Raw genomic sequence first — 144,179 nt, 5'->3', positions numbered from 1 at the left:
ACCTCATTGCGCCTCTTTTTTTCTTTGCGTCATGTGCTGTTTGGGGAGGGTTTTTTGGAAGGGACATCCTGCGTGACACTGCAGTGCCACTCCTAGATGGGCCCGGTGTTTGTGTCGGCCACTAGGGTCGCTTATCTTACTCACACAGCTACCTCATGCGCCTCTTTTTTTCTTTGCGTCATGTGCTGTTTGGGGAGGGTTTTTTGGAAGGGCCATCCTGCGTGCCACTGCAGTGCCACTCCTAGATGGGCCCGGTGTTTGTGTCGGCCACTAGGGTCGCTTATCTTACTCACACAGCTACCTCATTGCGCCTCTTTTTTTCTTTGCATCATGTGCTGTTTGGGGAGGGTTTTTTGGAAGGGACATCCTGCGTGACACTGCAGTGCCACTCCTAGATGGGCCAGGTGTTTGTGTCGGCCACTAGGGTCGCTTAGCTTAGTCATCCAGCGACCTCGGTGCAAATTTTAGGACTAAAAATAATATTGTGAGGTGTGAGGTATTCAGAATAGACTGAAAATGAGTGTAAATTATGGTTTTTGAGGTTAATAATACTTTGGGATCAAAATGACCCCCAAATTCTATGATTTAAGCTGTTTTTTAGTGTTTTTTGAAAAAAACACCCGAATCCAAAACACACCCGAATCCGACAAAAAAAAATCGGTGAGGTTTTGCCAAAACTCGGTCGAACCCAAAACACGGCCGCGGAACCGAACCCAAAACCAAAACACAAAACCCGAAAAATTTCAAGTGCACATCTCTAGTTAATAGCAGTAATACTCTTATCGTACTTCAGTAACTGCCTGGCATCTGATATGGTTGAAAGCAGTTAGCAAGAAAAATGTTAGTTATCAGCTCTCTGAGTACAGTATACTCATATTTATTCAGTTTCCACTAAAACACAATGTTACTCACTGCCCTTGGTCTGTCATTTGACCTGGTTTCATGGGACCACTCTTTCACTGGCAGAGCTACAGTATGCTCTGTGGCCTGTCATTAAGAAGGACCCTACTCTCCAAGTAGATAATTAAAAGTCTCTTCTATCTCTCTCACCACTAAAGGGGTCTATTTACTAAGCCTTGGATGGAGATAAAGTAGCTGGAGATAAAGTACCAGCCAATCGGCTCCTAACTGTCATTTTTCCAACACAGCCTGTGGCATGACAGTTAGGAGCCGATTGGCTGGTACTTTATCTCCGTCAGATTTATATCCATCCAAGGCTTAGTAAATAGACCCCTATGACAGGCGCTGTGGTTTTGCTACTCCTCTCATTGCGCCTGCTCTATATTTTTACTTCTGCTGCATTCTCTTACCGCACCTAACGCCTTTTTCTGCATCTCCTACCTGACACCCAGGGGTCAGAAGGGTGACACAAGGAAGACACAAGGGTGGGAAATGAGCCCCCCAACCCCACCCCTTGCTGTAATACTTCTCTCTTGCCCACTAATACTTGCCACTTATATAGGCATCAGGCAGAGAGAGAACAGAGACTGTTGCTGCTCAGAGAAGCTGGGGAGGGTGCTGGGAGAGTGCTGACCCTACTCTCTACCTGCCTGATGTGCCACTGTGCTGCTATAGTGCTGGCAGCAGTAGTGGGCAGGAGAGAAGTGTTACGGGGGCTGACTCCACAGCTTACCGCTTCACCTCCTCCTTCTCACTTCTCATCCTCCTCCTACTTCCATCTGTCACTTGCCGTATCACATGTCACTGCTCATGTGACATCCTCCTGACCTATTTAGCAGCTGCAGAGGCTGCTGGGAATTATATTCCAGTGTAATGGCATGCACAAACGCTGTAGAACAAAGCTCAGTGTCAGATCTAACCATTGGTATGGCTTTTAGGCAGCATTACTCTGTTGCTCAGATGTAGGCACTTCATAGGGCATAGTTACAGTAATCCTAGCAACCACAGCAAGTTAGAGGCATTTACTGGTAAGTCACAGGAATAGTTGCCACCTTTCTTAAAATAACTTGTCTCAATATTCTGAGATAGTGACTAACACAACTTTGAGATATGCAGGGACATAACTAGGATGGTGCGATGTACCACCACACAGAGCACCACAAGGCAGGGGGCACTGTTCTGAAGCACCTGTCAATTTTTATGTACTCAGTCTAACTTGCAACTTCATCCTGTTTAATACTCTGTATCACCTGGCCGTCCCCATCTCCCCCTCACATCCTGAAGCACCTTTGCGCACACACTCCTTTATTTAAGGCACACATTTCAAAATACTCTCATGCTTTCCATAGAGGAGCAAATAGTGAGGTGTCTGACAGCAATATGGAAGGTCATGGGTTAAAATACTGGGTATTAATGTGTCCTTTAAATAAAGGAGGATGTGACTGAAGGTCCTAGGTATTACTGCTAAGAAATGTGTGATTTAAATAAAGGATAATAAACTAAATATAATTAAAAGACAATTCTCAAATTAATTGCATAATTGATGGTATAAGAGTATTGGTGACCAAATCCATTTTCTTGGGAGAGTTCTGTAAATATACTGTAGGTGTTACATAAATGTGTGTGTCTATAGATATAGTGCAAGTTTTGTAGAAAAAATAGGTTTAGGGGCTCCCAGGGGTGGGCAGTGGTGGGCAGATATGTGGGTAATGTGGAAGGTGCTACAGTTGGGGAAGCACCTTTGCGAGTGCCTCAGGCGTGAGTCCCAAATAAGGGGTTGTGGTCTCACTGTAAGAGGCGTTGTGTTGTTGCAAGGGGGTATGGCCTTGCAGGAAAACAATACCTTATACCCCAGTTTTGCAATATGCACTCTCAGACATTGCCTGCCACATGAAAAAAAACTCCTGATTCATGCCCCTTACCTTATTTGTCATTTTTCCTCCTTACAGTAATGTCCATTACACAATATGACACACATCATAATGCCCATTACACATTATGCCACCCACCGTAATGCTTATTACATATTATGCCACATACCGTATGCCCATTACACATTATGCCACACACCGTAAGCCCATTACACAATATGTCACACACCGTAATGCCCATTACACATTATGCCACACACTGTAATGCCTATTACACAAAATGCCACACCGTAATGCCCATTACACAATATGTCACACATCCTAATGCCTATTACACAATATGCCACACACCACAATGCACATTACACATTATGCCACATACCGCAATGCACATTACACATTATGCCACACACCGTAATGCCCATTACACATTATGCCACACACCATAATGCCCATTACACAATGACACACACAGTTATGGCCCCACACACAATAATGCCCCTTATAAATAATACCACACAGTAAGGCGTCTAATTACTTTTAAATTACATGTGTGTTGTCAGGGGTTTCATGCTCATTGCCAAAGGTTTCATGCTCTGAGTTCCATGCTCTTTGTCAAGGGTTTCATGCTTGTGACAGGGGTTTCCTGCTCATTGCCAGGGGTCTCATGCACATTGCCTAGGGTCTCATGCTCATCGCCAGGGGTTTCATACTCTGGGTTCCATGCTCATTGCCAGGGGTTTACTGCTCATTGCCAGGGGTCTAATACTCATTATCTTTATCAGGGGTCTCCTGCTCATTGCCAGGGGTCTAATGCTCATTATCTTTATCAGGGGTCTCATGCTCATTGCCAGGGTAATCATGCGCATCGTCAGTGGTGAGGACGGGTGCAGGCATGACTATATATATCAGGGGTTTCATGCTCACATTTATATATAAAATGTGGGAAGGGGCATCATAGCAAGTGCTTTCACTGAGCACCAGGACTTGCCTTATTTCATGAAAAATATGTGTATGTGTAGGGGCACCAATGCTTTTTCTGGCCAGGGCACCAAGATGTCTACTTACGGCTCTGGAGATGTGACTCGCTGACATACCACCACAAGCCAACGGTTGGATAGAGTATACACCCCTCCACCTCTGCTACTCCCCTTCCTTCCTTCATCATGCAAGCAAGCTTTTAGTCACCAATTTGGAGCTTACAATAACCTGTAGTTTGACCTGTTATTTACCTAATATCATTTTTTTAAGCTTTAAAGTGTGTCATTGTGTTTCACTTACATGCCATACCCTCCAACACGTCTGTGCCAAAAATCGGTACAAATTAGAGAAGGCATGGCCACTGGCAAAGGGGGCTTGTCTTTGCAGCACTCCCATAGGAATCAATGGTATTGGAAGATGCCAAAACCTGGTACATGTCACGCCGCCGCCCCGCCCGCCATACTTACCTCTCCGGGCGCGCTGGTCCTCTCTGCGGCCATCCTCGCTGGCGGCTCCCGGCTCCCGGCACTTTGTCCGGCGTCTGGGCAGGTGATGTCATCAGGCACTTCCCACCAACCAGACGGTGGTGGGAAGTATAAATTCAGGCGCCAGGCCCTGCATCAGTGCCTGAGTATCATCAGTTCCCCAGAGTGGTGATCATCAGACCTCCGTGCCTCCAGCACCTCCGTGCCTCCAAGCACCTCCGTGCCTCAAGCACCTCCGTGCCTCCAGCACCTCAAGCACCTCCGTGCCCCCAGCACCTCCGTGCCTCCAGCACCTCCGTGCCTCCAAGCACCTCCGTGCCTCCAGCACCTCTGTGCCTCCAAGCACCTCCGTGCCTCCAGCACCTCCGTGCCTCCAGCACCTCCGTGCCTCCAAACACCTCCGTGCCTCAAGCACCTCCGAGCCTCCAGCACCTCCGTGCCTCCGAGCACCTCCGTGCCTCCAGCACCTCAGTGCCGCCAAGCACTTCTGTATCTCCTAGCACAGCCAGTGCCTTCCGCGTCCTGTACCTCTAATTTACCGTGCGTCCAGCAAACACAGGCTTCCGCACCGTGCATTCCAGCCACGGTTACTACTCTCAATCTTCCTGTTCTCCAGCCACGTTCATTATCGTCTGTCTGCAGAGGATTCATCAGCCCTTTCAAGGTCTTGTTTTTCAGGAGATCTTCAATATCCAACACGTGCCTCCTGCCTGCTGTCCGAATCCTGTATGAGGAAAACCTACATTCGGCCATCTCTGTTGCGGCCCAGTTGCGGTTCCTCTTCCCGATCTTCGGAAGATACCCCGAGTCCACAACAATCCCAAACCAGGTCAATGATAGTATACTCAGGCCACATGGACCCGGGGGATCGGAACACGGAATCAAGTGCTATCCAGAATCTGGCTTCCCGAGTACAAAGTCAGGAAGTGGCACAAGGTCAGGTGATGCAGTACCTCCAGGAGTTGTCCGGGCGTCTGGATCAGATTCAAGCATCCCTAGCCTCGGTAATTCCAGCACCAGTTCCCGTAGCTGCACCAGTTGCCGCTTCCAGCAATGTTCAGCCATCGGCCGGTGCCACTCCGCGCCTTCAACTGCCTACTCCGTCCCGTTATAATGGGAATCCTAAAAATCGTCGTGGTTTTTTAAACCAATGCGAGGTTCATTTCGAGCTACTTGCACATAACTTTCATACAGACCGGTCCAAGGTGGAATATATTATTTCTCTGCTGGAAGGATCTGCCTTGGATTGGGTGTCTCCATTATGGTAACGATCTGATTCACTGGTTTCCAATTACCCCGAATTCATCACGTCTTTTCGAAGAATTTTTGACGAGCCCGGCAGGATGACCTCGGCCTCTTCTGACTTGCTCCGCATCCGTCAAGGCTCCCGATCCGTTGGTCAGTATGTGGTTCATTTTCAAACCATTGCCTCTGAACTTCGCTGGAATAATGAGGCCCTGAGAGCTGCTTTCTGGAACGGTCTCTCTGATCGCCTGAAGGATGAGTTGGTCACTCGGGAGCTTCCGGATTCTTTAGAGGAATTGATCTCACTCTGCGTCAAGGTAGATCTCCGGATGCAGAAACGTGGAGGTGAACGTAGTCGATCGGATCGTTCTAGGTTCCGTCTCCCCCCTGCAAGGCAAGCGGTGGTCCCAAGTCCGGACGAACCCATGCAGATTAACCGATCCCAATTGTCTCCGGAAGAGCGACAGCGTCGTCATGAGGGTAAACTCTGTCTGTACTGCGGAGCTGCAGGTCACTTCTTCAAGTCCTGCAAATCCCGTCCGGGAAACGGGCAGGCCTAGCTTGTTCCGGAGGAGTCAAGTTGGGGGTTACGACCAAATCTTCTCCGACTTTGGACTGTTTGCTCCCTGTATCTTTAACCACCAAGTCTACTTCCAAGTCTTTTGAGGCCCTGTTGGACATCCGGGGCTGCGGGGAATTTCGTTTCTTCTCTCTGTGTCCAAAGCCTGAATTTGAAAGTACGGCTCATCGAGCGGCCTATTTCTTTGACAGCTATCAATGGTACTAGGATATCCAAGGGTATCATAACAGGGTGCACGGTCCCAGTTAAACTACAGGTCGGGGTTCTACATCAAGAATATTTGGAGTTCCTGGTGATTACGGAAATGCATCACGATCTGGTTCTCGGAATGCCTTGGCTCAAAATTCACAATCCCCATATCGATTGGAAGACCTCACAGATTCTGTCTTGGAGTTCTTTTTGTCACGCTAACTGTCTCATCCCTGTCTGTCCGCTTCGTGTCTCTACTAAGGCGGAGGAAGAACTTATCCCAGAGGCGTATCAAGAGTTCAAGGATGTGTTCTCGGAACAGGCGGCTGACCAGTTCCCACCCCATAGGCCTTGCGACTGCCCCATTGACCTCATCCCAGGGAAAATGCCGCCCCGGGGTCGCATTTATCCTCTGTCCCTTCCAGAGACACAAGCTATGTCAGACTATATCAAGTCCAATCTTCACAAGGGATTCATTCGCCCCTCTATCTCCCCGGCTGGAGCGGGCTTCTTCTTCGTGAAAAAGAAGGACGGGGGGTTAAAACCATGTATCGACTACCGCGGCCTAAACGATATTACCATCAAAAATAAATACCCCTTGCCCCTAATCACAGAGCTATTTGATAGAGTTCGTGTGTGCCCACGTTTTTTCCAAGCTCGATTTGAGGGGGGCCTATAACCTTATACGCATCAGAGAGGGAGATGAATGGAAGACCGCCTTCAATACCCAGGATGGGCATTATGAGTATCTGGTGATGCCGTTCGGTCTTAGCAATGCTCCTGCTGGCTTCCAGGGATTCGTCAACGAAATGTTCCGAGACATGTTATACCGAAGTGTTGTGGTATATTTGGATGACATACTGATTTTTTCCAAAGATCTTGCTGAACACAGGACACAGGTCAAAGAGGTACTCCGCCGTTTACGTGAGAATCATCTCTATGCCAAGATCTCCAAGTGTACCTTCGAAGTAACATCAATACCGTTCCTCGGTTATATCATCTCGGGACGGAGCTTCGCATGGACCCGGAGAAACTTTCCGCCATTCGGGACTGGGCACAGCCACTCTCCTTGAAAGCAATACAAAGATTCCTGGGTTTTGCGAACTATTACAGAAAATTCATTAGGAGTTTCTCCACCATTGTTGCGCCCATTACCGCCTTGACGAGAAAGGGCTCCAACCCGGGTTTGTGGCCTCCCGAAGCCATAGAGGCTTTTTCCCACTTGAAATCAGCTTTTATGTCCGCTCCAGTACTCCAACAACCAAATTTCGAGGAACCTTTCTTCCTAGAAGTTGACGCATCCTCGGTCGGAGTTGGGGCCGTTCTCTCTCAGTACTCCTCAGATAAGAGATTACATCCGTGTGGCTTCCACTCTCGTAAATTCTCTCCGGCCGAACAAAATTACACTATTGGAGACCAGGAACTCTTGGCAATTAAATCTGCCTTGGAAGAGTGGAGATATCTCTTAGAAGGGGCCAAACATGTGATTACCATTTACACTGATCACAAAAATTTGTTGTATATCAAAACCGCACAGTGCTTGAATCCTCGCCAAGCTAGATGGGCACTCTTCTTCACTCGATTTTCTTTTGTTATCAAGTACCGGGCCGGGACTTTCAATACTAAAGCGGATGCGCTGTCCCGTTCACAAACTCCCACAGATGAAGAGGATTCTTTTGAGCGGAGTTTAATTCTGAATCCAATTTCTGTCTCCGCTGCCTCAACTACTCCAGGTCCTCCCCCTGGAAGAATGTCCGTACCAGCTAAATTCCGGCCGAGAATACTACAGTGGGCCCATATCTCCAAGTTTTCCGGTCATCCCAGCGCCCAGAAGATGTACAAGTTTCTGCAAAGATCTTACTGGTGGGACACCATGAGGAAGGATGTACAGGATTACGTTAATTCTTGTCCACAGTGTACACAGCATAAATCTCCTCGCCTGCCTCCTGCTGGGTTGCTTCGTCCTCTGTACATTCCTATGAAACCCTGGACTCACATTTCCATGGACTTCATCACCGACTTGTCCTGTTCCAAAGGTTACAACACTGTCTGGGTGATCGTCGACCGTTTTTCGAAGATGGCGCACTTCGTTCCATTAACTGGTCTGCCGACAGCTCCTAAATTAGCTCTATTATTCGTCCGAGAACATTTTCGGTTGCATGGGTTGCCTCAAGAAATAGTCTCTGATCGAGGGGTACAGTTCACTGCAAGGTTTTGGAAAGCTCTCTGCTCGGCCTTACAAATTAAACTTAAGTTTTCATCCACTTATCACCCCCAAACTAATGGGCAAGCGGAACGAGTCAATCAAGATTTGGAGACTTTCCTCCGCCTGTATCTCTCCCCTTCACAGGACAACTGGGTAGAGTTATTGCCTTGGGCAGAGTTTGCACATAACCATTCATTTCATTCCTCCACTGGCGAATCTCCGTTCTTCATCAACTATGGTTTCCACCCACGAGTTCCGGAATTACCAATTCTTCCAACAGGAGAGGTTCCAGCTGTGACTTCCACTCTACTACACTTCAGACAAATTTGGAGTAAGGTTCATCCTAGTCTTAAAAAGGTTTCTGTCCGATACAAGTTCTTCGTGGACAAGAAACGGCGAGCCGCTCCTCAATACAAGGTTAGTGACAGGGTATGGCTCTCCACACGTAACCTCCGGCTAAAGGTACCCACCATGAAGTTCACCCCAAGATTCATCGGTCCATACCCTGTGCTACAAATCCTGAATCCTGTGGTCTGCAAATTGGGATTACCTTCTCATCTACGCATACCGAATGCCTTTCATGTTTCTCTCCTTCGTCCTCTCATCCTTAATCGTTTTCATTCTAAGCCCTCAAGCCCCACTTCGGTAGAAACTGAAACTGGGACAGACTTCGAGATCAAAACTATTCTGGACTCTCGTTATCATCATAAGAACCTGCAATATCTGGTAGAATGGAAAGGTTATGGTCCTGAGGAGAGAAGTTGGATAGGAGCTTCTGAGGTCTCAGCTCCTCGACTAATCCGGATTTTCCATGCCAAGCACCCTACGAAACCTGGGAAGTGTCCAGGGGCCACCCCTAGAGGAGGGGGTACTGTCACGCCGCCGCCCCGCCCGCCATACTTACCTCTCCGGGCGCGCTGGTCCTCTCTGCAGCCGTCCTCGCTGGCGGCTCCCGGTGCTCTGTCCGGCGTCTGGGCGGGTGACGTCATCAGGCACTTCCCACCAACCAGACGGTGGTGGTAAGTATAAATTCAGGCGCCAGGCCCTGCATCAGTGCCTGAGTATCATCAGTTCCCCAGAGTGGTGATCATCAGACCTCCGTGCCTCCAGCACCTCCGTGCCTCCAAGCACCTCCGTGCCTCAAGCACCTCCGTGCCTCCAAGCACCTCCGTGCCTCAAGCAACTCCGTGCCTCCAAGCACCTCCGTGCCTCCTAGCACCTCCGTGCCTCCAGCACCTCCGTGCCTCCAAGCACCTCCGTGCCTCCAGCATCTCCGTGCCTCCAAGCACCTCCGTGCCTCCAAGCACCTCCGTGCCTCCAGCACCTCCGTGCCTCCAAGCACCTCCGTGCCTCAAGCACCTCCGAGCCTCCAGCACCTCCGAGCACCTCAGTGCCTCAAGCACCTCTGTGCCTCCAGCACCTCAGTGCCGCCAAGCACTTCTGTATCTCCTAGCACAGCCAGTGCCTTCCGCGTCCTGTACCTCTAATTTACCGTGCGTCCAGCAAACACAGGCTTCCGCACCGTGCATTCCAGCCACGGTTACTACTCTCAATCTTCCTGTTCTCCAGCCACGTTCATTATCGTCTGTCTGCAGAGGATTCATCAGCCCTTTCAAGGTCTTGTTTTTCAGGAGATCTTCAATATCCAACACGTGCCTCCTGCCTGCTGTCCGAATCCTGTATGAGGAAAACCTACATTCGGCCATCTCTGTTGCGGCCCAGTTGCGGTTCCTCTTTCCGATCTTCGGAAGATACCCCAAGTCCACAACAATCCCAAACCAGGTCAGTGATAGTACAAAGCCCTTCTTTGCCGGTACAGACCATAAAAAATGGTACTGTACCGGCCAAAAAGGTACAATTGGAGGGTATGACATGCCTTTAGCTGACTTCTCACACATTAGAAACATAAGTGATTTACTGTAACACCATGGGCACATCTAGCGAGGAAGAGGACCGTGGTCCCCTCCTCTCTAACCGACAGAGTTGTAGACCCTGCGCACTAGGGTCACTAGGGGAGCTTAGGACTGTCCCAGAGACTAGTGCATATGTGCAGGTCTCTGGTAAAATGGCATTCCTAACTGCACATGCGCGAAAAACCGGGAAAATGGCCAGCATGCCATTTTCTTGATGATTTCTCAATCACTGCTGCTCCCTACGCAGGACTCCAAATGGTACGTATTGAAACAATGAGTGCAGGGTGTGCGGTGTGTGCCCCCCTGAAACCCAGGGGCCCATGTGAACTGCACCCATTATAAATACGCCATTGCCACTGACACATAGACAAGGTGTAGTGCTGTAGCCAACTCTTATATGCACATATTTCAGCATAATCTAGAAAGATGTTGACAGATAACCTTAATTAAGGAAAAGTGCCAAACATTTGTAAAAAAAAATATCAAATATAATATTTTTTCGTGATTCTTCTCAAAATCTATTTTGAACTACCCCCATTACCATATTGTATAATATGAGTACTTTGCAGGACAGACACAGTTGCTAAGAACTATGGGTATATTTTGTGTATACTTTGTCATTTTAAGGCTGCTGTTTTGCCTAGAATGTATACTGTGCTTGGTTGTTGTGAGGCTGATAGTGAATCTGACCTGAGTATCTGCAGTCATTTATCTGTCCAGCAGCAGCAGCCTGCTTACTACCTTATGCTCTCCATCTTCATGTGGAAGGATAACCCATCCACTGTTTTTGCAGTCTGAAATAGGGGTCCCATCTGAAAACGGTCAGTTGACACCCAGAAACACCCACTTCCTGTCAATCACTCTGCGGCCAGCAGTGCGACTGAAAAGCTTCGGTAGACCTTGTGTGAAACTACATCGTTCGTTGTAATAGTACGACACGTGTGCGCATTGCGCCACATACACATGCGCAGAAGTGCCGTTTTTTTGCCTGATCACTGCGCTGCGACCGAAATCTGCTAGCGAACAACTCTGAATGACCCCCTAAATGAGGATACGATTACAGGGTGGGTGGACACAATTGAGTTATTGTTATACAACAATATATTAGTGTTATGTGTAATGCATGACAACATTAATGTTGTGCTGTGAAAGGAACAAGGTGGGAGGAGAGGGAATACTTTTTAATTCTGTTTTTTATTGCTTTATTTATATAGTTTTTTTGAAAGAATTACCGTTATATCTTGCACAGATTTGTACAGATCTGAAGGAATGCCATGTACTGAGCGAATGGGTGTGATATAGTTCCTGGAGACAAGTCCCCCCAACTGGAACCAGAGGTGGCCACTGACCGCCTGGTTCCATTGATAATAGTGTCCCCAAAGCCATGCCCTCATATTTAGTTAAAATTGCTGATAAATGTGGTAATATGAAGAATATCTACCGCCATTTAAAGGGCAATTTACTTTCACTTTCTCTGTCCTCCTCTTTTCGGGATGACCCTCTTTGTTGTAAACAACTGAAACATAAATTGAATAATTGACAGAAAAGTGACAAAACAAAAGCTCCCTCCCCCGGTGGGCTCAGCTTGGTGTCATTAGGTGGAACATGGAGTCAAAGTGTAATAAAAGGTAAACACATTAAAATAAAAAAGGACCACTGCCTGAGAATGTAATTTCCCACACACCATTGTATTCTATAGGCTATAGTGAAGGGGTTAATTACACCCCCAGTTAATTGTGGACTCCTGGTTTATTGCATTCTTAAGTACTCTTCTCTAGCTAGAGCATAAAGAGAAATTCCCAAGGAGACATAATAGCCTCAAATTTACAGTACTTAAAGGCTGAATGGAACAGCAGGGAGCTGAGGCATCCTCAATGTTGATAAGAAGTAATCTACAAGATCTTTAAAAAAAAATCATTTTTTAAATAGGGTCAGACCTCCTGCTGTCTTTACAGCCTTATCTCCAACTATTCAAATGCTAAAACAAGGATGATGGAGGATTGATGAGAGCAAGGCCTGAGGGCAAACGTGGGTCATCTGACAAACTGCTCCTGGGGATATATTGCTATACCTTAACCAGAGGGTGGAAGCAAATCACCAGAGAAAGAATCGCTCATTCATTATGAGTGGAGATGGCACTTTTCTTAAAATGATTACTTATAGGCAATTCTTGTCACATTGTGCCTGATTCAGAGTTGTACACAATGCTGAAATTAATTGTATTAAGCGATTATCGGCCAACTGGGCATGCGTCACAGACGCTCTGCGCATATGCAGTGATTCACTAGCGATGAGAGTGAATAGAGAGGATTTATTTGCAAAGTGATTGACAAGAGAGGAGGGGGCCAAACCCGCCAAATGTACCTTTTTGACTGGTACAGTAATGTTTTTTTTATGGTCTGTACTGGCCATAAGGGGCTTTCCACCATGTTTTGGTGTCTCCCAATCTTATTGATTGCTATGGGAGTGCCGTGGGGCCACGCCCCATTTGCCTGTGACAACGCCTCCTTCCCTAATTTGTACCGATCATCGTCGCAGCCGTGTTGGAGGGTATGCAGTCTCAGTCCAGGCCACCTCCTCTCTAGCAGGCAGTGGCAGCAGTGTGTAAGCCTCCTGGAAAATTGGCGTGGTGGCCATTTTCCCTGTGATTTTCTCTACCGTGCATGCAGAAAACACCGGGAAATGACCTAAGCGCCATTTTCCCTGAGACCTGCGCACCACCTACTGCTCAGAGTCACTGTCACTGCCGCAGGACTCCGGAGATTTAAATATTGAAAAAATGGGTGCAGTGTGTACAGTGTAGGCCGGGGGCCCCTCTGCAAATCACACACTGCACCCATTATAGATACGCAAGTATCTATAATACTTAAGTATCTATACCTGCAACTGTGATCTCATACGGAGAAAATGCGGGCCAGCATCCTACGGCCATTCTGCATGACTATAGAGTTATACAGGACTGGGACACTCTAATGATCTGCGATGGATGCAGCATTTTGCTATGCAGTTGCCTGGTTCGGTGAAGCTGCCTGTGGACATCCCAATAGAAATCCGTACGTAATCGCAGCTGTCAATGCATTAGCTTACAGCTCTGAATCAGGCCCGTAGTCCCCATCCAACGTCTTTTTGTAATACAGTGCAGGACATTATTTATTTAAACTGGATTTTTCTAAATTCTACTAAGTGATGCTTTATTCCTGATAACTCTATAGCTTTAAAAAAACAAACAAATATCAGCTAATGATAAGCCCTGTACACACCGGGAGATTTCTCCCAGAGATGTGTGCTGAGTGATCTAGCGCGAACGCTCAGCACACATCTCTCCCCCTGCTCAGCACAGCGTAATGTGTGCTGAGCAAGGATGGGGGGAGCCAATCTGGTACCGGCGATAGCGATGTGCGGGACCGCGCATCGCTAAGTCTGTGGGGCATACACACGGAGAGATCTGTGCTTAATTTCTAAACAATCTAGTCAGATTGCTTAGAAATGACGCACGGATCTCTCCGTGTGTACCCCCCTATAGAGGATTTTATATCTATCATTAGACCATCCTGTGACAAGCATCCTCTCAGAATTAGCTCATGCCACGTTCCACACGGAAAGCAACCTGAGCAAACTATTCTGAAAATGGTACATTTCTACTTTGGGCGGAGTTAAAGCACTAGCCAATCAGCTCCTAACTGTCAAGTTACAGGTGGGTTTGAAATATTACAGTTATCACCTTCCACTTCATCACTTCTCCGGGCTTAATAGGCCCCATAGGGCCTAATTCAGGTTTGTTAGCAAACCAAAAAAGGCACTGGGCAAAACCATGAGTCACTGCAGGTAGGGCAGATGTAACATGTGCAGAGAGATTTAGGTTTGGGTGGGGGACGGGGGATGTAAAAATAAAGCAGTCAGTATTTACCATGCACAGAAACAATATAACCCACCCAAATCTAAATCTCTCTGCACATGTTACAGCTGCCCCATCTGCAGTGCGACATGGATTTGCCCAGTTGCTTGCTTTTTTGGTTTGCTAACAAACATGAATAACCCCCATGGTATAGTATAGTACATAACACATTGAGGTCCAACAACATGAGGCAAGCAATGGCAAAATGCAGGACAGTCAGATAAATGCAATATTACCATGAAACTAAGCATAATAGGTATCCGGATCATACGTTGACGGTGAAAAGGCTGACAAGCAATAGGTCAACACCAAATGTTCAACATGTGTATGGTCGACATGGTCAAAAGGTCGACAGATTCAAATGGTCGACACATGAAAAGGCTGACATGAGGGTTTTGTTGTTGTTTTTTCGTACTTTTTCATACTTTACCATCCAGGTGGACTACGATTGGGAATAGTAACATGTACCAAGTGAAGCGGAGCAAGGCATTTTGGCTGGAGTTTGGCAAGCTAAGAAGCACACTAATTGGGGGCTCACGTACTGAGAAGGACATTTTGACACCAAAATTATCAGAAACTTGCATCAATCTTTTCATGTGTCAACCATTTCCATGTTGACCCTGTTGACCCCATGTAGACCTTCTGACTGTCGATTCATTGATCCATAACCAGCATAATAGCCAAGGTACAGAACAAGAATAAAGCATAGTACAGAGCAGAGGTAGGCCCCATGCGGTACTCCAGCAGATATGGAACAACACATGCCAGCATGCCTTGCCACAGAATTGATGCTAGGTTATGCTAAAACTGTGGCAAGGCATGCTGGAATGTGTAGTTCCATAGTAGCTGGAGTGTCTTACATTGCCTATTACTGGTACATCACATGCAAGAGACATAAAAAGGAAGCACAGGAGGAAGAGGTGGGAGCAGACATAAAGACAGGAGAGAATGCTGCTCCCATTGCGAGTAGGTGACACTGACAGGTACTCCTTAATGGACCTGTAGCATACTTCAAAATGTATTAATTATTGTGAAATAATAATGGTTTATTTACACACAACAACTACAATGTAATCTACAGTATAATGGGGGTAATTCTCAGTTGATAGCAGCAGGAACTTTGTTAGCAGTTGGGCAAAACCATGTGCACTGCAGGGGGGGGGCAGATATACAGTAACATGTGCAGAGAGAGTTAGATTTGGGTGTGGTGTGTTTAATCTGCAATCTAAATTGCAGTGTAAAAATAAAGCAGCCGGTATTTACCCTGCACAGAAACAAAATAACCCACCCAAATCTTACTCTCTCTGGGGGTAATTCCAAGATGATCGCAGCAGGAAATTTTTTAGCAGTTGGACAAAACCATGTGCACTGCAGGGGAGGCAGATATAACATGTGCAGAAAGAGTTAGATTTGGGTGGGTTATTTTATTTCTGTGCAGGGTAAATACTGGCTGCTTTATTTTTACACTGCAAATTAGATTGCAGATTGAAACACACCACACCCAAATCTAACTCTCTCTGCACATGTTAAATCTGCCTCCCCTGCAGTGCACATGGTTTTGCCCAATTGCTAACAAAAGTCCTGCTGCGATCAACTTGGAATTACCCCCCTGTACGTTATATCTGCCACACCTGCAGTGCACATGGGCCCTCATTCCGAGTTGTTCGCTCGCAAGCTGCTTTTAGCAGCATTGCACACGCTAAGCCGCCGCCTACTGGGAGTGAATCTTAGCTTAGCAAAATTGCGAACGAAAGATTCTCTAAATTGCGAATAGAAATTTATTTGCAGTTTCTGAGTAGCTCGATACTTACTCTGCCACTGCGATCAGTTCAGTCAGTTTCGTTCCTGGTTTGACGTCACAAACACACCCAGCGTTCGCCCAGACACTCCCCCGTTTCTCCAGCCACTCCCGCGTTTTTCCCAGAAACGGCAGCGTTTTTTCACACACGCCCATAAAACGGCCAGTTTCCGCCCAGAAACACCCACTTCCTGTCAATCACACTACGATCACCAGAACGAAGAAAAAACCTTGTAATGCCGTGAGTAAAATACCAAACTTCTTAGCAAATTTACTTGGCGCAGTCGCAGTGCGAACATTGCGCATGCGCAATTAGCGGAAAATCGCTGTGATGTGAAGAAAATTACCGAGCGAACAACTCGGAATGAGGGCCATGGTTTTGCCCAACTGCTAACAAAGTTCCTGCTGCAATCAACTCAGAATTACCCCCATAATTCATCCCATGCAGGCTATGATTGTTCCTCTACAGCAGTGTTTCCCAACCACGGTCCTCAAGGCACACTAACAGTCCTGGTTTTAGTGATATCCATGCTTGAACACAGGTGACTTAATTAGTACCTCAGTTATTTTTATTTAACCATCTGTGCTGAAGCCTGGATATCACTAAAACCTGTACTGTTGGTGTGCCTTGAGGACCGCGGTTGGGAATGCCTGCTCTACAGGAAAATGGACTGGCCTAGCATGGCTTACTCTGTCTAGTTCATACTTGCCTACCTGACCCTCTCCATGAGGGAGAAAATGCTCTGTTCCTGGACTTTCCTGGTAATGTATGATTGCCATCACCTGTGGTGAGCTAGTTAATTGATAAAAAAGGTTTTTCACCACAGGTGATGGCAATCATACATTACCAGGAAAGTCTAGGAACAGAGCATTTTCTCCCTCATGGAGAGGGTCAGGTAGGCAAGTATGAGTCCAGTTGTATAGTTAGGTTTTATATTTCCAGTCAGGAGTGTGTCAATGTACACTGTCAGTGTCTACACTACGGTTAGTTCTGTGGGTTGGTAGATGCTCCGGGTAAAGCACAGTGAAAATAGAGCTAATAGCTACACACCTTCAAACAAGCACATAAGACTGCAGCATGGCTGTCGTTAACGAGGACCTTCCTCATCTGTACATGTTCAGATAAGGGGGGGGGGGGCGTTAACGATGCACGGAAGTGTGCATCATTAATGATATTAAGTTTACACACTGGACGAGATTGCGAAAGATCTCTCTCAGATCGGCCATTCTGAGCGTGATCTTTCAAAATCTCGTCTAGTGTGTATGGGGCTTAAATGTCATTTTTCAAACTTAGGGAGGCATTTACTAAGCAGTGATAAGAGCTGATAATGTCGATATTATCTTAAACCATAAAGCTATACCTTATAACACACTTTTACCATGGAGCCGCTACGGACGCTAAACTTAATATTCACTCTATATACCTTTTACGCTGTTTGCGTTATGAGTCCTGTACCACGTACGGACTCTGCGTACAAACGCCGTGCTGAGGGTACAAAGTACACGCAGCGCGTACACACTCAATTGATACACCTTAAACCTTCGTAGTAATGCAATGCAATGATATTATACTTTACACCTTATGCAGCGCTGACAGTACAAAGTACCCGCAGTGCGTACACACCTTATTAATACACTTTTGAACCTTATGCAGTTAGTTAATGTAATACACTTTAAACCCTAGCAGGGAAAAGAGGACACAACATCGATTTGTAGTTAAACTCTGGGTTCCGACACCACAGAGTAATATATCTGAAAGGGGGTTAACAATACAATTCATACACTACAATACAACAGAGTAAATGGCTACAGTCAATGTACATACGTGAGAATATTCGCTTGCGCTTCCTGGTCCAGTCCTCCGTTAATCAAATAGATAACATTTGTGAGTCTTTTTGTGTCCAAGCCTGCTGCAGGCTCTCTTTATTCACTTCATCCAAAACATAACACAATGGATACTGTAATCCCTTTGTCCATTGGACACAGGGATGGTCATTTACAGTACAGGAGAGGTCATAGGTCTGTTTGAATAGGTCTGCGATGTCTTTCTTAACTGCTCTTGTGGGTGGTCTCCTCTGGATTCCCCCCGCATACATAATATACAGTAAATACAGTTTATATCTATATTCTATTTCTGCACATAACTATCAGCAGGAACATGCGATCTTCCGCAGACCAACACTGGAATGTTTCCCTTAAAATACCCTACAGCTGGATACCAAACATCACCTTATAACCTTAGTCTGTCCCCTCTTATCCTGCAAAGGTGAATCCCTTTGTTCTGCAACCATTAAAACAGCTATAACTTTCTGATGTGGTGTAAGGAGACCATGTGTACATTGGGGGTAATTCCAAGTTGATCGCAGCAGGATTTTTTATAGCAACTGGGCAAAACCATGTGCACTGCAGGGGAGGCAAATATAACATGTGCAGAAAGAGTTAGATTTGGGTGGGTTATATTGTTTCTGTGCAGGGTAAATATTTTTACACTGCAAATTAGATTGCAGATTGAACACACCACACCCAAATCTAACTCTCTCTGCACATGTTATATCTGCCTCCCCTGCAGTGCACATGGTTTTGCCCAGTTGCTATCAAAAATCCTGCTGAGATCAACTCAGAATTACCCCCATTGTGCACTATTTGGATTAAATATGTAATGTTTTGATAGCCCTCCATTCGTTCACAAATTCCGCCGTAAATACCCACACCACGCGCAGGACCGCGGGAGCGACCATATGCAAATTGCGGATATGTGTACGCACGGCGGAACAAGTGCACGCGCAGCGGGCATGTGTGTGTTGTTAGTACGTAATGTGTGTACTGGAATATTTTTCGACTTTGACAGAGCGGAGAAGTGAGCAGTTGCCTATGGCAACCAATCAGCACTGAAGTAACATCTATAATTTGCATACTATAAAATGATACAGAGCTGCTGATTGGTTGATGGGGCAAATTCTCCATTGGCTCACTTCACCGCTCTTATCACTGCTTAGTAAATGTCCCCCATAGCCTGTAAAATGACAGACCTGATTGGTTGGTGCTTTATCTCTCTCCAAGCTTTGATATATTTTCCCGACTGTGTGAGTGGGGGAGGGGTGGTTTTTAGTCACACACATGGGTAAAGGTTTTTAAAAGACAATGGAAACATTGGTGATGCTTCAAATGGGCTAATTGTCTGTTGGTAACAGTCATGCCACTAAATGTACATATCCCTTTCCTGTAATGTTTACCAGCTGATGTGCCCGGTTTCAACCAGTCAAAGGTTTGCTGGATGGAACATTTACTCCTTTATGCCCCCTTAGGAGCCAAAAAATTCCTGCTTAGTGGGTGGCTGCAAATAACTGTCACAGTTTACCAGGGCCGTAACTACGTGTGTGCCAGGTGTGCCTGGCACACAGCGCAGTTGCCCTGAGGGCGCAACGGCCAGCGGCATGTAATGAGTCAAATTGACTCATTACATGCCGCCTCTGCTGTGTGCCATGCGCCGTGCTGGAGAGGAGAGAGCAGCAGCCACGCCGGGCAATGGAGAAGGAGGAGGAGGGAGGGGGACTGGAGCCGCAGCAGCGCTATGTCATTGGTAGTAAGCGCCGCTGCAGCTGTCCCCTCTCCTTCCGTATAGGCTGCCCGGCGCTGCTGTGAATGCTGGGATGCGGATCCTCCATCCCAGCAATCACAGCGGCGCCGGGCAGCCTATATGGAAGGAGAGGGGGCTGCTGCAGCGACGCTTACAACCAATGACATAGCGCTGCTGCGGCTCCAGTCCCCCTCCCTCCTCCTCCTTGTCCGATGCCTGCACCGAGGGAGCTGCCAGCACGAGAAGCCTGACTGTCAGCGGGGAGATGGTAAGTCTATCTCTCTCTCTCTCAGGGGGACACCGTCTGCCGTAATGTGTAAAAAGGGGGACTGGCTGCCGCAATGTGTATAAAGGGGGACACCGTCTGCCGTAATGTGTAAAAAGGGGGACTGGCTGCCGCAATGTGTAAAAAGGGGGACGCTGGCTGCTGCAATGTGTATAAAGGGGGACACCGTCTGCCGTAATGTGTAAAAAGGGGGACTGGCTGCCGCAATGTGTAAAAAGGGGGACGCTGGCTGCTGCAATGTGTATAAAGGGGGACATCATCTGCCGTAATGTGTAAAAACGGGGACGCTGTCTGCCGTAATGTGTAAAAAGGGGGACGCTGTCTGCCGTACTGTGTAAAAATGGGGACGCTGTCTGCCGTAATGTGTAAAAAGGGGCGCTGTCTGCTGTAATTTGTAAAAAAGGGGGATGCTATCTGCCGTAATGTGTAAAAAAGGGGACGCTATCTGCCGTAATGTGTAAAAAAAGGGGGTGCTGTCTGCCGTAATGTGTAAAAAAGGGGACGCTGTCTGCCGTAATGTGTAAAAAGGGGACGCTGTCTGCTGTAATGTGTAAAAAAGGGGATGCTGTCTGCCGTAATGTGTAAAAAAGGGGACGCTGTCTGCCGTAATGTGTAAAAAGGGGATGCTGTCTGCTGTAATGTGTAAAAAAGGGGGACGCTGTCTGCCGTAATGTGTAAAAAAGGGGACGCTGTCTGCCGTAATGTGTAAAAAAAAAGGGGACGCTGTCTGCCGTAATGTGTAAAAAGGGGACGCTGTCTGACGTAATGTGTAAAAAGGGGGACTGTCTGCTGTAATGTGTAAAAAGGGGGACGGTCTGCTGTAATTTATAAAAGGGGCTATACCTGGTGCAGTGGCGCTACTGTGCAGCGTAATTTGAATAATGGAGACTACTGTGCACCATAGTATGAATTGCTATTATTTTATGGCCACGCCCCTTCCCCGTGAAGCCACGCCCCTATATATTTTTGCGCGCCTACGTCGCGCACTGCCCCTATTTTGCATGGGGGGCGCCAATGCCGTTTCTTGCACACAGCGCTAAAATGCCTAGTTACGCCACTGCAGTTTACAGACCACCCAGCAGGTCACAAGTTCTAGGTCACCCAGCAGGTGCACAGGGATGATGTGCCCTGCTCAGACAACAGCATCATATAAATATGCCACTCTAAAAAGTCATCCATATGCTATTAATATATAGATATTACTGTAATTTATTGAGTCCATTAGATAAAAGATACGGAAATGTTGTAAAAATGGGGATATTGTGACTAATTTAGCCACTGCATCAAATCTAGCCTATAGCTCACTATAACCTCATTATAGCTCACTATAACCTGAGAAAAATGAAATAGCTTAGGTCATTATTAAAATTTAAAACAACAGCAATAATTAACCAAATTATTCTGAAAATGTATGGAATCCATAGAATTCCAAGATGTCCGCATCAGTCACAAAACACAAGCATAGAATCCTGAGAAAGGACGCTCTGATTGCACATACTGCAGATATTTTTGTTGTTGTCTTGAAGGTGAAAAATGCAAACACGTTGCGGCGTAAAACCCTAATGAGATTGTGATGTGAGGAGGAGAATGTGTAGGAAGTAATAGATAGATGGCAATTTGATAAACTGTAAATCATGAATGAGACAATTACCTCTATGATGCAGTCTATTTCCAACTTTATTGCTGTTATAAAGAAAGGAGAATGGTATGTGAAAACAATAAAGAAAAATGCCTGCATACTGGATTACACAATGAAGAAAATAGACGGGGGAAATACAAAAGAGCATGGCTGACAGTGGTCATTATATTCTAGCATATTTATGAGGTAGGTTTTATTTTTCCCTTTTTTTTAAATGTAAACAATCTTCACAAAATGCACGCTGCACCATGATTTCTTTTCAATTATCGCTTTGCTTTTTGGTTATACAGTATGTATTAGCTTGCAGGGAATCTGAAATTACATTTTGTAAATATACTAACATGTAGGGCAAATACAGGCCCTCATTCCGAGTTGTTCGCTCGTTATTTTTCCTTGCATCGGTGCGATTAGTCGCAAACTGCGCATGCGCAACGTTCGCAGTGCGCCTGCGCCAAGTAAATTTGCTAAAAAGTTTGGTATTTTACTCACGGCTTAACAGAGAAATTTCTTCGTTCTGGTGATCGGAGTGTGATTGACAGGAAGTGGGTGTTTCTGGGCCGAAACTGGACGATTTATGGGTGTGTGCGAAAAAACGCAGCCGTTTCTGGGGAAAACGCGGGAGTGTCTGAAGAAACGGGGGAGAAACGGGGGAGTGTCTGGGTGAACGCTGGGTGTGTTTGTGATGTCAAACCAGGAACGAAACTGACTGAACTGATCGCAGTGGCAGAGTAAGTGTGGAGCTACTCAGAAACTGCAAAGAAATTTCTATTCGCAATTCTGCTAATCTTTCGTTCGCAATTCTGTTATGCTAAGATTCACTCCCAGTAGGCGGCCGCTTAGCGCGTGCAATGCTGCTAAAAGCAGCTAGCGAGCGAACAACTCGGAATGAGGGCCACAGCTTCTGCCCTTTGGGGGTCATTCCGAGTTGTTCGCTCGCAAGCGGATTTTAGCAGATTTGCTCATGCTAAGCCGCCGCCTACTGGGAGTGAATCTTAGCATTTTAAAATTGCGAACGAAGTATTCGCAATATTGCGATTACACACCTCGTAGCAGTTTCTGAGTAGCTCCAGACTTACTCGGCATCTGCGATCAGTTCAGTGCTTGTCGTTCCTGGTTTGACGTCACAAACACACCCAGCGTTCGCCCAGACACTCCCCCATTTCTCCGGCCACTCCTGCGTTTTTTCCGGAAACGGTAGCGTTTATTCCCACACGCCCATAAAACGGCCTGTTTCCGTCCAGTAACACCCATTTCCTGTCAATCACATTACGATCGCCAGAACGATGAAAAAGCCGTGAGTAAAATTCCTAAGTGCATAGCAAATTTACTTGGCGCAGTCGCAGTGCGGACATTGCGCTTGCGCATTAAGCGGAAAATCGCTGCGATGCGAAGATTTTTACCGAGCGAACAACTCGGAATGACCCCCTTTGTGTGATATTAAGCACTTTGTTTGTGGGTTTGTCTTGTAATGACTAGCGCCTTAAGATGGCAGTCACTGCAAGGGTACAACATTTTGACATTCTAATAGGAAGATATGGGTTGTTCAGTTTCTGAAATTTGACTTTGGGCCTTATTCAAACAGGCTTTCAAGACACACTTCTTCACCAAACCCAACCGTCTCTCATCCTAAACCCTCTGTGGCCCACGCTCACTTTCTACCCTATCTGTGTCACCCCTGTCTGTGTTCCCCTCCCCTTTAGAATGTAAGCTTTCAGGAGCAGTGTCGTCTTCCCTTATGTGCTTTTACGTCTCTTAAGGGGGGTACTCATGGAGTGATCGCTGCTTAAAATCTAAGCAATCTGACTAGATTGCTTAGATTTTAAGCAGTGATCTCTCCGTGTGTACCCCTCACAGCGATAGCGATGCGCAGCCCCGCGCATCACTATTGCTGGTGCTAGATTGGCCAATCTAGCAGGTCGCTCACTTCACCCGCTGGGTGAAATGAGCACCCCCCCCCCCCCGCTCCCCCCGCACGCTCAGCACACATCGCGCTGTACTGAGCGGGGGGAGAGATGTGTGCTGAGCGGTTCACTCAGCACACATCTCTCCCCACATCTGCCAGTGAGTACTGGCCTTTACTGTACTTAACCTATCTTCTTTTCAATACTCCCTTTGATTTCAACAAATCCCTCGGCTTTCTGTCACCCTGATGCTTATTTCAGTGCTGTTTACTGATGCAGCTATGTTTACATACCCTGAACTTGTCCTATATTGTATTGAACTATAAGTCACTGTCTTCATATTTTGCTTATTTGTTTACTCTGTAATTGTGTAATTGGGCGCTGGGGATCCCATGTGGAGCCATATAATAATAATAATAATAATTCAGGTTTGTTAGCAAACCAAAAAATAAGCTATTGGCAGAGGTGTAACTAGGCGCCATGGTGCCCGGAGCAAGGGTATGTTTTGGCAAAAAAACCTCCACCCATACTGAATTCGGGGCCTAGCCAATTCTAAAAATCCTAAATTGGTGACAGGCCTGTTCTAGACCTTGTTGAGCTCAGGGGGAAAGTTTCCTTTCGGTGCCCCCCATGTTTAAAATAGTGATGTGCACCGGACATTTTTCGGGTTTTGTGTCTTGGTTTTGGATTCGGTTCCGCGGCCGTGTTTTGGATTCGGACGCGTTTTGGCAAAACCTCCCTGAAATTTTTTTGTCGGATTCGGGTGTGTTTTGGATTCGGGTGTTTTTTTAAAAAAAACACTCAAAAACAGCTTAAATCATAGAATTTGGGGGTAATTTTGATCCCATAGTATTATTAACCTCAATAACCATAATTTACACTCATTTTCAGTCTATTCTGAACACCTCACACCTCACAATATTATTTTTAGTCCTAAAATTTGCACCGAGGTCGCTGGATGGCTAAGCTAAGCGACACAAGTGGCCGACACAAACACCTGGCCCATCTAGGAGTGGCACTGCAGTGTCAGGCAGGATGGCACTTCAAAAAAATTGTCCCCAAACAGCACATGATGCAAAGAAAAATTAAAGAAAAAAGAGGTGCCAGATGGAATTGTCCTTGGGCCCTCCCACCCACCCTTATCATTTCAGCGACAGGGTCTGCCACACGACTGTGACTGAAATGACTGGTTGGTTTGGGCCCCCACCAAAAAAAGAAGCAATCAACCTCTCCTTGCACAAACTGGCTCTACAGAGGCAAGATGTCCACCTCATCATCATCCTCCGATTCCTCACCCCTTTCACTGTGTACATCCCCCTCTTCACAGATTATTAATTCGTCCCCACTGGAATCCACCATCTCAGGTCCCTGTGTACTTTCTGGAGGCAATTGCTGCTGGTGAATGTCTCCATGGAGGGATTGATTATAATTCATTTTGATGAACATCATCTTCTCCACATTTTCTGGAAGTAACCTCGTACGCCGATTGCTGACAAGGTGAGCGGCTGCACTAAACACTCTTTCGGAGTACACACTGGAGGGAGGGCAACTTAGGTAGAATAAAGCCAGTTTGTGCAAGGGCCTCCAAATTGCCTATTTTTCCTGCCAGTATACGTACGGGCTGTCTGACGTGCCTACTTGGATGCAGTCACTCATATAATCCTCCACCATTCTTTCAATGGTGAGAGAATCATATGCAGTGACAGTAGACGACATGTCAGTAATCATTGGCAGGTCCTTCAGTCCGGACCAGATGTCAGCACTCGCTCCAGACTGCCCTGCATCACCGCCAGCGGGTGGGCTCGGAATTCTTAGCCTTTTCCTCGCACCCCCAGTTGCGGGAGAATGTGAAGGAGGAGATGTTGACGGGTCACGTTCCGCTTGACTTGAAGATTTTCTCACCAGCAGGTCTTTGAACCTCTGCAGACTTGTGTCTGCCGGAAAGAGAGATACAACGTAGGTTTTAAATCTAGGATCGAGCACGGTGGCCAAAATGTAGTGCTCTGATTTCAACAGATTGACCACCCGTGAATCCTGGTTAAGCGAATTAAGGGCTCCATCCACAAGTCCCACATGCCTAGCGGAATCGCTCTGTTTTAGCTCCTCCTTCAATGTCTCCAGCTTCTTCTGCAAAAGCCTGATGAGGGGAATGACCTGACTCAGGCTGGCAGTGTCTGAACTGACTTCACGTGTGGCAAGTTCAAAGGGTTGCAGAACCTTGCACAACGTTGAAATCATTCTCCACTGCGCTTGAGTCAGGTGCATTCCCCATCCTTTGCCTATATCGTGGGCAGATGTATAGGCTTGAATGGCCTTTTGCTGCTCCTCCATCCTCTGAAGCATATAGAGGGTTGAATTCCACCTCGTTACCACCTCTTGCTTCAGATGATGGCAGGGCAGGTTCAGGAATGTTTGGTGGTGCTCCAGTCTTCGGCACGCGGTGGCTGAATGCCGAAAGTGGCCCGCAATTCTTCGGGCCACCGACAGCATCTCTTGCATGCCCCTGTCGTTTTTTAAATAATTCTGCACCACCAAATTCAATGTATGTGCAAAACATGGGACGTGCTGGAATTTGCCCAGATGTAATGCACGCACAATATTGGTGGCGTTGTCCGATGTCACAAATCCCCAGGAGAGTCCAATTGGGGTAAGCCATTCTGCGATGATGTTCCTCAGTTTCCGTAAGAGGTTGTCAGCTGTGTGCCTCTTCTGGAAAGCGGTGATACAAAGCGTAGCCTGCCTAGAAACGAGTTGAAGTTTGCGAGATGCTGCTACTGGTGCCGCTGCTGCTGTTCTTGCTGCGGGAGGCAATACATCTACCCAGTGGGCTGTCACAGTCATATAGTCCTGAGTCTGCCCTGCTCCACTTGTCCACATGTCCGTGGTTAAGTGGACATTGGGTACAACTGCATTTTTTAGGACACTGGTGACTCTTTTTCTGACGTCTGTGTACATTTTCGGTATCGCCTGCCTAGAGAAATGGAACCTAGATGGTATTTGGTACCGGGGACACAGTACCTCAATCAAGTCTCTAGTTGCCTCTGAATTAACAGTGGATACCGGAACCACGTTTCTCACTGCCCAGGCTGCCAAGGCCTGAGTTATCCGCTTTGCAGCAGGATGACTGCTGTGATATTTCATCTTCCTCGCAAAGGACTGTTGGACAGTCAATTGCTTACTGGAAGTAGTACAAGTGGTCTTCCGACTTCCCCTCTGGGATGATGATCGACTCCCAGCAGCAACAACAGCAGTGCCAGCAGCAGTAGGCGTTACACTCAAGGATGCATCTGAGGAATCCCAGGCAGGAGAGGACTCGTCAGACTTGCCAGTGACATGACCTGCAGGACTATTGGCTTTCCTGTGTAAGGTAGAAATTGACACTGAGGGAGTTGGTGGTGTGGTTTGCAGGAGCTTGGTTACAAGAGGAAGGGATTTAGTGGTCAGTGGACTGCTTCCGCTGTCATCCAAAGTTTTTGAACTTGTCACTGACTTATGATGAATGCGCTGCAGGTGACGTATAAGGGAGGATGTTCCGAGGTGGTTAACATCCTTACCCCTACTTATTACAGCTTGACAAAGGCAACACACGGCTTGACACCTGTTGTCCGCATTTGTGCTAAAATAATTCCACACCGAAGAGGTGATTTTTTTTGTATTTTGACCAGGCATGTCAATGGCCATATTCGTCCCACGGACAACAGGTGTCTCCCAGGGTGCCTGACTTAAACAAACCACCTCACCATCAGAATCCTCCTTGTCAATTTCCTCCCCAGCGCCAGCAACACCCATATCCTCATCCTGGTGTACTTCAACAGTGACATCTTCAATGTGACTATCAGGAACTGGACTGCGGGTGCTCCTTCCAGCACTTGCAGGGGGCGTGCAAATGGTGGAAGGCGCCACCTCTTCCCGTCCAGTGTTGGGAAGGTCAGGCATCGCAACCGACACAATTGGACTCTCCTTGGGGATTTGTGATTTAGAAGAACGCACAGTTCTTTGCTGTGCTTTTGCCAGCTTAAGTCTTTTCATTTTTCTAGCGAGAGGATGAGTGCTTCCATCCTCATGTGAAGCTGAACCACTAGCCATGAACATAGGCCAGGGCCTCAGCCGCTCCTTGCCACTCCGTGTCGTAAATGGCAAATTGGCAAGTTTACGCTTCTCATCAGACGCTTTCAATTTTGATTTTTGGGTCATTTTACTGAACTTTTGTTTTTTGGATTTTACATGCTCTCTACTATGACATTGGGCATCGGCCTTGGCAGACGACGTTGATGGCATTTCATCGTCTCGGCCATGACTAGTGGCAGCAGCTTCAGCACGAGGTGGAAGTGGATCTTGAGCTTTCCCTATTTTAACCTCCACATTTTTGTTCTCCATTTTTAAATGTGTGGAATTATATGCCAGTATCAATAGCAATGGCCTACTACTATATATACTGCGCACAACTGAAATGCACCACGGGTATGGATGGATAGTATACTTGACGACACAGAGGTAGGTACAGCAGTGGCCTACTGTACCGTACTGCTATATATTATATACTGGTGGTCAGCAAACTGTGCAAAACTGAAATGCACCACAGGTATGGATGGATAGTATACTTGACGACACAGAGGTAGGTACAGCAGTGGCCTACTGTACCGTAATGCTATATATTATAAACTGGTGGTCAGCAAACTGTGCAAAAATGAAATGCACCACAGGTATGTATGGATAGTATACTTGACGTCACAGAGGTAGGTACAGCAGTGGCCTACTGTACCATAATGCTATATATTATATACTGGTGGTCAGCAAACTGTGCAAAACTGAAATGCACCACAGGTATGGATGGATGGTATACTTGACGACACAGAGGTAGGTACAGCAGTGGCCTTCTGTACCGTACTCCTATATATTATATACTGGTGGTCAGCAAAATGATGCACTGTACTCCTACTATATACTGTCTACAATGCAGCACAGATATGGAGTGTTTTTCAGGCAGACAACGTATACTGGTGGTCACTGGTCAGCAAAACTCTGCACTGTACTCCTCCTATACCTGTATAATATTATACTGGTGATCCCCAGTCCCCACAATAAAGCAGCACACTGAGCACAGATATGGAGTGTTTTTCAGGCAGACAACGTATACTGGTGGTCACTGTCAGCAAAACTCTGCACTGTACTCCTGCTATATAATACAGCTGCTCCCCAGTCCCCACAATTAAGCAGTGTGAGCACAGATATATTATGCAGCACACTGAGCACAGATATGGAGCGTTTTTTTCAGGCAGAGAATGGATAAAACTGGTGGTCACTGATCAGCAAAACTCTGCACTGTACTCCTCCTATATACAGCTGCTCCCCAGTCCTCCCCACAATTAAGCAATAAAGCACAATCAAGTTCAACAATAAACGGAGAGGATGCCAGCCACGTCCTCTCCCTAACATTTCCAATGCACGAGTGAAAATGGCGGCGACGCGCGGCTGCTTATATAGAATCCGAATCTCGCGAGAATCCAACAGCGGGATGATGACGTTCGGGCGCGCTCGGGCTAACCGAGCCATACGGGAGAATCCGAGTATGCCTCGGACCCGTGTAAAATCGGTGAAGTTCGGGGGGGTTCGGTTTCCGAGGAACCGAACCCGCTCATCACTAATTTAAAATAGGGTCAATGCGTGCCGATGGCTTGCAACAATAATATAGGGGCATGGCAGTATGTATGGTGTAATGGTTAGCATTACTGCATCCCAGCCCTGAGTTTGTGGGTTTGATTCCCACCATGGCACTAACTGTGTGGAGTTTGTGTATTCTCCCTGTGCTTGTGTGGGTTTCCTCCGGGTACTCCGGTTTCCTACAAAAATACACTGGTAGGTTAATTGGCTCCCAAAACAAATTAAGCTCCCATGGGGCAGGGACTGATGTAGATATTCTCTATAAAGCGCTGTGGAAGTAACTGTATTTAACTATTTAATTCAATTAATGAAAAACACTATATATGCCCCAAGTGACCAGACCTCACAACCCCCCAAATCCTCAATGAAACTATAGCCCCAAATCCGAACCCCACAGCCCTGCAACCCCCCCCAAGCTCTCAATGAAAATAATGCACCAACATCCTCCCCCCTGATTTGATAATCCCCCAATGCCTCAATGAAAATAATACCCTATAACTGCCATCCCAGACCTGATAATCCCACTATGCTTCAATGAAAATAATGTCCCGGAATTTCCTGAGGTCAGAGAGAGCTGTGCCGCAGCAGCCTGAGGGGCAGAAAGAGGTCCTGCACTGCAGCAGCTGGAGGGGCAGAGAGAGGTGCTGCAGTAGCAGCTGGGCAGAGAGAGGTGCTCCAGCATCAATGTAGAGAGAAGTGCTACAGCAGACGGGGCAGAGAGAGGTGTTGCAGCAGCCAGTGGCGGATCCAGGGGGGGCACTCGGGCCCGTGCCCCCCTGTCATTTGTGGCCTCCGTCCCCCGTCCCCTCCCGGCGCTGCACAGGGAGATGACGGGCGCCCGCTGAGATTGTGTTACCAGCGGGCGCCCGTCTCCCTGCACAGCGGCAGCCGGAGGCAGGAGCTCAGTACTGAGCTCCGGCCTCCGGCTCTGTCACTGTGCGGCATGCGCTATGGGAGAGACGTCAGTCATGACGTCTCTCTCATAGTGCTGACTGAGGAGCGGACGCCAAGAGGAGGACTGCAGCGGTCTGGAAGCGGGAACGGGGCTCGGTAAGTATGATGGTTTTTTTCTTCATTAGTGCAGCGGGGGCATCTACTGGGGGCAAACTACGGGGGGGGACATTACTACTGGGGGCATCAACAAGGGGCATTACTACTGGAGGAAACTACTGGGGCATTATTACTGGGGGGCATCTACTGGGGGCATTACTACTGGGGGGTCATCTATTGGGGGCAAACTCCTAGGGGGCATTACTACTGGGGGCAAACTACTGGAGGACATTATTACTGGGGGGCATTTACTGGGGGCAAACTACTGGGGGACATTTTTACTGGGGGGCATCTACTGGGGGCATACTACAGGAGAGCATTACTACTGGCGGCGTAACTACAGGGGCATTACTACTGGCGACTTAACTACAGGGGCATTACTACTTGGGGGCTAAACTACAGGGGGGCCAAACTACTGGGGGCATAACTACTGGGGGATAACTACAGGGGCCAAACTACTGGGGGCATTACTACTGGGGGCTAAACTACAAGGGGGGCATAACTACAGGGGCCAAACTACTGGGGGCATTACTACTGGGGGCTAAACTACAAGGGGGCATAACTACAGGGGCTAAGCTACAATGGGTCAAACTACAGGGGGGCATTACTACTGGTGGCTAAACTACAAGCAGGCAAACTACTGGGGGCATTACCACTGGGAGGCTAAACTAAAGGGGGCGGGGGTAAACTACTGGGGTCATAACTGCAGGGGCATTACCACTGGGGGCATAACTACTAGGGCGCTAAATGACTGGGGGCATTACTATTGGGGGCAATACGGGCATTGCATAAGGGGCACCACTACTATGGGGTCTATATAAGGGGCACTACCAGTACAGTGGAAATTGCATAATAAGCGCTACAACTGTGGGCATTGTATAAGAAGCGCCACCTCACATGCACCGAAGCCGCACGCAAATGTACTTGCCCCTTCCATGGTGCCCCCCCTATCATTTTCTTCTGGATCCGCCCCTGGCAGCAGCAATGTAGAGAGAGGTGCTACAGCAGCCGGGGCAGAGAGAGGTTCTGCAGAAGATGAGGGAGAAAGAGGTGCTGCAGCAGCTAGGGCAGAGAGAGATGCTGCAGCATCTGAAGTAGAGACATGTGCCGCAGCTTCAAGGAAAGAGAGAGGTGCTGCAGCAGTGGGGGCAAAGAGGTGCTGCAGGACAGACGTAACCCTGCTGCACAGCTACAAGTAGATAGTGAGGAATACTGTATACAGATAGCGAACAGGGGTCCAGCATGTGCCGACTGTCAGTGTCTCCTGCTGTCACCTCTGGCCTGCCCTGTTCCATACCTAGTCTCCAAGTCCAAGTCAGTGTGCACCCCCTCTGCTTCTCCTCCTCCTGCTCTGTGGCTGCCAGTACAGTGGCATGATGGAAGGGTGGGTGGAGGGCAGCAGCACGCCCGTTAACTTTTGTGGCGCCCGGAGCTCACGCTCCACTGGATCCACCCTCGCTATACCCCTGGCTATTGGGCAAAACCATGTTGCACTGCAGGTGAGGCAAATTTAACATTTGCAGAGTAATTTAGATGTTGGTGAAATCTATATTTCAGTGTAGAATTTAAGCAGCCAGTATTTACCCTGCACAGAAACAATATAACATAACTGAAATCTAAATCTCTCTGTACATGTTACATCTGCCCCACCTGAAGTGCAACATGGTTTTGCCTAATTGCTTACTTTTTTGGTTTGCTAACAAACCTGAATAACCCAGTAAATGCAAACATTTGCTTTGTACTGAGACCAAGAGCACCAAGCACCATTGATGTGAGAGGTGCACATTGGCTACAAAGGTGCGTGAGGACTGACTGACATGCTACAGTGGAGAAGCTCACTGTCAAAATCTACCTGTGCCAACCTACCAGCACCTTATTGAGTCATTCCCAGCCCATCTAGCTGCTGTCTGTGCTGCACACGGCGGTTACTCTGGCTATTAGCTGGTGGTCGTAATAATGTGACTCAACCGTGTATAATGGTCATTGTATAAAAAATATATAATACTTTAATAATAAAATCTTATAAAAAAAACCAATGAACTAAAAATATCAAAATATAGGGCATAACTGAGATGGACCAACAGGGGAGTTGTAAAGAACCTGGCATAATGAGCACAGGCCAAATTTCTAATAAAATGCCAGAATGTTCCTCTGTAGATGAAGGGTCCTAATTGGCTATTGTCCATATAATGAGTCTGCTCAGTAAGTCTCTCCACTTAGCTGACGCGTTTCAAGATGTTTGCTCTTCCTCAAAGCAATATGGAGTGATGCTAGAGTGTTCTGCTTTTAAGACATGGCGGTTAACTTAACTGTTGCCATGTCGAGCCTGAGTGTTCACTTCCTGCTATGTGCAGCGCAGCTCTGCTGAGAGGAAGGTGGTGAGTAGGGTATGCCTAACCCCTAAACCTTGTGCATATAAAGATACCATTATGTGCATGTAGCCACCTTATCTTTTGTGAGTCTGGGTACATTCTGTCTAATCTCAAGTCCTAAGACAAGTCACTTTGGGTGACATAAAAAGATACCTTTTCATACCCTCCAACTGTAACTTTTTGGCAGGTAGAGTTCTTTTTTATGGACAGTACCTGCCAAAAAGGGCTTTGTACCGATTTTTGACCCTCCAAATTTCCATTGAAAGTATAGGAAAGTGGGCGTGACCATGCCCCCTTTCCTAATTTGTAATGGTTTTTATGTGTAACATTTTGGAGAGTATTGGGGACATATACTAAGCAGTGATAAAAGTGGAGAAGTGAGCCAGTGGAGAAGTTGCTCATGGAAACCAATGAGCATTGATGTAACATTTATAATTTACATAATATAAAAATATACAGAGCAGCTGATTGGTTGCCATGGGCAACTTCTCCACTGGCTCGCTTCTCCACTTTTATCACTGCTTAGTACATGTCCCTATATGCTTTTAAAGACTGTTCCTGCTATATATATTTATTTGTGAGTAAGCATCATTTTTAAAGGTGTAAAAGAACCTGTATGTAAATATGACTTTAACCATTCGGGCACATTTAAGGTGCATACTACATCTCTTCATCCCTAAGCTCTACACATTAATGGATATTTTTCATTTCATAGTACCATCTGTGTGAGACGAAGAGGGAGGTGAGTGACCCATATCTTTCATGTTATTATCAACTTGAAGAGGGTGATGTTCATCAGACGACAACAAATCATCAGCAGATTGATCCCCCCATCGAACATGAGTATATATATATATGTTATTTTACTACATTGATTTTTACCCCCCTCTAGCTCTGCCCTGTTGCTGCCCCCTTACTTACTTTGTTCCTGGCGGCTGGTCCTTCTCTTCTAGGTCTGCCCTAGCAACTATTGGGAACACGTTCTCAGGTTTTCACTGTGAACGCATTAAGGGGTAAATCCCCGTACACACGGGGAGATGTGTGCTGAACGATCTAGCACAGATCGCTCAGCACACATCTCTCCCCCGCTCAGCATAGCGCGATGTGTGCTGAGCAAGGAAGGGGGGGACGTGGGACGGGGCGCTCACTTCACACAGCGGTGAAGTGGGTGATGTACTAGATTGTGCCTGTATGCAGGCCAATCAAGTGCCGGCGGTAGCGACGCGTGGGGCCGCGCATTGCTATCGCTATGGGGCATACACACACAGAGATCCGTGTTTAATTTCTAAGCAATCTAGTCAGATTGCTTAGAAATTAAGCACGGATCTCTCCGTGTGTACCTCCCTTTAGGATAGATATTCTGCAATTATTATATAGATTTAATAACAGTTACTTATAAAGCACCTTACAGAGAATATGTAGCCATTCACACCATTTTCACTTGTATTTCACTTCTAAAGCAAAACAGATATAATATATATATTGTACACGCTGCAATTGGTCAAAATGAATGCAGCATGTTTGTGGCTTTCACCATATAGGTTTACAGCATCCATGTTAACTGATTACAGTGTTACTGTGCAAAATTTATATTTTATAATACACAACATGCATCGTTGTACTGGACCAGGGTCGGACTGGCCCACAGGGGTACAAGGGAAACCACCGGTAGGCCCCACTGCCTGAGGGCCCACTCCTTCCTCTAGGGACCAGGTGCCAGACTGTGCACTTGTATTATACATGGTAGATATGTTGCATTACACTGCACTAAACTATTGTGTATTTCAAGCCTCTGTGGAGGCTGGCCATACCCCCTTTGTAGGCTGGCCACACCCCTAAGTATGGGCCCCTATAACTGCATTCCCCCGGTGGGCCCTTCATGTCCCAGTCCGACACTGTACTGGACTGAAGACACGTGCTCATCATGAATCACACCGGTAAGACGGTGATAAGCCCCTAAACCAGAACCAATAATTTCACCAATAACATCCGTCTTTCCATTTATGCCAGATACTGTATGCTCATTGCTTACTGGTATTCAGATGCTGCCAGGACTTCTGCGTGTCTAGTAATGGCTTATCAAGGGTTAATGTGATTTGATTACCACAGGATATACAGGACACGCAGAAAGAAATACATAAAACTAATTGTAAAGTTTAATAACTATAGAGAATGACAGAAAAGAAAAAAACTACTGACAAGAGATTCTATAGCAGTATCACACACAGAATAAATATCACAGTATGGGCGGGATTCAATTCTTTTCACCCCTTTCCACGCCCATTCTGTTTCTGCCCTCAGGGACGTTGTATCATTATTTCAACTCGCTACCCCCAGAGTAGCGAGGCACCCAACCCTTTACACAGCTACACCTGATTACTATGGGTGCAATATGCGCGATAACGGAGATCATTTTAGAAAGGAAATTGGGCGTGATATATCATTTGAATCTCACCCTATTATGGTAAGGAAACCCAACAGCCACCAAGTAGTGACAACCACTTAAACAGCCAGATAAATAAGATACAAATAGAAAAGACAAAGTAAGAGAAATATATCTACATTAAAGGGCTGAGACAGAAGAATTGTTTATGGCCAGGGCAAGCAGCACAGGATTTGAGTCAAGGAAGTAGCCAAAGTTAAGGAGTCTATTTACTAAGCCTTGGATTGAGATAAAATGTATAAAGTACCGGCCAATCAGCTCCTATCTGTAATTTTTTAAACCCAGCCAGTGACATGGCAGTTAGGAGCTGATTGGTTGGTACTTTATCTACTATCACTTTATCTCCATCCAAGGCTTAGTAAAAGACCCCTTAGCCGTGGATGAAGATAAAATGAACAAAGAAAAAGTACCAGCCAATCAGCTCCTAACTGCCATGTCACTGGCTGGGTTTGCATGCTACATTTTTACAGAGACAAACTACAGGCCTGTATCAGCCTGGAGAGGCCTCACCATCCTGTGAGTAGTAATGAGTAGTATGTATGGCTGCAGTGTCGGACTCGGGCATGAAGGGCCCACCGGGGGACTGCAGTAACAGAGGTCCATACTTAGGGGTGTGGCCAGCCTACAAAGGGGGTGTGGCCAGCCTACACAGAGGCTTGAAATACACAATAGTTTAGTGAAGTGTAATGCAACATATCTACCATGTATAATACAAGTGCACAGTCTGGAACCTGATCCTTAGAGGAAGTAGTGGGCCCTCAGGCAGTGGGGCCTATCGGTGGTTTCCCTGGTTCCCCTGTGGGCCAGTCCAATCCTGTATGGCTGTATGCCTGCATAGTAACAGTTAAAGTTATGCCACTAGTATATTGCATGTTTTTCTGAAAAATAAATCTGCCCTGGCAATCCCAATGCATAAGCAATGCAACATGGAGTTGTGGGATTAATTATGTAATTTCCCCGAGACTAGTAGAGTTGTGTAGTGGCAAATTGCTAGGAGACAGGGTCCAATAGAAACTATTGTAAGAATACCCAAACTTTACTCTTTCTAAATGGAAATCAGTGTAACTTTAGTTGGCTTCTTGCTATATCCTTTACAAAAACTTTTTTTTATTGGCAAGCCAAAACAATTATGTACAATGAATGATACACAGACACATTACAGGTTGAGTATCCCATATCCAAATATTCCGAAATACGGAATATTCCGAAATACGGAATTTTTTGAGTGAGAGTGAGATAGTGAAACCTTTGTTTTCTGATGGCTCAGTGTACACAAACTTTGTTTAATACACAAAGTTATTAAAAATATTGTATTAAATGACCTTCAGGCTGTGTTGTATAAGGTGTATATGAAACATAAATGAATTGTGTGAATGTACACACACTTTGTTTAATGCACAAAGTCATTAAAAATATTTGCTAAAATTACCTTCAGGCTGTGTGTATAAGGTGTATATAACACATAAATGCATTCTGTGCTTAGACTTAGGTTCCATCGCCATGATATCTCATTATGGTATGCAATTATTCCAAAATACGGAAAAATCCAATATCCAAAATTCTTCTGGTCCCAAGCATTTTGGATAAGGTATACTTAACCTGTATAACACAAAACAAGAACTTTTGCTTAGTTCCTTCTGCACCTGAAAAAGAAAGGGAAAAAGTAAAAGAAAGTAGCATATAAGAACGGTTTCCACTATCCGAAATTAAATGAAGCCGCGTTATCAAGAGATGTATAATAGTGAGATTAGCAATGGTAAAGGCAAGTATCACTTCCATACTGCTTATCTGAGGGCTTCTATTTGTCTTTTGCTTAAAATAATTTGAGGCATAATCATTTTTGTTTTTCATTATAAGGAATCTCTTCATAGAGAGGTTTAAGGAGTCTACGCTGTTAGCACATGGTTTATCAGAGATATCTCTTTGGTTAGGTAAACACAATGAAGACCACAGTATCTATCATTTTCAATTGAGCTGCGGTCATGGGCCAATGTTTTAAGCTCTGACAAGCTAATTTTGTCAGTTCTAAGCCCTTAATGCCATCTGAAAATACTGATAGCAATTGTGATCCCTCCCTGTAAGGCTTTATTATCATTATTACCAGTTATACTCTTCCATTTATTGCTAATTTTGAGAATGCCAAGTCAGAACCTGAAAGTAAAGTGATAGCATACGCTGTCTATATTCCATACACTCTACAATGGGTCAGGCTCTTTTTAGAGCCAATGTCTACAAAATTGTTTCTTACCACTGCAATAGGCGCTATTATAAAATTATAGATTTTAGGAACTAAGGACCTGACTCATGTTTGTACGCAATTTCCAATGTTCATGCAATGGAGCGATTATCAGCCGATTGCGCCTGTGTTGCACCAATCTGCCGCTGCGCTCTCGCTTACAATGATTATTTCCTGGAGAAGTGATTGACAGGAAGTGACCGTTTGGAGATGTTAATAGAGAATGGTAGGAAAAACGTAGGCGTGTCATGGCCGTTTTCAGGGCATGTATCTGCCACCAGCTGCAAGCTTGTACGTGCAAAGACATGGCACCTGCTTTGCTTCTGCCGTCCCTTAACCTCGATGTTCCTAATTTTGCGCACGGGCTGCAATTGTGTATACAATTGTGAATGAGTTTGCAATGGCTCCGGTGAGTGTCTCTTTTCATTTCTGGGAGGCAGCTTCATTTGCTAACATTAGATACTTCGTAACCTACAAAATCGCAAATGTATTATTTCCAATTTTAGTATATGTGCTGCCGAAGCGGGCACAGATCGCAATTGTAATTGCATCTGCGTACAAACACGAATTAGGCCCAATAGGTGTAGGAATGCTGCTATTCAACCATCAGTTGCACTTATGGTAACCCCTAAATTCCATCTTTTAATACACCTACCTAGGGGGCTGCAAACTAATGTGCACAATCCAGGGTCAAAATTGTGCCTATTTTATAGTGCCGATTTAGGGTGCCGATTCTGGATTTTTTTTAACACTGTCACGGTGGCACATTGCGGGCATCGACGCTCATTGAATTGAGATTGTACACTGCAGACCTTCACAGCTTCTACCTGGGAAGCAGCTTGAACTTTGGACAGTAACTATGTACAATACATGATCCTTACTCAACAGAGAAAACACACAGCTGACTAGGCCAAGCGGTAACCAAGCTACGCAGTAGCTCCTGTTTGGACCAAGGCCTGTGACAATGATCACACAACTATATTACACCAGTTTTATTATCTCCAGGGTTACCAAATCATTGCTATCAGTGGAGAGGTAATTTATCTTATCTGCACAAGAAACCTATACAGCACTCCCATATACTGTATAACCCCCAAAAACAGGTAATACACAAGCTTTAGGAAATAAAACAGGACTCTGAGATGAAGTAAATTAGGATTTCTATTTCATAGCCACACCTGAACATGAAAAGGCCTTGTGTCAGGACTAAACTCTCATTTTCTTATTACCTTTTAAATCTTCATAAAGATAAAGCTTACTTGGACAGACAAGCAAATTTGATCTTAAAGTGTTACCCTGTGTCATTCACAAGGTATTTCAGGTGCTGTCTCCTTGCTCAGCCGACCATACAATTTAATTTTTGTGCCGAGAACATGGAAAGACAAATGATTTAGCCAAGGTCAGACACAGCTGACACTGGGATTTAAACAAGGGTCTACCTCAAGTCTCCCGGTGTCATTATTTATAGTACTGTAAACCAAAGAGTCAACTCTGCCCATGCTATAACATCATACATGATTCAGATAATCACAGATAATTTTTGCCTTTACTGGAGAAAGCCATTAGAGTACAGACCCACCGGTCCCTTGTTACTAGTGACATCACTCAGGTATGTTTTGAAGGGAGATATTTAACATGACTTGCCCTTCACCCTTTCCTCTGTGAAAACAATATAGAAGCGTTCCTATTATCATTAATATTTTTTTTTTAGTGCCAGCTTATTTCTCAGCACATTACCGAATGTTTAGTCGATCAGTCCCAGCCTGAGTGCACTTTACAATCTAAGGGGTAGATGTATCAAACATCTAAAGTAGAGAGAGACACCAACAAATCAGCTTCTAACTGCCATGATACAGGCTGTGTGTGAAAATGACAGGAGCTGATTGGTTGGTACTATATCTCCCACCTTTTATACATCTCCCCAGTAATTCCCTACCACACGGCTATCAATGTCTTGGTGACCTTATATTCTTGTCCTATTTAAACTGCCTCCATGTATAGCAAATTTAACAATCATTTATATCTTAGTTATTAGCAAATTTGCTTCAATCTGCTATGTGGATCCCAAATTCACAGTAATGCCAATAAGCATAGTAGCTGATGCAGGGCTGCATGCAGGGCAATTTGGCTCCCAGTGCGAGATTTAAAAATGTGCCCCCCCACCCCATAGATAAAAAGCCCAAAAATTTCCATGCTCCTTCTACGCGTGCGCTCCCGGAAAGGGGCGTGACCTCACTAAAATGGGCGTGGTTTTACTAAAATAGGCTTGTCCTCTCAGGAAAAGACTACCTTACAGCCCAGTTTTTGACCCTGCACCAACAGACCTCGGCCACCACAGGGAAAAAAACTAATTCCACCATATCAGGCTCCAAAGTAATGCCCCCTGCACCATATTATGCCACACACTGCAATGCCCGTGATGCATTATGCCCTACAGTAAAGCGTCTAATTACTTTTAAAAAACCTGCTGGTTGCCAAGGGTTTCACTCGTTGGTTGTCAAGCTCATTGGCAGGGGTTTCATGGGCTGGGTGTCTTGCTCGTTGCCAGGGGTAATGCCTGCCTAGTCCCGCCAGTTTCATTTTCCACTCCACCAGCTCCTGCCCGCCAGCATCCATCTCCCCCTGTCCCCCTCTTCCTGACATACTTTGCCCCGGGCCAGAGTTTCACGGAATGATGCGTTTGCGTCATGACTTCACAACGCAATGCGTCATTTCTCAAAACTCTGCCCCTGAGTGTAGTATGTCAGGAAGGAGGGGGAGCAGATTGCAGGTCAGGAAAAGTGCCCCGTGCAGCGCGTCCGCCTCTAGAAACGGCACTGGCTGCATGTAAAATGAGAGTAAAGCTGGGTACACAATGGAACGACTTTACTGATGATTTCCCTTGAGCCTAGAACAAGTAAGATTTAGCGTACACACACTGAACGATATTGCACATCGCTTGGTCGCATGCAATTTATCGTTGCTCCTGTACACACTAGAACAACCTTCATGCCACTCTGTTCTAAGGAGTGGCATAAAGGTGACGTGAAATCGGTCAACATGTTGTTTGTCATCTGGTTTGCTATAAACACTGCACGATAGGCACCAAATCGCTAGTGATATCACTAGGTTTTATGTGCAACACATCAAACCTGACAACAACGCATGCACCTGTGATGTAAGCGATTTGACGTTACAAAATGGCACATCGACCCGACAATGCTCCAGTGTGTACCTGGCTTAAATTGCTCAAAAGAGACCTTAAGTTATATGCCAAAATTATAGCCAATAGGATACATTCCTTGTTTCCGCAATTGATCCACAATGATCAAGTAGGCTTCATTCGAGGCTGGTAAGCTCATGATAATACGACAAACATTCTCAATTTGATACATTACGCATTCCAGATGAATTTATCCTCTATTCTTATATCGACACTGAAAAAGTGTCTGACAGAGTAAGTTGGATGTTTATTCTGTCTGTGCTTGTGCTTATAGGACGGAATTATTGTACTCTGTATAGAAGACTTAGTGAGATCCATAAGATCCAGTCCTCATATCGCTGGTATACAAGTTGGAGGTGTAGACCATTAACTTACCCTATTTGTCAATGATTTACTAGCTACCATCTCTCAACCAGTGACATCTCTTCCGCATCTAATGTTAGAATTTGGAAAGTTTGCAAAACTTTTGTGGTAAAAATTGTGGTAAAAATGAACACACTCCCCTAATTACTTTATCTCCTTCAGGCTCTACCGATACTAGTACCACTTTTGGTCTCTCAATTTATTGATTTAACAGTTTATTCGGTCCTGAAAAAGGCCTAGAATTAGAAGTGACCTACTATCCCGCTCAAGGCAGATGGGTGGTCTTTAACTTTTGGATGTCAAATCTTATTATCATGCAATAAACCTAAATAGATTCTTTGAATGACCCAGAGACACTAAAAGACGGGTTGCCCTTGAAGGTTTCTTCATGAAACTGACCCCCAAAATAATGCCCTGGCTACCTTTTCTTCCTGAATTATCTCCAATTCACCCAACAATTTCTCCCACGTTATAAATTTGGAAGTCTCTCCGATGCCTCTCAAGTGTATCTTTGAGCTTTGACACTCTCACCTCTTTTCTAGCCAATACAGATTTTCCACCAGGCATCAATCTCTCCCACTTCCCAAATTGAGTTGCTGAGGGTCTTTTCTGAATCGACCATGTGGTGACTACTTCGGGCATTAAACAATTTTCGGAGATCTGAGATAAATGAGCTATCCCTCAATCGGACTTCTGGAAATTCCTCCAATGTTTTCCATTTTTGAACCTCAAAAGACAGAATGGTTTTACCCAAAGGAGATCTTACTTTATTTGAGAAGTTGTGTGTCTCTCACCTTTCCCCTTCCCACATGGTATCTGCCTCATATCAATTACTACTAACAAACCAAGACTTCCATATTCCACCATGGGTTAAAACTTGGGAACAAAACTCAGGCCTCTCCCTCTCTGACCAAGAAAGGCAAACTATCTTTCTTACGGCCCACTCGACTTCTATTTGTGTTTCTGTGAAAGAAACACAATATAAGATTTTATTGAGATGGTACAGACATCATTCTTTGCTCCATGCTATGTACCCATCAGCATCCAATGCATGCTGGAGATGTCTTTCTGCCATGGGTTCTCTGCGACATATATCGTGGGATTGTCACCGATCATCCACATTCTGATCTGAGATTATTTCCATTTTCTAGCAAATCTTAGGCACCATTGTCCCTACAAGTCCTGCATTTTGGCTTCTCTCTCATATCCCAGTCACTGAATATAAAAAATGTCTTCCTCGTCATCTTAGTAATGCAGCACGTTCCGTTATTCCATTATTTTGGAATTCTAATAAATCTCCTACCCGCAAAAGATGGTTTCGGAAGATAGACTATTTTATGTTAATGGAAGACATTCTAGGATCCTCAGTAGACAAAACTCTTGATTTTACCTATATCCGGTTCTCATGGCTGAAATAAAAGTCCTCCAATGATTTCAAAAGCTACATGTCTTCATCTTCTCCAACCGTGTATTTAGTAATCCCTAGATGGTAGTTATTATGTTTCCCTTTTTCCGGATGACCCTCCCTTCCTCATCTTTCCTTCACCGACCCTCTTTCTTTCTCATCCTCTCCTATTCTTTTTTCTCTATATTTTCACTTTTATCTTACAGTTCGGTGTAAATGTGTTTATTTGAAATCTTAATAAAACAGAATATACAAAAAAAATGCTTTAAATAAAGTTTTCAGATAAAAACTGTAATTCTGCAATGCAATACATAGGCTTTGCATACACCTTTGGACAACCAGCATATGTCGTTATATTCTGACAAGTCATCAATATCAACATGTACAGTATTTGCCCCTCCCTATAGCAGGTGTAAAATATACACTACCTGCAAATGTATTTTCATATAATTGCCAGTCTTTATGGTCTGCATTTTCGCTAATGCATCCTCACTGAACTTTGCCTATGCGAGAGCACCGCTTCACAATCCCAGCTCTGCCTCGTTAAACTAAAGGCTCGACTTGTACACTCCATAGACACATTTGTGTACACTTGTTTCTAGATATGTGCACTTGAAATTTTTCGGGTTTTGTGTTTTGGTTTTGGGTTCGGTTCCGCGGCCGTGTTTTGGGTTCGACCGCGTTTTGGCAAAACCTCACCGAATTTTTTTTGTCGGATTCGGGTGTGTTTTGGATTCGGGTGTTTTTTTCAAAAAACACTAAAAAACAGCTTAAATCATAGCATTTGGGGGTCATTTTGATCCCAAAGAATTATTAACCTCAAAAACCATAATTTCCACTCATTTTCAGTCTATTCTGAATACCTCACACCTCACAATATTATTTTTAGTCCTAAAATTTGCACCGAGGTCGCTGGATGACTAAGCTAAGCGACCCTAGTGGCCGACACAAACACCTGGCCCATCTAGGAGTGGCACTGCAGTGTCACGCAGGATGGCCCTTCCAAAAAACACTCCCCAAACAGCACATGACGCAAAGAAAAAAAGAGGCGCAATGAGGTAGCTGTGTGAGTAAGATAAGCGACCCTAGTGGCCGACACAAACACCTGGCCCATCTAGGAGTGGCACTGCAGTGTCACGCAGGATGGCCCTTCCAAAAAACCCTCCCCAAACAGCACATGACGCAAAGAAAAAAAGAGGCGCAATATGGTAGCTGTGTGAGTAAGATAAGCGACCCTAGTGGCCGACACAAACACCGGGCCCATCTAGGAGTGGCACTGCAGTGTCACGCAGGATGTCCCTTCCAAAAAACCCTCCCCAAACAGCACATGACGCAAAGAAAAAAAGAGGCGCAATGAGGTAGCTGTGTGAGTAAGATAAGCGACCCTAGTGGCCGACACAAACACCGGGCCCATCTAGGAGTGGCACTGCAGTGTCACGCAGGATGTCCCTTCCAAAAAACCCTCCCCAAACAGCACATGACGCAAAGAAAAAAAGAGGCGCAATGAGGTAGCTGTGTGAGTAAGATAAGCGACCCTAGTGGCCGACACAAACACCTGGCCCATCTAGGAGTGGCACTGCAGTGTCACGCAGGATGGCCCTTCCAAAAAACCCTCCCCAAACAGCACATGACGCAAAGAAAAAAAGAGGCGCAATGAGGTAGCTGTGTGAGTAAGATAAGCGACCCTAGTGGCCGACACAAACACCTGGCCCATCTAGGAGTGGCACTGCAGTGTCACGCAGGATGGCCCTTCCAAAAAACCCTCCCCAAACAGCACATGACGCAAAGAAAAAAAGAGGCGCAATGAGGTAGCTGTGTAAGTAAGATAAGCGACCCTAGTGGCCGACACAAACACCGGGCCCATCTAGGAGTGGCACTGCAGTGTCACGCAGGATGTCCCTTCCAAAAAACCCTCCCCAAACAGCACATGACGCAAAGAAAAAAAGAGGCGCAATGAGGTAGCTGTGTGAGTAAGATAAGCGACCCTAGTGGCCGACACAAACACCGGGCCCATCTAGGAGTGGCACTGCAGTGTCACGCAGGATGTCCCTTCCAAAAAACCCTCCCCAAACAGCACATGACGCAAAGAAAAAAAGAGGCGCAATGAGGTAGCTGTGTGAGTAAGATAAGCGACCCTAGTGGCCGACACAAACACCTGGCCCATCTAGGAGTGGCACTGCAGTGTCACGCAGGATGGCCCTTCCAAAAAACCCTCCCCAAACAGCACATGACGCAAAGAAAAAAAGAGGCGCAATGAGGTAGCTGTGTGAGTAAGATAAGCGACCCTAGTGGCCGACACAAACACCGGGCCCATCTAGGAGTGGCACTGCAGTGTCACGCAGGATGGCCCTTCCAAAAAACCCTCCCCAAACAGCACATGACGCAAAGAAAAAAAGAGGCGCAATGAGGTAGCTGTGTGAGTAAGATAAGCGACCCTAGTGGCCGACACAAACACCTGGCCCATCTAGGAGTGGCACTGCAGTGTCACGCAGGATGGCCCTTCCAAAAAACACTCCCCAAACAGCACATGACGCAAAGAAAAATTAAAGAAAAAAGAGGTGCAAGATGGAATTGTCCTTGGGCCCTCCCACCCACCCTTATGTTGTATAAACAGGACATGCACACTTTAACCAACCCATCATTTCAGTGACAGGGTCTGCCACACGACTGTGACTGAAATGACGGGTTGGTTTGGACCCCCACCGAAAAAGAAGCAATTAATCTCTCCTTGCACAAACTGGCTCTACAGAGGCAAGATGTCCACCTCATCATCATCCTCCGATATATCACCGTGTACATCCCCCTCCTCACAGATTATCAATTCGTCCCCACTGGAATCCACCATCTCAGCTCCCTGTGTACTTTGTGGAGGCAATTGCTGCTGGTCAATGTCTCCACGGAGGAATTGATTATAATTCATTTTAATGAAAATCATCTTCTCCACATTTTCTGGAAGTAACCTCGTACGCCAATTGCTGACAAGGTGAGCAGCGGCACTAAACACTCTTTCGGAGTACACACTTGTGGGAGGGCAACTTAGGTAGAATAAAGCCAGTTTGTGCAAGGGCCTCCAAATTGCCTCTTTTTCCTGCCAGTATAAGTACGGACTGTGTGACGTGCCTACTTGGATGCGGTCACTCATATAATCCTCCACCATTCTTTCAATGGGGAGAGAATCATATGCAGTGACAGTAGACGACATGTCCGTAATCGTTGACAGGTCCTTCAGTCCGGACCAGATGTCAGCATCAGCAGTCGCTCCAGACTGCCCTGCATCACCGCCAGCGGGTGGGCTCGGAATTCTGAGCCTTTTCCTCGCACCCCCAGTTGCGGGAGAATGTGAAGGAGGAGATGTTGACAGGTCGCGTTCCGCTTGACTTGACAATTTTCTCACCAGCAGGTCTTTGAACCCCAGCAGACTTGTGTCTGCCGGAAAGAGAGATCCAAGGTAGGTTTTAAATCTAGGATCGAGCACGGTGGCCAAAATGTAGTGCTCTGATTTCAACAGATTGACCACCCGTGAATCCTTGTTAAGCGAATTAAGGGCTCCATCCACAAGTCCCACATGCCTAGCGGAATCGCTCCGTGTTAGCTCCTCCTTCAATGTCTCCAGCTTCTTCTGCAAAAGCCTGATGAGGGGAATGACCTGACTCAGGCTGGCAGTGTCTGAACTGACTTCACGTGTGGCAAGTTCAAAGGGCAGCAGAACCTTGCACAACGTTGAAATCATTCTCCACTGCGCTTGAGACAGGTGCATTCCACCTCCTATATCGTGCTGAATTGTATAGGCTTGAATGGCCTTTTGCTGCTCCTCCAACCTCTGAAGCATATATAGGGTTGAATTCCACCTCGTTACCACTTCTTGCTTCAGATGATGGCAGGGCAGGTTCAGGCGTTTTTGGTGTTGCTCCAGTCTTCTGTACGTGGTGCCTGTACGCCGAAAGTGTCCCGCAATTCTTCTGGCCACCGACAGCATCTCTTGCACGCCCCTGTCGTTTTTTTAAAAATTCTGCACCACCAAATTCAAGGTATGTGCAAAACATGGGACGTGCTGGAATTTGCCCAGATTTAATGCACACACAATATTGCTGGCGTTGTCCGATGCCACAAATCCACAGGAGAGTCCAATTGGGGTAAGCCATTCCGCGATGATCTTCCTCAGTTGCCGTAAGAGGTTTTCAGCTGTGTGCGTATTCTGGAAACCGGTGATACAAAGCGTAGCCTGCCTAGGAAAGAGTTGGCGTTTGCGAGATGCTGCTACTGGTGCCGCCGCTGCTGTTCTTGCGGCGGGAGTCCATACATCTACCCAGTGGGCTGTCACAGTCATATAGTCCTGACCCTGCCCTGCTCCACTTGTCCACATGTCCGTGGTTAAGTGGACATTGGGTACAGCTGCATTTTTTAGGACACTGGTGACTCTTTTTCTGAGGTCTGTGTACATTTTCGGTATCGCCTGCCTAGAGAAATGGAACCTAGATGGTATTTGGTAACGGGGACACAGTAACTCCAACAAGTCTCTAGTTGGCTCTGCAGTAATGATGGATACCGGAACCACGTTTCTCACCACCCAGGATGCCAAGGCCTCAGTTATCCGCTTTGCAGCAGGATGACTGCTGTGATATTTCATCTTCCTCGCAAAGGACTGTTGGACAGTCAATTGCTTGGTGGAAGTAGTAAAAGTGGTCTTCCGATTTCCCCTCTGGGATGACCATCGACTCCCAGCAGCAACAACAGCAGCGCCAGCAGCAGTAGGCGTTACACGCAAGGATGCATCGGAGGAATCCCAGGCAGGAGAGGAATCGTCAGAATTGCCAGTGACATGGCCTGCAGGACTATTGGCATTCCTGGGGAAGGAGGAAATTGACACTGAGGGAGTTGGTGGGGTGGTTTGCGTGAGCTTGGTTACAAGAGGAAGGGATTTACTGGTCAGTGGACTGCTTCCGCTGTCGCCCAAAGTTTTTGAACTTGTCACTGACTTATTATGAATGCGCTGCAGGTGACGTAAAAGGGAGGATGTTCCGAGGTGGTTAACGTCCTTACCCCTACTTATTACAGCTTGACAAAGGCAACACACGGCTTGACAAATGTTGTCCGCATTTCTGTTGAAATACTTCCACACCGAAGAGCTGATTTTTTTGGTATTTTCACCAGGCATGTCAACGGCCATATTCCTCCCACGGACAACAGGTGTCTCCCCGGGTGCCTGACTTAAACAAACCACCTCACCATCAGAATCCTCCTGATCAATTTCCTCCCCAGCGCCAGCAACACCCATATCCTCCTCATCCTGGTGTACTTCAACACTGACATCTTCAATCTGACTATCAGGAACTGGACTGCGGGTGCTCCTTCCAGCACTTGCAGGGTGCGTGCAAATGGTGGAAGGCGCATGCTCTTCACGTCCAGTGTTGGGAAGGTCAGGCATCGCAACCGACACAATTGGACTCTCCTTGTGGATTTGGGATTTCGAAGAACGCACAGTTCTTTGCGGTGCTTTTGCCAGCTTGAGTCTTTTCATTTTTCTAGCGAGAGGCTGAGTGCTTCCATCCTCATGTGAAGCTGAACCACTAGCCATGAACATAGGCCAGGGCCTCAGCCGTTCCTTGCCACTCCGTGTGGTAAATGGCATATTGGCAAGTTTACGCTTCTCCTCCGACAATTTTATTTTAGATTTTGGAGTCCTTTTTTTTACTGATATTTGGTGTTTTGGATTTTACATGCTCTGTACTATGACATTGGGCATCGGCCTTGGCAGACGACGTTGCTGGCATTTCATCGTCTCGGCCATGACTAGTGGCAGCAGCTTCAGCACGAGGTGGAAGTGGATCTTGATCTTTCCCTAATTTTGGAACATCAACATTTTTGTTCTCCATATTTTAATAGGCACAACTAAAAGGCACCTCAGGTAAACAATGGAGATGGATGGATACTAGTATACTTATGGATGGACGAGCGACTGCCGACACAGAGGTAGCTACAGCCGTGGACTACCGTACTGTGTCTGCTGCTAATATAGACTGGATGATAATGAGATGAAATCAATATATATATATATAATATCACTAGTACTGCAGCCGGACAGGTAGATATATTTATTATGTAATGACTGATGACGGACCTGCTGGACACTGTCAGCTCAGCAGCACCGCAGACTGCTACAGTAAGCTACTATAGTAGTATGTATAAAGAAGAAAGAAAAAGAAAAAAACCACGGGTAGGTGGTATACAATTATGGATGGACTGCCGAGTGCCGACACAGAGGTAGCTACAGCCGTGGACTACCGTACTGTGTCTGCTGCTAATATAGACTGGATGATAATGAGATGAAATCAATATATATTATATTACACTAGTACTGCAGCCGGACAGGTATATATTATATATTTATTATGTAATGACTGATGACGGACCTGCTGGACACTGTCAGCTCAGCAGCACCGCAGACTGCTACAGTAAGCTACTATAGTAGTATGTATAAAGAAGAAAGAAAAAAAAAACAACCACGGGTAGGTGGTATACAATTATGGATGGACTGCCGAGTGCCGACACAGAGGTAGCTACAGCCGTGGACTAACGTACTGTGTCTGCTGATAATATAGACTGGATGATAATGAGATGAAATCAATATATATGTATATATAATATCACTAGTACTGCAGCCGGACAGGTATATATTATATATTTATTATGTAATGACTGATGACGGACCTGCTGGACACTGTCAGCTCAGCAGCACCGCAGACTGCTACAGTAAGCTACTATATGTTATGCACACCAGTGCCTGCAGGAAAGTACTAGTGTCAGAACTGTTATGCACTCCAGTGTCTGCAGGAATGTACTGGTGTTTGAACTGTTATGCAAAACAAATGGACTCACAGACAAACTGGGGAATATGACATAACGTACACAGAAGGTGATAGGGTAACAAAATACACACACAGTGAACAGAGAAGCCCAGAGGCTAAGGAACTGGGTATCTCCCTTGTATTAGAACTGCTCAGATGTAAAAAGCAAGATGTTGTGTTTTAATACGTAGAGAACCCGAAATGCTGTTGCTAAGGGCAACAGCAAAACCCTAAAGGGTTACCAACGGGTGTGGCAGTAAACTCCTTGGTCAGAGATGGAATGATAGACACAAGGAGAGCCTCCACAATCCTGATTCTCACTTGCAGTGCACAGGTTTAAGCTTACTGCCACTAAACTGACCCCTGACACCTAGCACAGTGAGACAGGATTAGACAGGCAAGTGTTAGAATACAGCCGCAAACTTGCTAAGTTCACAGAGTAATAACAGAACCCCAGCAAGCTAAACGACTGACTCCAGTCTTACTGCTAGGTCTGGATTGGCAGAGTGTAATACCAAATCCCCAGGCCTATTTGCAGTAAGCAACAAACAAATACAAAGCTACACAGTACTGGCTAACTTTCATGAACTGACTAACCAACAGAGATTCAGCAGCATCTGCTTACCCTGAAAAGAGGCCTTATAAAGCAGGTGCTGTCCACGCCCCACTCAGACCTCACAGACTGTGAGCACAAAAACCAGCACCGGATCCCCTGCCGTGCACAGAGCCTATAACCACTGCACAGCAAAAGACCCGAACCGGAGTATCAGCTGCGCTCAGGTTACTCCACTAGCACTTGTCTCCCGGTTGCCATGACGACGTGGCAGCACAGGGCAGGAGACCCTAACACTATAGTAGTATGTATAAAGAAGAAAGAAAAAAAAAAAAACACGGGTAGGTGGTATACAATTATGGATGGACTGCCGAGTGCCGACACAGAGGTAGCTACAGCCGTGGACTAACGTACTGTGTCTGCTGATAATATAGACTGGATGATAATGAGATGAAATCAATATATATGTATATATAATATCAATAGTACTGCAGCCGGACAGGTATATATTATATATTTATTATGTAATGACTGATGACGGACCTGCTGGACACTGTCAGCTCAGCAGCACCGCAGACTGCTACAGTAAGCTACTATAGTAGTATGTATAAAGAAGAAAGAAAAAAAAAACAACCACGGGTAGGTGGTATACAATTATGGATGGACTGCCGAGTGCCGACACAGAGGTAGCTACAGCCGTGGACTAACGTACTTTGTCTGCTGATAATATAGACTGGATGATAATGAGATGAAATCAATATATATGTATATATAATATCACTAGTACTGCAGCCGGACAGGTATATATTATATATTTATTATGTAATGACTGATGACGGACCTGCTGGACACTGTCAGCTCAGCAGCACCGCAGACTGCTACAGTAAGCTACTATAGTAGTATGTATAAAGAAGAAAGAAAAAAAAAAACAACCACGGGTAGGTGGTATACAATTATGGATGGACTGCCGAGTGCCGACACAGAGGTAGCTACAGCCGTGGACTAACGTACTGTGTCTGCTGATAATATAGACTGGATGATAATGAGATGAAATCAATATATATGTATATATAATATCACTAGTACTGCAGCCGGACAGGTATATATTATATATTTATTATGTAATGACTGATGACGGACCTGCTGGACACTGTCAGCTCAGCAGCACCGCAGACTGCTACAGTAAGCTACTATATGTTATGCACACCAGTGCCTGCAGGAAAGTACTAGTGTCAGAACTGTTATGCACTCCAGTGTCTGCAGGAATGTACTGGTGTTTGAACTGTTATGCAAAACAAATGGACTCACAGACAAACTGGGGAATATGACATAACGTACACAGAAGGTGATAGGGTAACAAAATACACACACAGTGAACAGAGAAGCCCAGAGGCTAAGGAACTGGGTATCTCCCTTGTATTAGAACTGCTCAGATGTAAAAAGCAAGATGTTGTGTTTTAATACGTAGAGAACCCGAAATGCTGTTGCTAAGGGCAACAGCAAAACCCTAAAGGGTTACCAACGGGTGTGGCAGTAAACTCCTTGGTCAGAGATGGAATGATAGACACAAGGAGAGCCTCCACAATCCTGATTCTCACTTGCAGTGCACAGGTTTAAGCTTACTGCCACTAAACTGACCCCTGACACCTAGCACAGTGAGACAGGATTAGACAGGCAAGTGTTAGAATACAGCCGCAAACTTGCTAAGTTCACAGAGTAATAACAGAACCCCAGCAAGCTAAACGACTGACTCCAGTCTTACTGCTAGGTCTGGATTGGCAGAGTGTAATACCAAATCCCCAGGCCTATTTGCAGTAAGCAACAAACAAATACAAAGCTACACAGTACTGGCTAACTTTCATGAACTGACTAACCAACAGAGATTCAGCAGCATCTGCTTACCCTGAAAAGAGGCCTTATAAAGCAGGTGCAGTCCACGCCCCACTCAGACCTCACAGACTGTGAGCACAAAAACCAGCACCGGATCCCCTGCCGTGCACAGAGCCTATAACCACTGCACAGCAAAAGACCCGAACCGGAGTATCAGCTGCGCTCAGGTTACTCCACTAGCACTTGTCTCCCGGTTGCCATGACGACGTGGCAGCACAGGGCAGGAGACCCTAACAGTACCCCCCCTCTGACGAGGGGTCAAAGAACCCCTACCACCGGGTTTATCGGGGAACTGCGAGAAGAAAGAGCGTATCAGTCTGGGGGCATGAAGATCACAACTGCGCACCCACGACCGCTCCTCCGGGCCATACCCCTTCCAGTGCACCAAAAATGACAGCCGACCCCGAACCACCTTGGAGTCAAGAATCCTTTCAACAACAAACTCCCTCTGGCCACGTATCAGAAGAGGGGAAGGTCTTCCACTGGAAGAAGGATTACTAATCGCCCGTTTTAAAAGGGAACAATGAAATGTTTTATTGATACCCAAAGAACGGGGCAGATCTAACTAAAATGCCACCGGATTGATAACCCTGGTGATCTTATAAGGGCCGATGAACCGGGGCCCTAACTTATGAGATGGCTGTCTCAACTTCAAATTCTTGGTAGACAACCAGACGAAGTCTCCTAATTTGAAGCTGCAGGGTCTTTTCCGCTTATCAAAAACCCTTTTGGTCACTAATGACACAGACACAAGGGCTTTCTTCACTTTCCGCCAAATACCTCTAAGGACCGAAACCACAGAGGAACCACCAGGCGTGGAGTCCAGGGGGTCAAAAGAATTGGCCTTAGGATGATGCCCATACACACAAAGGAAGGGAGAGATCCCTGTAGCAGAGTGAGCCGCGTTGTTATAGGCAAACTCCGCCATGGACAAATGAGCAACCCAGTCAGTCTGACACTTGGAGACATAACACCTGAGGAACTGCTCCAAGGACTGGTTCACCCTTTCAGTCTGCCCATTAGACTGCGGATGGTAGCCTGACGACAAGCTGACAGAAATCTGGAGATCGGAACAAAATGCCCTCCAGAATTTGGCCACAAACTGGGATCCGCGGTCAGAGACCACATCAAGTAGCAACCCGTGGAGACGCACAACATGCAGCATAAATAATTCAGACAGGCGTCTGGCTGATGGCAGCCCAACCAGTGGAACGAAGTGCGCCATCTTCGAAAACCTGTCAACGACAACCCAGATGGCTGTCATCCCCGAGGATTTGGGCAAGTCCACCACAAAATCCATTGAAATGTGGGTCCATGGCTTAGATGGGATAGAGAGTGGATGTAATGGGCCAACAGGAACCCCTCTAGGAGTCTTATTTCGGGCACAGATGTCACATGCCCGAACCCACTGATCCACATCCTTAGCCACCGAGGGCCACCACACCGCCCTAGATAGCAACTCCCGAGTTCTGGCAATACCCGGGTGACCTGCCGACTTCTTGGCATGGAATTCCAGGAACACTCGCTGTCTTAACCTAGGAGGCACAAACAAAAGACCTACCGGAAGGTCTGGAGGAGCCTGCTCCTGTGCTCTAAGGACTAATGATAAGAGGTCCTGGGTAATGCCCACTTTAATACATGATGGGGAAACAATGGGCAACGGCTCCTCGGTGGTCTCCTGGATTGGAGCAAAACTCCGCGAGAGCGCATCAGCCTTGATGTTTTTTGACCCAGGGCGATATGTTATCAAAAAATTAAAGCGAGCAAAAAACAAAGCCCATCGTGCCTGCCTGGCATTGAGACGCTTCGCTGACTCTAAATATGCCAGATTCTTATGGTCAGTGAGAATTGAGACCACAAACTTAGCCCCCTCAAGCCAGTGTCTCCACTCCTCGAGTGCATCCTTAATAGCCAACAATTCCCGGTTACCCACGTCATAATTCATCTCGGCAGGCGAAAATTTACGGGAAAAGTAAGCACAGGGATGAAGGCGATTATCAGACACTCCCATCTGAGAAAGCACTGCCCCAATACCCATCTCAGAGGCATCCACCTCCACCACAAAAGGACGCTCTGGATCTGGGTGTCGCAGCACCTTGGCCGAAACAAATGCCCTTTTGAGACGGGCAAAAGCCGCTTTAGCCTCACAAGACCAGTGAGCAACATCCGCCCCTTTCTTAGTGAGTGCCACCAAGGGCGCCACTATAGACGAAAATCCAGCGATAAATCGTCTATAAAAATTCGCAAAGCCCAGGAAACGCTGAAGCGCCTTCAAACTAGTGGGCTGCACCCAATCCAGGACTGCCTGTACCTTGGAACCCTCCATTTGGAAACCTTCTGGGGAGATAATATATCCTAGAAATGCGATTTGCTGAACTTCAAATTCGCACTTCTCCAGCTTCGCCCCAAGCCGGTGGTCTCTGAGTTTCTGGAGGACTAAGCGTACATGCTTCCGATGTTCCTCCAGGGAATGGGAGAAGATTAGGATGTCATCTAAGTATACAACTAAGAATCTATCCAAATATTCCCTGAGCACATCATTCATGAAATCCTGGAAGACTGCCGGGGCATTACAGAGCCCAAAAGGCATCACCAAATATTCATAATGCCCTGAGTGGGTATTAAAGGCAGTCTTCCATTCATCCCCCTCTCTTATTCGGATTAGATTGTACGCACCGCGTAGGTCAATCTTAGAAAAAATGGTGGCAGTACGAAGCTGGTCAAACAAGACCGAAATGAGAGGCAGTGGGTATGAGTTTTTAATCGTGATACGGTTCAATTCCCTGAAGTCGATGCAGGGTCGCAACGAACCGTCCTTTTTACCCACGAAGAAGAACCCCGACCCAACTGGAGACTGTGAAGGTCTGATAAATCCCTTAGCCAAGTTCTCCTGAATGTACTCTGCCATAGCCTGAGTCTCAGGACGTGACAGGGAGTACAACCTGCTCTTGGGAAGCTTAGCATTTGGCAACAAATCAATGGCACAGTCATAGGGGCGATGGGGAGGTAGTACCTCTGCAACTTTTTTGGAGAACACGTCCGCAAAATCTGCATAACACCCTGGCAATCCTGGCAAACTTAGCTGCGAGAGCCTGACTGGAAGGCTCAAGCAACTCCTGAAACAATCAGTACCCCAACTAAGAATCTCCCCAGAGACCCAGTCAAATTGAGGATTGTGGGCCCTTAACCAGGGTAACCCCAACACCAATGGGGCAAAAGTACAGACAGTCACATAAAAGGACAATTTTTCAGAGTGTGTGGCTCCAATAAACAAAGAAATCTGGCTAGTGCAAGAGGTAATTTTACCTTGGGATAATGGTTCCCCGTTTAACCCACAAATCTCAATTTCCGATGCCAAGGGTACTAAGGGAACAGAGTGTTTTAGGGCGAATTGGCGGTCCATAAAAACCCCGTCGGCCCCACTGTCCACAAAGGCCTCAGTCTTGACAGTTTGACCGAGGATCTTCAAGGTCACCGGAATGATAAAAGTCTTCTTGGGAAATTCTGACTTCTGGCCTGACAGGATATTTCCCATCACCCTCAGGCCCTGAAGTTTTCCGGCTTTTCTGGGCATGATACTACCACATGAACTTTATTCCCACAGTACAAACACAACCCCTGCTGTCTCCTCCGCGTCTTCTCACGCGAGGAGAGGCGGGTAGCCCCAATCTGCATAGGCTCCTCAGAAAATTCCTCAGAGTCTGAGGTTCCCTTGGGAAGGAAGGAAATCTCAGTCTCCCTTTAAAGCCTACGCTCTCTCAGCCGTCTATCCACCCGGATGGATAACTGCATGAGCTGATCCAAGCTATCAGGCAAGGGATATTGTACCAGTTGGTCCTTTATCTGGTTAGAAAGACCTCTTCGGTACTGGTGCCTCAGGGCTGGGTCATTCCACTGGGTATCATGGGCCAACCTCCGAAACTCCGTACAGTAAACCTCAACTGGCCTTCGCCCTTGCTTAAGGATCGAAATCTGAGCCTCGGCTGAGGCCGTCTTGTCAGGGTCATCATACAACATGCCCAGTGCCGTAAAAAAAGCATCAACACTTTTAAGCGACGGACAGTCAGGCTGCAACCCATATGCCCAGACCTGTGGGTCTCCTTGTAGCAAGGAAATCACTATGCCCACCCGCTGAATCTCCGACCCAGAAGACTGAGGCCTAAGCCGGAAGTATAGCTTGCAGCTCTCCTTGAAACAAAAGAACTGCGAGCGATCTCCAGAAAAACGATCCGGGAGATTTACTTTCGGCTCCTTAACCCCTGCAGGTGCTGCTGCTGCGGGAGCTCCGCCAGCAGCCTGGGAGGTGTGCATTTTAATGGACAAATCATTAAATTGCCGAGTCAGGACCTGCACCTGATCGACCACCTGTTGCAACGTATTTTGAGGGGTATGCTCCATATTCCCACAAAATTTCAACAGGAGTATTTGGCTGCTGAATATGTTATGCACACCAGTGCCTGCAGGAAAGTACTAGTGTCAGAACTGTTATGCACTCCAGTGTCTGCAGGAATGTACTGGTGTTTGAACTGTTATGCAAAACAAATGGACTCACAGACAAACTGGGGAATATGACATAACGTACACAGAAGGTGATAGGGTAACAAAATACACACACAGTGAACAGAGAAGCCCAGAGGCTAAGGAACTGGGTATCTCCCTTGTATTAGAACTGCTCAGATGTAAAAAGCAAGATGTTGTGTTTTAATACGTAGAGAACCCGAAATGCTGTTGCTAAGGGCAACAGCAAAACCCTAAAGGGTTACCAACGGGTGTGGCAGTAAACTCCTTGGTCAGAGATGGAATGATAGACACAAGGAGAGCCTCCACAATCCTGATTCTCACTTGCAGTGCACAGGTTTAAGCTTACTGCCACTAAACTGACCCCTGACACCTAGCACAGTGAGACAGGATTAGACAGGCAAGTGTTAGAATACAGCCGCAAACTTGCTAAGTTCACAGAGTAATAACAGAACCCCAGCAAGCTAAACGACTGACTCCAGTCTTACTGCTAGGTCTGGATTGGCAGAGTGTAATACCAAATCCCCAGGCCTATTTGCAGTAAGCAACAAACAAATACAAAGCTACACAGTACTGGCTAACTTTCATGAACTGACTAACCAACAGAGATTCAGCAGCATCTGCTTACCCTGAAAAGAGGCCTTATAAAGCAGGTGCTGTCCACGCCCCACTCAGACCTCACAGACTGTGAGCACAAAAACCAGCACCGGATCCCCTGCCGTGCACAGAGCCTATAACCACTGCACAGCAAAAGACCCGAACCGGAGTATCAGCTGCGCTCAGGTTACTCCACTAGCACTTGTCTCCCGGTTGCCATGACGACGTGGCAGCACAGGGCAGGAGACCCTAACACTATAGTAGTATGTATAAAGAAGAAAGAAAAAAAAAAAAACACGGGTAGGTGGTATACAATTATGGATGGACTGCCGAGTGCCGACACAGAGGTAGCTACAGCCGTGGACTAACGTACTGTGTCTGCTGATAATATAGACTGGATGATAATGAGATGAAATCAATATATATGTATATATAATATCAATAGTACTGCAGCCGGACAGGTATATATTATATATTTATTATGTAATGACTGATGACGGACCTGCTGGACACTGTCAGCTCAGCAGCACCGCAGACTGCTACAGTAAGCTACTATAGTAGTATGTATAAAGAAGAAAGAAAAAAAAAACAACCACGGGTAGGTGGTATACAATTATGGATGGACTGCCGAGTGCCGACACAGAGGTAGCTACAGCCGTGGACTAACGTACTTTGTCTGCTGATAATATAGACTGGATGATAATGAGATGAAATCAATATATATGTATATATAATATCACTAGTACTGCAGCCGGACAGGTATATATTATATATTTATTATGTAATGACTGATGACGGACCTGCTGGACACTGTCAGCTCAGCAGCACCGCAGACTGCTACAGTAAGCTACTATAGTAGTATGTATAAAGAAGAAAGAAAAAAAAAACAACCACGGGTAGGTGGTATACAATTATGGATGGACTGCCGAGTGCCGACACAGAGGTAGCTACAGCCGTGGACTAACGTACTGTGTCTGCTGATAATATAGACTGGATGATAATGAGATGAAATCAATATATATGTATATATAATATCACTAGTACTGCAGCCAGACAGGTATATATTATATATTTATTATGTAATGACTGATGACAGACCTGCTGGACACTGTCAGCTCAGCAGCACCTCAGACTGCTACAGTAAGCTACTATAGTAGTATGTATAAAGAAGAATGAAAAAAAAAACAACCACGGGTAGGTGGTATACAATTATGGATGGACTGCCGAGTGCCGACACAGAGGTAGCTACAGCCGTGGACTAACGTACTGTGTCTGCTGATAATATAGACTGGATGATAATGAGATGAAATCAATATATATGTATATATAATATCACTAGTACTGCAGCCGGACAGGTATATATTATATATTTATTATGTAATGACTGATGACGGACCTGCTGGACACTGTCAGCTCAGCAGCACCGCAGACTGCTACAGTAAGCTACTATAGTAGTATGTATAAAGAAGAAAGAAAAAAGAAAAAAACACGGGTAGGTGGTATACAATTATGGATGGACTGCCGAGTGCCGACACAGAGGTAGCTACAGCCGTGGACTAACGTACTGTGTCTGCTGATAATATAGACTGGATGATAATGAGATGAAATCAATATATATGTATATATAATATCACTAGTACTGCAGCCGGACAGGTATATATTATATATTTATTATGTAATGACTGATGACGGACCTGCTGGACACTGTCAGCTCAGCAGCACCGCAGACTGCAACAGTAAGCTACTATAGTAGTATGTATAAAGAAGAAAAAAAAAAAAAAAAAAACACGGGTAGGTGGTATACAATTATGGATGGACTGCCGAGTGCCGACACAGAGGTAGCTACAGCCGTGGACTAACGTACTGTGTCTGCTGATAATATAGACTGGATGATAATGAGATGAAATCAATATATATGTATATATAATATCACTAGTACTGCAGCCGGACAGGTATATATTATATATTTATTATGTAATGACTGATGACGGACCTGCTGGACACTGTCAGCTCAGCAGCACCGCAGACTGCTACAGTAAGCTACTATAGTAGTATGTATAAAGAAGAAAGAAAAAAAAAACACGGGTAGATGCTAGGTGGTATACAATATTATATATAATAAGAATTTACTTACCGGTAATTCTCTTTCTCGTAGTCCGTAGTGGATGCTGGGAACTCCGTAAGGACCATGGGGGAATAGCGGGCTCCGAAGGAGGCTGGGCACTCTAGAAAGATCTTAGACTACCTGGTGTGCACTGGCTCCTCCCACTATGACCCTCCTCCAAGCCTCAGTTAGGTACTGTGCCCGGATGAGCGTACACAATAAGGAAGGATTTTGAATCCCGGGTAAGACTCATACCAGCCACACCAATCACACCGAACAACTCGTGATATGAAAACACAGTTAACAGCATGAAACGATAGAGCCTCTCAACAGATGGCTCAACAATAACCCGATTTAGTTAACAATAACTATGTACAAGTATTGCAGATAGACCGCACTTGGGATGGGCGCCCAGCATCCACTACGGACTACGAGAAAGAGAATTACCGGTAAGTAAATTCTTATTTTCTCTAACGTCCTAGTGGATGCTGGGAACTCCGTAAGGACCATGGGGATTATACCAAAGCTCCCAAACGGGCGGGAGAGTGCGGATGACTCTGCAGCACCGAATGAGAGAACTCCAGGTCCTCCTCAGCCAGGGTATCAAATTTATAGAATTTTGCAAACGTGTTTGCCCCTGACCAAGTAGCTGCTCGGCAAAGTTGTAAAGCCGAGACCCCTCGGGCAGCCGCCCAAGATGAGCCCACCTTCCTTGTGGAATAGGCATTGACAGATTTAGGCTGTGGCAGGCCTGCCACAGTATGTGCAAGCTGAATTGTACTACAAATCCAACGAGCAATAGTCTGCTTAGAAGCAGGAGCACCCAGCTTGTTGGGTGCATATAGGATAAACAGCGAGTCAGATTTTCTGACTCCAGCCGTCCTGGAAACATATATTTTCTAGAGATGAGCGCCTGAAATTTTTCGGGTTTTGTGTTTTGGTTTTGGGTTCGGTTCCGCGGCCGTGTTTTGGGTTCGAACGCGTTTTGGCAAAACCTCACCGAATTATTTTTGTCGGATTCGGGTGTGTTTTGGATTCGGGTGTTTTTTTCCAAAAACACTAAAAAACAGCTTAAATCATAGAACTTGGGGGTCATTTTGATCCCAAAGTATTATTAACCTCAAAAACCATAATTTACACTCATTTTCAGTCTATTCTGAATACCTCACACCTCACAATATTATTTTTAGTCCTAAAATTTGCACCGAGGTCGCTGTGTGAGTAAGATAAGCGACCCTAGTGGCCGACACAAACACCGGGCCCATCTAGGAGTGGCACTGCAGTGTCACGCAGGATGTCCCTTCCAAAAAACCCTCCCCAAACAGCACATGACGCAAAGAAAAAAAGAGGCGCAATGAGGTAGCTGTGTGAGTAAGATTAGCGACCCTAGTGGCCGACACAAACACCGGGCCCATCTAGGAGTGGCACTGCAGTGTCACGCAGGAAGGCCCTTCCAAAAAACCCTCCCCAAACAGCACATGACGCAAAGAAAAAAAGAGGCGCAATGAGGTAGCTGACTGTGTGAGTAAGATTAGCGACCCTAGTGGCCGACACAAACACCGGGCCCATCTAGGAGTGGCACTGCAGTGTCACGCAGGATGGCCCTTCCAAAAAACCCTCCCCAAACAGCACATGACGCAAAGAAAAAAAGAGGCGCAATGAGGTAGCTGACTGTGTGAGTAAGATTAGCGACCCTAGTGGCCGACACAAACACCGGGCCCATCTAGGAGTGGCACTGCAGTGTCACGCAGGATGTCCCTTCCAAAAAACCCTCCCCAAACAGCACATGACGCAAAGAAAAAAAGAGGCGCAATGAGGTAGCTGTGTGAGTAAGATTAGCGACCCTAGTGGCCGACACAAACACCGGGCCCATCTAGGAGTGGCACTGCAGTGTCACGCAGGATGTCCCTTCCAAAAAACCCTCCCCAAACAGCACATGACGCAAAGAAAAAAAGAGGCGCAATGAGGTAGCTGACTGTGTGAGTAAGATTAGCGACCCTAGTGGCCGACACAAACACCGGGCCCATTTAGGAGTGGCACTGCAGTGTCACGCAGGATGTCCCTTCCAAAAAACCCTCCCCAATCAGCACATGATGCAAAGAAAAAGAAAAGAAAAAAGAGGTGCAAGATGGAATTATCCTTGGGCCCTCCCACCCACCCTTATGTTGTATAAACAAAACAGGACATGCACACTTTAACCAACCCATCATTTCAGTGACAGGGTCTGCCACACGACTGTGACTGATATGACGGGTTGGTTTGGACCCCCCCCAAAAAAGAAGCAATTAATCTCTCCTTGCACAAACTGGCTCTACAGAGGCAAGATGTCCACCTCATCTTCACCCTCCGATATATCACCGTGTACATCCCCCTCCTCACAGATTATCAATTCGTCCCCACTGGAATCCACCATCTCAGCTCCCTGTGTACTTTGTGGAGGCAATTGCTGCTGGTCAATGTCTCCGCGGAGGAATTGATTATAATTCATTTTAATGAACATCATCTTCTCCACATTTTCTGGATGTAACCTCGTACGCCGATTGCTGACAAGGTGAGCGGCGGCACTAAACACTCTTTCGGAGTACACACTTGTGGGAGGGCAACTTAGGTAGAATAAAGCCAGTTTGTGCAAGGGCCTCCAAATTGCCTCTTTTTCCTGCCAGTATAAGTACGGACTGTGTGACGTGCCTACTTGGATGCGGTCACTCATATAATCCTCCACCATTCTATTAATGTTGAGAGAATCATATGCAGTGACAGTAGACGACATGTCCGTAATCGTTGTCAGGTCCTTCAGTCCGGACCAGATGTCAGCATCAGCAGTCGCTCCAGACTGCCCTGCATCACCGCCAGCGGGTGGGCTCGGAATTCTGAGCCTTTTCCTCGCACCCCCAGTTGCGGGAGAATGTGAAGGAGGAGATGTTGACAGGTCGCGTTCCGCTTGACTTGACAATTTTGTCACCAGCAGGTCTTTCAACCCCAGCAGACCTGTGTCTGCCGGAAAGAGAGATCCAAGGTAGGCTTTAAATCTAGGATCGAGCACGGTGGCCAAAATGTAGTGCTCTGATTTCAACAGATTGACCACCCGTGAATCCTTGTTAAGCGAATTAAGGGCTGCATCCACAAGTCCCACATGCCTAGCGGAATCGCTCCCTTTTAGCTCCTTCTTCAATGCCTCCAGCTTCTTCTGCAAAAGCCTGATGAGGGGAATGACCTGACTCAGGCTGGCAGTGTCTGAACTGACTTCACGTGTGGCAAGTTCAAAGGGCATCAGAACCTTGCACAACGTTGAAATCATTCTCCACTGCACTTGAGACAGGTGCATTCCATCTCCTATATCGTGCTCAATTGTATAGGCTTGAATGGCCTTTTGCTGCTCCTCCAACCTCTGAAGCATATAGAGGGTTGAATTCCACCTCGTTACCACTTCTTGCTTCAGATGATGGCAGGGCAGGTTCAGTAGTTTTTGGTGGTGCTCCAGTCTTCTGTACGTGGTGCCTGTACGCCGAAAGTGTCCCGCAATTTTTCTGGCCACCGACAGCATCTCTTGCACGCCCCTGTCGTTTTTAAAAAAATTCTGCACCACCAAATTCAAGGTATGTGCAAAACATGGGACGTGCTGGAATTTGCCCATATTTAATGCACACACAATATTGCTGGCGTTGTCCGATGCCACAAATCCACAGGAGAGTCCAATTGGGGTAAGCCATTCCGCGATGATCTTCCTCAGTTGCCGTAAGAGGTTTTCAGCTGTGTGCGTATTCTGGAAAGCGGTGATACAAAGCGTAGCCTGCCTAGGAAAGAGTTGGCGTTTGCGAGATGCTGCTACTGGTGCCGCCGCTGCTGTTCTTGCGGCGGGAGTCCATACATCTACCCAGTGGGCTGTCACAGTCATATAGTCCTGACCCTGCCCTGCTCCACTTGTCCACATGTCCGTGGTTAAGTGGACATTGGGTACAACTGCATTTTTTAGGAGACTGGTGAGTCTTTTTCTGACGTCCGTGTACATTCTCGGTATTGCCTGCCTAGAGAAGTGGAACCTAGATGGTATTTGGTAACGGGGGCACACTGCCTCAATAAATTGTCTAGTTCCCTGTGAACTAACGGCGGATACCGGACGCACGTCTAACACCAACATAGTTGTCAAGGACTCAGTTATCCGCTTTGCAGTAGGATGACTGCTGTGATATTTCATCTTCCTCGCAAAGGACTGTTGAACAGTCAATTGCTTACTGGAAGTAGTACAAGTGGGCTTACGACTTCCCCTCTGGGATGACCATCGACTCCCAGCGGCAACAACAGCAGCGCCAGCAGCAGTAGGCGTTACACGCAAGGATGCATCGGAGGAATCCCAGGCAGGAGAGGACTCGTCAGACTTGCCAGTGACATGGCCTGCAGGACTATTGGCATTCCTGGGGAAGGAGGAAATTGACACTGAGGGAGTTGGTGGGGTGGTTTGCGTGAGCTTGGTTACAAGAGGAAGGGATTTACTGGTCAGTGGACTGCTTCCGCTGTCACCCAAAGTTTTTGAACTTGTCACTGACTTATTATGAATGCGCTGCAGGTGACGTATAAGGGAGGATGTTCCGAGGTGGTTAACGTCCTTACCCCTACTTATTACAGCTTGACAAAGGGAACACACGGCTTGACACCTGTTGTCCGCATTTCTGGTGAAATACCTCCACACCGAAGAGCTGATTTTTTTGGTATTTTCACCTGGCATGTCAACGGCCATATTCCTCCCACGGACAACAGGTGTCTCCCCGGGTGCCTGACTTAAACAAACCACCTCACCATCAGAATCCTCCTGGTCAATTTCCTCCCCAGCGCCAGCAACACCCATATCCTCCTCATCCTGGTGTACTTCAACACTGACATCTTCAATCTGACTATCAGGAACTGGACTGCGGGTGCTCCTTCCAGCACTTGCAGGGGGCGTGCAAATGGTGGAAGGCGCATGCTCTTCACGTCCAGTGTTGGGAAGGTCAGGCATCGCAACCGACACAATTGGACTCTCCTTGTGGATTTGGGATTTCAAAGAACGCACAGTTCTTTGCGGTGCTTTTGCCAGCTTGAGTCTTTTCAGTTTTCTAGCGAGAGGCTGAGTGCTTCCATCCTCATGTGAAGCTGAACCACTAGCCATGAACATAGGCCAGGGCCTCAGCCGTTCCTTGCCACTCCGTGTGGTAAATGGCATATTGGCAAGTTTACGCTTCTCCTCCGACAATTTTATTTTAGGTTTTGGAGTCCTTTTTTTACTGATATTTGGTGTTTTGGTTTTGACATGCTCTGTACTATGCCATTGGGCATCGGCCTTGGCAGACGACGTTGCTGGCATTTCATCGTCTCGGCCATGACTAGTGGCAGCAGCTTCAGCACGAGGTGGAAGTGGATCTTGATCTTTCCCTAATTTTGGAACCTCAACATTTTTGTTCTCCATATTTTAATAGGCACAACTAAAAGGCACCTCAGGTAAACAATGCAGATGGATGGATTGGATACTAGTATACAATTATGGACGGGCTGCCGAGTGCCGACACAGAGGTAGCCACAGCCGTGAACTACCGCACTGTACTGTGTCTGCTGCTAATATATAGACTGGTTGATAAAGAGATAGTATACTCGTAACTAGTATGTATGTATAAAGAAAGAAAAAAAAACCACGGTTAGGTCACTGGTATATACAATTATGGACGGGCTGCCGAGTGCCGACACAGAGGTAGCCACAGCCGTGAACTACCGCACTGTACTGTGTCTGCTGCTAATATATAGACTGGTTGATAAAGAGATAGTATACTCGTAACTAGTATGTATGTATAAAGAAAGAAAAAAAAACCACGGTTAGGTCACTGGTATATACAATTATGGACGGGCTGCCGAGTGCCGACACAGAGGTAGCCACAGCCATGAACTACCGCACTGTACTGTGTCTGCTGCTAATATATAGACTGGTTGATAAAGAGATAGTATACTCGTAACTAGTATGTATGTATAAAGAAAGAAAAAAAAACCACGGTTAGGTCACTGGTATATACAATTATGGACGGGCTGCGGAGTGCCGACACAGAGGTAGCCACAGCCGTGAACTACCGCACTGTACTGTGTCTGCTGCTAATATATAGACTGGTTGATAAAGAGATAGTATACTCGTAACTAGTATGTATGTATAAAGAAAGAAAAAAAAACCACGGTTAGGTGGTATATACAATTATGGACGGGCTGCCGAGTGCCGACACAGAGGTAGCCACAGCCGTGAACTACCGCACTGTACTGTGTCTGCTGCTAATATATAGACTGGTTGATAAAGAGATAGTATACTCGTAACTAGTATGTATGTATAAAGAAAGAAAAAAAAACCACGGTTAGGTCACTGGTATATACAATTATGGACGGGCTGCCGAGTGCCGACACAGAGGTAGCCACAGCCGTGAACTACCGCACTGTACACTGGTTGATAAAGAGATAGTAGTATACTCGTAACAACTAGTATGACGACGGTATAAAGAATGAAAAAAAAACCACGGTTAGGTGGTATATAATACAATTATGGTTGGACGGACTGCCTGCCGAGTGCCGACACAGAGGTAGCCACAGCCGTGAACTACCGCACTGTACACTGGTTGATAAAGAGATAGTAGTATACTCGTAACAACTAGTATGACGACGGTATAAAGAATGAAAAAAAAACCACGGTTAGGTGGTATATAATACAATTATGGTTGGACGGACTGCCTGCCGAGTGCCGACACAGAGGTAGCCACAGCCGTGAACTACCGCACTGTACACTGGTTGATAAAGAGATAGTAGTATACTCGTAACAACTAGTATGACGACGGTATAAAGAACGAAAAAAAAACCACGGTTAGGTGGTATATATTATAATACAATTATGGATGGACGGACTGCCTGCCGAGTTCCGACACAGAGGTAGCCACAGCCGTGAACTACCGCACTGTACACTGGTTGATAAAGAGATAGTAGTATACTCGTAACAACTAGTATGACGACGGTATAAAGAACGAAAAAAAAACCACGGTTAGGTGGTATATATTATAATACAATTATGGATGGACGGACTGCCTGCCGAGTTCCGACACAGAGGTAGCCACAGCCGTGAACTACCGCACTGTACACTGGTTGATAAAGAGATAGTAGTATACTCGTAACAACTAGTATGACTATGACGACGGTATAAAGAAAGAAAAAAAAAACCACGGTTAGGTGGTATATAATACAATTATGGATGGACGGACTGCCTGCCGAGTGCCGACACAGAGGTAGCCACAGCCGTGAACTACCGCACTGTACTGTGTCTGCTGCTAATATAGACTGGTTGATAAAGAGATAGTATACAATACTACTAATATACTGGTGGTCAGGCACTGGTCACCACTAGTCACACTGGCAGTGGCACTCCTGCAGCAAAAGTGTGCACTGTTTAATTTTAATATAATATTATTTATCATGTACTCCTGGCTCCTGCTATAACAACCTGCAGTGCTCCCCAGTCTCCCCCACAATTATAAGCTTTATATACAATACATTGATGTGCAGCACACTGGGCTGAGCAGTGCACACAGACTGAGTCACTGTGTGACTGTGTATCGTTTTTTTCAGGCAGAGAACGGATATATTAAATAAAACAAACAACTGCACTGTCTCTGGTGGTCACTGGTCACTGTGGTCGTCAGTCACTAAACTCTGTCTGCACTCTGCACTCTCTTCTAATCTACAGTATCACAGCAATCTCTCTCTCTCTCTCTCTTCTAAATCTAATCTAAATGGAGAGGACGCCAGCCACGTCCTCTCCCTATCAATCTCAATGCACGTGTGAAAATGGCGGCGACGCGCGGCTCCTTATATAGAATCCGAGTCTCGCGAGAATCCGACAGCGTCATGATGACGTTCGGGCGCGCTCGGGTTAACCGAGCAAGGCGGGAAGATCCGTGTCGCTCGGACCCGTGAAAAAAAAAGTGAAGTTCGTGCGGGTTCGGATTCAAAGAAACCGAACCCGCTCATCTCTAATATTTTCAGGGCCCTGACAACGTCTAGCAACTTGGAGTCCTCCAAATCCTTAGTAGCCGCAGGCACCACAATAGGCTGGTTCAGGTGAAACGCTGACACCACCTTAGGGAGAAACTGGGGACGAGTCCTCAATTCTGCCCTATCCATATGAAAAACCAGATAAGGGCTTTTACATGATAAAGCCGCCAATTCTGACACTCGCCTGGCTGATGCCAGGGCCAATAACATGACCACTTTCCACGTGAGATATTTCAGATCCACGGTTTTTAGTGGCTCAAACCAATGTGATTTCAAGAAATTCAACATCACGTTGCGATCCCACGGTGCCACAGGAGGCACAAATGGGGGCTGAATATGCAGCACTCCTTTCACAAACGTCTGAACTTCAGGTACTGAAGCTAGTTCCATTTGAAAGAAAATCGACAGAGCCGAGATCTGTACTTTAATGGAGCCTAGTTTTAGGCCCATATTCACTCCTGCTTGCAGGAAATGCAGAAATCGACCTAGTTGAAATTCCTCTGTTGGGGCCTTTTTGGCCTCGCACCATGCAACATATTTCCGCCATATGCGGTGATAATGTTTTGCCGTAACATCTTTCCTGGCTTTAATAAGCGTAGGAATGACTTCCTCCGGAATGCCCTTTTCCTTCAGGATCCGGCGTTCAACCGCCATGCCGTCAAACGCAGCCGCGGTAAGTCTTGGAACAGACAGGGGCCCTGCTGTAGCAGGTCCTGTCTGAGCGGCAGGGACCAAGGGTCCTCTGAGATCATCTCTTGAAGTTCCGGGTACCACGCTCTTCTTGGCCAATCCGGAACCACGAGAATTGTGTTTACTCCTCGCTTTCTTATTATTCTCAGTACCTTTGGTATGAGAGGTAGAGGAGGGAACACATACACTGACCGGTACACCCACGGTGTCACTAGGGCGTCCACCGCTATCGCCTGAGGGTCTCTTGACCTGGCGCAATACTTCTCTAGTTTTTTGTTTATGCGGGACGCCATCATGTCCACCTGTGGACGACCCCATTGATTTACAATCATTTGGAAGACTTCTGGATTAAGTCCCCACTCTCCCGGGTGGAGGTCGTGCCTGCTGAGAAAGTCTGCTTCCCAGTTGTCCACTCCCGGGATGAACACTGCTGACAGTGCTAGTACATGATTCTCCGCCCATCGGAGAATTTTTGTGGCTTCTGCCATCGCCGTCCTGCTTCTTGTGCCGCCCTGTCGATTCACATGGGCGACTGCCGTGATGTTGTCTGACTGGATCAGCACCGGCTGGTGTAGGAGCAGGGATTTTGCTTGATTTAGGGCATTGTAAATGGCCCTTAGTTCCAGAATATTTATGTGAAGGGCAGTCTCCTGACTTGACCATAGTCCCTGGAAATTTCTTCCCTTTGTGACTGCCCCCCAGCCTCGTAGGCTGGCATCCGTGGTCACCAGGACCCAGTCCTGTATGCCGAATCTGCGGCCCTCCAGAAGATGCGCACTGTTCAGCCACCACAGAAGAGACACCCTGGTTCGTGGAGACAGGGTTATTAAACGATGCATCTGAAGATGCGATCCGGACCACTTGTCCAACAGGTTCCACTGAAAGATTCTGGCATGGAACCTGCCGAATGGAATTGCTTCGTAGGAAGCTACCATCTTTCCCAGGACTCGCGTGCAGTGATGCACCGATACCTGTTTTGGTTTAAGGAGGTCTCTGACTAGAGAAGACAACTCCCTGGCTTTCTCCTCCGGGAGAAACACTTTTTTCTGGGCCGTGTCCAGAATCATTCCCAGGAACATTAGACGTGTCGTGGGGACCAGCTGTGACTTTGGGATATTCAGAATCCAACCGTGCTGGCTCAGCACTTCCTGAGATAGTGCTACTCCCACTAACAACTGTTCCTTGGATCGTGCCTTTATTAGGAGATCGTCCAAGTATGGGATAATTAAAACTCCCTTTTTTCGAAGGAGTATCATCATTTCCGCCATAACCTTGGTAAATACCCTCGGTGCCGTGGAGAGTCCAAACGGCAGCGTCTGGAATTGGTAATGGCAATCCTGTACCACAAATCTGAGGTACTCCTGGTGAGAATTGTAAATGGGGACATGTAGGTAAGCATCCTTGATGTCCAGGGATACCATGTAATCCCCCTCGTCCAGGCTTGCAATAACCGCCCTGAGCGATTCCATCTTGAACTTGAATTTTTTTATGTATGTGTTCAAGGACTTCAAATTTAGAATGGGTCTCACCGAACCGTCCGGTTTCGGTACCACAAATAGTGTGGAATAGTAACCCCGGCCTTGTTGGAGTAGGGGTACCTTGATTATCACCTGCTGGGAATACAGCTTGTGAATTGCCGCTAGCACTGCCTCCCTGTCTGAGGGAGCAATCGGCAAGGCGGATTTTAGGAAACGGCGGGGTGGAATCGCCTCGAATTCCAGCCTGTATCCTTGAGATACTATTTGAAGGATCCAGGGATCCACCTGTGAGCGAACCCACTGATCGCTGAAATTCCTGAGGCGGGCCCCCACCGTACCCGGCTCCGCTTGTGAAGCCCCACCGTCATGCGGCGGACTTGGAAGAGGAAGCGGGGGAGGACTTTTGTTCCTGGGAACCTGCTGTTTGCTGCAGCCTTTTTCCCCTGCCTCTGCCTCTTGACAGAAAAGACCCTCCTTTTCCCCGCTTATTTTTCTGGGATCGAAAGGACTGAACCTGATAAAATGGCGCCTTCTTAGGCTGCGAGGGGACATGGGGTAAAAATGCTGACTTCCCAGACGTTGCTGTGGAAACTAGGTCGGAGAGACCATCCCCAAATAATTCCTCCCCTTTATAAGGCAAAACTTCCATGTGCCTTTTGGAATCTGCATCTCCAGTCCACTGGCGAGTCCATAAACATCTCCTTGCAGAGATAGATAGTGCACTTACTTTAGATGCCAGCCGGCAGATTTCCCTCTGTGCATCTCTCATGTATAAGACTGAGTCTTTTATATGGTCAATTGTTAACAGGATCGTGTCTCTGTCTAGTGTGTCAATATTTTCTGACAGGTTATCTGACCATGCAGCGGCAGCACTGCACATCCAAGCTGACGCAATTGCTGGTCTGAGAATAATGCCTGAGTGTGTATATACAGACTTCAGGATCGCCTCCTGCCTTCTATCAGCAGGTTCCTTAAGGGCGGCCGTATCCTGGGACGGTAGTGCCACCTTTTTTGACAAACGTGTGAGCGCTTTATCCACCCTCGGGGGTGTTTCCCAACGTAACCTATCCTCTGGCGGGAAAGGGAACGCCATTAGTAATTTCTTAGGAATCACCAATTTCTTATCAGGGGAAGCCCACGCTTCTTCACACACTTCATTTAATTCATCTGACGGGAGAAAAACTACAGGTAGGTTTTTCTCCCCAAACATAATACCCTTTTTTGTGGTACCTGGATGTAAATCAGAAATATTTAACACCTCTTTCATTGCCTCAATCATGCAGCGAATGGCCTTAACGGGCATTAAATTTGACTCATCATCGTCGACACTGGCGTCAGTATCCGTGTCGACATCTACTTGTGCCACCTGAGATAACGGGCGTTTTAGAGCCCCTGATGACTTCTGAGACCCTTGGACCGGCACGAGCTGAAGACTCGGCTGTCCCACAGTCGGCATGTCGTCAAATTTTTTATGTAAGGAGTCTATACGTGCACTCATTTCTTGCCATAATACCATCCACTCAGGTGTCTGCCCCGCAGGGGGTGACATCTCTGCTAAAGGCATCTGCTCTCCCTCCACATCATTATCCTCCTCAAACATGTCGACACAGCCGTACCGACACACTCCACACACACAGGGAATGCTCAAATAGAGGACAGGACCCACAAAAGCCCTTTGGGGGGACAGAGTAAGAGTATGCCAGCACACACCAGAGCGCTATATATATACAGGGACTAACTGAGTTATGTCCCTAATAGCTGCTTATACTGTATACAATGCCAATTTAGTGCCCCCCCTCTCTTTTTCCCTCTTACTGTATTGTAGAAATGCAGGGAAGAGCCAGGGAGCTTCCTTCCAGCCGAGCTGTGAGGGAAAAATGGTGCCAGTGTGCTGAGGAGATAGGCTCCGCCCCTTTTTCGCGGCCTATTCTCCCGCTTATTTTGGGATTCTGGCAGGGGTATTTACCTCATATATAGCCCCAGGGGCTATATATTGAGGTATTTTAGCCAGCCAAGGTGTTTTTATTGCTGCCTCAGAGCGCCCCCCCCCCCCCCAGCGCTCTGCACCCTCAGTGACCGGAGTGTGAAGTGTGTATGAGGAGCAATGGCGCACAGCTGCAGTGCTGTGCGCTACCTTGGTGAAGACAGGACGTCTTCATGCCGCCGATTTTCCGGACCATCTTCCTGCTTCTGGCTCTGTAAGGGGGACGGCGGCGCGGCTCCGGGACCGAACATCAAGGCTGGGCCTGCGGTCGATCCCTCTGGAGCTAATGGTGTCCAGTAGCCTAAGAAGCCCAATCCGGCTGCAAGCAGGCGAGTTCGCTTCTTCTCCCCTTAGTCCCTCGCTGCAGTGAGCCTGTTGCCAGCAGGTCTCACTGAAAAAAACAAATTCTAAGACTATAACTTTCTAAGAGCTCAGGAGAGCCCCTAGTGTGCATCCAACCTCGGCCGGGCACGAAATCTAACTGAGGCTTGGAGGAGGGTCATAGTGGGAGGAGCCAGTGCACACCAGGTAGTCTAAGATCTTTCTAGAGTGCCCAGCCTCCTTCGGAGCCCGCTATTCCCCCATGGTCCTTACGGAGTTCCCAGCATCCACTAGGACGTTAGAGAAATATTATATACAATTATATATATATATATAATATATATTAAACTCATAAACTGGTGGTGATTATTAAACTGGTGGTCAGGTCACTGGTCACACTATCAGCAACTTGCAAGTAGTACTCCTGAGTCCTAAGCAGACAATCACAATATATATTATACTGGTGGTCAGTGTGGTCACAAACAATGGCAGTGTGGCTGGCACTCTGGCAGCAAAAGTGTGCACTGTACGTTATATGTACTCCTGAGTCCTGAGTCCTGCTCTCAGACTCTACCTGCTCCCCACTGTCAGTGTCTCCCCCACAAGTCAGATAATACAGTCACACTATCTCTCTCTATCACTTCAGCAAGTACTAGTAGTAGTAGTACTCCTCCTAATGCTCCCCAAATTACTACTGTGTCTCTCTCTGTCTCACTCTCTTCTCTAATCTCTATAAACGGAGAGGACGCCAGCCACGTCCTCTCCCTATGAATCTCAATGCACGTGTGAAAAATGGCGGCGACGCGCGGCTCCTTATATAGAATCCGAGTCTCGCGATAGAATCCGAGCCTCGCGAGAATCCGACAGCGTGATGATGACGTTCGGGCGCGCTCGGGTTAACCGAGCAAGGCGGGAAGATCCGAGTCGCTCGGACCCGTGTAAAAAAAGCATCAGTCCCCAAATGACTTGTGGAAATGGAGGTGATTTTGGGCATGAGAGATGTACTTTAATCCGATGTTACTGTTCATCTCTGCTGTTTTAAGATCTACTCATGCACAGAAGCCGCACTGCGCATATACAGATCTGGGTCTGTGGTGGTGCTCGCAGTGCCCTGCAGCTGGTGGCGTCTGGGGGCGGCATTGAGCAGTATTGCAGAAAATCGAGATGTGTCTACCCCTTTTTCTGGGCGCGCCAAAACGAAGTGGCTGTATCCTCGGACGCAGCTTGACTGGCCCCAGAAGCGTGATTTCAAAGGACATCCTGTTTAACCTGAGGGTTACTCAGATATGCGATGTATGCGCAGGTGATCCGATGCTGTGACCCCGGACGCAGCAGCAGATCACAGAAGCCAGCAGTGGATGTCTTTTTACTTCTCCTGTGTTTTTTGCCTAATTTTACATGGCTGCAGCATACAAATACATAGCAGCTGTGTGATTAACTCTAAACCAGCCCCTACATTCACTAAAGTCTATGTTCTCAACAAGTATCATTTTTCATGTTACCTATACGAGGCAGTGAACTGTCATTCAGACATTTATGGTAGAAAAGTAACATTTATTTACTCTTACCAAACCACCAGAAAAAAAACTCAAAAGCAAATGAATCTGTTTACAGTAATATATATGACTTCAGTTTTCAAAAACTATAATAACTCAATTAAACATTCATCTCGGCCATGACCCAGAAAATATATTACCATTTTTAACTGGAGCAAAGCAAATCTAACACTCTCCATGGGAGACTCACAACTCCCTTTAGGAATGGTTAAAACATTCAATTAATCAAATGCAATAAAACTCTTTGTGGGAGTCAACATTATGTATATCAAATCCAACATATGATAAGCCAGCATGCAAGAATGAATGGGAGTTTGTGAATATTGGCCTATTTACTAAGCGGTTTTATATTATAAGCATTTCTTGGTTTTCAAAAACATCTGGGCTTTGTGCCCTTGATTAAAATTAATGGGCTAAAATTTCAGTGCTGGAAGATGTCCAGTGTCTGAAGACTGCTTGTATTTATGGCCCCACATGTCAGTATTCAGTGTGGATTATATAATGCCATCCTTGTTAAATCATTTAAATGGATGTATTGTTAACTTTATGTTAGCCAGTTTCAAAGCACAATAAACTGTGTAATATTATAGGGCTCACATTGTTTTCTTATTAATTTAAGAAAAATAATAAGAAAGAAATAGAACAATATAAATGGTGTACTAAATTCAAACTGATCAAAACAATACTATTATTAGTTTTTTATCTTTTAGAATGAACCTATTAACTAGCATCTATTCAGGGGTGTAGCGAGGGCACGCTGCCATCCGCCACCCCCCCTTCCAGCAGACCACTGTACTGGCAGCCGCAGAGCAGGAGGAGGAGAAGCAGAGGGGGCGCACACTCACTCAGAGACTAGGTAGGGAACAGGGCAGGCCAGAGGTGACAGCACTGACAGCAGGCACATGACGGAGCTCTGCCTGCCCTCTTTGTATGTCTTCAGATGCTGCAGCAGCTCTCTCTGCCCTAGTTTCTGCAGAACCATGTGGCGTAACGTGTTTATGGGATTCTACTGTGTGGTGTAATGTGAATAACGGACACTACTGTGTGGTGTAATGTGAATAACGGACACTACTGTGTGGTGTAATGTGAATAACGGACACTACTGTGTGGTGTAATGTGAATAACGGACACTACTGTGTGGTGTAATGTGAATAACGGACACTACTGTGTGGTGTAATGTTAATTGGTACTATTCTGTGGCCACGCACCTTCCCAATGAAGCCATTATATAGCGCACACATATTCCTCAGCATTTGACAGAGAATATTTCACCATTCACATCAGTCTCTGCTCTATGGGAGCTTACAATCTATATTACATCATATCAATCATATACACACACAACAGGGTTAATTTTTTGGGAGCCAATTAACCTACCAGTGTATTTTTGGATTGTGGGAGAAAACCAGAGTACCCAGAGGAAACCCACGCAAGCACTGGAAGAATATGCAAACTCCACACAGTTAGGGCCATGGTGGACATTGAACCCATGAACTCAGTGCTGTGAGGCAGTAATGCTTACCATTACACCGCCATACTGCCATGCCCCTATATTGTTGTTTCAAGCCTTCGACATGCACTCTCCCTATTTTAAACATGGGGGCACCCAAAGAAAACTTTCGCCCTGAGCTCAACAAAGTCTAGAACCGGCCTTGTGACCAAATTAGGATGTTTAAATAATGTTTATTTTCAAATGTAACATGCCACCACATGTTGGCTAGGCCCCCAATTCTGTACAGGGGAGGAGGGCACCAAAACATACCCTTGCTCCGGGCACCATGGCGCCTAGCTACACCTCTGCATCTATTCACGGGAGACAGAAAGTCTGGGGGCATGCCAGTAGCTCATAGAGCGCTAGCCATGCCCCCAAAGTGATGGAAAATGGGGATGTGGCTCGCGATTATGGCACTCCCATGAAGCCATGCCCCTTTGCCTGTAGGCCATTTTGTTGGAAGTCCCTTGTTACCTTTCCAGCGCTTGGAGATAGCATCATCTCCAAGTGCCGGTGATCTGGCTCTTTGTATGCTTTTAGCGTGACCCAGGTGACACCGTTCACACAGCAGGCTACCTGGGTCAGTGTCGGGTTCCACCCTGGTGGCTACCAGGGTCAGATTCCCAGATAACACGACCCGGGTCATTTTGATTTGACCCTTTCCCTCCAAACCTCGACCTGGGTTGCCCCGGCAATAACCAGGGTTATAAGTTTGGTGGAAAAGGGGTATAAGTGACAACTCCACCTTAATATATAGACACATCCTATCGGTAATATGGTGTTAGTTAATTTAAATGAAATAACTGCTGGATTGATGTATCAAGCAGTGAAAAGAGTGGAGAAATGGACCAGCGGAGAAGTTGCCCATTGCAAGCAATCAGCTAAATTCTATAAAATGATCCCCTTCACCACTCTTTTCACTGATTCATCAACCCCATGCGTTTCTAAACCAGTAGTAGGCTTGATATCACTGGCTGCACTGGCTTATATATACAGGCTTTGATTACCAAGGCTATAGACAAGCTAACTAGTGACAATACTAGGGGCTCATTTATTAACAAGTGATAAAACTCGTAGTGAATGATAAAACTTGTTCCATATGATAAATGGTGCTCCAGCCAATCAGCTCCAAACTGTAATTTTTCAAACACATGACAGTTAGGAGCTGATTGGCTGGGGCACCATTTATCATACGCAACAAGTTTTATCATTCACTACGTTTTATCACTTGTTGATAAATGAGCCCCTAAGTACCTAATGTTTGCAGCTTTTTTACAGCATGACTGACTATTGAGACTGAAAGAAATAAGCAACAACATCCATACCCCCATTTGCCAAACCATAACATAGATTTTCTAAGTCCGGGTACACAGGGACGTGCAGTCAGGGGAGGCAGGGGAGGCAGTGCCTCCCCTGCCATTAGTGATTCCATTAATGATTAAAATAATATAAAGAAGATAATTATGACACATTCGGTGTCATAAGTATCTGCTTCATAGTATTTAAAACAATTTGGCTTGTACATTGACTTTGGGAGGCACCGATAGTGGTGCCTCCAGCAGTCAATGGCACAGGGGACAAAGCGGGGGGCGGGGCCATGCTGCGGGCTGAAGAAGCTCGTATGAAATCAATGAAGAAGCGGCACCATTAGAAGTGCCGCTGTGACACAGGGGAGTGCTTTCACCAATGAAAGCACTCCCCTGTCAGTGAGGAGAGATGTGATTGGCAAGCGGCTCCGTCACTGGAGCCGCTGTCAATCATCACAGGGTGGATGAGGAGGCGGTGCGGGCATAGTGGCGGTCAGGCCGAACAGTGTCACCTCACCTCACTGTGTAATCAGTTAATGGAGTGCGCTGTGGCCAGCGGCAGCTGTTGGGAGGGACGCTCAGTACATCAGAGACCCCCGGCTGCGACCCCCCCCCCCCGTGCGGCCGCGACCACCCACACCACTGTGCGCTGGTCATGCCGCGCGACCACCCACACCACTGCGCTGGTCATGCCGGCTCAGTGGAAGGCTGTCTCACTAGCCTTGGCTTCCCTGCACCGCAAATATAGTGTGATGTCAGGACGTGTGACATCACTGGAGCGCCACCCCGGCACCCATGCGTCCCGAACTGAAGGAAGCCACACAGAACAGTGGCAGCAGCACCTGAGGTGAGGAGAGTCCTGCTGGCTGCTGATCCACTGCGATGATATGGTACTATGATTCACATGGCTCCTCACACATCGATATATATATATATATATATATATATATATATATATATATATATATATATATATATATATATATATATATATATATATACTAGCTCACAGCCACCCACCGATCACCACCTTCAGCCGCCCACCACCCGCTGCTCACCGCCGTCAACCACCCACCACTCACCGCCGCCCGCCGCTCACCGCCTCCAGCCACCCACCGCCATCTGCAACAAATGGCAGTCACCGTCAGCGGGACCTCACCGCCGCTGCCCATGGGTGCCTCCGGTGACCACAGTCAGGTAATGTTCCACTGCTGTCACCCTCTCTCCCTGTCGTTACTGTCTCTGTCCCTACTGTCACTCTCTCTCTCCCTGCTGTCACTCTCGTCACTCTGTCCCTGCTGTCACTCTTGTCACTCTGTCCCTGCTGTCACTTTCGTCACTCTCTCTCCCTGTCGTTACTCTCTCCCTGATGTCACTGTCGTCACTCTCCCTGTCATCACTCTCTCTCCCTGACGTTACTCTCTCTCTCTCTCCCTGTCGTCACTCTGGCTGTCCCTGCTGTCACAATTTCTGCTCATTAAGTGTGCTACAATGTGAATTTCGGCTCATTAAGTGTGCTAGAATGTGAATTTCGGCTCATTAAGTGTGCTAGAATGTGAATTTCGGCTCATTAAGTGTGCTAGAATGTGAATTTCGGCTCATTAAGTGTGCTAGAATGTGAATTTCGGCTCATTCATTGTGCTACAATGTGAATTTCGGCTCATTAAGTGTGCTACAATGTGAATTTCGGCTCATTAAGTGTGCTACAATGTGAATTTCGGCTCATTAAGTGTGCTAGAATGTGAATGTCGGCTCATTCACTGTGCTACAATGTGAATTTCGGCTCATTAAGTGTGCTACAATGTGAATTTCGGCTCATTAAGTGTGCTAGAATGTGATGTCGGCTCATTCAGTGTGCTAGAATGTGAATGTCGGCTCATTCAGTGTGCTAGAATGTGAATGTCGGCTCATTCAGTGTGCTAGAATGTGAATGTCGGCTCATTCAGTGTGCTACAATGTGTATTTCGGCTCATTCAGTGTGCTACAATGTGAATTTCGGCTCATTCAGTGTGCTACAATGTGAATTTCGGCTCATTCAGTGTGCTACAATGTGAATTTCGGCTCATTCAGTGTGCTAGAATGTGTATTTCGGCTCATTCAGTGTGCTACAATGTGAATTTCGGCTCATTCAGTGTGCTACAATGTGAATTTCGGCTCATTCAGTGTGCTACAATGTGAATTTCGGCTTAAGTGTGGTATAGTGTGAATGTCGGCTCACTCAGTGTGCTACAATGTGAATTTCGGCTCATTCAGTGTGCTACAATGTGAATTTCGGCTCATTCAGTGTGCTAGAATGTGTATTTCGGCTCATTCAGTGTGCTACAATGTGAATTTCGGCTCATTCAGTGTGCTACAATGTGAATTTCGGCTCATTCAGTGTGCTACAATGTGAATTTCGGCTTAAGTGTGGTATAGTGTGAATGCCGGCTCACTCAGTGTGCTACAATGTGAATTTCGGCTCATTCAGTGTGCTAGAATGTGTATTTCGGCTCATTCAGTGTGCTACAATGTGAATTTCGGCTCATTCAGTGTGCTACAATGTGAATTTCGGCTCATTCAGTGTGCTACAATGTGAATTTCGGCTTAAGTGTGGTATAGTGTGAATGCCGGCTCACTCAGTGTGCTACAATGTGAATTTCGGCTCATTCAGTGTGCTACAATGTGAATTTCGGCTTATTAAGTGTGGTATAGTGTGAATGCCGGCTCACTCAGTGTGCTACAATGTGAATTTCGGCTCATTCAGTGTGCTACAATGTGAATTTCGGCTCATTCAGTGTGCTACAATGTGAATTTCGGATCATTCAGTGTGCTTCAATGTGAATTTCGGCTCACTCTGTGTGCTATAATGTGTGTGTGTGTGTGTGTGTGTGTGTATACACACATATATATATATATATATATATATATATATATATATAAAATATGTGCCTCCCCAGCCAATGACCTCACCGCACGTCACTGGTACACACTATGGCACGATATTTCCAGTCAAAGCGGAACAACATATCGTGCATATCGGGTCGATTGCGTGCTCCCGTGGGTCGCATGTGATATCTTCTGGTTGGCCGAACAGCATGGCCAATCAGAAGATATTGTGTGCAATCCCATGCTGGTATGCACAGCACAATGCAGGGTCCTGTTGCACATCAGACCGGCCGAGAACACATCACTCTGATGTGTACCCAGCCTAACAGTGTACTGTATTTTGGTGGTCATTCCGAGTTGTTCGCTCGCTAGCTGCTTTTAGCAGCAGTGCAAACGCTAGGCCGCCGCCCTCTGGGAGTGTATCTTAGCTTAGCAAAATTGCTACTAAATATTTTCTTGCAGTTTCTGAGTAGCTCCAGACCTACTCCTAGACTGCGATCAGCTCGGTCCGTTTAGTTCCTGGTTTGACGTCACAAACACGCCCTGCTTTCGTTCAGCCACTCCCCCGTTTCTCCAGACACTCCCGCGTTTTTCCCTGACACGCCTGCGTTTTTTAGCACACTCCCGGAAAACGTTCAGTTACCACCCAGAAACGCCCCTTTCCTGTCAATTATTCACCGATCAGCAGTCCGACTGAAAAGCGTTGCACCAGCACCAGCAAATCTACTAAGTTTTGTGTTAAATAACTTGGCGCATGCGCTCTGCGTACCATGCGCATGCGCATTTAGCAACAAATCGCAGCATAGCGAAAATCGGCAATGAGCGAACAACTCGGAATGACCACCTTTGTTTTATGTGGTTCATCACTTGTTAATATTCTGTAACAATGCTATTTATCAATACTAGCATACTGAAAACAAATAAAATCATACTTAATAATAGCTTGAACTCAAATAATGTAATTGGCGGATCACATGAAAATAAGGTTTTTTTATATTGAAATCGTGTTTTGCATTTCATGCTGAAGACAACAAAGAGGAATTAAATCAGTTTCAGAAATGATCAAGGTACTTTCAACATTTTTCATCCCTATCCCAGTGTGTAACTAATTTACTAAACAGGATTAGTAATTTGTAATATGGTGTTTACTAAAGAGCAATTATATTAGTACTTTCTAACCATTCAAGCCACTCACACTGCTTCCTATTCAGGTTATATTAGGAATATGAGTGACATAAGATTTCTAAAGGCAAATGTGCTGCAGGCAAAGTGCCGTGTATTGTGTGTTGTACTAAATAAAGCTTTGCTTTTCAAAGGGAATCAGTCAGAGCTAAAGTGATTGTTTGAGTTACACACTAGAAACAGGGCCGTTTCTTGGGGCAGGCGAGCAGTGCAACCGCACTGGGCGCCCGCCGCGGCACTAACTGTGGCTCCCTGCTTTCCCCTCCTATTTCTCCCCGAGTAACCCGCTCGGGGGGCGGAGTTTCACGGAATGACGCGGTTGCGTCGTTACGTCACTACGCAACCCCGTCACTCCGCAAAACTCCCCCCCCCCGAGCGGAGTACAGAGGGGGATCCAAGTTAGGAATAGGGAAAGGCCGGCACGAGGAGCGACTGGTGAGGCGGGCCGAAGAGCGGTAATCGCCTCTGTAAGTATTCTCTCTCTCTCAATGTGTAAAATGGGGACACCTGCCGTAATGTGTGAAATGGGGACTCTTGCCTGCCGTAGTGTGGGGATTTAATGTATCAAGGGCATTGCGGTGTGTGGCATAATATGGTGCAGGGGGCATTACTGTGTCGAGCTTAATATGGCAGAATTTTTTTTTCCTGTGGTGGTCGTGATCTGTTGGAGCAGGGTCAAAAACTGGATTGTGAGGTAGTCTTTTCAGACGAGACCATGCCCATTTAAATGAGGCCACACCCATTTAGACAAGGCCACGCCCCCTCGGCAGGTGCACGCGCAAGTTTTTTTATTCTATCTAGGTGTGTGTGTGTGGGGGGGGGGACATTTTTTTATGTCATGGGGGGCGCATTTTTAAATCTCGCACTGGGAGCTAAATTGGCTAGAAACAGCCCTGACTAGAAACGCATGATGATTTTCCCCTCTATGGGGGTCATTCTGAGTTGTTCGCTCGTTAGTTTTTTTCACAACGGAGCGATTTGTCGCAAACTGCGCATGCGGAATGTTCGCAGTGCGCCTGCGCCAAGTAAATTAGCACAAAAGTTTGGTATTTTACTCACGGCCTAACGAAGATTTTTCATCGTTCTGGTGATCGGAGTGTGATTGACAGGAAGTGGGTGTTTCTGGGCGGAAACTGGCCGTTTTATGGGAGTGTGCGGAAAAACGCAGGCGTTTCAGGGAAAAATGTGGGAGTGGCTGGAGAAACGGGGGAGTGTCTGGCTGAACGCTGGGTGTGTTTGTGACGTCAAACCAGGAACGAAACTGACTGAACTGATCGCAGTGTAGGAGTAAGTCTCGAGCTACTCAGAAACTGCTAAGAAATTTCTATTCGCAATTCTGCTAATCTTTCGTTCGCAATTCTGCTAAGCTAAGATACACTCCCAGAGGGCGGCGGCTTAGCGTGTGCAATGCTGCTAAAAGCAGCTAGCGAGCGAACAACTAGGAATGAGGGCCTATATGTATCATATACTGTGTATGTATATACAAATTACACTTTTGAAGGCATTTATTATAGGTTTTTTTTTCTTTTTACATCCTGCCCATGTAGTAGGACCACTACATAACTACTCCAGGGCTCTCAAATGAATTAGATTATTGCTAAACCTATTGTCAGAACCTCTGGTATTCCACCAGCTTTTAATTGTAAAAAGCTCAGATTCTATTGTCACTGACAATTGTTAGTGTTGGTGGCTTTCCTCAGCTAATTCACTGAGCCTATGTGGGTAACCCCCCATTACTTTATTCACTTTAGTACTGAAAACAATATAGAGGATGATTTAAAAGTAACCTGTGTTCCATTCTTTCCTCCTACATTGCTAAGGCTCCCAGAACCCTCTCTGTCCTAATGTGTTTTTTTTTTATGTGATACAATGATCTTTCCTTCCTTCCTTCCTTCCTTCCTTCCTTCCTTCCTTCCTTCCTTCCTTCCTTCCTTCCTTCCTTCCTTCCTTCCTTCCTTCCTTCCTTCCTTCCTTCCTTCCTTCCTTCCTTCCTTCCTTCCTTCTCTCTCTCTCTCACATTCTCTCTTAACTAACTTTGACGATATTTTAATTTCTCTTATTTTATACAATCACTCCAGTGGTCAAGATCTGTGCCCAGCAAACCTTGGTCTATTCAATAGTTCTACTGGTTTAGTGAAGGAATTTAATGTGAACGCAAGATTCATTTTTGGGTAATTATTCCCCTTTAATTGTTAAAAGACATATTACTAGATCAGTTTTAATTACTACCTACCAGACAGTAGATAATTAATGATGTTATGTTATTGCTGTAGAGGTTTCACCTCGTGAGTTTTAGCAATGAATTATGGGATAATGTGGGCAAGCACAGTGTCAGTACTGTTGAATATTCAGACACACAGCAAATCACTGTTACATACTAGATTCCTAACAAGATAATTATACACGTACAATGCAGACCTGTCAAAGTGCCAATCTTATTGTGTTTGAGACTGGTATCTTGACTTGCCGTACACAAGTGTGACATGCATACTAGTTGAGTTAGGGGGAAGGGGTGGGAAATAAGTATACAATGGGGGCTGTGTACCAGTGAGAATGGTTATAGTATATGTAACTAATACACAAGGGTATATAGAAAGACAATTAACAAATCTGAAACTTTTATAAAATGTTTAATGGAAATATTTAAATATGCTATACGCACTAGTATAAACTATTACATTGAAAGGCCTATTTGTCATTCAATATTTGTGGGATATTCCCTGTAAACAGATGTTTTCAGGGGGCACCCATACATATTAAGTATCCGCCATATGTACTATGGAGAGATTGCTGCAGATATCTCATATCATATCTCCAATCTTATCTGCTAATATAGCCCCCATAGGTTTCTATTGGGGCGCAGTGCTGTCAGATGTACCAAGCTTGGCCCTGATAGGATAACGCCATATCCAGAACCCTCCCTGGCAATAGCTGCCGCATATGTGTGGTCAGTAGATTCCGCATGTGCAGAACAGCCCGATCCCCCGAAAGAGAGGGGAATGATAGCTTTTGCAATCATTTCACTTCTTTTCACATTGCATGGATGGGCTCTTTAGAGCCCCCCTCATTGCATGTGATTGTTAGTGCATTCCTGTGAATGTTAATTTCTTATTGCCGCAAATAGCAGTAATAAATTCTGATTATTGGTAGTGATGAGCGGGTTCGGTTCCTCGGAATCCGAACCCCCCCGAACTTCAGCCTTTTTATACGGGTCCGAGGCAGACTCGGATCTTCCCGCCTTGCTCGGTTAACCCGAGCGCGCCCGAAAGTCATCATACCGCTGTCGGATTCTCGCGAGGCTCGGATTCTATCGCGAGACTCGGATTCTATATAAGGAGCGGCGCGTCGCCGCCATTTTCACACGTGCATTGAGATTGATAGGGAGAGGACGTGGCTGGCGTCCTCTCCGTTTAGAATAGAAATAGATAGAGAGTGAGAGTGAGACACTTGATTTACTGGAGCTTAGGAGTACTCAGAGAGTGCAGAGTTTACTAGTGACTGACCAGTGACCACCAGTGCAGTTTTATTATTATTTAATATAATCCGTTCTCTGCCTGAAAAAAAACGATACACAGTGACACAGTATACCATATCTGTGCTCAGCCTCAGTGTGCTGCATCATCTATGTATATCTGACTGTGCTGAGTGCTCACTGCTCACACAGCTTAATTGTGGGGGAGACTGGGGAGCAGTTATAGCAGGAGTACATTAACAGTGCACACTTTTGCTGCCAGAGTGCCACTGCCAGTGTGACTGACCAGTGACCACTGACCACCAGTATATTGTGATTGTCTGCCTGAAAAAGTTAAACACTCGTCGTGTGGTGTTTTTATTCTATAAACGCATTCTGCTGACAATGTCCAGCAGGTCCGTCATTATATAATATATACCTGTCCTGCAGTAGTGATATATATATATTTTTTATATCATTATCATCCAGTCTATATTAGCAGCAGACGCAGTACGGTAGTCCACGGCTGTAGCTACCTCTGTGTCGGCAGTCGCTCGTCCATCCATAATTGTATACCACCTACCTGTGGTGTTTTTTTTTTCTATCTTCTTGATACTAGTAGCTTACTTTAGGAGTCTGCAGTGCTGACAGTGTCCAGCAGGTCCGTCATTATATAATATATACCTGTCCGGCTGCAGAAGTGATATATATATATTTTTTATATCATTATCATCCAGTCTATATTAGCAGCAGACGCAGTACGGTAGTCCACGGCTGTAGCTACCTCTGTGTCGGCAGTCGCTCGTCCATCCATAATTGTATACCACCTACCTGTGGTGTTTTGTTTTTTTCTATCTTCTTGATACTAGTAGCTTACTTTAGGAGTCTGCAGTGCTGACAGTGTCCAGCAGGTCCGTCATTATATAATATATACCTGTCCGGCTGCAGTAGTGATATATATATATATATATTTTTTATATCATTATCATCCAGTCTATATTAGCAGCAGACGCAGTACGGTAGTCCACGGCTGTAGCTACCTATGTGTCGGCAGTCGCTCGTCCATCCATAATTGTATACCACCTACCTGTGGTGTTTTTTTTTTTTTCTATCTTCTTGATACTAGTAGCTTACTTTAGGAGTCTGCAGTGCTGACAGTGTCCAGCAGGTCCGTCATTATATAATATATACCTGTCCGGCTGCAGTAGTGATATATATATATTTTTTATATCATTATCATCCAGTCTATATTAGCAGCAGACGCAGTACGGTAGTCCACGGCTGTAGCTACCTCTGTGTCGGCAGTCGCTCGTCTATCCATAATTGTATACCACCTACCTGTGGTGTTTTTTTTTTCTATCTTCTTGATACTAGTAGCTTACTTTAGGAGTCTGCAGTGCTGACAGTGTCCAGCAGGTCCGTCATTATATAATATATACCTGTCCGGCTGCAGTAGTGATATATATATATTTTTTATATCATTATCATCCAGTCTATATTAGCAGCAGACGCAGTACGGTAGTCCACGGCTGTAGCTACCTCTGTGTCGGCAGTCGCTCGTCCATCCATAAGTATACTAGTATCCATCCATCTCCATTGTTTACCTGAGGTGCCTTTTAGTTGTGCCTATTAAAATATGGAGAACAAAAATGTGGAGGTTCCAAAAATAGGGAAAGATCAAGATCGACTTCCACCTCGTGCTGAAGCTGCTGCCACTAGTCATGGCCGAGACGATGAAATGCCATCAACGTCGTCTGCCAAGGCCGATGCCCAATGTCATAGTACAGAGCATGTAAAATCCAAAACACCAAATATCAGTAAAAAAAGGACTCAAAAATCTAAAATAAAATTGTCGGAGGAGAAGCGTAAACTTGCCAATATGCCATTTACCACACGGAGTGGCAAGGAACGGCTGAGGCCCTGGCCTATGTTCATGGCTAGTGGTTCAGCTTCACATGAGGATGGAAGCACTCAGCCTCTCGCTAGAAAAATGAAAAGACTCAAGCTGGCAAAAGCACAGCAAAGAACTGTGCGTTCTTCGAAATCACAAATCCACAAGGAGAGTCCAATTGTGTCGTTTGCGATGCCTGACCTTCCCAACACTGGACGTGAAGAGCATGCGCCTTCCACCATTTGCACGCCCCCTGCAAGTGCTGGAAGGAGCACCCGCAGTCCAGTTCCTGATAGTCAGATTGAAGATGTCAGTGTTGAAGTACACCAGGATGAGGAGGATATGGGTGTTGCTGGCGCTGGGGAGGAAATTGACCAGGAGGATTCTGATGGTGAGGTGGTTTGTTTAAGTCAGGCACCCGGGAAGACACCTGTTGTCCGTGGGAGGAATAGGGCCATTGCCATGCCTGGTGAAAATACCAAAAAAATCAGCTCTTCGGTGTGGAAGTATTTCAACAGAAATGCGGACAACATTTGTCAAGCCATGTGTTGCCTTTGTCAAGCTGTAATAAGTAGGGGTAAGGACGTTAACCACCTCGGAACATCCTCCCTTATACGTCACCTGCAGCGCATTCATCATAAGTCAGTGACAAGTTCAAAAACTTTGGGCGACAGCGGAAGCAGTCCACTGACCAGTAAATCCCTTCCTCTTGTAACCAAGCTCACGCAAACCACCCCACCAACTCCCTCAGTGTCAATTTCCTCCTTCCCCAGGAATGCCAATAGTCCTGCAGGCCATGTCACTGGCAATTCTGACGAGTCCTCTCCTGCCTGGGATTCCTCCGATGCATCCTTGCGTGTAACGCCTACTGCTGCTGGCGCTGCTGTTGTTGCTGCTGGGAGTCGATGGTCATCCCAGAGGGGAAGTCGTAAGACCACTTTTACTACTTCCACCAAGCAATTGACTGTCCAACAGTCCTTTGCGAGGAAGATGAAATATCACAGCAGTCATCCTGCTGCAAAGCGGATATCTTAGGCCTTGGCATCCTGGGCGGTGAGAAACGTGGTTCCGGTATCCATCATTACTGCAGAGCCAACTAGAGACTTGTTGGAGGTACTGTGTCCCCGGTACCAAATACCATCTAGGTTCCATTTCTCTGGGCAGGCGATACCGAAAATGTACACAGACCTCAGAAAAAGACTCACCAGTGTCCTAAAAAATGCAGTTGTACCCAATGTCCCCTTAACCACGGACATGTGGACAAGTGGAGCAGGGCAGGCTCAGGACTATATGACTGTGACAGCCCACTGGGTAGATGTATGGACTCCCGCCGCAAGAACAGCAGCGGCGACACCAGTAGCAGCATCTCGCAAACGCCAACTCTTTCCTAGGCAGGCTACGCTTTGTATCACCGCTTTCCAGAATACGCACACAGCTGAAAACCTCTTACGGCAACTGAGGAAGATCATCGCGGAATGGCTTACCCCAATTGGACTCTCCTGTGGATTTGTGGCATCGGACAACGCCAGCAATATTGTGTGTGCATTAAATCTGGGCAAATTCCAGCACGTCCCATGTTTTGCACATACCTTGAATTTGGTGGTGCAGAATTATTTAAAAAACGAGAGGGGCGTGCAAGAGATGCTGTCGGTGGCCAGAAGAATTGCGGGACACTTTCGGCGTACAGGCACCACGTACAGAAGACTGGAGCACCACCAAAAACGCATGAACCTGCCCTGCCATCATCTGAAGCAAGAAGTGGTAACGAGGTGGAATTCAACCCTCTATATGCTTCAGAGGTTGGAGGAGCAGCAAAAGGCCATTCAAGCCTATACAACTGAGCACGATATAGGAGGTGGAATGCACCTGTCTCAAGCGCAGTGGAGAATGATTTCAACGTTGTGCAAGGTTCTGCAACCTTTTGAACTTGCCACACGTGAAGTCAGTTCAGACACTGCCAGCCTGAGTCAGGTAATTCCCCTCATCAGGCTTTTGCAGAAGAAGCTGGAGACATTGAAGGAGGAGCTAACACAGAACGATTCCGCTAGGCATGTGGGACTTGTGGATGGAGCCCTTAATTCGCTTAACAAGGATTCACGGGTGGTCAATCTGTTGAAATCAGAGCACTACATTTTGGCCACCGTGATCGATCCTAGATTTAAAACCTACCTTGGATCTCTCTTTCCGGCAGACACAAGTCTGCTGGGGTTCAAAGAACTGCTGGTGACAAAATTGTCAAGTCAAGCGGAACGCGACCTGTCAACATCTCCTCCTTCACATTCTCCCGCAACTGGGGGTGCGAGGAAAAGACTCAGAATTCCGACCCCACCCGCTGGCGGTGATGCAGGGTAGTCTGGAGCGACTGCTGATGCTGACATCTGGTCCGGACTGAAGGACCTGACAATGATTACGGACATGTCGTCTACTGTCACTGCATATGATTCTCTCCCCATTGAAAGAATGGTGGAGGATTATATGAGTAGGCACGTCAGACAGTCCGTACTTATACTGGCAGGAAAAAGAGGCAATTTGGAGGCCCTTGCACAAACTGGCTTTATTCTACCTAAGTTGCCCTCCCACAAGTGTGTACTCCGAAAGAGTGTTTAGTGCCGCCGCTCACCTTGTCAGCAATCGGCGTACGAGGTTACATCCAGAAAATGTGGAGAAGATGATGTTCATTAAAATGAATTATAATCAATTCCTCCGCGGAGACATTGACCAGCAGCAATTGCCTCCACAAAGTACACAGGGAGCTGAGATGGTGGATTCCAGTGGGGACGAATTGATAATCTGTGAGGAGGGGGATGTACACGGTGATATATCGGAGGATGATGATGAGGTGGACATCTTGCCTCTGTAGAGCCAGTTTGTGCAAGGAGAGATTAATTGCTTCTTTTTTGGTGGGGGTCCAAACCAACCCGTCATTTCAGTCACAGTCGTGTGGCAGACCCTGTCACTGAAATGATGGGTTGGTTAAAGTGTGCATGTCCTGTTTATACAACATAAGGGTGGGTGGGAGGGCCCAAGGACAATTCCATCTTGCACCTCTTTTTTCTTTCATTTTTCTTTGCGTCATGTGCTGTTTGGGGAGTAGTTTTTTGAAGGGCCATCCTGCGTGACACTGCAGTGCCACTCCTAGATGGGCCAGGTGTTTGTGTCGGCCACTAGGGTCGCTTAGCTTAGTCACACAGCTACCTCATTGCGCCTCTCTTTTTCTTTGCGTCATGTGCTGTTTGGGGGGTGTTTTTTGGAAGGGCCATCCTGCGTGACACTGCAGTGCCACTCCTAGATGGCCCAGGTGTTTGTGTCGGCCACTAGGGTCGCTTAGCTTACTCACACAGCTACCTCATTGCGCCTCTTTTTTTTCTTCTTTGCGTCATGTGCTGTTTGGGGAGTAGTTTTTTGAAGGGCCATCCTGCGTGACACTGCAGTGACACTCCTAGATGGGCCAGGTGTTTGTGTCGGCCACTTGGGTCGCTGAGCTTAGTCATCCAGCGACCTCGGTGCAAATTTTAGGACTAAAAATAATATTGTGAGGTGTGAGGTGTTCAGAATAGACTGAAAATGAGTGGAAATTATGGTTATTGAGGTTAATAATACTTTGGGATTAAAATGACCCCCAAATTCTATGATTTAAGCTGTTTTTTAGGGTTTTTTGAAAAAAACACCCGAATCCAAAACACACCCGAATCCGACAAAAAAAATTTGGTGAGGTTTTGCCAAAACGCGTTCGAACCCAAAACACGGCCGCGGAACCAAACACAAAACCAAAACACAAAACCCGAAAAATTTCCGGTGCTCATCACTAATTATTGGGTCGAAATCCCGATAATTAGTTCATCTGCAAAGCTTCCGTACTTTAATTACAGGAGACCTATGGAAGAGCACGCAGAAGCTGCCTGTTGTAATAAGCAGAAATAAAGGGAAACAATTGAATCTGCCTCATGAGTCAAAAATGTTATCTGTTTTTCTCCTTAAATATACAATAGAGGATGGATATGAATAGTGGCGGGTTTTACCTATGGGCTGCAGTACTGCAAACCCCCCCCCCCTTTCCCCGTAAAATCCGCCACCCAGCTCAGTGTCAGTGAAGCCAGATGCTCTCCGTGACTGCACGGGCTTCACGGCGACAGTGAATTCCTATTGGAAGTCCTACCTGCCAGTCACAGAGACACAAGGCTGTCCCATTGGGAGTCGTTTCCTCCCTTTGTGACTACCAGACTGGGCTGCAATTAGCAGAGAGCTGGCTTCCTGTAGGAAGCCACTCCCTGCCTCATCAGCCCTAACCGGCTTATATGGGCTGCAGTCAGTGCAGTCCATAGAAGCCAGAGGGTTGCTATACGCACTCAAGCCGACACTTGTGCAGCGTTGGACCCAGCGCCTGTCTGGTCCACTGCACAGGCGCCGGGACCCTGGACCCGGGTCATGCCTCTACCTAAAATAGGTTGGACCTGCTGCTGGTTATGAACAATACATTATTACTTAGTTGGCTGATTCATATACAGTACCAGTCATAAGTTTGGACACACCTTCTCATTCAATGGTTTTTATTTATTTTAATTATTTTCTACATTGTAGATTAATACTGAAGATATCAAAACAATGAAAGAACACATATGGAATTATGTTGTACACAAAAAAGTGTTAAACAAATCAAAATATGTTTTATATTTTAGATTCCTCAAAGTAGCCCCCCTTTGCTTTGATGACAGCTTTGCACACTCTTGGCATTCTGTCAATCAGCTTCATGATGTAGTCTCCTGGAATGGTTTTCCAACAGTCTTGAAGAAGTTCCCAGAGGTGCTGAGCACTTGTTGGCTGCTTTTTCTTCACTCTGCAGTCCAACTCATCCCAAACTATCACAATTGGGTTTAGGTCAGGGGATTGTGGAGGCCAGGTCATCTGACACAGTACTCCATCACTTTCCTTCTTGGTCAAGTAGCCCTTACATAGCCTGGAGGTGTGTTTGGGGTCACTGTCTTCTTGAAAAACAAATGATGGTTCCAGTAAGCGCATACCAGCTGGGATGGCATGGCGCTGCAGAATGCTGTGGTAGCCATGCTGGTTAAATGTGCCTTGAATTTTGAATAAATCACCAACAATGTCGCCAGCAAAGCACCCCCACACCATCACACCTCCTCCTCAATGCTTCACAGTGGGAACCACACATGCAGAAACCATCCGCTCACCTTCTCTGCGTCTCACAAAGACATGGCGGTTGGAACCAAAAATCTCAAATTTGGACTCATCAAACCAAAGTACAGATTTCCACTGGTCTAATGTCCATTCCTTGTGTTTCTTGGCCCAAACAATTCTCTTCTTGTTGTTGTTCATTCTCAGTAGTGGCTTCTTCGCAGCAATTTGACCATGAAGGCCTGATTCACACAGTCTCCTCTGAACAGTTGATGTTGAGGTTTGTCTGCTACCTGAACTCTGTGAAGAATTTATGTTGGCTCTAATCTGAGGTGCTGTTAAGTAGCGGTTTCTGAGGCTGGTAACTCTAATGAAGCAAAACAATATAATTAGGGTGTGTTCCAGAATAGGCGCTCAGCAGCTATGGTACAACAGACCTCATGAGATGTCACCACATCTCAGAAACAACAAATACTACCACAAAGTCAGACACCTGTATTTATACCCACAGCGCTATAACACAAGTTTATAAACAAGTAAAAAATCACCATAACATCCCTTATTAAAGGTTCCTGTGATGGTGTCCTCAAAGCGAATGTTCTGATGGAGTTTCTCCAGAATATAGCACCATGTAAGGAAATAAAAAATAAAGACCAATGCGTAGTAGCTGTCAGCTCCGAGAAAACACTGCTTCTTCACCGGAGACCCACTGTAGCCTAAACTAGACGCACGTCCAGGCTGAGTCTGCCAGTGTGCACACTTGGTCTCCACCTGAGGAGAGTGAGTTTCTTTGGGGAGCCAGCATCACTACTTCATGAACACAGTCGGGGGAACAGAACTGAAAGATACCTTTATGGGAGTACCATCATACCGAGCACTGTGAGCTGGGATACGAATGAGTGGACCCACATTTCACTCTCTCTTATACCAAAGATACCTTGATGTGTTTATCACCCACCTTGCGAGTGTGAGTTCTTGGGTATGCTTCATTCATATATATAATTCCATCATATTACGCCGGGTGCAGTTCAAGTGGGCGATGTCACGGCATTGGCAAAGAAACCTTGGTGGGCTTATAGCTTTTTGATCAAAGTGTGAGTGGGGTACGCTTCTAAGCCACCTCTAGATCCTTAAAAAAATACACTGAGAATTATGGATGTATAAAAGGAATTTACTACACATTGGTCTTTATTTTTTATTTCCTTACATGGTGCTATATTCTGGAGAAACTCCATCAGAACATTCGCTTTGAGGACTCCATCACAGGAACCTTTAATAAGGGATGTTATTGTGATTTTTTATTTGTTTATAATCTTGTGTTATAGCGCTGTGGGTATAAATACAGGTCTCTGACTTTGTGGTGGTAACTCTAATGAACTTATCCTTTGCAGCATAGGTTACTCTTGGTCTTCCTTTCCTGGGGCGGTCCTCATGAGAGCTAGTTTCATCATAGCGTTTGATGGTTTTTGCAACTGCACATTCAAAGTTCTTGAAATTTTCCATATAGACTGACCTTCATGTCTTAAAGTAATGATGGACTGTTGTTTCTTTTTGCTGAGTTGAGTGGTTTGTGCCATAATATGGATTACAACAGTAGTCAAATAGGGGTGTCCACTGTTTACTAACCCTATCTCTGCACAACACAACTGATGGTCTCAAACACATTAAAAAGGCACATAATTCCTAGAGATGAGCGCCTGAAATTTTTCGGGTTTTGTGTTTTGGTTTTGGGTTCGGTTCCGCGGCCGTGTTTTGGGTTCGAACGCGTTTTGGCAAAACCTCACCGAATTTTTTTTGTCGGATTCGGGTGTGTTTTGGATTCGGGTGTTTTTTTCAAAAAACACTAAAAAACAGCTTAAATCATAGAATTTGGGGGTCATTTTGATCCCAAAGTATTATTAACCTCAAAAACCATAATTTCCACTCATTTTCAGTCTATTCTGAATACCTCACACCTCACAATATTATTTTTAGTCCTAAAATTTGCACCGAGGTCGCTGTGTGAGTAAGATAAGCGACCCTAGTGGCCGACACAAACACCGGGCCCATCTAGGAGTGGCACTGCAGTGTCACGCAGGATGTCCCTTCCAAAAAACCCTCCCCAAACAGCACATGACGCAAAGAAAAAAAGAGGCGCAATGAGGTAGCTGACTGTGTGAGTAAGATTAGCGACCCTAGTGGCCGACACAAACACCGGGCCCATCTAGGAGTGGCACTGCAGTGTCACGCAGGATGTCCCTTCCAAAAAACCCTCCCCAAACAGCACATGACGCAAAGAAAAAAAGAGGCGCAATGAGGTAGCTGACTGTGTGAGTAAGATTAGCGACCCTAGTGGCCGACACAAACACCGGGCCCATCTAGGAGTGGCACTGCAGTGTCACGCAGGATGTCCCTTCCAAAAAACCCTCCCCAATCAGCACATGATGCAAAGAAAAAGAAAAGAAAAAAGAGGTGCAAGATGGAATTGTCCTTGGGCCCTCCCACCCACCCTTATGTTGTATAAACAAAACAGGACATGCACACTTTAACCAACCCATCATTTCAGTGACAGGGTCTGCCACACGACTGTGACTGATATGACGGGTTGGTTTGGACCCCCCCCCAAAAAAGAAGCAATTAATCTCTCCTTGCACAAACTGGCTCTACAGAGGCAAGATGTCCACCTCATCTTCACCCTCCGATATATCACCGTGTACATCCCCCTCCTCACAGATTATCAATTCGTCCCCACTGGAATCCACCATCTCAGCTCCCTGTGTACTTTGTGGAGGCAATTGCTGCTGGTCAATGTCTCCGCGGAGGAATTGATTATAATTCATTTTAATGAACATCATCTTCTCCACATTTTCTGGATGTAACCTCGTACGCCGATTGCTGACAAGGTGAGCGGCGGCACTAAACACTCTTTCGGAGTACACACTTGTGGGAGGGCAACTTAGGTAGAATAAAGCCAGTTTGTGCAAGGGCCTCCAAATTGCCTCTTTTTCCTGCCAGTATAAGTACGGACTGTGTGACGTGCCTACTTGGATGCGGTCACTCATATAATCCTCCACCATTCTATCAATGTTGAGAGAATCATATGCAGTGACAGTAGACGACATGTCCGTAATCGTTGTCAGGTCCTTCAGTCCGGACCAGATGTCAGCATCAGCAGTCGCTCCAGACTGCCCTGCATCACCGCCAGCGGGTGGGCTCGGAATTCTGAGCCTTTTCCTCGCACCCCCAGTTGCGGGAGAATGTGAAGGAGGAGATGTTGACAGGTCGCGTTCCGCTTGACTTGACAATTTTGTCACCAGCAGGTCTTTCAACCCCAGCAGACCTGTGTCTGCCGGAAAGAGAGATCCAAGGTAGGCTTTAAATCTAGGATCGAGCACGGTGGCCAAAATGTAGTGCTCTGATTTCAACAGATTGACCACCCGTGAATCCTTGTTAAGCGAATTAAGGGCTGCATCCACAAGTCCCACATGCCTAGCGGAATCGCTCCCTTTTAGCTCCTTCTTCAATGCCTCCAGCTTCTTCTGCAAAAGCCTGATGAGGGGAATGACCTGACTCAGGCTGGCAGTGTCTGAACTGACTTCACGTGTGGCAAGTTCAAAGGGCATCAGAACCTTGCACAACGTTGAAATCATTCTCCACTGCACTTGAGACAGGTGCATTCCACCTACTATATCGTGCTCAATTGTATAGGCTTGAATGGCCTTTTGCTGCTCCTCCAACCTCTGAAGCATATAGAGGGTTGAATTCCACCTCGTTACCACTTCTTGCTTCAGATGATGGCAGGGCAGGTTCAGTAGTTTTTGGTGGTGCTCCAGTCTTCTGTACGTGGTGCCTGTACGCCGAAAGTGTCCCGCAATTTTTCTGGCCACCGACAGCATCTCTTGCACGCCCCTGTCGTTTTTTAAAAAATTCTGCACCACCAAATTCAAGGTATGTGCAAAACATGGGACGTGCTGGAATTTGCCCATATTTAATGCACACACAATATTGCTGGCGTTGTCCGATGCCACAAATCCACAGGAGAGTCCAATTGGGGTAAGCCATTCCGCGATGATCTTCCTCAGTTGCCGTAAGAGGTTTTCAGCTGTGTGCGTATTCTGGAAAGCGGTGATACAAAGCGTAGCCTGCCTAGGAAAGAGTTGGCGTTTGCGAGATGCTGCTACTGGTGCCGCCGCTGCTGTTCTTGCGGCGGGAGTCCATACATCTACCCAGTGGGCTGTCACAGTCATATAGTCCTGACCCTGCCCTGCTCCACTTGTCCACATGTCCGTGGTTAAGTGGACATTGGGTACAACTGCATTTTTTAGGACACTGGTGAGTCTTTTTCTGACGTCCGTGTACATTCTCGGTATCGCCTGCCTAGAGAAGTGGAACCTAGATGGTATTTGGTAACGGGGGCACACTGCCTCAATAAATTGTCTAGTTCCCTGTGAACTAACGGCGGATACCGGACGCACGTCTAACACCAACATAGTTGTCAAGGACTCAGTTATCCGCTTTGCAGTAGGATGACTGCTGTGATATTTCATCTTCCTCGCAAAGGACTGTTGAACAGTCAATTGCTTACTGGAAGTAGTACAAGTGGGCTTACGACTTCCCCTCTGGGATGACCATCGACTCCCAGCGGCAACAACAGCAGCGCCAGCAGCAGTAGGCGTTACACGCAAGGATGCATCGGAGGAATCCCAGGCAGGAGAGGACTCGTCAGAATTGCCAGTGACATGGCCTGCAGGACTATTGGCATTCCTGGGGAAGGAGGAAATTGACACTGAGGGAGTTGGTGGGGTGGTTTGCGTGAGCTTGGTTACAAGAGGAAGGGATTTACTGGTCAGTGGACTGCTTCCGCTGTCACCCAAAGTTTTTGAACTTGTCACTGACTTATTATGAATGCGCTGCAGGTGACGTATAAGGGAGGATGTTCCGAGGTGGTTAACGTCCTTACCCCTACTTATTACAGCTTGACAAAGGGAACACACGGCTTGACACCTGTTGTCCGCATTTCTGGTGAAATACCTCCACACCGAAGAGCTGATTTTTTTGGTATTTTCACCTGGCATGTCAACGGCCATATTCCTCCCACGGACAACAGGTGTCTCCCCGGGTGCCTGACTTAAACAAACCACCTCACCATCAGAATCCTCCTGGTCAATTTCCTCCCCAGCGCCAGCAACACCCATATCCTCCTCATCCTGGTGTACTTCAACACTGACATCTTCAATCTGACTATCAGGAACTGGACTGCGGGTGCTCCTTCCAGCACTTGCAGGGGGCGTGCAAATGGTGGAAGGCGCATGCTCTTCACGTCCAGTGTTGGGAAGGTCAGGCATCGCAACCGACACAATTGGACTCTCCTTGTGGATTTGGGATTTCGAAGAATGCACAGTTCTTTGCTGTGCTGCTTTTGCCAGCTTGAGTCTTTTCATTTTTCTAGCGAGAGGCTGAGTGCTTCCATCCTCATGTGAAGCTGAACCACTAGCCATGAACATAGGCCAGGGCCTCAGCCGTTCCTTGCCACTCCGTGTGGTAAATGGCATATTGGCAAGTTTACGCTTCTCCTCCGACAATTTTATTTTAGGTTTTGGAGTCCTTTTTTTACTGATATTTGGTGTTTTGGATTTGACATGCTCTGTACTATGACATTGGGCATCGGCCTTGGCAGACGACGTTGCTGGCATTTCATCGTCTCGGCCATGACTAGTGGCAGCAGCTTCAGCACGAGGTGGAAGTGGATCTTGATCTTTCCCTAATTTTGGAACCTCCACATTTTTGTTCTCCATATTTTAATAGGCACAACTAAAAGGCACCTCAGGTAAACAATGGAGATGGATGGATTGGATACTAGTATACAATTATGGACGGGCTGCCGAGTGCCGACACAGAGGTAGCCACAGCCGTGAACTACCGCACTGTACTGTGTCTGCTGCTAATATATAGACTGGTTGATAAAGAGATAGTATACTCGTAACTAGTATGTATGTATAAAGAAAGAAAAAAAAACCACGGTTAGGTGGTATATACAATTATGGACGGGCTGCCGAGTGCCGACACAGAGGTAGCCACAGCCGTGAACTACCGCACTGTACTGTGTCTGCTGCTAATATATAGACTGGTTGATAAAGAGATAGTATACTCGTAACTAGTATGTATGTATAAAGAAAGAAAAAAAAACCACGGTTAGGTGGTATATACAATTATGGACGGGCTGCCGAGTGCCGACACAGAGGTAGCCACAGCCGTGAACTACCGCACTGTACTGTGTCTGCTGCTAATATAGACTGGTTGATAAAGAGATAGTATACTCGTAACTAGTATGTATGTATAAAGAAAGAAAAAAAAACCACGGTTAGGTGGTATATACAATTATGGACGGGCTGCCGAGTGCCGACACAGAGGTAGCCACAGCCGTGAACTACCGCACTGTACTGTGTCTGCTGCTAATATATAGACTGGTTGATAAAGAGATAGTATACTCGTAACTAGTATGTATGTATAAAGAAAGAAAAAAAAACCACGGTTAGGTGGTATATACAATTATGGACGGGCTGCCGAGTGCCGACACAGAGGTAGCCACAGCCGTGAACTACCGCACTGTACTGTGTCTGCTGCTAATATATAGACTGGTTGATAAAGAGATAGTATACTCGTAACTAGTATGTATGTATAAAGAAAGAAAAAAAAACCACGGTTAGGTGGTATATACAATTATGGACGGGCTGCCGAGTGCCGACACAGAGGTAGCCACAGCCGTGAACTACCGCACTGTACTGTGTCTGCTGCTAATATATAGACTGGTTGATAAAGAGATAGTATACTCGTAACTAGTATGTATGTATAAAGAAAGAAAAAAAAACCACGGTTAGGTGGTATATACAATTATGGACGGGCTGCCGAGTGCCGACACAGAGGTAGCCACAGCCGTGAACTACCGCACTGTACTGTGTCTGCTGCTAATATAGACTGGTTGATAAAGAGATAGTATACTACTAATATTATATATACTGGTGGTCAGGTCACTGGTCACTAGTCACACTGGCAGTGGCACTCCTGCAGCAAAAGTGTGCACTGTTTAATTTTAATATAATATTATGTACTCCTGGCTCCTGCTATAACCTATAACTGGCACTGCAGTAGTGCTCCCCAGTCTCCCCCACAATTATAAGCTGTGTGAGCTGAGCAGTCAGACAGATATATAATATATATAGATGATGCAGCACACTGGCCTGAGCCTGAGCAGTGCACACAGATATGGTATGTGACTGACTGAGTCACTGTGTGTATCGCTTTTTTCAGGCAGAGAACGGATATATTAAATAAACTGCACTGTGTGTCTGGTGGTCACTCACTATATAATATATTATGTACTCCTGGCTCCTGCTATAACCTATAACTGGCACTGCAATAGTGCTCCCCAGTCTCCCCCACAATTATAAGCTGTGTGAGCTGAGCAGTCAGACAGATATATATAATATTATATATAGATAATAGATGATGCAGCACACTGGCCTGAGCCTGAGCAGTGCACACAGATATGGTATGTGACTGAGTCACTGTGTGCTGTGTATCGCTTTTTTCAGGCAGAGAACGGATTATAAATAAAACTGGTGGTCACTATCAGCAAAACTCTGCACTGTACTGAGTACTCCTAATGCTCCCCAAAATTAGTAAATCAAGTGTCTCTCTAATCTATTCTAAACGGAGAGGACGCCAGCCACGTCCTCTCCCTATCAATCTCAATGCACGTGTGAAAATGGCGGCGACGCGCGGCTCCTTATATAGAATCCGAGTCTCGCGATAGAATCCGAGCCTCGCGAGAATCCGACAGCGTCATGATGACGTTCGGGCGCGCTCGGGTTAACCGAGCAAGGCGGGAAGATCCGAGTCGCTCGGACCCGTGAAAAAAAACATGAAGTTCTGGCGGGTTCGGATTCAGAGAAACCGAACCCGCTCATCTCTAATAATTCCACAGATTGACTCTTGACAAGGCACAACTGTTAATTCAAAACCATTCCAGGAGACTACTAGAGATGAGCGCCTGAAATTTTTCGGGTTTTGTGTTTTGGTTTTGTGTTCGGTTCCGCGGCCGTGTTTTGGGTTCGAACGCGTTTTGGCAAAACCTCACCGAATTTTTTTTGTCGGATTCGGGTGTGTTTTGGATTCGGGTGTTTTTTTCCAAAAACACTAAAAAACAGCTTAAATCATAGAATTTGGGGGTCATTTTGATCCCAAAGTATTATTAACCTCAAAAACCATAATTTACACTCATTTTCAGTCTATTCTGAATACCTCACACCTCACAATATTATTTTTAGTCCTAAAATTTGCACCGAGGTCGCTGTGTGAGTAAGATAAGCGACCCTAGTGGCCGACACAAACACCGGGCCCATCTAGGAGTGGCACTGCAGTGTCACGCAGGATGTCCCTTCCAAAAAACCCTCCCCAAACAGCACATGACGCAAAGAAAAAAAGAGGCGCAATGAGGTAGCTGTGTGAGTAAGATTAGCGACCCTAGTGGCCGACACAAACACCGGGCCCATCTAGGAGTGGCACTGCAGTGTCACGCAGGATGGCCCTTCCAAAAAACCCTCCCCAAACAGCACATGACGCAAAGAAAAAAAGAGGCGCAATGAGGTAGCTGTGTGAGTAAGATTAGCGACCCTAGTGGCCGACACAAACACCGGGCCCATCTAGGAGTGGCACTGCAGTGTCACGCAGGATGGCCCTTCCAAAAAACCCTCCCCAAACAGCACATGACGCAAAGAAAAAAAGAGGCGCAATGAGGTAGCTGACTGTGTGAGTAAGATTAGCGACCCTAGTGGCCGACACAAACACCGGGCCCATCTAGGAGTGGCACTGCAGTGTCACGCAGGATGTCCCTTCCAAAAAACCCTCCCCAAACAGCACATGACGCAAAGAAAAAAAGAGGCGCAATGAGGTAGCTGTGTGAGTAAGATTAGCGACCCTAGTGGCCGACACAAACACCGGGCCCATCTAGGAGTGGCACTGCAGTGTCACGCAGGATGTCCCTTCCAAAAAACCCTCCCCAAACAGCACATGACGCAAAGAAAAAAAGAGGCGCAATGAGGTAGCTGTGTGAGTAAGATTAGCGACCCTAGTGGCCGACACAAACACCGGGCCCATCTAGGAGTGGCACTGCAGTGTCACGCAGGATGTCCCTTCCAAAAAACCCTCCCCAAACAGCACATGACGCAAAGAAAAAAAGAGGCGCAATGAGGTAGCTGACTGTGTGAGTAAGATTAGCGACCCTAGTGGCCGACACAAACACCGGGCCCATCTAGGAGTGGCACTGCAGTGTCACGCAGGATGTCCCTTCCAAAAAACCCTCCCCAATCAGCACATGATGCAAAGAAAAAGAAAAGAAAAAAGAGGTGCAAGATGGAATTGTCCTTGGGCCCTCCCACCCACCCTTATGTTGTATAAACAAAACAGGACATGCACACTTTAACCAACCCATCATTTCAGTGACAGGGTCTGCCACACGACTGTGACTGATATGACGGGTTGGTTTGGACCCCCCCCAAAAAAGAAGCAATTAATCTCTCCTTGCACAAACTGGCTCTACAGAGGCAAGATGTCCACCTCATCTTCACCCTCCGATATATCACCGTGTACATCCCCCTCCTCACAGATTATCAATTCGTCCCCACTGGAATCCACCATCTCAGCTCCCTGTGTACTTTGTGGAGGCAATTGCTGCTGGTCAATGTCTCCGCGGAGGAATTGATTATAATTCATTTTAATGAACATCATCTTCTCCACATTTTCTGGATGTAACCTCGTACGCCGATTGCTGACAAGGTGAGCGGCGGCACTAAACACTCTTTCGGAGTACACACTTGTGGGAGGGCAACTTAGGTAGAATAAAGCCAGTTTGTGCAAGGGCCTCCAAATTGCCTCTTTTTCCTGCCAGTATAAGTACGGACTGTGTGACGTGCCTACTTGGATGCGGTCACTCATATAATCCTCCACCATTCTATCAATGTTGAGAGAATCATATGCAGTGACAGTAGACGACATGTCCGTAATCGTTGTCAGGTCCTTCAGTCCGGACCAGATGTCAGCATCAGCAGTCGCTCCAGACTGCCCTGCATCACCGCCAGCGGGTGGGCTCGGAATTCTGAGCCTTTTCCTCGCACCCCCAGTTGCGGGAGAATGTGAAGGAGGAGATGTTGACAGGTCGCGTTCCGCTTGACTTGACAATTTTGTCACCAGCAGGTCTTTCAACCCCAGCAGACCTGTGTCTGCCGGAAAGAGAGATCCAAGGTAGGCTTTAAATCTAGGATCGAGCACGGTGGCCAAAATGTAGTGCTCTGATTTCAACAGATTGACCACCCGTGAATCCTTGTTAAGCGAATTAAGGGCTGCATCCACAAGTCCCACATGCCTAGCGGAATCGCTCCGTGTTAGCTCCTCCTTCAATGCCTCCAGCTTCTTCTGCAAAAGCCTGATGAGGGGAATGACCTGACTCAGGCTGGCAGTGTCTGAACTGACTTCACGTGTGGCAAGTTCAAAGGGCATCAGAACCTTGCACAACGTTGAAATCATTCTCCACTGCACTTGAGACAGGTGCATTCCACCTACTATATCGTGCTCAATTGTATAGGCTTGAATGGCCTTTTGCTGCTCCTCCAACCTCTGAAGCATATAGAGGGTTGAATTCCACCTCGTTACCACTTCTTGCTTCAGATGATGGCAGGGCAGGTTCAGTAGTTTTTGGTGGTGCTCCAGTTTTCTGTACGTGGTGCCTGTACGCCGAAAGTGTCCCGCAATTCTTCTGGCCACCGACAGCATCTCTTGCACGCCCCTGTCGTTTTTTAAAAAATTCTGCACCACCAAATTCAAGGTATGTGCAAAACATGGGACGTGCTGGAATTGGCCCAGATTTAATGCACACACAATATTGCTGGCGTTGTCCGATGCCACAAATCCACAGGAGAGTCCAATTGGGGTAAGCCATTCCGCGATGATCTTCCTCAGTTGCCGTAAGAGGTTTTCAGCTGTGTGCGTATTCTGGAAAGCGGTGATACAAAGCGTAACCTGCCTAGGAAAGAGTTGGCGTTTGCGAGATGCTGCTACTGGTGCCGCCGCTGCTGTTCTTGCGGCGGGCGTCCATACATCTACCCAGTGGGCTGTCACAGTCATATAGTCCTGACCCTGCCCTGCTCCACTTGTCCACATGTCCGTGGTTAAGTGGACATTGGGTACAGCTGCATTTTTTAGGACACTGGTGACTCTTTTTCTGAGGTCTGTGTACATTTTCGGTATCGCCTGCCTAGAGAAATGGAACCTAGATGGTATTTGGTACCGGGGACACAGTACCTCCAACAAGTCTCTAGTTGGCTCTGCAGTAATGATGGATACCGGAACCACGTTTCTCACCACCCAGTATGCCAAGGCCTCAGTTATCCGCTTTGCAGTAGGATGACTGCTGTGATATTTCATCTTCCTCGCAAAGGACTGTTGGACAGTCAATTGCTTGGTGGAAGTAGTAAAAGTGGTCTTACGACTTCCCCTCTGGGATGACCATCGACTCCCAGCAGCAACAACAGCAGCGCCAGCAGCAGTAGGCGTTACACTCAAGGATGCATCGGAGGAATCCCAGGCAGGAGAGGACTCGTCAGAATTGCCAGTGACATGGCCTTCAGGACTATTGGCATTCCTGGGGAAGGAGGAAATTGACACCGAGGGAGTTGGTGGGGTGGTTTGCGTGAGCTTGGTTACAAGAGGAAGGGATTTACTGGTCAGTGGACTGCTTCCGCTGTCACCCAAAGTTTTTGAACTTGTCACTGACTTATTATGAATGCGCTGCAGGTGACGTATAAGGGAGGATGTTCCGAGGTGGTTAACGTCCTTACCCCTACTTATTACAGCTTGACAAAGGGAACACACGGCTTGACACCTGTTGTCCGCATTTCTGGTGAAATACCTCCACACCGAAGAGCTGATTTTTTTGGTATTTTCACCTGGCATGTCAACGGCCATATTCCTCCCACGGACAACAGGTGTCTCCCCGGGTGCCTGACTTAAACAAACCACCTCACCATCAGAATCCTCCTGGTCAATTTCCTCCCCAGCGCCAGCAACACCCATATCCTCCTCATCCTGGTGTACTTCAACACTGACATCTTCAATCTGACTATCAGGAACTGGACTGCGGGTGCTCCTTCCAGCACTTGCAGGGGGCGTGCAAATGGTGGAAGGCGCATGCTCTTCACGTCCAGTGTTGGGAAGGTCAGGCATCGCAACCGACACAATTGGACTCTCCTTGTGGATTTGGGATTTCGAAGAATGCACAGTTCTTTGCTGTGCTGCTTTTGCCAGCTTGAGTCTTTTCATTTTTCTAGCGAGAGGCTGAGTGCTTCCATCCTCATGTGAAGCTGAACCACTAGCCATGAACATAGGCCAGGGCCTCAGCCGTTCCTTGCCACTCCGTGTGGTAAATGGCATATTGGCAAGTTTACGCTTCTCCTCCGACAATTTTATTTTAGGTTTTGGAGTCCTTTTTTTACTGATATTTGGTGTTTTGGATTTGACATGCTCTGTACTATGACATTGGGCATCGGCCTTGGCAGACGACGTTGCTGGCATTTCATCGTCTCGGCCATGACTAGTGGCAGCAGCTTCAGCACGAGGTGGAAGTGGATCTTGATCTTTCCCTAATTTTGGAACCTCAACATTTTTGTTCTCCATATTTTAATAGGCACAACTAAAAGGCACCTCAGGTAAACAATGGAGATGGATGGATTGGATACTAGTATACAATTATGGACGGGCTGCCGAGTGCCGACACAGAGGTAGCCACAGCCGTGAACTACCGCACTGTACTGTGTCTGCTGCTAATATATAGACTGGTTGATAAAGAGATAGTATACTCGTAACTAGTATGTATGTATAAAGAAAGAAAAAAACCACGGTTAGGTGGTATATACAATTATGGACGGGCTGCCGAGTGCCGACACAGAGGTAGCCACAGCCGTGAACTACCGCACTGTACTGTGTCTGCTGCTAATATAGACTGGTTGATAAAGAGATAGTATACTCGTAACTAGTATGTATGTATAAAGAAAGAAAAAAAAACTACGGTTAGGTGGTATATACAATTATGGACGGGCTGCCGAGTGCCGACACAGAGGTAGCCACAGCCGTGAACTACCGCACTGTACTGTGTCTGCTGCTAATATATAGACTGGTTGATAAAGAGATAGTATACTCGTAACTAGTATGTATGTATAAAGAAAGAAAAAAAAACCACGGTTAGGTGGTATATACAATTATGGACGGGCTGCCGAGTGCCGACACAGAGGTAGCCACAGCCGTGAACTACCGCACTGTACTGTGTCTGCTGCTAATATATAGACTGGTTGATAAAGAGATAGTATACTCGTAACTAGTATGTATGTATAAAGAAAGAAAAAAAAACCACGGTTAGGTGGTATATACAATTATGGACGGGCTGCCGAGTGCCGACACAGAGGTAGCCACAGCCGTGAACTACCGCACTGTACTGTGTCTGCTGCTAATATATAGACTGGTTGATAAAGAGATAGTATACTCGTAACTAGTATGTATGTATAAAGAAAGAAAAAAAACACACGGTTAGGTGGTATATACAATTATGGACGGGCTGCCGAGTGCCGACACAGAGGTAGCCACAGCCGTGAACTACCGCACTGTACTGTGTCTGCTGCTAATATAGACTGGTTGATAAAGAGATAGTATACTCGTAACTAGTATGTATGTATAAAGAAAGAAAAAAAAACCACGGTTAGGTGGTATATACAATTATGGACGGGCTGCCGAGTGCCGACACAGAGGTAGCCACAGCCGTGAACTACCGCACTGTACTGTGTCTGCTGCTAATATATAGACTGGTTGATAAAGAGATAGTATACTCGTAACTAGTATGTATGTATAAAGAAAGAAAAAAAAACCACGGTTAGGTGGTATATACAATTATGGACGGGCTGCCGAGTGCCGACACAGAGGTAGCCACAGCCGTGAACTACCGCACTGTACTGTGTCTGCTGCTAATATATAGACTGGTTGATAAAGAGATAGTATACTCGTAACTAGTATGTATGTATAAAGAAAGAAAAAAAAACCACGGTTAGGTGGTATATACAATTATGGACGGGCTGCCGAGTGCCGACACAGAGGTAGCCACAGCCGTGAACTACCGCACTGTACTGTGTCTGCTGCTAATATAGACTGGTTGATAAAGAGATAGTATACTACTAATATTATATACTGGTGGTCAGGTCACTGGTCACTAGTCACACTGGCAGTGGCACTCCTGCAGCAAAAGTGTGCACTGTTTAATTTTAATATAATATTATGTACTCCTGGCTCCTGCTATAACCTATAACTGGCACTGCAGTAGTGCTCCCCAGTCTCCCCCACAATTATAAGCTGTGTGAGCTGAGCAGTCAGACAGATATATAATATATATAGATGATGCAGCACACTGGCCTGAGCCTGAGCAGTGCACACAGATATGGTATGTGACTGACTGAGTCACTGTGTGTATCGCTTTTTTCAGGCAGAGAACGGATATATTAAATAAACTGCACTGTGTGTCTGGTGGTCACTCACTATATAATATATTATGTACTCCTGGCTCCTGCTATAACCTATAACTGGCACTGCAGTAGTGCTCCCCAGTCTCCCCCACAATTATAAGCTGTGTGAGCTGAGCAGTCAGACAGATATATATAATATTATATATAGATAATAGATGATGCAGCACACTGGCCTGAGCCTGAGCAGTGCACACAGATATGGTATGTGACTGAGTCACTGTGTGCTGTGTATCGCTTTTTTCAGGCAGAGAACGGATTATATTATGTACTCCTGGCTCCTGCTATAACCTATAACTGGCACTGCAGTAGTGCTCCCCAGTCTCCCCCACAATTATAAGCTGTGTGAGCTGAGCAGTCAGACAGATATATATAATATTATATATAGATAATAGATGATGCAGCACACTGGCCTGAGCCTGAGCAGTGCACACAGATATGGTATGTGACTGAGTCACTGTGTGCTGTGTATCGCTTTTTTCAGGCAGAGAACGGATTATAAATAAAAGTGGTGGTCACTGGTCACTATCAGCAAAACTCTGCACTGTACACTACTGAGTACTCCTAATGCTCCCCAAAATTAGTAAATCAAGTGTCTCTCTAATCTATTCTAATTCTAAACGGAGAGGACGCCAGCCACGTCCTCTCCCTATCAATCTCAATGCACGTGTGAAAATGGCGGCGACGCGCGGCTCCTTATATAGAATCCGAGTCTCGCGATAGAATCCGAGCCTCGCGAGAATCCGACAGCGTCATGATGACGTTCGGGCGCGCTCGGGTTAACCGAGCAAGGCGGGAAGATCCGAGTCGCTCGGACCCGTGAAAAAAAACATGAAGTTCTGGCGGGTTCGGATTCAGAGAAACCGAACCCGCTCATCTCTAGAGACTACCTCATGAAGCTGATTGAAAGAATGCCAAGAGTGTGCAAAGCTGTCATCAAAGCAAAAGGGGGCTACTTTGAGGAATCTAAAATATAAAACATATTTTGATTTGTTTAACACTTTTTTTGTTTACAACATAATTCCATATGTGTTCTTTCATAGTTTTGATGTCTTCATAATTAATCTACAATGTAGAAAATAATTAAAATAAATAAAAACCATTGAAGGAGAAGGTGTGTACAAACTTTTGACTTTTAACTGTATGTTAGTTCCAGGGTGGATACCCTACATCTCATATATGGGCATCAAAGTAACAAATACATTTGTTTAGTTATTTAATTATCTGATTTGTACAGAACACTTGGTGAGCATCTCCAGATATAAAAGCAAGGAAGTGAGTCTTGGTTGGGTTGAGCTTCAGCATTTAGGGGTCTATTCATCTTCTCTTAATTTCTACAAAAAAAGTATGTGAAAATTTACATTTTAATAAAGTTTCAAGGCCATTCATTATAAAGGTAACACAGGAGATGTCTGCGAACATACAAAATTATAGTTGCTTGACTGCAGAAACCTTCGCCATCTTCAGGTGGCCTTTGTTCCTGCATCCCCGCTCCTTCCTAAGGGAAGGAGCCCTGGTTGTGAAGACAGATCCCTGTTTGCCTCCTTCTGTTGGAAGTCGCGCATGCGTGAACCCAAGTTCACGTATGCACAGTAGTGCTCAGTTTTACCACTACTAGTGGTGGAAGGATTCATGGGTACTAGGAAGGCCAATCCCAAGATCGGGATCGGCGGGATCCCGGGATTTAGGCCCAAAAACGGCCGGGATTCAATCCCGGGATTGGAAGGTCCAATCCCGGGGATTGAGGGATCAGCGTTGAGTGTCCTCAGGACGCTCAAACGCTGCCCAGCTCCCTCCTCTCAGCTCCCCCTGCGCAGCGTGACCTGTGCCTGTGAGGTCACGCTGCGCTGTCAGCAGCCGCAGAGCAGGAAGTTACAGCGGTATTCACCCGCCGCCTCCTCCCTGCTCCCCCTACACTTACCCGCCGCCTCCTACCGGCTCCTCCTGCACTTACCCGCCGCCTCCTCCCAGCTTCCATGCACTCCTCCACCAGCTCCCCTGCACTCTCCCGCCACCTCCTCCTCACCAGCTACCCGGCTGTGCAGGTTTGTACTTTTTTTTAATGTCTACGGGGCAGGTGGGGAGGGGCGGGGAGGGGCGTGGGGGATGGCCGGAAACAGTTGAAAGCCAATCCCGGGTATCCCGGGAATCCCGGGATTGACCATTTTTCAATCCCGATACCCGGGATTGAAAAAATGGCCCGGGATTGGCCTCCCTAATGGGTACAGCTCTTTCCGATAGTGTATACACCGCTGATACTCGCAGATAATTGGATACCTAATTATTAGATACTTAATTATTAAAGTCACAGTTATTATATTTAGAACAAGCTATGTTTAGGTATACCCTGGAAGACTGACAAACTGCTAATACAATGTAACACAATGGGGGTAATTCCAAGTTGATCGCAGCAGGAATTTTTTTAGCAGTTGGGCAAATCCATGTGCACTGCAGGGGAGACAGATATAACATGTGCAGAGAGAGTTAGATTTGTGTGGGTTATTATATTTCTGTGCAGGGTAAATACTGGCTGCTTTATTTTTACACTGCAAATTAGATTGCAGATTGAACACACCACACCCAAATCTAACTCTCTCTGCACATGTTATATCTGCCTCCCCTGCAGTGCACATGGTTTTGCCCAACTGCTAAAAAAATTCCTGCTGCGATCAACTTGGAATTACTCCCAATGTGCAATGTTCAGTGTGCATTGAGCTAGGTCACCTTAGTAGATAAAGCCTGGATATTTGCTTTCGTACAAGCTGATTACTTACTGTGTATAAGTACAAATATAGTGGTTTAGAGATATAGTAGTGTTTTTATGTTAAAAAAAAGTGCATTTAAAAAAAAAGCAAACAGAATTAGCACCGCAAAACTTTTTTTCTAGGTTTCGGGCTAGACTTGCATCAACTTAATTCCATAATATTGTTTATGCACATTTATTTATCGCTGTTATGGAGACATTCTGTCAGTACGTCTGTATATTATATAACTAGCAGTTTCTATAGTAATTCATAATAATAATAATAATTATGTACATGTAGGCAGGGCCGGTGCAAGGTTTCTCGGCACCCTAGGCAAAACTTCTGCCTTCTGCCCCTTCCCCCGGGTGGTCTTCTGGTTGCCGAATGTCGGGATCCCGGCGCACAGTATACCGGTGCCGGAATCCCGACACCCGGCCTACCGACACATATTCTCCCTCGTGGGGGTCCACGACCCCCCTGGAGGGAGAATAAATAGCGTGGCGCGCTTAGCGTGTCACCGTGCCCGCAGGGGGCTCATTTGCGCTCGCCGCGCTGTCGGTATGCCAGCGGTCGGGCTCCCGGCGCCGGTATGCTGGTCGCTGGGAGCCCGGCCGCCGGCATACCATACTAAACCCCCTTCCCCCTACCCACCCTTCAGATGAAAGGCATGTTGCTCTCACCCCCTCCCCCCTACTCTGGTAAATGTCTGCTGTTCTATCCCCCCAAAATCTGTGTGCATGCTGCTGCTCATCCCCCCAGACTGTGTGCATGCCTGCTCCTTATCTCCTCCCCCCACCCCCTCACCACACCGCTGCTCTCGCCCTCTTTCTTTATCAATGCAGAGACTACACTGTGCTGCCACCTTACCTGCAGGCTGCAGTGCAGAGTTGAAACTGAGTAGTCTGTGAAAGAGCCTGGAATGAAGAGCAGTGCTGCATGTCACCCCCAGCCAGGACTCCAGGAGCTGTCAATGTTACTACCTGTGCCGGGTGGAGGTGGAGGTGGAGCTGGAGGCTGCAATACGGGAGCTTAGCAGTCACGGCTACTGTAAGATACGCATTCTGGGGGATTGCAGTGTCTGTAAAAGGTAGGACTATGCTACCTTTTTAGGCAGCTGTAGCAGGCCGCCCCCTCAGGTCCCGGCGCCCCTAGGCAGCTGCCTAAAGCTGCCTAGTGGAAGCTCCGGCCCTGCATGTAGGCCAAAATCTGCGTATAGACTTTGTGTATCATTGATAAATAAGCTTCGGCCTGGAGTGGCAGAATATGGGTGGGCCTGCAGGGAGAGGTGCATATGCACAGTACAGCAAGGGCACATTCATGTATTTCCACGGGTTAAAGTGAGGGGGAACGAGGTGAAACTGGGGTCCACCACCTGTAATGGTAGGGGGAATTAGTTCCACCTGCTCCATTGCCCTGAACAGTAATTCCAACAGAAAAACCTGCCCCATCACCTACATCAATAGATGATGCAGGCAGCACTAGTGATACTGATGAGCTGCAGCCACCTCTCCCTTCCTCAGCTCCTGGTGGCTCCATGGTGCTCCTCCATCTACAGCCCACCCCTCCTGGTATTCACACATGCTGTGTCTGTTGGACAGCACTCATCCCCTCCTCAGATCCCAGTGGTTTACTTTTCCGACACGGCATATATGATGTCATGCTGTCACGAAGAGTCATAAAGAGAAGGCTCTGTGCATCTTGCAGACAAGATGAGAGGGGGCTGGAGGGACAAGCGAAGTGTGGAAACTGCTGTAGAGATACAGGGCATGGAGCTGCGGTAGAGACAAGAGCGGTGAGCTGCTGGAGTGACAGAGGCAGAGATGTGTATAAGGGGCACTACTGTGGGCATTATGTGCATAAGTGACACTACTGTGGGCATTATGTATAAGGGGCACTACTACTGTGGAAATTGTGTATAAGGGGCACTACTGTGGGCATTGTATATAAGGGACACTAATGTGTGGCATAACATGTATAAAGGCTACCATTGTGTAGTGCAAGGTAAATAAAAGACACTACTGAGTAATGTAACCTGAATAAGGGGCATTACTATGTGGTGTAAGATGAATCAAGGGCACTACATGAAATGTCATGTGAATAAGATTTTGTTACTGTGTGGGTTAATTTGAATTGGGGGTACTATTGTGTGACCATACTGCTTCTTTGCAAGATCAATGTCCCTTTTTTAGAGCAAAGGAAGTAGTTTACTAATTTATAGTTTTCAGTGGGTGCTGAAAACACTAGCACTGGCCTTGGCTCCGGTTAATGTGAGGGGCGGGGGGAGGGGTGGGGGAGGTGGCGGGGTAAATAAGTACCAACACTTCTCCAGGACCACTTTAAGCCCTGTGTATTTCTGAAACAAATACACAGGTCCACATCACAGATATGCCTTTAGCTTTTTAGATGGCTTATTTCCTGGGGATACTGGAAGATCTGGAACAATGCACAATCATGATGATGATGTTTTCTAGCACTATCTAGACAATTCTGATTGGTTGTTTACATATTGACCCTTACAGATGATAGCATTTAAATCATTATTGTGGCGAATATATATCAAGTCACAGCTGTCTATTTGCATTATTTAATTGACAAAGAAGATTCCGGTTTGATTTTTAAAAGGGAACACAACAGATGTGGAGGTGCCTGTATTTCATTACATTTTAAAAGGAAAATGTTGCATTTATTAATAAGTCAAGGACTGTGCTTTCTTGTGTACTGTATATGACACTTCATTACACTATTATACTGAATGCAGAGTAATATGAATTTAGCCAACCCATGCCTCTACAACACTGTATAGCATAAAAAAACATTGAGAGTAACTGCTGCAAATAATACCAGCTATAGCAAATAGTAGTAGTGCACAATCAGCACTGACAACTTGAGCATGTGAATATCTGCGGTAATAGCAGCTACAGGTGACAAGTAGCAGTGACCCATCAGCACTTCATGAATCTGCTTTCTCGAACCTGTCCTGATCCGGGTAATTAGTCACCACTTCTTACCTTCCAAGTGTCTCCTGAGACTGGCCCAGCGCTCCAAGTCTGGATTCCTTCTGCACTGTCTGCGTGCAGCGCGATGTACAACATTGCCTCAGTCTCCCCTCCGTGATCCTGGCAGCGCTGTCATGGCAACTACACAGTAAATCCCTCCTGTTATAATGAATGGCGTCTCCTGCCCTCCGCGGCCTCCGCCGCCATTACTACAGATTCTCACATGTAAGTTTAAACAGACTTTCCCTCCAGAATCAAACATCGACGCAGCTATGTTTGGATTCATCACATGTCACTTTCCAGCCTATCCGCTGTGTTCTGGATTCTGTCTGATTGCTCAGCCAATACCTGCTTCCCAGCTGGTTTAAATATCCTGCATCAAGGCTGCCTAATCGTCAGTGCTTTGGTTGTCTATCCTAGTGATACATGTCTCTCCTGTCTGTGGATGTTCCAGCTTGTACTTCCAGGCATTCCAGCTCCTGTGACCTTGCTCCACTTAAAGAGACCCAGCACCAGTTACCATCCTGCCGTGCTGCCTGACTCCAGCAATGTTCCAGCATTGCGTCCTGTGATCTGCAGTGATCCATCACCGGCTTCCAGCTTCCAGCATTGCTCCAGTCTCGCTTCCAGGTGTGTTCCTGCGTCACTGCCAGCTCTCAGTGGTGTTCTGTATCAAGCTCTCAGTGGTGTTCTGTATCACTCCCAGTATCGCTCTCCATCTCCAGCGGTGTTCCAGCATCGATCTGTTCATCAGCTACCACACAACATCGAACCGCAGTTCACCATCAATACTCACCATCGGACTCTATCTTCAGAGGTGAATTTGATACACCTTCTGTCTGCACCGGTTCCATCCGGCATCACCGGCAATTCTTCCAAGTTCCCTCCAACCTCTGTGCACTTGTGTCAACCCAGCTTCCTGTGTGTCATCTGCTGGGCAGTACCAGCTAGTTCCCTGTTACAGCAGTTAGCTGTGGCCTACGGACTTTCCAACTCCGGGTCTTGCAAGGACTTTGTTACAGCTTATCCTGCATTTGCCACAGTAATCATTACCACTGCGCCCCCAGGAACTGTACTGCTACTTATTTGCACAAGTTACTGTTGAGAGTTATCTGAATTGCCAAGGTGTCTAAACTGTGTGTTCAATAAACAGACTTTGTTTTATATACTCCGTTGTTGTGGTCACGCCTTCGGGCAAACGGTGCTTAACCTCCTGCATGTCCAAGAACCCTATTCTACCTCCACGGTTCACATACACGCCAGCCCCTACATCTGAGGCTTCCCCAGGTCAGCCTCAGCCATTCTTTTGTGACAGTAAGCACTGACCCAATGAATCGGGCTGGAGACCAGGCCCAATCGACCAGCCCAGTGCAACAACTTGCAGCCCGCTTAGAACACCAAGAGGTTGCACAGGGACAGGTGATCAGCTGTCTCCAGGACCTTTCCTCCCAGCTGGATGGGATTCAAGCAACTCTCCATGGTTCAGGGGTGTCCAGTGTTCCGACTACAGTACCTCAGGTGGCAAACAATGCTCAACCTCCTGCATGTCCAAGAACCCTATTCTACCTCCATGGCTCACATACACACCAGACCCTACGTCTGAGGCTTCCCCAGGTCAGCCTCAGCCCTCAGTTGTGACAGAACTCAGTTGCTTCATGTGCCTCAGCTGTAATACCGTTAAGAAGGGACGGGACGGGGTCAGTCTACCATTATACAATCCCAGGGGCAGTGCTATGCAGATGGGAAGCATGGCCACTGTCTCCCCTGTCTGTCTGTGGCATAGCCCTGTCCATTTCTCACTAATAGAGTAGCCTCAGTGGGACATGCTGACAGGCATCTACTTCCTGAGCACTGGTGTGTAGCTGCAACAGGAGCGGGATAGCCTCAGCAGAAGGTACAGATGTGTCCTCCTACATCCTTGCTACAGTCATGTTAAACAGCCCTTCTAGTCACACCATGCCATGGCAGGACTCGGCAGAGCTTAGCCTGTCTATATGTGACTATTACCATTAAAATGCATCTTATTCACATCACTATGCAAATAGGATGTACAAGCATCTTATGTTGATTAAAAGTATATAGGCGGCATACCTATATTCTGTGTGCAACCGCTCCTGTATCTGCATATGAAATGCTACATTACAGTGTTTTCCTGGAGAGCTGCCAGGGAACTGCCGGCTCACTCTAGCCAGGCATCTCGCGGTGCAGAGCGTATTGACGCTAGATGTATGAGGACACATCTGTATCTCCAACAAGTAAGTTAGGGAATGGGGAGGAAGGGGTGGTTGGGTGTAGATTATGGTAGGTAATATAAAGAATAAAGCAGGAAAAGGGGTTCATGATAAATTGGGTTAATCAGGATTATGTTTTTTTTATGGGACTGTCTGCATTATAAATTAATCACTAATGCTGACAATAGCGTATAGCTGTCACTAATGCTGTCTTAAATATATAGTGGTCACTAATGCTGTCTGTAATATATGTTGGTCACTATCATTGTCTATATTATATGGTGGTCACTGATGCTACCTGTAGTATATGGCAGTCACTAATGTGGTCTGTATTATATAGGGGTCACTATTGCTGTTTGTAGTATATTGCGGTCACTAATGCTGTGTTTAGTATATGCTGTATTGCAGGGACGTGCAGTCAGGGGAGGCAGGGGAGGCAGTGCCTCCCCTGTCATTAATGAGTAAAATAATACAAAGAAGATACTTATGACACATAAATATCTTCTTTATTATTTTACTTATCATTAAAGTGTGAATAATTAGTTTGGAAGGGGACCGATCGTGGTGCCTCCCGTAGTGATTGGGAAAAGATAAGGGAGCGGGGGGCGGGCGCGGGCGGGGCCTAGCAATGGGCAGGAAAAGCTCATTGAAATAACATGGGAAAGCGGCACCATTAGAGGTGCCGCTTTCATACAGGGACGTGCTTTCAACCTATGAAAGGGGCAGGCTTGCTGGGATCTGTAGGCCACCTGTAAAGAACAGTATTAGCATACAATGAACCCCGTACCCACCGCCACCAGGGGTGCGGGGCATAGCACTGGGCTATCGGCCCAGTGCTGGTTGTTGCTCGGAAGGGGGGACCCCATTTTGATTTTTTTGGGGCCCCACTTTCCGAGGAATTCCAGTCCTGGGCTGACTGGTTTGGGGGATGTTTAATAGCATGGCAGGGGGACCCCACACTGAGTGTCTCCCCTGCTATGGCATTATCCACCCTGGCTGGTTCTGCCTGGTGCTGGTTTTAGCGGTGTGGGAGGACTGCACTTTTTTTTAGGTGCAGTGCCTCCCTAGCCCCTGACCTCACCGCACGTCACTGCTGTATTGTATGGTGGTCATATAGTAGAGGGTGATCACTAGTCACTAAAATGGGGATGGGGGTGGGTTTGCCATGATGAGTCTTTGCCCCGTGGGAAGGAAAAGCTAGCTTCTTCCCTGAAGTCAAGTGTACATTCCAAGTCAGCATCAGCAACAGGTTAAAGTAAATAAATTAATGAAGTAAAGCACGTTCACAAAGAGTTGAATAACTGGACTTGAGTTAGGTCAGGGCAGAGCAACAATGCTCTATAGAACTGAAGCTCACCCTCCTCAAATAATTAATCCCTTCACTACGAATGTATGTTTGTATGACGAATCACACTCATTGTCCACTGTATGGGGTGCCTGCTAATAGAAAAAAAAATCTATTGGCAATTGGGCAGTCAAATCAGCATGTGCCTTCATCAAACGCAGGTGCAAAAACATATTTTTTTCTAAAAACACATAAAATGATAGATGATGGGTGAGGGACATTAAGTCCTATATCTCCTGCATCATTTTACTTAGACAGGTGAAAGAGGTGTTGTCTCTTTCAAATATTACACCCCCATAGAAGTTACGGACTAGTTATCAGTGTGATCACATGACATTACCTCTAAACTACAGAAAAATCATGGAGTCTGGGGATGGGGCAAGATCTCCCCCAAAGCTGGCATCCATAAATGTAGGGATATCCAAATTTGAAAGATATGTGTTAGACCCAGGCCATGGGTGCCTGGTCCCAACATTGCTGTGGTTCCTTGTGAGTCTAATCTATTGCTCTCCTCTGACTCCCCCTTTTCCCTGTGTCACAGCCTCCTCCTCTGTGTTTTCCCTCTCCCCCTTTCTACATGTGACAGCTTCCCTCTTTGTCTTCTCTATCCTTTCCCTCTCTCCCCCCTTCCACATGTGACACCCTCCCTCTTTGTCTTCTCTCTCCTTTCCCTCTCTCCCCCTTTGCTCATAAAAGCCTCTTTCTCCCTCACCTCTTATCTCTTCTAGCCTATCCCTTCTTCCTCACTGTGTATGACAGTCTCCCCCTTCCTCACATCAGCATGGAATCCCCTCCTTCCCTAAATATATGACAATGGCCCTCATTCCGAGTTGATCGCTCGCTAGCTACTTTTTGCAGCCGTGCATAGTCGCCGCCCACGGGGGAGTGTATTTTCACTTTGCAAGTGTGCGATCGCATGTGCAGCCGAGCGGGACGAAAAAGTTTTTTGCCGTTTCTGAGTAGGTCTGAACTTACTCAGCCACTGTGATCACTTCAGCCCCAGAATTGACGTCAGACACCCGCCCTGCAAACACCTGGACATGCCTGCATTTTCCCTACCACTCCCTGAAAACGGTCAGTTGACACCCATTAATGCCCTCTTCCTGTCAATCCCCTTGCGAACGGCTGTGCGAATGAAATCGTTGCTAGAAGCATTGCACAGCAACAATGCTGTTTGTACCTGTACGATGCGCGTGCGCATTGTGGTGCATAAGCATGCGCAGTAGTAACCTGATCGCTGCGCTGCAAAAATCGACAGCGTGCGATCAACTCGGAATGAGGCCCAATATCCCATCCTACAACATGTAACAGCCCACCTTTGTTCACTCCTCCCTCTCCTTGGTGTGTGCTAGCTTTCCCCTCTATGGAGAGGCCTCTATTTTAAATTAAGATATTATTAATTTAATGTGGGATCTGGTTGGGGGAAGGAAGGCATACTTATGAAGATTATTATTATTATTATTATTACACTTTATTTATAGAGTGCCACATGTGGTCCACAGCGATGTACAGAAGGGAAACAACATAGCAGTACAATACAATAAATATATTTGTTTGTTTAATGCAAAGGTTAGGAAGGCTTACAGTTTTCTCTTCTTGCTATGCTTTCCTGGAGGTGAAAAATACCTATGTCTTTTCAAAACAGGACCCAACATTGCAGTGTAAGGCCAACAACAGCAACAGATAGTCAAAGCAGGCCGGAGAGCATCACAGAGGCAAACGCAGGATTTCTGGATGGAGGCTCTCAAATGTTTGATTTTAGAGTAATTGTTTACAGCCCAGGAAGGATCCATAATTAGCATGTAACAATGGGGTTTATTCAGAGCCAGCGCTACCATTAGGCAGCTTTAGGCAGCTGCCTATGGGCGCCGGCACCTGAGGGGGCGGCTGTGAGGCTGATGGCATCATAAGGGTGTCTCTCAAAGAGACATCCTTATTTTACTTATCGCTGGTGGCGGCAGTGGTTTGCATAACCAGCGTCCGCCACTCCCACACCTCACAGGTGCTGTCTGGCTGAGTCTGCAGACATGTCATAGTCTGGTGCAGCGCAGCCAGCAGCAGCAGTGTCCTGCGTCCGCCCCCCTTTCCTTCTCTGAACAGTGAGTGGCTGCTCCCTCCCCCGGGACAAACCACCAATGTTCTCCTTCCCGTCCCGAGGACCCGCCTCCTCGTCTGAGGCTCCGCCCCTTTTTGCTCCTTCGGTCCTGACCTTCTTGAGCTAAGCTTGCCCTGCAGTTCTATGGGGGGACCATGATGACTGACAGGAGACTACAGGACATCCTTCAACCAGAGGTACAGTAAGTATCTTATGGTGATTTTTACTGTTATCTGGAGTTTATTAATATAATCTGGGGAGGTGGGTATTGCAGTAATATTATGTGGGGTGGGGTGTAGTACTGTTATGGAGTCGTGAATTAATGTTTTATTTTGGTATATATTGTAGTTATTTGTGGGTGACTTAAAGTTATGTGTGTGTGTGGGGGGGGGAGGGGAGACTGTGCTAATATTTTGTGGGAATTCTTTAAGGGGATGTATTGATGTTTAACATGTAGATAGTGCTGTAAAGGGTCTATTCATGTAGCAGAGAAAAGCCCTGCTTTTCTCTGCCTAGTGTAATTCACAGAGCGGGTTACTGTGGAGAAGTCCCTGACTTCTCCAGCGACACCCCCGCTCTGTGACTGAATCGCCTCACCATACTTTTGTATGGTGAGTGCGATTCATGAAGGAGCTGAAAGCTCTGCTTTCCGCTTCTCGATGGGGTTCAGGTTCTCCATCTCAGGATGGCGTAACCTGAACTGCGGTGCCGAGACGGCAAGGAAGCTCAATGCTTTCATGCTCTCTGTCCACACCCGGCGCTGGCTCCGCCCCCGACCTCCCAGCAGCCACTGCGGCCTGCCAGGAGGTCAACAGGCGGCGCATGCGCAGAGGGACCCGCTAACTGACTCCGCACATCGGAGAGGGAACTGCCTAGAGAAGACGTCACCGCTGGACCCCTGGATTCCGCAGTGCTTCATCGAAGGGTGAGTATACATAAATTGCTACTTATTATTATAGCTATACATCGCAGCGATGCGATGTATAGTGATAAGTAACAATTCAGTTTTCATTTTCTTAATGAATAGACCCCTCAGTAACAAGGCCCAGGTGCAGCACAGAGGAGGCAGGATATAGGTGATGGGATGGGTGGTAAGCGGCACAGAAGAGCCGGGATATAGGTGACGGGATGGTGGGAAGTGGCACAGAGTAGCCAGGATACAGATGACGGAATGGGGGGAAGCTGCAAATAGGACCCGGGACACAGGTGACAAAATTGGAGGAGGTGGCACAGAGAAGCTGGGATACGGGTGATAGGGTTGTGGGGAAGCGTCACAGAGGAGCCAGAACACAGGTGATGGGATAGGGGAAGCAACACAGAGGAGCCGGGATACAGATGACGGAATGGGAAAAAGCGATACAGAACAGCTGGGAAACGGGTGATGGGATGGGGGGAAGTGACACAGAGGAGCCAGAACACAGGTGATGGGATGGGAGAAAATGGCACAAAGAAGACAGAAACAGGTAATGGGGTAGGGGAAGCAGCACAGAGGAGCCGGGATACAGATGACGGTATGGGAGAAAGCGATACAGAACAGCTGGGAAACGGGTGATGGGATGGAGGGAAGTGACACAGAGGAGCCAGGATACAGATGACGGAATGGGAGAAGCTGCAAATAGGATTCGGGACACAGTGACATAATAGGAGGAGGTGGCACAGAGAAGCCGGAATACGGGTGATAGGGTGGAGGGGAGTGGCACAGAGGAGCAGAGTTGCAGGTGACAGGTTGGGGGGAAGCACACAGAGGAGCCGGAACACAAGTGACAGGATGGGAGAAAACGGCACAAAGAAGACAGGAAACGGGTGATGGTATAGGGAAAGCAGCACAGATGAGCCAGTACACAGGTGGCGGAATGGGAGAAAGCGATACAGAAGAACTTGGAAATGGATGATGGGATGGGGGGAAGTGGCACAGAGGAGCCAGGATACAGAAGACGGAATGGGAGAAAGCGGCACAGTAGCCTCGACACAGGTGACAGGATGGGGGGAGGTGGTACAGAGAGCTGACATACAGGTGATGGGATTGGGACAAGCGGGACAGGGGATCCGGGACACAGGTGACGGGAATGGGGAAGTGGTACAGAGGAGCTAGGATACAGCTGATGGGGTGGGGGGAGAACAGCACAGAGAAACCGGGGCACAGGTGACGGGATGGGGTGATAGGATAAATTTTGCCTAGGGTGCCCAGAAACTTTGCACCGGCCCTTGGTTTATTCATGAAGCAGTGAAAACAGCGGAGAAGTTGCCCATGAAAACCAATCAGCATCTCCCTTACATTTTATAGAATGTACTTCAGAAAGGCTTCCTTTAAAGCTGATTGGTTGCTATGGGCAACTTCTCTACTGGTCCTTTTTTCCACTTTTTTCAATGCTTCATGAATACACCCCTTAGTCTGCCTCAAACAAAGTGCAGTTTCTGTAATACTGTACTTCAGATGTGGTGGTATCGATATTCCGGCAGTCACCATCCTGACTGTAAGAATGCAAAGAGTAGCATCACATTGTTCAGAATTCCGAAGGATCCCGGTGAATACTTTACCCTTACCCTAACCCAAACCCACCCCTTCCGTATCCTAACCCTAAAACCCCCATGTGTACCCAGCCTAACCCTAACCTTCCTCCTAGTGCCTAACCTTAACCGTAACCCCAGGATTCTGGGCCTAATTCAGACCTGATCGCTAGCAGGCGATTTTTGCACTGCTTGTGATCAGATAGTCGCCGCCTACAGGGGGAGTGTATTTTAGCTGTACAAGTGTGCGATCGCATGTGTAGCAGAGCTGTGCAAACAGATCTTGTGCAATCTCTACACAGCCCAGAACTTACTCAGCCGCTGAGATCACTTCAGCCTGCCTGGGACCGGAATTGACATCAGGAACCCTCCCTGCAAACGCTTGGACACGCCTGTGTCCAACCCCTCCCTGAAAATGGTCAGTTGCCACCCACAAACGCCTTCTTCCTGTCAATCTCCATGCGATCGGCTGTGTGAATGCATTCTTCGCACAAAATCATTGCTAAGCGGCGATCCGCTTTGTACCCGTGCAACGTGCCTGCGCATTGCGGTGCATATGTATGCGCAGTTTAGACCTGATTGCAGGCTGTACGAAAACGCAGCATAGCGATCAGGTCTGAATTACCCCCTCTGACCGTTGAGATGGTGCTTTTGGTATTGTGATAGTTGGAATGGTGACTGCTGGTCCAATGGCCCAAAGATTATGGTAAGCCACTTAATAGATTCTCTCTCTGGTGCGATGATTGACATTCACAGCAGATGTGGTAGTAGAATCTGCTGCCACTGGGCATGTGCTGCAGCCCCATTCTACAAACTGCAAGTAGTGGCTGCTGGCCAGGCTGTGGGGATGGGGAAGGGGGGTTTCTGGGCAACTGGAACCCCCCCCCCCCCTTCCCCTATTTGCCTATGTCTGTCTACTTTCTCAATTCTAGTGGTACAATCCCAAATGCAGTAGGTGGGGCAGTCAGGAAATTGAGAATAGGAATATACTAGATAAAATAATGGAAAGCAACTTTAAAATAATGGAAAGTAACTGTAAGAAAATATTAACTTTCCATTACCATGTACTGCATTATCACTCACAGCATCAGTATCTTACTCCCAGCATCTCCTGCCATCATCCTATCACTACAGACACGTGTCAGTATTTTACATCAGTGTGATCTGTATATTGCAGGGGTCACTTTATGAGTATATTGTCCATTGGCCACTATAAGATACTCTGTGTTTTGCAGGAGTTACTATAAGACACTCTGTACAGTATATTGCACGGTTGACTCTCTGTATTGTGCATGGGTCACCTGAAGTATTCTGTACTGTATAGATGTCAGCTGGATATTTATCACAATACATATAATCATCACTATAAAGTTCTTAACACTTTTATTATAATGAATTTTTGGTTCTAATTTAGTCACTCTGTGAAGAGGTACACAGTATGTCTGGCTTCACACTGTTCTGTTTTGGAAGGGGAGCTATGTGCGCCCTGGTGCTTGTTTATTCTAAGGAGTAGGAATTATAAAGCAATCTAGTCTTGTCTAAAGTGATGTCGCATGATGTCTACACCCACTCCCATACCACGGTCACACTGACAGAGTGTCAGAACATCAACACACTCCTTCTGACAACTCTACCCTGCTTACTAACAATTTTGACATGCCTAGGAAATTAGGCCACTTTCACAGTATTTGTCAGGGTAATTTAAAGCCCCCAATCTGCCACTGATTAGTACTTTAGCGTAACAATTTAGGGGGTGCAAGGATCGCATTTGATTTCCCAGTATTGCCACTCCCGAGCAAAAAATGCTTGGGATCGCAGTGTTAGGGATTAGGGATTTTTAATATGCAGAATTTCAGTGATTACCTGGGCACCCATCAGGGGGGGACTGTGGGGACTGGTGTCCCGGGTCCTTACAGAGAGAGGGGCCCACCCCTGGCTCCTACCACAGATACTAGGCGAGCTGCACCAGGTGTGTACAACAACAGCGGGCTGATGCGCAGGGAGGACTTCTTAAATCAAGCCTTCCCTGTGCATCAACTCTCTCTGAATCATTCCTGTAGGTCCGTAACGCGCCACCCATATGTAACTTCACGATGCATGACATCACATAGGGGTGGAGCGGTGCAGCAGAATCTTTTTTGGGGGTGGGGCCCTGTCTATTTTGTTAGAACCGGGCCCCACTATTTCTGCGGGCAGCCCTGGTGATTACCCTGATGGATCGGTGATCATCGATGCCTAGCGATAGGTGGATTTGATCAATGGTTCGGATCTGGAAATTGAGGAAATGCAGTGCAGATACATGGCCCTCGTTACTTACTAACGGCTAGCCACAGTCATTTGCCTCATATTACATCCACAAGTAATAAAGTGATGTAGAGTGGGTGGGGATCTGTAAGTGAGCTTCAGAGCCTTTATTGAACAGCAAAGAAATCCTGATTTTTTTTTTCAAATCTGTGGAGCCTAAATATTAAACTGGTTTTGAAGCCAATGAATTTAAAGTAATATAAAAAAAATGCTATATCTAAAATATATTCCTTTTGTGACACAAGGTCCAGAATGTGCATCATGCCTTGTAACTGCATTATTGTCAGCTCTGGATTTGTGTAAAGGCCTCACGTGCCCGATCTAGAGAGCACAGGTATTGGGAAGGAGCAGTTTGCTCACTTGGTATTGCATTGCTTTTGTTATTTCCTCTTTTTTTTGTATAGTTATCATTATTTACACATTATAATAAACAATAATAAATATTTAAATTGTAACTGAAAAAACTCTATTCATTTATCTTCTACAGATGAAATCCTTTTAGGGCTAAACCCCTAGATGGTATTGGAGTCTGGGTTATGCGGCAGTACAGAGAGGGGGATGTAAATCTAGGACTGATTATTGATTATTAAGGAAATCATTACACTAATTTACTAATGACAGTACAAGTGCATCCAAGTGCAAATGCTGTGATTACCTACCTTCAACGTCATTACTGCTACTTCTCTGTGGACCGTAGCATACTCAGAAAGTGTTGATTCATAATATCACCTACAATACAGTACACATAGGACAATTCCTTTTATCACCATCACTAAAGAACATGTATCTTCTTTAATCACACAGTATCCTTTGCTCTTTCTAAATTGTATTTGCATTATGTCGGTGACAAGAAAACACAAACACTGTCCTTCTTTTGAATTGTAAAACATCAAGGATGAGGCCAGTAAACTGTTAAGTGCAGGAAAATAAAATGATAGGTCACTTGAAAGAAAGACAAAGAAAATGAGGATCCTGAGGCCCATTTCCCAGGAGGAGTATTGTATGATACATTATTACAAACAGCAGCTACAGAGGGAACTAAGGTTTCACATGAATCACTGGCTAAATTATTCATGTTCCTCTGCAGAACCTGTACTTCAGAATGCAAGATTTGTATGTAGACTGTGAATTGCCGGCTATTTAGACAAAGATTACCCATTTCAAAGGCAAAGAAAGTATTTATCTTGTGCTATACTCAAGAGGTGTCTTGTGAAGGGGTGCGCTGGTTGTTTTAGGAAAGTTTAAACATCTTATTAGATACACAATAGTGACAGCAGGTGTTGCATATTGTACTGTGGCAATACTCTGTATAAGATGAATGTTTCATGGAGTGTAAAGCATTAGAAACATAGGAATACTCTGTTTTAGAGAATTAGGATTATACATTGTCCCTTTGGCAGCAACAGCAAAGGTCTCGTCACTACGTTTAAGGTTTTAAAACATGGACATAATAAAGAACTTGTAATTCCAATCAAAATGTGGTACAGGTTGAGTATCCCTTATCCAAAATGCTTGGGACCAGAGGTATTTTGGATAACGGATTTTTCCGTATTTTGGAATAATTGCATACCATAATGAGATATCATGGTGATGGGACCCAAGTCTAAGCACAGAATACATTTATGTTACATATACACCTTATACACACAGCCTGATGGTCATGTAATACAATATTTTTAATAACTTTGTGTATTAAACAAAGTTTGTGTACATTGAGCCATCAAAAAACAAAGGTTTCACGATCTCACTCTCACTCAAAAAAGTCCGTATTTCGGAATATTCCGTATTTCGGAATATTTGGATATGGGATACTCAACCTGTACAGTTTATAAATGGCATAAAATGCTTGTATATAGTAAATAACCTGTAGATAAAGTTTTCCCTTTAACACCTTTGTTACTGAACAACTCTTTTCTCAGGGTAGAATTCTTTTTCTTTACCAATCAGGAAAGGTCAATATTATCAGAATTGATTTACTTCCAAAGTCAAAACTATCACATTTTACTGTAGAATGCAATATTTACTGTACAATGCAAAGGCAGAACACTGTATTGAAGTCCCATGGCAAACTTTGCACAGGGGCTTGGGAATGTCCCTCTAACCTCCCTGGCCCATCACTCTACTGTCAAAGGCAGTAATCACTCCAGCTTAATCAGTGCAGCATCCAGCTAAACTCCATTGTTTGATTAACTGTTTCTCTGTCTTTCTATGGCCCAGAATCCTTTACCTAACAGAGGGAAATTACAGAGGACTATCACTTTCTAGAGAGATATATATATATATATAATTATTTTTATTTTTTTACAAAGAGCCTTTTTCATTAGGAAAGTGTCAACAAATTGTTGTTCTTATTCTATAAGAGAACAAGCCATGACTTATTTTGAGAGTAGGGCGTTGGCTTACAGACAGCTTCCTCCCTGGATGGGGTGTATTCAGTGCTGGACTGGTGCATGAAGGGTCCATCAGTGGCATTCAGTGGTAGGGGTTTACGGTTAAGGGACGTGGTCAGCCACCATTGGAATTGGCCTGCCACTACAGATGGATTAGAACAATTATTAGAGAGCCTGGAAAGAGAAGGGTCAGGGTATGTGTCACAGATCTGCAGGAGGGTTAATATTGAAAAAAAACAAGCACCCAAGTTCTTTCATGGTCCTGCTCCTCCAAGTTACTGACCCTTTAGCAGAGTATACACAGTCTAGAACCTGAACCCTAGAGGAGGAGCCCACCGGGTATTTCCCCTGTACAGCTGTGGGCCAGTCCTACCCTGGTATATTAATCAAGCCCCACATTATGCCTCGATAAGTGCTATGTCTTATTGCCACATACTGTGGCATTAGGAATCTATTTATTGGGGCTATGTATCCCTGCAGCGTAATGGCTGCTTACGGAACACTGTAGAGCTATTGCGTATGCACGGCCATTGGGTTGTACATGTCAATTATAGCTTTTCAGAGCTTGATACGTTTGTCAATATCGCAGTCCCCATAGAATCCTATGGGGACTGCCCTGCTGATCAGTACTTAATGCATTAGCGTGATACATTGTTGTGGAAATCCCCTGAAAAAAGCTGTTCTTGAGGGCTTTTTGCAAAAAGTTTCTTCTAACTACAGTATGCCCCTATGTCACAGCGCCCTTAGCTTGGGAGCACTTGTCAGTCAGAGGAGCTGAATTACGGACACTAATTAATACCCCTTTCACACTGCACAAATAACCCAGTATCGACCCGGCATATTGCCGGGTCGACACGGGTCGGCATGCGGTGTGAATGGGCATAGCCGAAATCGCGGGTCCCCTGACCCGGCAATTCAACCCGGGAATAAAGCAGTGTTATACACAGGTTGAATACCGGGTCAGTGGCTGCGTAAATGGGCTTCCGGGTCGATGCGTCCTGGGACCCATTTGCTACAGCAGGGAGAGGCGGCGCAGAGATGATCTCATCTCCCAGTGCCGCCTCCACCTCCGCCCCCGCCGCCAGCCCCGCCCCCGTTGCTATGACAACCTGCCCGGTATATTGCTGGGTCAGGGAAGCCTGCAGCAGCTGCCAATGCCGGATCCCACCCGGAAAGGACCCGTTTCCAATTCCCGGGTGGGATCTGGCATTGGCAGTGTAAAAGGGGTATAAAAGACATAAGCCCAAATAAGCAATGTCTGTAAGTTTAGTAGTATATTCAGACTCGGTTCTGGACAAATTATCCAAAGTAACTTTTATACATTTCAAGATCCTACTTGAACTTTCTCAACTGTGATCGTTTTTTATGTGAGTCAATGTCACTTTGACTGTTGACCTTTAATAATGTGGCTAAGAAGCTATTAGTTCACCTTAAACAATGCAGTACCTTAGAATATAACAGGTATGGATCGCTCAGTCTATGGAACACAAACAGTTATTAAAAGTGAATGCGCAGCAAGTTTGTCACTAACACAGTTCCCAAGAGAATCGGAATGAGAAAATGAAGCAAAATAAAAACAAGTCTCTGAGGAATGGCAGCAATTAGAATAGTACTGGGAAATCAAATATCCCATTCCTACAATATTTCCATATCTTTAAGTGCTCTCTCTCCCTGTACACAATACGACACACCATAGATAAAGTGTGGTTGCCAAAACTATTACATTGGGCCGCAGGCAGAGCAATGACCTACTATAAAACTGGGTGGGGCGAATAAATCCACTGTATGTGAATACGGGACAACTGTCTCTTTCTTCTGACTCAAAATTCTTTGTCAATTGCTGGGGGAACAACTGACCTCGAGCTAGCTTAGTCACAAACAATAGGAAAATAGTGGAGTGATGAGCCCATCTGTTCAAGAGACGAGAAACGAGGAAGCAGAGAACAAAAGGCAAGAGCAATGGAGCTGACATGCAAAATATTTAAAACTTCACACTCTATCGCTTCCCTAGTCCTACAATCTGAGATTAGCAGACATAACATATGTTTAGGGCTTTTTGCCTTTTTTTTTTTTTTTTTTTCACTTATAGTTAGTGACACTGTAGGTCCGAGCATTTTACATTGCTGCACTAAGTGGTGGAAATGGATGACTACACCCTAAGTATTATTATTATTTTTGTTGTTGTGAATGTGTTGTTGTAAATAAAGTATAACTCTATGCATGCTAAATTAATAGCTTAATCTGACTGATAATAGCTGGGGGCTTTGTTCAGACACCAATGTTGGATTTGCAGTGTAATCATGCACAACACCTGTAGGATTTCATGCGGGGGTATATAGAGACGCAGGACAGCACAGAGCAGAATATGGTATGATAACACAGTACATATGATGTACAAGCAAACAAAACATATTTGATTATAAGCATATGGGCAGCACAGGATATTTAACTCATATCATTCTCTACCGCTTCATGAACATATTAATAAGGGAGCTGAACCGCCGGGATTCCTCATATGAGGCATACAGTAATCACAGCAGTGCTGATAGCCACCTTCATCATCAATTTAAATAGACAATAAGTTCAGCTTTGCTGCTTCCTGGCAGGTGCAAACCAGAAGAAGCAGAGCCTCGTATGATTGGCTGCTAAGTAGCAACCAGCAAGCTACGTATCTGGGAGCTGCAAATGGATGGGCCCTATACAGACCATTGTAAAGTCATGCCCTCCATAATGCCTGTTATGCCTAGTAGTCAGTATCCATTTATAAGTACAGACAGTAGCATTCTGGCACATATATATTTAAGCAAAAGCACTGTATTCTCATTATTTTCTAAATCATATAACTGCCAGAACAAATTCATTGTGAAGACGTATAAAGCTTGTAATAATAAGTAAATAAATATATATATATATATATATATATATACATACACTGCTCAAAAAAATAAAGGGAACACTTAAACAACACAATGTAACTCCAAGTCAATCACACTTCTGTGAAATCAAACTGTCCACTTAGGAAGCAACACTGATTGACAATCAATTTCACATGCTGTTGTGCAAATGGAATAGACAACAGGTGGAAATTATAGGCAATTAGCAAGACACCCCCAATAAAGGAGTTGTTCTGCAGGTGGTGACCACAGACCACTTCTCAGCTCCTATGCATTCTGGCTGATGTTTTGGTCACTTTTGAAAGCTGGCGGTGCTTTCACTCTAGTGGTAGCATGAGACGGAGTCTACAACCCACACAAGTGGCTCAGGTAGTGCAGCTCATCCAGGATGGCACATCAATGCGAGCTGTGGCAAGAAGGTTTGATGTGTCTGTCAGCGTAGTGTCCAGAGCATGGAGGCGCTACCAGGAGACAGGCCAGTACATCAAGAGACGTGGAGGAGACCGTAGGAGGGCAACAACCCAGCAGCAGGACCGCTACCTCCGCCTTTGTGCAAGGAGGAACAGGAGGAGTACTGCCAGAGCCCTGCAAAATGACAATGTGCATGTGTCTACTCAAACGATCAGAAACAGACTCCATGAGGGTGGTATGAGGGCCCAACGTGCACAGGTGGGGGTTGTGCTTACAGCCCAACATCGTGCAGGACGTTTGGCATTTGCCAGAGAACACCAAGATTGGCATATTCGCCACTAGCGCCCTGTGCTCTTCACAGATGAAAGCAGTTTCTCACTGAGCACATGTGACAGACGTGACAGAGTCTGGAGACGCCAAGGAGAACGTTCTGCTGCCTGTAACATCCTCCAGCATGACCGGTTTGGCAGTGGGTCAGCAATGGTGTGGGGTGGCATTTCTTTGGGGGGCCGCACAGCCCTCCATGTGCTCGCCAGAGGTAGCCTGACTGCCATTAGGTACCGAGATGAAATCCTCAGGCCCCTTGTGAGACCATATGCTGGTGCGGTTGGCCCTGGGTTCCTCCTAATGCAAGACAATGCTAGACCTAAGACCTCATGTGGCTGGAGTGTGTCAGCAGTTCCTGCAAGATGAAGGCATTGATGCTATTGACTGGCCCGCCCGTTCCCCAGACCTGAATCCAATTGAGCACATCTGGGACATCATGTCTCGCTCCATCCACCAACGCCACGTTGCAACACAGACTGTCCAGGAGTTGGCGGATGCTTTAGTCTAGGTCTGGGAGGAGATCCCTCAGGAGACCATCCGCCACCTCATCAGGAGCATGCCCAGGCATTGTAGGGAGGTCATACAGGCACATGGAGGCCACACACACTACTGAGCCTCATTTTGACTTGTTTTAAGGACATTACATCAAAGTTAGATCAGCCTGTAGTGTGTTTTTCCACTTTAATTTTGAGTGTGACTCCAAATCCAGACCTCCACGGGTTAATAAATTTGATTTCCATTGATAATTTGTATGTGATTTTGTTGTCAGCACATTCAACTATGTAAAGAACAAAGTATTTAATAAGAAATAAGAATATTTCATTCATTCAGATCTAGGATGTGTTATTTTAGTGTTCCCTTCATTTTTTTGAGCAGTGTATATATATATAAAGATGAAAAAAAGTGAAGTGGCCAGTATACTTGTGTAAGTCTCAAGTCCAGCACAGACAACAGGTGCCCTGAGGTCTAATCGCACATATGTCCACAAATATAAGGACCGCTGCTCCCCTTTTTTCACAGCCTTTACTTTCTTGATGCACCTTCCTTTGGCAGCAATTACAGCCTCAATCTTTCTGAATATGATGCCACAAGCTTGGCATACCTCTCAAGATCCATCAGGTTGGATGGGAAGCATCGGTGCACAGCCATTTTCAGATATCTCCAGAGCTGTTCAACTGGATTCAAGTCTGGGCTCTGGCTGAGCCACTCAAGAACATTCACAGAGTTGTCCTGAAGCCACTCATTTGATATCTTGGCTGTGTGCTTAGGGTTGTTGTCCTGCTGAAAGATGAACCGTCGCCCCAGTCTGAGGTCAAGAGCGCTCTGGAGCAGGTTTTCATCCAGGATGTCTCTGTACATTCCTGCATTAATTTTTCCCTCTATCCTCACTAGTCTCCCAGTTACTGCCGCTGAAAAACATCTGCACAGCATGATGCTGGCACCACCATGTTTCACTGTAGGGATGGTATTGGCCTGGTGATGAGTGGTGCCTGGTTTCCTCCAAACATGATGCCTGCCATTCACGCCAAAGAGTTCAATCTTTGTCTCATCAGACCAGAGAATTTTGTTTCTCATGGTCTGAGAGTCCTTCAGGTGCATTTTGGCAAACTGCAGGTGGGCTGCCATGTGCTTTTTACTAAGGAGTGGCTTCTATCTGGCCACTCTACCATACAGGCCTTATTGGTGGATTGCTGCAGAGATGGTTGTCTTTCTGGAAGGTTCTCCTCTCTCCACAGAGAAATGCTGTAGCTCCGACAGAGTGACCATTGGGTTCTTGGTCACCTCCTCTTCTCCCCTGATCGCTCAGTTTAGATGGCCGGCCAGCTCTAGGAAGAGTCCTGGTGGTTCCGAACTTCTTCCATTTATGGATGATGGAGGCCACTATGCTTATTGGGACCTTCAAAGCATCAGATATTTTTCTGTACCCTTCCCCAGATTTGTGCCACGAGATAATCCTGTCTCGGAGGTCTACAGACAATTTCTTTGACTTCATGCTTGGTTTGTGCTCAGACATGCACTGTCAAGTGTGGGACCTTATATAGACAGGTGTGTGCCTTTCCAGATCATGTCTTTCCAGATCATGTCCAATCAACTGAATTTATCACAGGTGGACTCCAATTAATCTGTAGGAACATCTCAAGGATGATCAGTGGTAACAGGATGCACCTGAGCTCAATTTTGAGCTTCATGGCAAAAGCTGTGAATACTTATGTACATGTGATTTCTTAGTTTGTTATTTTTAATACATTTGCAAAACTCTCAAAAAAACTTTTTTCACGTTGTCATTATGGGGTATCGTGTGTAGAATTTTGAAGGAAAAAATGTATTACATTTTGAAATAAGGCTGTAACATAACAAAATGTGGAAAAAGTAAAGCGCTGTAAATACTTTCCGGATGTACTGTAGCGGTAGGAAGGCCCTGCTTGCAAGCTTACAATCTATAGGGACCTCAGGAACCCAAACCATTCAAGTTTTCCAGGTCACCTAGCAAAGGCACAGGTGTATTCAGTACTCACTGACACATTTTAAAAGATCCACAGATTAAGCTAATTATTTAACTTGTTATTCTATGAGGAGACCTGTAAAACATGCAATGTTTGGAGTCCTGAGGAATGTGTTTGAAAATGTATGACATAGACCAGGACTGGCCAAACCAGTCCTCGAGATCTACCAACAGTACATGTTTTCCATGCCTCCTGGAGATCTGTATAATTGTCAGTTAGGAATGAATGCAGCACATCTTAATTTGTAATGACTACACCTGTGCACTAGCGAGGTGGTCTGGAAAATGTGAACTGTTGGTAGATCTTGAGGACTGGTTTGGCCAGCCCTGACATAGACAACACAGAAAAGAATCCGCCTATTGTTAAAAGAATAATATTTTTTATTATTTTCATATAAATAAACAAATCTAGCAGAATATATAAAAAAAAAAGATAAAAACAGGAAGTGTAACAGAATTCACAATAAGGAAAGAAAAGTGAATTTAAAGAAAGAAAAACCTGCTGAGCCTTTATTACTTAATGTACTTATCATATAATCAAATACATGTGTTTATATTAAACTTCGGATTAGAATGTATATATGTGTTTATATTCATTTTTGGATTAGAATGTATTGTCAATGTCGAAAAATATTGCAGTACATACATTACGTACAAACTACACACAGATGGCCTCCGTGTGCGTACTTGCTCTACCATGTGTGCGCATATTCGCAATTTGCGCATGGTCGCTCCCGCGGACCTGCGTATTAGCGCGTGGTATGAGTATTTACGGTAGAGTTTGTGAACGCATGGAAAAGCCATCAAAACACATTACATATTTAATCCAAATAGTGCACATTTTACACATAGCCTCCCTGCACCACAGCAGCAGTTTAAATGGTTTCAGAACAAAGGGATTCACCTTTACAGGATAGGAGGGGACAGAACAAGGTTATAAGGTGGTGTTTGGTATCCAGCTGTAGGGTATTTTAAGGGTAATATTCCGGTGTTGGTTTGAGGAAGATCGCATGTTCCTGCGGATAGTTATGTGCAGAAGCAGAATATAGATATAAACTGTATTTACTGTACATTATGTATGCGGCGGGAATCCAGAGGAGACCACCCACAAGTGTAGTTGGAACAGACATCGCCGACCTATGACCTCTCCTGTACTGTAAATGACCATCCCTGTGTCCAATGGACAAAGAGATTACAGTATCCATTGTGTTAAGTTTTGGAAGAATTGTATAAAGAGAGCCTGCTGCAGGCCTGGTCTGACACAAGGCTCACAAAGTTATCTATCAGATGACCGAGGACCAGATCTGGGTAGTGCGGCGAATCCACTCACGTATGTACCATTGATTGTAGCCATTATTCTGTTGTATTGTATTGTTTGTATTGTAACCCCCTTTCAGCAATAATACGCTGTGGTGTTGGAACCCAGTGGTTTAACTACAGTCTGGTGTCGTGTCTTCCTTTCCCTGCTAAGGTTTAAAGTGTATTAGTATCGCATTGCTGTATAAGGTTTAAAGTGTATTCATTGGGTGTGTACGCGCTGTGTGTACTTTGTACCGTCAGCGCGGCGTTTGTACGCAAAGTCCATACACGGTACGGGACTCTGTACGCTAACAGCGTAAAAGGTGCGTAGAGAGTGTATTAAGTTTAGCGGCCGCAGCGGCTCCATGGTAAAGTGTATTTAAAGTGTGTATAAGGTATAGCTTTTCATTCCTGTTGATAAATCAGCATTATCAGTATATATCTCCTTATTGCATATTCTGAACCAGCAGCGTGTGTGTGTGTGTGTGTGTGTGTGTGTGTGTGTGTGTGTGTGTGTGTGTGTGTGGTTGTGGTTGTTATGCCATAGCAGGGAGACACACATCGTGTGGGGGTTTTATGCCATAGCAGGGAGACATACATCACGGGGTCCCCCTACCATCACCTAAACCTCTCCCAAACTGATCAGTACATGACTGGAGTCTCCTAGGAAAGTGGGGATTCCCCCTCCTTCCTGCAGAAGCCCCCAAGGGCAATTTTCTGCACCCCTGTTGGGAATGAGATTAATGTGTAACAATTATAATAAATATTGCTCTTTACAGTGCAGTTACAGGTCTTAGCATGTCCGCTGGGGCACTTGGAGAACCAGAAGTGACATCAGGCCCAAACTTTAAAGGCCCGCTGGCACCTGTACCCCCACTGTAAAGAATAAAAAAATAAAAAAAAGACAGGACCTACACCCCATCTATTTCTACACTTATTAAACACAATCGCATTCACACACTTCATACTCACCAACTCCTTGGTGGTGATCGGTCACCTTGTCCATGTAGAGGTTCGGTCTTGGTAAAATAAAAAAACTCATCTTCCTGAGCCCATGGACACACTCTACTTTACCTACAGCGTCCCCAAATGACAGTTCCCACGTGGTTTCCTGACCTCTCTCAGCCAATTAGCGGATGCTGACATAGAAACTACCCACTGGAAGTCCGAAATGTGCATATGGTTTATATTGACCAAGAAGGGCAATGGAGCAAGTTGACGTATTGTATACTCAGACGGAGTGCCAGGTATATAATGTATATATATATATATATATATAAGAAATACGCAGGCCAGACATTGCTTAGCGGCATTGAGATATAGAATGATTGCACAGGTGCCCAAGTCATTGCGAGGAGGTGACCGGGGTAAGAAGCTGTTACAATTGGAGGCATGGTGGATTTTTACCCTTGACACCGTGAACCCCAAGGGGCTGAATGAATCTTTAAGCTTGTCTGCGTTCATTTAAATTATTCTAATTATTCTTATAATTTATATCTTTAACTATGGGCAGATTCCATGCTGTAGTTTGTTAATTGTCTAGTGTATTTGAATAGGAACATCATAGTCCAGTTCGTCATATTTTCAATTTACTGACTCTAAGGCTGGTATGGCAGTAGAGTCAGCACACATAATGCAGTGTAATCGGTTAACCATGAGATATTACACTCAAGTTTAGTAAAAGCATAGGTTAAACACAGACAGGTTTGTTATGTTCTGGACCTGTTATTATCAAGTATCTGCATCATTGATTTTTATAAATGTTGTTCAGTCCACGTTTTGTGCTTTTTAATGTTTACTGTCACTATAATATTGTTTTACACTGATTTTTATTGTGGGGCTTTTTCCTCACATCTTATTTTTGTGTTCACATGTTTTTACATATTGTTACTATGGTGATGTGTAAATGCATGCTGCTCGTTTTCCCCAGACCTCCTGGCGCAGATTCACGTGACCTCACTGTTTCCGGTGACGTCAGGGTCCTGAACCCGGAAGGAGATGCGGGCCGGCGGCGGGCGAGGTACGGGCGGCATGTAAGTATAAATGTTTGTTCTTGCAACATGCACATGTTATCCTGATGATGGGGTGAGACCCCCCGAAACATCGTTCATGACTAAAGATTTTTTTGCACTTTAAAAAACGCTGGGAGTGCCGCCTCTTTTCTTTGTGTACATTGGGATCCATTTTCTCATGGAGGGCACCCCAGCAAGTTATTTATAGGTGACGCTGTCCCTTTGAGTGCCGGTTTGTATCGTTAGTTTTATATATATATATATATATATATATATATATAAGAAATACTGTGCAATAGTTATAAAGCATGGGTCTCACAGTCATTACAGGGGTTAGTAGTCCGTTTCCAGTCCCAACAGATGTAAGTTAGAGCCACCTCCTTGTAGAGGTTTACCAAAGGCTCATATAACATATGCAAAAGGAAAAGAGTGGAGGGCGCAGGTGTGAGTAAAACATATACAAAATGTAATAAAAGAATAGCAGCTCACATACATCTCAGTTTCTAGTCACCGGCTCGGTCTCCTCCGTTTAGCGGCTTCCGGATTGCGTGCATCCACGGGTGCCGTGCCGCATGTACCAAACACCGCAGGTTCAAGTTTTCCCGGTGTCAGCACAAACAGATGGACATCACCGCGTCACCGTCCATAAGCCACGCCCAATGCGTTTCATCATAGACTTCAGCAACTGAATATGGTGACATAATTCACCCTGTGAAGCGTGCAAAAAGGTGATATATATATATATATATCTCCATGGAAATAATCAGCAGCACTCAGGGACTTTCAATGTGAAGAATAATCTATTTAAAAAGTGTCACATATCAAAAAGCCAACGTTTCAGGGCTCATAGCCCCTTTTTCACCTATGAGCCCCGAAACGTTGGCTTTTTGATATGTGACACTTTTTAAGTAGATTATTCTTACATTGAAAGTCCCTGAGTGCCGCTGATTATTTTTATGGATGTAAGTTTTTACTTGCAGAAAGCAAGGGGCAAGGTTGCCATTAGTAAGTGGAGTGCCGGACTTTCTTCGTATTATATACAGATAGATAGATAGATAGATAGATAGATAGATAGATAGATAGATAGATAGATAGATAGATAGATAGATAGATAGAAACCGGAGACTGGTGGTCTTGAAAGGGACAGTAGTTTGTCTGCAGTAGTTTGTTCAATTACAATCCTTCTGAAAATTAACAAGGAAATTGTTATGTGTCTGATGCATATTCTTCTGGACCATATTATGTACTGTTTCAAACGAAACATTACTTGAGGCGCAATAAATAAAAGTGTTATAAAATATTAATTATGTATGTGCATAGGGAGGAAAAGTGTCTCAATTATTTAGTTACTCTTTTTCTTCAAGGTATCTGTGAATAAAATGAAAATTTGGATGAGTGGATAATAACACCATCAGCATTTTTATATTTTAGGGAAACAAGACAAATAAAATGATGGAGAAGCATTGTAAGAAATATACAACAAAACATTACATAAATCCTGTGTCTTAACAGATGATATGTATATATTGAAGTGTCTTGTCCTTATGTTGCATTATGGAATTATTAGTATTTTTTTATTAGTGTTGCATTATGGAATTATCAGTATTTTTCACCTGTCGTTTGCCAGGTTGCCAGTCACTACCTTTTGTGGCCTTTGTCCCCTATAGTCACATCTCTCTGCCTCCCTCCAACCTCCCTCAGACGCGGCAGTCTCAGACCCTGGCTGCTGACATCGCTCATTATCTCCAGTCCTGGCTGCAGATGACTGCTGATATCGGGCTCTTCTGTATGTTGTCCCGGTCCATCACAGTGGGAGCCATTGGTGGAGAGGGGTGTGCCATGGGTATCCGGACTCCAGGTCGACAGCACAAAGGTCGACACACCTTAGGTCGACGCCAATTGGTCGACACACCTTAGGTCGACATGGACAAAAGGTCGACATGGACAAAAGGTTGACAGGAACAAGGTCGACATGGAAAAAGGTCGACATGAGTTTTTCACGATTTTTTCTTTTTTTGAACCTTTTCATACTTAACGATCCACGTGGACTACGATTGGAATGGTAAAGTGTGCCGAGCGAAGCGGTAGCGGAGCGAAGGCACCATGCCCGAAGCAAGGCGAGCGAAGCGAGCCATGCGAGGGGACGCGGTGCACTAATTGGGGTTCCCGGTCACTCTACGAAGAAAACGACACCAAAAAAACATAAAAAACTCATGTTGACCTTTTTCCATGTCGACCTTGTTCCTGTCGACCTTTTGTCCATGTCGACCTTTTGTCAATGTCGACCTAAGGTGTGTCGACCAATTGGCGTCGACCTAAGGTGTGTCGACCTTTGTGCTGTCGACCCTGAGTCCCAGACCCGTGCCATGGACAAGGGACTGACAATTACCGATTATTATATAGATAATACAAGAGTAGTCATGTGACACAAACGATACTGGCACAGGAGCATAGTATAGGGCTCTGTAAGGGCCCATAGCAGTATTTCAGTTTGGGCCCCCATTCTGCTCGGAAAAGAGCAGAGTGTGAACCATGATTCCCCCACTGTGCATGCTCCACTCAGTAGAGTACTCCACTCTTCTCTTCACAAAATACATTAAAAAAAAAGGCTGAAAAGCAGAGAGGGTACTCACAAGTTATAAAGTCCAAAAATAAATATTTAAGAATTCACATTCACATGTTGGTATAGAAATTAGGCAGGCGTTTTGATCCAAGATCAGGACCTTGTCAAGACATAATACAGTGGAACAGCAGGTGCAGTATAACCAGGCACTGCAACCACTTCTATCTTAAATGCAACTCTTAATTACACAACCAAAATGACTTGGTGTATGTTGTGGACAGGGTTGGAGTGGCCCACAGGGGTACAGAGCCCCACTGCCTGGAAGCCCACTTCTCCTCTATGGATCTGATTCCAGACTGAGCAATTAAGTTATACATTACACACATATACTATATTATACTGCACAGGACTATGTTGTATTTTCTATATTGCATTGCCGTTATTAATCTGGTACATTATTATGCATGCACTAGCAGTATTTATTTATTTATTTATCAAGGGGCCCAGACCATGCACTGGTTAGCCAAGCCTCTGTGGCAGCTGGCCACACCCGCTCTGGAGACTGGCCACACCCCTAAACATGGGCTCCAACCACTGCATTCCCCTGATGGGCCCTTCATTCCCCAGTCCAACACTGGTTGTGGATACTTGCAAAGTGACAAAGGGGAGACAACAAAGCATTGCGGATCCCCTCACCTACGGACCACATAGTTACTGTTCAAATATTATAGGAGGTCTATAGGATGTGGTTTCACTGCCCAGCTAGAAATGTACATTATCTACATATTTTTGCATCTTGTGGCACAAAGGGCTGGTGCAAGGTCTCTCTGCACCCTAGGTAAAGGTTCAGCCTAGCACACCCTAACCTGCAATCCCCACCACCACCTCTTGTAGAGGAGATGCAGGTGGACTGGGGTGAAGTGCATCATTATACTAGAGATGTGTGGCTGGCACTTTTCAGGTTTTGTGTTTTGGTTTTGGTTCTAATTCCACTTTCGTGTTTTGGTTTTGGTTTTGGATCTGGATGATTTTTGAAAATAAAAACGGCTAAAATCACAGAATTTGGGGGTAATTTTGATCCTACTGTATTATTAACTTCAATAACATTAATTTCCACTCATTTCCAGTCTATTCTGAACACCTCACACCTCACAATATTATTTTTAGGCCAAAAGGTTGCACCGAGGTGGCTGTATGACTAAGCTAAGCGACACAAGTGTGCAGTACATACACCTGGCCCATCTAGGAGTGGCACTGCAGTGTCAGACAGGAGGGCAGATATATTAAAAAAAGGCCCCAAACAGCACAAGATGCAAAGAAGAAAAAGAGGTGCACTGAGGCTGCTGTATGACTAAGCCAAGCGACACAAGTGTGCGGCACAAACACCTGGCCCATCTAGGAGTGGCACTGCAGTGTTAGACAGGATGGCACTTTTCAAAAGCTAGGCCCCAAACAGCACATCATGCAAAGATGTACAAGAGGTGCAATGAGGTAGCTGTATGACTAAGCCAAGCGACACTAACAATTGGCCCATCTAGGAGTGGCACTGCAGTGGCAGACAGGAGAGCAGATATCCAAAAAAAAGGCCCCAAACAGCACATGATGCAAAGAAGAAAAAGAGGTGCACCGAGGTTGCTGTATGACTAAGCCAAGCGACACAACCACCTGGCCCATCTAGTAGTGTCACGCAGTATGGAGTTATATAACACAATATGCGGTACAGGAATGACTGATGGCAGATGCACAGGACACTACCACTGGTCTGATGCAGGACGACACAGCAACACTGTAAGGGACATGTTATTTATTATTATTATTATTATTATTATTATTATTATTATACAGCATCACTGGACATATCATATGGCAGCAGAGTATGCCACTGTGACTGCCTGGTCACTGGAATGACTGATGGCATAGGACACTACCACTGGTCTGATGCAGGACAACACAGCAACACTCTAAGGGATTTGTTATTATTTATTATTATTATTATTATTATACAGCAGCACTGGACATATGGCAGTAGAGTATACCACTGTGACTGGTCACTGGAAGGACTGAAGGCTGAGGCACAGGACACTACCACTGGATTGATGCAGGACAACACAGCAACACTGTAAGGGACTTGTTATTAATTATTATTATTATTATTATACAGCATCACTGGACATATGACAGCAGAGTATACAGTACCAGGACAACACAGCAACACTGGACCGGACTTATACAGCTGCACTGTACATATGACAGCAAGAGGACACAACCACTGTGACTGGGCAGATACAGCACAAGACACGGACACTGAGGACGGAGACACGTCCTCTCTCTACACTCTCCAATGCCGGAGTGAAAATGGCGGTGACGCGCGGCTCCTTATATGGAGTCCAAACCCTGCGAAAATCCGACAGCGGGATGATGATGCTTTGCCTCGTTCTAGTTTCCGAGTCAGGCGGGAAAACCCGAGCCTGACTCGGATCCGGGCTCGAATGGTGAAGTCCGGTAGGGTTCGGTTCTCTGAGAACCGAACCCGCTCATCTCTACATTATACATATGATTAGACCTGTAGCAGCAGCCAGCGCAATGTAAAAGGACATCCTTCAGATTTTTGCTAGATTAATTCAGTGACGCCGCCCAGAGGCCGGCGCCCCTAGGCAGCCGCCTAAAGCTGCCTAACGGCAGAGCTGCCAAATGGTAGAGCCGGTTCTGGTGGCACAGTAAAGCTGGTAAATAGAAAGAGGTACATATATAAAACATATATAAAACTGTGGAACACAATAAATGTAAACACAATTCTGTAAATTACATTATGTTCAAATTATGCTGTGCTGTATAACTAATACTGTTAGCAACAATGGGTGATCTAATTTCTTATGCCTTTTGTAGGTTGGTGCATACTGTATGCTGGCCATATGAATATTTAAGGGAAACTAGAAATCATATCCAAATGCAGAGCCGGCCATAGGCATAGGCAAACTAGGCAATTGCCTAGGGTATTTGATATGTCTAGGGGCATCAGCAGCTTCTACTGATTAAAATGATATGCGGCATGCCTATATTCTGTATGTAGCATTTAATAGGCAGATACAGCCACAGTCTCACACAGTATATAGGCATGCTGCATATCATTTTAATCAGCAGAAGCTGCTTGTGCATCCTAGCCACATAGGAATGCAAGTAAGATGCATTTTCATAAAAAAAAGGTGCCCAACGTTAGTATTGAGGCAAGATTTATGAGGACACATCTATATCCAAGCAGAGGCAGAGGTCACAGTGTTAGTGGCAGTGTGAGTGCTGTGTGCATGTGAGTGGGTTGGTTGTGCAGTAGTGTTCGTAATATGTGTAAGGACTAAGGAGCATTATGTGTGTCATGTAAAAATGCATTAATAATGTGCAACATATGTGTAGGGGCACTATGTGTGTCAGTCATTATGTGAATAAGGGCATTAATAATGTGCAGCATATGTGTAAGGGACATGGGGGGTCATTCCGAGTTGTTCGCTCGTTATTTTTTTCTCGCAACGGAGCGATTAGTCGCTAATGCGCATGCGCAATGTCCGCAGTGCGACTGCGCCAAGTAAATTTGCTATGCAGGTAGGTATTTTACTCACGGCATTACGAGGTTTTTTCTTCGTTCTGGTGATCGTAATGTGATTGACAGGAAGTGGGTGTTTCTGGGCGGAAACTGGCCGTTTTATGGGAGTGTGTGAAAAAACGCTACCGTTTCTGGGAAAAACGCGGGAGTGGCTGGAGAAACGGAGGAGTGTCTGGGCGAACGCTGGGTGTGTTTGTGACGTCAAACCAGGAACGACAAGCACTGAACTAATCGCACTGGCAGAGTAAGTCTCGAGCTGCTCAGAAACTGCACAGAGAAGTCTTTTAGCAATATTGCGAATCTTTCGTTCGCAATTTTGATAAGCTAAGATTCACTCCCAGTAGGCGGCGGCTTAGCGTGTGCAAAGCTGCTAAAAGCAGCCTGCGAGCGAACAACTCGGAATGACCCCCATTGGCCCTCATTCCAAGTTGTTCACTTGCTAGCTACTTTTAGCAACATTGCACACACTAGGCCGCCGCCCTCTGGGAGTGTATCTTAGCATAGCAGAATTGCTAACGAAAGATTAGCAATTCTGCTATTAATGGGGGTAATTCCAAGTTGATCGCAGCAGGATATTTTTTAGCAGTTGGGCAAAACCATGTGCACTGCAGGGGGGGGCAGATATAACATGTGCAGAGAGAATTAGATTTGGGTGGGTTATTTTGTTTCTGTGCAGGGTAAATACTGGCTGCTTTATTTTTACACCGCAATTTAGATTGCAGATGGAACTCACCACACCCAAATCTATCTCTCTATGCACATGTTATATCTGCCTCCCCTGCAGTGCACATAGGCCCTCATTCCGAGTTGTTCGCTCGCAAGCTGCTTTTAGCAGCATTGCACACGCTAAGCCGCCGCCTACTGTGAGTGAATCTTAGCTTATCAAAATTGCGAACGAAAGATTCGCAATATTGCGAAAAGACTTCTCTGTGCAGTTTCTGAGTAGCTCGAGACTTACTCTTCCAGTGCGATCAGTTCAGTGCTTGTCGTTCCTGGTTTGACGTCACAAACACACCCAGCGTTCGCCCAGACACTCCTCCGTTTCTCCAGCCACTCCCGCGTTTTTCCCAGAAACGGTAGCGTTTTTTCACACACTCCCATAAAACGGCCAGTTTCCGCCCAGAAACACCCACTTCCTGTCAATCACATTACGATCACCAGAACGAAGAAAAAACCTTGTAATGCCGTGAGTAAAATACCAATCTTCATAGCAAATTTACTTGGCGCAGTCGCAGTGCGAACATTGCGCATGCGCAATTAGCGGAAAATCGCTGCGATGCAAAGAAAATTACAGAGCAAACAACTCGGAATGACCACCATGGTTTTGCCCAACTGCTAAAAAATTTCCTGCTGAGATCAACTTGGAATTACCCCCAATAGCAGAATTGCTAACGAAAGATTAGCAATTCTGCTATTAAGTATTTCCTTGCAGTTTCTGAGTAGCTCCAGACCTACTCCTAGATTGCGATCACCTCAGTCTGTTTAGTTCCTGGTTTGATGTCACAAACACGCCCTGCGTCCGGCCAGCCACTCCCCCGTTTCTCCAGCCACTCCTGCGTTTTTACCTGGCAAGGCTGCGTTTTTTAGCACACTCCCTGAAAACGTCCAGTTTCCGCCCAGAAACACCCACTTCCTGTCAATCACACTACGATCAGCAGAGCGATTGAAAAGCTTTGTTTGCCCGTGAGTAAAATAGCATAGTTTTGTGTAAAATTGCTTAGCGCGTGCGCCCTGCTGTGCATATGCATGCGCAGAACTGCCGGATTTTAGCCTATTAGCAATTCTGCTAAAATTAGCAGCGAGCGAACAACTCGGAATGACCACCAGTATGTGTAAAAGGGCATTAATTATTATTATTATTATTATTACATTTTATTTAAAAGGCGCCACAAGTGTTTTGCAGCACCGTACAAAGGACAGTACAAGGAGACAAAACATAGCATTACAGTAAATAAATAACAGAAATAGAGTACAGGTAACATAGAGCACCACAATTCTCATACATAATACAGCTAAGATGTAAGTATTGAGGGAGTGATCATCGTACTACTAGAGGCTGGTGGCCATAGATGGAGATGAGCCTTTACTAGCAGGGTAAAGATGGTCGTTGAGTAGGGGAGAGCTGCGAGTGAAATGTATTGAGAAGAGGGCTTTGACAACAAGAGGAAAGAGGGCCCTGCTCTGAAGAGCTAACATTCTAGTGGGGAGGGGCGACAGACAGATGACAAGAGGTGCAGGCAAGCGGGAGGTAGCCTGATGGCAGTATGCAAGCAAAGCTGAGATGTTCACAGCATGAGGCAGGGGGGTGGAGGCGCGGCTTCAGGACTGGATTATGCATCGGGAGGGTATGCTTTGATGAATAGGTGGGTTTTTGGTGCCCGTTTGAAGCTTTGCAAGGTCGGGGTTGTCACAATGTATAAGGCGCATTATGTTTATATTAAGGACATTAATAATGTGTCTTATATGTGTAAGGGGCATTATTGTGTGGCATTATGTGTATAAGGTGCTCTACTATGTGGCGTTGCGTATAGAAAGGGCACTACTGTGTCGTCTAATGTGAATAAAGAGCAATAGGGTGTGGTGTAATGTGAATAAGGAGCAATTCAGTGTGATATAATGTGAATAAGGGGCTCTACTGTGAGGAGTAACGTATATAAGGTAAAGTGGTACTACTGTGGGATGTAATATGAATTATGGACACTATCGCATGATCAAATGTGAATAAAGTGCAGTACTGTGTGGCGTAATTGGAATTGGGGTTACTATTGTGTGGCCATGTGCCTTGCCAGCAAAAACACACCCCTTTTTGGGCTGTGCGCCAAATGTGCGAACTGTTCCTATTTAAAATATAGGGGGTACAAACACCAAAATAAGGACTGCTATGGATGAGGGGTGGTGGTGCTGGGAAAGAGGTGCAAGGTCAGAGAAGGAACCAGCTGTGGTGCTAGGAGGCACCAGCCAAAATCTTGCCTAGGGCATCATATTGGTTAGGGCCGACTCTGTCCAAATGCCATGATGTAATAGGACTCCCCTCATTTGCAATTGTCCTCACTTTGTCAGATGCATTTAGAAAGTATCTCTGTGTGCAGAACAGTTTTTCTCGCACATACACAATACAATAGCTAGATATGTTTGTCATCGCATCACAAATGACTCTTGACAACCCAGTTGACTGATTTAAAAGAGCATTTTTTTCCCTTAGATTTGAAGTAGCTTAATGAAAACCACATGCACAATTTAGTGAAGCCACAAGCTATGCTTTCTAGACATGCTAATGTATTATGTATGGCTGTGGGTGTTGACAGCATAGAGCTACTGTATTGTCTGTCAGTTACTTTGTACTGCGCTGTATAGTTCTCTCAGATTCCATAATTATTTTATCTAGTTGTACTATAATGCATGATGTGACTGGTTAATAATGTCAAATGTAGAGCAGAAATGCTACATCTATGGCTGTCTTAGTCCTCAAGGTATTATTTTTAATACAGTTGTTCTAATTACAGTTTACATAAATTATATCAACGTACTGCGCTGCGCTGTATGAATGAAGGGATAGCAAACTGGAATACAGATAGAAACTGTACAGAAGGATGAATGATCGTGAAGACTGATTAGACTGGCACTTATGGAAACAGAACAGGATAACACGTCTTCAGATAGATTAAAGAGTAGCTACAGGTTGAGTATCCCTCACCCAAAATTCCAAATTCCACATTTTTGGGCCCTCTACTGAGATAATGACATATATATTATATATAATGTGCATATATAGATATATATATATACTGGATGTGTGTGTGTATATATATATATATATATATATATATATATACACATATATACATATGTGCCATTATCTCAGTAAGGGAACCAAAAATGTGTGATTGTGAATTTTGGATAAGGGATACTCAACCTGTATGACCTACAGTGCTAGGTGTTCTACTGTACTTGTAAAAACCATATTGCATCTTCAAGGAACGGGCAGGTGAATTTTAAATCTGCAGACAAAGAACAAAGAATCTTGGGTGCATCCGAGCACAACTCTAAATCATCTTGGGAATATAAAGCATTTATGTACACTTTTACAAGCACGCAGTATTACCCCTGCATGCAAAACAAAACCCCTATAGCAACATGGCTTGTCAAAGTATAAATTTGCATCCTTTAGGTAGATTTGCACTTAATCTATATCAGGCCTTATGCTTGCATAGTGGAAAGGAATCCATCAGAGAATATGGATTTTGAGATATAACAGCCAGTCTATAAAAACTAGTGCTGATAATGTTACTATATTTATATTGCTATGAATAAATAAATGACTCGGATGAAGAGTACGCTAGAAGAGAGAGACATATGAGACATTAGGTGATATGAATTACAAAGCATATCACTTTGTGTAGGTCATGGTTTTCACTACTCCCATGTCATGTGTGAAAGGTTCAGGATAGGCGTTCTAGGATTATACCATCTGGGTAAATGTATAGGCTAATAGGGGATCCGTTCAATTTGCCGGCAATGCCGCCACCCAGAGTACCAGTGCACAGGGGCTATTTCCACTCGTGGGTGTCCACGCCACCTATAGAGTGGGAATAGAACCTGTGGCGAGTACAGCTTGCCACCGAGCCAGCAAGGGGACTCGTACCACTTGCCCCGCTGCCAGCATTCTGCCGGACGGGATGCCGCTGTTGGGATACTGACAGTTGGCATCCCACCTGGCGGGATTACACATGTAAACCACTAATAGACAGGAGATATTAGCTCTGTGGATTATGTTACTGAGAAAAAAATGATCTATCTGAAGTGGTACTAGGAAATGTGCTGATGGGTAGCTGTAGGCTAAAGTATTTAGGTCAAAGGTTTAAGGAAAAGGTTTTTGAATTGATGGGTTTCCTGAGGTTCCTCCAACAGAATCAGTACGAAATCGCGCTGGACGGGATCCCGGCGGTCGAAATACCGACACCGGAATCCCGACCAGCAGAATCCCGACAGGGGTGGCGAGCGGAACGCAGCCCCTAAGCGGGCACGGTGCCTCGCTACGCTCGGCACACTATTATATTCTCCCTCTATGGGTGTCGTGGACACCCACGGAGGGAGAATATGTCGGGATTGTGCCGGTCGGGATTCCGGTGTCGGTATTTCGACCGCATCCCCCTCCAACATTTTGTGGTAAGTGAAAGTTGTTACTATGCAGAGCCGCATTAAGATCCCATGGGACCCTAGGCAAGATACCAGTTTGGGACCCTCCTGCTCTGATCCATTAATACCCTACTATT

At 46.0% G+C, this 144,179-nt stretch overlaps 1 long non-coding RNA gene across 1 annotated transcript; it reads left to right on the top strand.

Moving 5' to 3' along the window:
* The first annotated feature begins 75,962 nt into the window (after positions 1–75,962).
* Positions 75,963–134,510, top strand: LOC134929327 (uncharacterized). The gene is made up of 4 exons (XR_010178475.1): positions 75,963–76,773; positions 81,702–81,794; positions 132,667–132,769; positions 134,180–134,510. It is a non-coding gene; the product is annotated as an uncharacterized LOC134929327 (long non-coding RNA).
* The last annotated feature ends 9,669 nt before the right edge of the window (positions 134,511–144,179 follow it).

The sequence above is a fragment of the Pseudophryne corroboree genome, chromosome 5 (genome assembly GCF_028390025.1).
Source record: "Pseudophryne corroboree isolate aPseCor3 chromosome 5, aPseCor3.hap2, whole genome shotgun sequence".
NCBI classification, from domain to species: domain Eukaryota; kingdom Metazoa; phylum Chordata; class Amphibia; order Anura; family Myobatrachidae; genus Pseudophryne; species Pseudophryne corroboree.
The sequence above is the reverse complement of the archived record's forward strand: the minus strand, read 5'-3'. Positions and strand labels throughout refer to the sequence as shown.